This window comes from Siphateles boraxobius, unplaced genomic scaffold, assembly GCF_051911475.1.
Source record: "Siphateles boraxobius isolate OS27281-9 unplaced genomic scaffold, OSU_SipBor_1 1, whole genome shotgun sequence".
In the NCBI taxonomy this organism is placed as follows: Eukaryota; Metazoa; Chordata; class Actinopteri; order Cypriniformes; family Leuciscidae; genus Siphateles; species Siphateles boraxobius.
The window spans coordinates 31,418,207-31,540,102 of NW_027508699.1; the positions used below are offsets into that span (position 1 = coordinate 31,418,207).

General features: G+C 38.9%; 3 protein-coding genes and 7 long non-coding RNA genes across 13 annotated transcripts; 6 read left to right on the forward strand and 4 right to left on the reverse strand.

Moving 5' to 3' along the window:
- Nucleotides 1–6,023: 6,023 nt before the first annotated feature.
- Nucleotides 6,024–8,657, forward strand: LOC143741003 (C-C motif chemokine 20-like). The gene is made up of 4 exons (XM_077233243.1): nt 6,024–6,181; nt 6,366–6,483; nt 8,223–8,300; nt 8,485–8,657. The coding sequence occupies exons 1-4, from the start codon at nt 6,100–6,102 to the stop codon at nt 8,579–8,581; spliced, it is 375 nt and encodes a 124-aa protein (XP_077089358.1). The 5' UTR covers nt 6,024–6,099; the 3' UTR covers nt 8,582–8,657.
- Nucleotides 8,616–11,283, reverse strand: LOC143740990 (uncharacterized). Of its 2 annotated transcripts, none has more exons than XM_077233232.1 (5): nt 11,143–11,283; nt 9,903–10,016; nt 9,596–9,737; nt 9,229–9,343; nt 8,616–9,062 (listed from the first exon to the last, which is right to left on the reverse strand). In XM_077233232.1, exons 1-5 carry the CDS (start codon nt 11,201–11,203, stop codon nt 8,925–8,927), a joined length of 570 nt encoding a protein of 189 aa, XP_077089347.1. In that variant the 5' UTR covers nt 11,204–11,283; the 3' UTR covers nt 8,616–8,924. The 2 variants fall into 2 exon arrangements, with proteins under 2 accessions (XP_077089347.1, XP_077089339.1); XM_077233224.1 differs by lacking the exon at nt 11,143–11,283 and adding an exon at nt 10,531–10,916.
- Nucleotides 10,625–21,421, forward strand: LOC143741013 (uncharacterized). Its single transcript, XR_013204925.1, has 3 exons — nt 10,625–11,204; nt 20,153–20,251; nt 21,106–21,421. It is a non-coding gene; the product is annotated as an uncharacterized LOC143741013 (long non-coding RNA).
- An 863-nt stretch (nt 21,422–22,284) lies between these two features.
- Nucleotides 22,285–38,262, forward strand: LOC143741019 (uncharacterized). The gene is made up of 3 exons (XR_013204926.1): nt 22,285–22,406; nt 37,318–37,453; nt 38,078–38,262. It is a non-coding gene; the product is annotated as an uncharacterized LOC143741019 (long non-coding RNA).
- Nucleotides 38,263–52,046: 13,784 nt separating this feature from the next.
- LOC143741130 (uncharacterized) lies at nt 52,047–104,895 on the forward strand. Its single transcript, XR_013204949.1, has 3 exons — nt 52,047–52,153; nt 55,048–55,245; nt 104,787–104,895. It is a non-coding gene; the product is annotated as an uncharacterized LOC143741130 (long non-coding RNA).
- Nucleotides 81,438–85,931, reverse strand: LOC143741108 (uncharacterized). 3 transcript variants are annotated; one of them, XR_013204942.1, is made up of 5 exons: nt 85,909–85,931; nt 83,708–83,818; nt 82,633–82,840; nt 82,474–82,522; nt 81,438–82,284 (listed from the first exon to the last, which is right to left on the reverse strand). It is a non-coding gene; the product is annotated as an uncharacterized LOC143741108 (long non-coding RNA). The 3 variants fall into 3 exon arrangements; XR_013204941.1 differs by lacking the exon at nt 85,909–85,931 and adding an exon at nt 83,897–83,993; XR_013204943.1 differs by lacking the exons at nt 82,474–82,522; nt 85,909–85,931 and adding an exon at nt 83,897–83,993.
- LOC143741124 (uncharacterized) lies at nt 88,106–97,316 on the reverse strand. The gene is made up of 3 exons (XR_013204947.1): nt 97,206–97,316; nt 88,332–88,420; nt 88,106–88,216 (listed from the first exon to the last, which is right to left on the reverse strand). It is a non-coding gene; the product is annotated as an uncharacterized LOC143741124 (long non-coding RNA).
- On the reverse strand, nt 88,534–93,807 carry LOC143744406 (uncharacterized). The gene is made up of 13 exons (XM_077235920.1): nt 93,771–93,807; nt 93,475–93,579; nt 93,118–93,308; nt 92,873–93,014; nt 92,021–92,662; nt 91,527–91,807; nt 91,334–91,453; nt 91,200–91,247; nt 91,022–91,102; nt 90,868–90,945; nt 90,629–90,708; nt 89,192–89,363; nt 88,534–88,545 (listed from the first exon to the last, which is right to left on the reverse strand). Exons 1-13 carry the CDS (start codon nt 93,805–93,807, stop codon nt 88,534–88,536), a joined length of 1,989 nt encoding a protein of 662 aa, XP_077092035.1.
- A 1,986-nt stretch (nt 104,896–106,881) lies between the features above and the next one.
- On the forward strand, nt 106,882–108,819 carry LOC143741670 (uncharacterized). Its single transcript, XR_013205196.1, has 3 exons — nt 106,882–106,950; nt 108,306–108,387; nt 108,502–108,819. It is a non-coding gene; the product is annotated as an uncharacterized LOC143741670 (long non-coding RNA).
- A 2,422-nt stretch (nt 108,820–111,241) lies between these two features.
- On the forward strand, nt 111,242–112,110 carry LOC143741120 (uncharacterized). Its single transcript, XR_013204944.1, has 3 exons — nt 111,242–111,311; nt 111,595–111,817; nt 111,999–112,110. It is a non-coding gene; the product is annotated as an uncharacterized LOC143741120 (long non-coding RNA).
- The last annotated feature ends 9,786 nt before the right edge of the window (nt 112,111–121,896 follow it).

A 121,896-nucleotide genomic window follows, 5' to 3' on the forward strand; every position in this document is an offset into this window, starting at 1 on the left:
TTTCTTTGTCTAACCCGCCCCATATGGCTTAGAACCCTTTCTCTCTGGCGGTCTTCTCAGAAGCGTATGACTGCGATAAAGCTAAAGGTGACATGATAAGCTGTGCAATCATCTAGGTCTGAGGTGCCCTAATCCCTGCCTAAGCCCTGTCATAAATCCATCTGTTATCTGTGTAACTCCTCTGCTCCCGACACCGAAACACAAAGTACCCGCACTGAGAAGGCTCTTGTCAAGATGCATTCTGCCTACAGATCCTGCGTTAGTGTGTCAGAGCTGGCACTTTGATTTATTGTGGCGCACGGGCCCGTGCTCCTCTGGGCCAGCAGTGCGTGTTTGTTTTGTGTTGCACAGGAGGACAGTGTTGAGCAAATGTTAGCATGCTGCACAGAGCGCTAAAGTGTTTGCATAAGCAACTCTTCAGTAGCAGCAACACATAAAAGTGTGTGTGCATTGACGGGTGCATGTCCTTCGTTAAAATTCAAAGTGATTCATTATTGTCATGATGTATGGAGATATAACGCGATAGTTGCACACACCAAATGACAAATCTGTCATCATTTCCTGACCTGCATGTCGTTCCAAAACCTGTATTTTGAAAGAAAAAAAAATTCAATGAAAGTCAATGGGATCCAATGTTGTTTTGGACCCTTTTCACAGACTGTGATGGCACTTATTAGTTTCAGAGTATTAGTATAGAGTTTCAGAGTTAACATTGTAAACTAGCAACGGTTTTTACATTTTCAATATATATTTTTTAAAAACTTAATTTACATTTATAACACTATACGTATATTACCTTGAACTTAAATTACAATTATCAGCAGCTGGTTAATGTCATGCGCCAGTGTTAAGGCAGTGTTAACGGCTGAGGCAGATTTGAAATCTTCTGACCAATGGTATCAATACATCAGATTTTTTTTCCCTCTTTTGTAAAATTATATAAATTGGAGCAAATGAGAAAACAAACTGTAGTTTTCATTCACCTCTATAGAAGTTCACCCAACTATATGACAACTTCTGAGAAACCCGGAAAAAGGGAAAAGGGTCTATTGACTTTCATTTCCTAACCCTAAAAATTATTCTCAAACTCTAATAATAAAAGGAAATGAGGAAAGTTGGTTGAATATGACATTGTAACACATAAACTATCTGTCAACATCAGCAAAAGTGCACACTGAAGAAACACAGCAGCTGCTAAAGGTAGGCAGAAACTCATGAGCACCCTTAAGAAACCTAAAATGACAAATGGGACACCACATGTTCTCATAAACAAGAAGTTTGCCCTTTGGGGCAGGGCCTTCCAGTTCCGCTTTAGATACACAAACTCGCTCTGTGTTCAGTCTTGAACTCCTAATCATTGCAAATGCAGGACTGCAAAAGACTTTTACACTGACACTTTTATAGAGTTAGAACTGTGCTGTCTCTGGCATGGGGCCCTCCTTGCAGGAAGCGGGGCCTTAAATAATCATTCATTCTTTTCAATGTCCTTTACATCCTTCATAGCTGTCATCTCGCCGGTTTTATTGGACAGAATTTATCACAAACTACAAAAATCACCCCTAGAATGAGAAATATTTGATTACTTAAAAGTTGGAGCGTGGCCCAAATTTGAGAGCAGGGGGAGGTATATGTTGTGTCACTGACAACGTTATGCCAGCTGTGATATTTATTCTCATATTTATGGCTCTGTGTCCACTCTGTCTGTCCTCTGTGACAAATCTCCTACTTAAGCAGACAGTTTTTTGGCCAAAGTCTTTGAGGTGATTTTAATGTTAAAAGCATTTTCGTTTTTCATGAGATGACAAAACTGAACAAATGCCACCAGGAAATGACTAAAACAGTTTTATTCAGCCTGGTAAGTAACAAATGCTATCCAAGTAAGCAGAATGCATAAGTTTTTTCTGAAAACAACAGCAATCTTTTAGCGATATCCTCATTCTTAACTCAAAGCAAGACAAGGAAAAACAAATCCATCTCCATATCCTCTGGCGCCCCCTGAAGGGAAATATTGACATTTCAAATTACTTAACGAGGAAGTTTAAAATGATATTAAGAAAACGCCTTTCCTTAGACTGATTTATTTTTAAAATTGTAGATGGCTGGTTGGGACACTTTATGTCAATGTTAAACTTCTTTTTATAAACCCATGGGGTGGAAAAGGGCATCCATATACAGTGCTTTGGTAAAACATATTTAAGTAATAATTAAGAGATATCATCGAAATTATGATAAAAAAAGGTCAAAATTATGACAAAAAAGGTCTAAATTCTGACCATTTATGTCATATGATGGAATCTCATAATTTACATTTGAGCCATAATTTGAACTCACGAAAGCATGTTTTTTTTTTAATGTGGCAGAAATGGGCGTGCATACAAAGGTTATATATATATATATATATATATATATATATATATATATATATATATATATATATATATATATATATATATATATATATATATATATATATATATATATATAGTATTACTAGTTAATTTTTCTACTGGTCAAATGCATGGATTTTGTTACTTAGTTTCAGACCAAGACTTTTCAATATATATTTTTTAAACAATTTTTTTTATCGCAGTTCAATTAAGTGTTATTTTTCTAAAAAAGTATTATTTAAGTGGCTTATAATTGAAGAAACACCCACAATATTTGTCTCAGAGCTGAACAAAAACGAACATTTCAAGGTTCATTGCTAAAAAGAACAAATAAATGATAAGGACAAAGTTTTTTATGAGAAAAAAAAACTGAGCATACAGAATGTGCCTTTCTTTAATTGTCAGATATTTTGAATAAACAGCCAAGATAAATGTCTGTCTGTCTGTCTGTCTGTCTGTCTGTCTGTCTGTCTGTCTGTCTGTCTGTCTGTCTGTCTGTCTGTCTGTCTGTATGTCTGTCTGTCTGTCTGTCTGTCTATCTATCTATCTATCTATCTATCTATCTATCTATCTATCTATCTATCTATCTATCTATCTATCTATCTATCTATCTATCTATCTATCTATCTATCTATCTATATCAGGATGTGTATTTCTTAAATTGTCAGATATTCTGAATAAACAGCCAAGATAAATTGCTGTCTCACCTCTGACCTCAAGGTCAATCTATCTATCTATCTATCTATCTATCTATCTATCTATCTATCTATCTATCTATCTATCTATCTATCTATCTATCTATCCATCTATCCATCTATCCATCTATCTATCTATCTATCTATAAGGATGTGTATTTCTTAAATTGACAGATATTCTGAATAAACAGCCAAGATAAATTGCTGTCTCACCTCTGACCTCAAGGTCAATCTAGGTCAAATACGAGTTATTGTACCTCGTGATTTCACAGGCATTTCCAATCAACGTATGCGAGGCCTGGCCTGAGCCTACTCACTTTGACAGGTGATCTATCTGTCTTCAAGGCTTCAGAGGACCCAGGTGTAACATTTACCCCATGAATTTTAATCTCAGCATCAAATATTTATCACCGGAGAGCAATGAATGAGAGAGCTGGTGACCTGACATGTCTTTTGTCGGTTTCTCCTCTCTCCGTCTCTCCAGATTCATCAATTGAGGTATTAATTTGTTAACCTCCCACTGGGTCATTATGAAGGAATCAAAATGAGAGAAGCTTACATCCACCCACGTACGGTAATTATTCAGACTGAAAGCAAACATGTGAAAAGACTGAAGTGCACGAGCAGAAAGTCCCACTCGCTCTGCCACAGACGAGAGGAGGCGTACAATATGATTCACGTGTGCTGCAGAGCTGAGTGCGGGGGAGAGCGAGACAGAGACAGAAAGAAAGGTCTCAATAAAAAGAGAAAAGTGGAGATATTGAGAGGGAGAGTAAAGGTGTCGCAGCAATGATTAACTCAACTGTGCTGTATGTACAGATGGAGCTAGACTGCTGTTTACTCAGCGTCAGTATACATACTAATGCAGAACACCTCAATGTTCAGTGGAAATCAACATCATCTTCATTCACATTTATCCCTTCTATAAGTGAACAACTGTTAATGTTTTTATAGTCAAGTTAAATATGAATTATCTATTTACATATAAGCACACAATCTGTATGATGACATTATGTGTTATCCATATACATCTATCCATCAAATTATCTGTCCATCTGTATCTATCTATCTGCATGTGTGCTTCCATCCATCCATCCAATTACAGTATATGTATGTAGGCTTTGTATGTATCTATACATCCATCTGTCTGTATTTCCTTCCATCTTCCAATTTTTCCATCTGTATCCATCTATTTGCATGTGTGTTTCCATCCATCCATCCATCTATCCATCCATCCATCAAATCTAGTAATCTAGTCAAAGCAAAAAATATTCAGACACCAGATATCATATTTTTTTATTAGTGGGTGCAGGACACTAGTTAATTACTAGTTATGTAAGTGAGGAGAGCACAATAAAGTAAACTGTGACATATTATACCCAAAAATCCTTCACACAGTGGACTACTAGGTAAAATTTATAAAACTTTATTTCTGACTTAACTTAAACTTTAGTTTTGTTTAAATGTTTTTTTTTCTTCTTTAAATGCTAATGCAATCTTTATACACCACAGACTGAACAAAATTAAGCATTGCTTGGTAATTGGTTGACCTAAATTGGTTTTATCTAATTCTGTACTTAAATTAGACAGCTGATTCAACCTAATTCATGTGTGAGATTGTCTGAAGGATGGCCAAAACCACATTTGATAACTCTTGAGTTCTTGTCATATTTTATTACCATTTTCTAAACTATAGCGAATAAACTGTAATACTGTTAGAAATGTTTGCCGGTGTCTGAATAAATTTTTGTTTGACTGTATATGTATGCACCCATACCCCTCTATCTACTGTACTCAACCATCCATGTCTGTCTGACTGCTCATCTATCTACCCATGAAGACTTCTCAGTAAATAAAGAATACTAACAAAGAAAATCACTTTGTCATGGCATTGAGAGTGCAGTTAGGGAATGTATGATAAAATACAGCAAAAAAAAAAAAAAAAAAAAAAAAAAAACATCTTGAAAGCCACAGGGTTGCTTAGATATTAAGCCTGGTTGCAATTTCCTGGATATACAGAATAAATGATTTATCAGCTGACAGAAATAGAACTTGCTCACAACAGACAGCTTGCACCTTGCATGAGATGTTTTCTAAATTTATACATGTCTCACAATTGTATCAAAGATATGCAGCATTTAGACAAAAATGCAGATTTACATGACAAAACCTCAATATATTTCACAATGAATAGTGTGTTACACTCAAAGGCACACATACAAGCAAGATGAAGTTAATATATGATCTTTACATTAACTCTACCCCTTGATGTTTAGATTCCAGTATTGAGATGTTTTCTAGGTCACGGAAGCTGTGCATGTTAATTTGTTCTTTTGCTCATAGGGGAAAATTCTCACCACTAAATGGGTCATGGTAAAGAAGAGGTTTAGCTAATCCTCACATTGCATAATAAACAACTTCCCCTGTAAACACTTTTGGTAGCTCACGATAAGGCGCAAATTGATGTCTTCAATTTCAAATTGTCTAAATCATACATGTAATCATGTAATACCATCAGATAAAATAAATAATCTCAAAGAGCTAACAAAAGATTCAAAATAGATGACGAGATAACATGCATTTTCATTGTTAGCCATACAGGGGATGTAAAATGAACAAAATAGAATAGAATAGATTAGAATAGAATATAAACTATGTCTTTTTTCCTTAGACATTCTGTACAATATGTTAATTTGCATCATCAGTCACAACAAATTCAGTCATAAAAGGTATTACAAAAATTAGCATTTGCACAGGAGCTTCTCACATGGGACATGCGTAATTACTCAAAATACCAAGCGGAAACAGTCTTAGATCACTCTGCACATCTGTGGTTGGGACTTGCTTTGTAAGCGTTGTAATATCGCCATTATTGGATTTCCTGTCCTCGTTTTCCGTGGTTGCCGTCCCCATTTTTGAGCCTGTATCTGATTTGTGATTCTACGATACACGTACAGATCTTATCACTCACCAATATATAAGGCCCTGCACTGCCATAGCAAACATCTCTGTCCGAAATGCGCTTCATAATGTCTCTGGTCAGCATCACTCTCATCAGCAGCATTCTTCTGATCCTGTTTCCTCACACTTCAGCAGCATGTAAGTTTCTTATGGATACAAATGAGGTCTTACAGCTTTTTTTGCATTGTTTTATTGGATTGATGTGGATTCAGCTGATTTTTCGGATGCTTTTTAATGGGCACTATGTAGTAGATACAATAAACGGACCTACTTTATGTGGGTCTATGATTATGACTGTAAAAACTATGCTATGTCACGTCAGATGGGCCGCTGAACTATGCCTGCTGTGTGAAATACACTCGAAATCCTCTGCCCTTCGGTGTGATCAAGGGCTTCATCGAGCAGAGCTCCCGCGAGGTGTGTCGCATAGATGCCATCATGTGAGTCACTGTGATCTGACCTCAGAGATGAGTCAGGGTTCACCCACTTACCCACACAATGTGGTTACACCAAAATAGGTGTTTATTTAACCATACATTTAAATATGAAGGCACACAGCCGATACAAAAAAAACACACACACAAAAAAAAAAACCCACATAGCATAAACACATGACATACAGTGAAAAATCTGTGACTTTATTTAATAATAATAAAATTATTATTTATTAAATAATCATAATTTTAAATATGTTAAAAGTGGGTGTTATTATAAGGTATTATATTATAAATTATAACGTAAAATGAGAAACATATACACTACCGTAAAAGTTTGGGGTCTGTAAGATGTTTCTTGCTCACCAAGGCTGCCATTATTTGATTAAAAATCAGTTACAAAATAGCAATATTTTGAAATATTATTACAATTTAAAGTAAATAAGTTTCTATAATGGCAAATCGGATTTTACAGCATCATTACTCCAGTCTTCAGTGTCACATGATCCTTCAGAAATCATTCTAATATGCTGATTTGCTGCTCAAGAAACAATTCTTATAATTGTCAATGTTGATGACTGCTTAATATTTTTGGAAAAACGTTTTTCAAGATTCTTTGATAAATATTAAGTTCAAGAGAACAGCATTTATTTGAAATACATACCTTTTTAGTACATAAATGTCTTACTATCACTTTTGATCAATGTAATGCGGTATATGAGTAAGATTCAGCATTATTTCTAGGTCACTAATTTTATACAAAATAATTTGTAAAAAAGGTATGACGTTCTTGCTTTCGTTGCAAGATGTTCTTTGAGTCTTTCTCAAATCATGCTGAAGATCAAGTTTTCAAACTTGTTGCGGAGTAAATGCGGCTCAGGTGCTGCTGCCATTAACGCAATGGCAGTTAAAAAGGATAATTATTATTATTATTATTATTTTTTTTTCATTTTTGGTTGTTGTTGAGGAGTAAAGCTTCCATGTAATGCGCATTGAGTCTCAATAAAAGTGCTATATAAATCTAACAAATTATTATTATTTTAATTTTTGAAATCAACTTTTCACTTAATTTACAGTATGTTGATGATGTTTGAAAAATAATTATAATTAAAATCTATGAAAGAACATTAAATGAACTATTCAATACACCATTGTTCAAAGTTTGAGATACATTTAGACTGTATTGTTTTTGAAAGTCTCTTAATCACACCAAATCTGCATTTATGTTATAAAAAAAATCAGCAATAATGAGAAAAATTATTCATATAAAATTAAGCCAATACTACAGTGCCATACTTCACACATCATTATAATATGAAAATTTAGTGCTCAAGAATTTTTCTTATTATTGTGAATGTTGAAAACAGTTGTGCTGCTTATACATTTTTGTGGAAATCATGATACATTCAGTATATTTTGATAGTGACAAATTATTTGAATTGAAATATTTTGCAACATAGTAAAATGTCTTTACTATCAAGTTTTAATCAATTTAATGAATTCTTGCTGAATAAAATGTATTTCTTTAAAAAAATACTATCCATAGTTTTGAAAAGTAGTGTACAATATATAAATTGAGTTGAAGGCACCTTATAAAAAAGCTGAAACTGCATAAATTATTTAGATGAGTTAAAGTAATGTAAAAATATGTTGCCACAACTTGCAGCACCTTCAGAAGAAAATAAAACAGTTTTGCTATCATTGGTTTGTCTCCAAAATCAAATTTCTTAATCTTTCTCTTCAAGTTTCTTCACCAAGAACAACAAGAAGGTGTGCGCGAGCGTTGAGGATCAGTGGGTGAAAGCAGCGCTGGCACGTCTGAGGTAAGGAGGACAGTGTGTGTGACATTTAATACAAGTCATCTTATATTTGTGGCAACTGTATTATTGCAACATTGAAGCTAACATTTGCGATCACTGAGCAGTACATAGTGTCACAGACTCTTATTGATTTGTTATTTTATGATGGCCAAAATAACACTGACTTGAATTTATATTTTCTTTATAGGTCCAAAATAGCTAAATTGACAGACACGAGATCTCAGCGCCTCACCACTGTTGGACTGAAAAATACAAATCCTAGAACCACCACCCGCAGCCCATAAAGCGTTTGCAGATAAATAAGCATTAAAACAAGAATACGACGGCAGATTCTTTTAATTACAGATTATTATCCTCATACATCATACTTTGACTTCTTTTCTGACTAGTCATCCTTAACAATGAAACTCTTGTTTTCTACAAAACTATATTTTTGTACTCACTTTTGTATCACACAAAATGTATAATTCAGTCTGAGGTGCTGAACAGATGTGTCTTAAACAGCAATATTGAAAAAGCATTAAAAACTGTAAAAAAAACATTTCTGTGTACAACACTTAAAAAACAAAACCCAGTTGAGAGTTAACAGAACACAGATGCCAGCCATTATAAAACAATCACTGTAGTTTAGAATAAACCATAACACATCTGTTTAAAGGGGTGAGCATCTGATACATCAGAGCACAATGTCAAAATCTCATCTCTGTCCTCGTCAATCCCAGCAAGCATTGGTACAGGTGACCCAATTTTCATATTGTTCATCAGCTAAAAGAGAGAGACAACTAGTGAAAATTAGGCTATATGAAACAAACATCTGCTAAATACTTCTTATCTGCACTTAGTAGGTTAAGACAAACGGTATACTGTATATGTTAAAGAATTCTGCAAAAATCTTAATCTAAAATCTGTCGTTTAAAGTATTATTTATAACCTGAAGATACTCCTCAAAGTTGATAGCATCATAATGATGAGTGTCTACAGAGTCAAACATCGCTCGGCGCTGCTCAGGAGAAGAGTCATCCTGAAAAAAGTCAAGCAGCTCATTGCTGTCCCAGAGTTCATGATGGGACAGTAAATGTGGGAAAAACAAGAGGGAATAAGAGAGTATGTGAGATTATTAATACTTATTTTATTCAAATAATCTGATCTATTAGTGACCACTTGTGTGGAATGGAATCTAGTGATGTTAGAGAGTGCTGCCACCTAGAGCTGAAATAGTCTTTGTTACAATTAAAAAGATATCTGTCTGGTTTTAGCTTTGGAAAATGCATGGGTACTAAAAGTAAGTGTTCACTTACAGGATACAGTAGTGGAGAAGATACTTATAATTATCGACAAAAAACTCAAAATGAAATCTAAGGTTCAAGATGTCTTTAGAAGTCCACTGGGGGTATTTCTCCTTCAACTTCTCAACCACTTCACTCCAGTTGCGTCTATACACTGAAAAACAAGTGCAACATCGACATTATGCCTGTACCTACTATGAACACTGACAGGGGATTCTAGAAATACTTCTGCTCTTTCAGCATTGGTTGCAAAACAGAAAGTGTTAGGCACATTTCTAACTGTCTCATGTTTCAGAAATTGTGATAGACCAACTTATACCATTAAACATGTCCTCTTCCATTTTGGAGCGAGCATTCTGCCGATACATGTTTTCACAAATTTCCAAATTATCTGCATGGAATTCTGCAAAAACATTGTCATCTTCTTCTTCAACTGCAATACACAGATCGAAAACATCAAGTCATCATATGCCATTCCTCCGGGCTGCAGTAAGCTACCCTGTCCAAAAGCTAAACGACACAAATTACCCAGCTTAAATAAAGGGATAGTTCACCAAAAAATGAACATTATCTCACAATTTACTCACTTGAGGGTAAGTAAATCATGGGATAATTTTTATTTTTGGGTGAACTATCCATTTAAATAACATGTCATCCTACCTAGCTTGATTTAGCCAGTCAGTTTAAATCAAATAAACAAAATAAATACCTGCTACTCATTTTCTAAACAGTTCTGGTATGGCAGTTTGCTCTATCTTTACACTAAACTGGTGTAGGCTACTATTGTCTGAGATTAGCTATGATCAATTTCATGTAATTTACAAATGAGAAGAATAACACATTGGGAAAACCTGCCAGCTTAAAATAATTAATAAACAAACGAAATATTTACATCAGTTTGGAAAAAAAAGTGACAACCAGCCCTGGTCTCTAATTCAGTCACTGACCTTCTGTAACTTTAGACTCGGGAAGATCAAATATGAAAGGCGGTTGCGCCAAAGGAATAGAAATAAATGAGCCCATTTCTAACTGTTTGTGGACAGTCTGTTGTTTGTTTGATAAGACAAAATCACAGCGAAAGAAGACGAAGCAACGTGCCTGGAGTCGAATAACTGTTTGCGCACTTCAAATACGTGTCCACGTGACGAGAAGGACGTTACGTACGTAGATCGTATAAAACAGAGGCCGTTACCTGGCTTCAGAAAACATCCTTAATAATTAAACCAGATATAATAAAATAATGTTCCTTTGATCCCACATAACCATAACAACCACATAAAACACATTTAGAGAAGGACGCATCTCAAATATGTCAGACCTCAGCGGCAAACACAGAATACATTTCCAAAAATGAAAACAAACACTGACGTCATATGGTCACCTGGATCCTAATTACCGTAACCCGCAGAATAATTGCACCTACGTGGTTAGTTCAGTTAACAAGCAGCAAGGACTAGAGAGCAGAAGCAAAGTTGCAAAGTGTAAGCAACACGCATTTAAGCATAGGTTCCAGAAGAATGTAATCAGTCATGATGAATTACATGAAACCGATCACTTACTTAACTCCTCCAGACAGGGCGTATTCTGGAGTCGCTGAACTAATGACTTCATGGCAGACATGGTGAGTAGGCCTACTGAAATGAAAATGTATATTAATGTAGTACAAATAATAGCGGGAATCAATTATTATGTAAATAGCAGACTTGAGATTGTTAAAGCAGAATCTATATTTAGTCTGGTTATGCCAACAATCAGCTGATTGCTAGGCTTGATTCACGTGATCTGCCCGAGCCGTTTTATTTCAGGCATAGGCTAGGCCTACTAAAGATTACTGTCAAATTAGTGTTAAAGAACACTCTGAATGTCAATTTTTTGAAAGTCTTACAGATATCAATCAATCTATCTATCTATCTATCTAGCTATCTATCTATCTATCTATCTATCTATCTATCTATCTATCTATCTATCTATCTATCTATCTATCTATTATTATTATTATTATTATTATTATTATTATTATTATTATATATTAAAATGCTGTGCTGCAATAACCCTATATAAATGCATTTTACAGTGATCCCAAAAGCTGAATTTTCAGCATCATAGCCGGTTTTCAGTGTCACATGATCCTTCAGAAATCATTTTAATATGCTGATTTGATCAAGAAATATATTTTTATGATTATTTGTGTTGAATACAGTTATGCTGCTGCTTAATAATTTTGTGGTAGTCATAATACATTATTTGTTCAGGATTGTTTGATGAATGGAAAGGTGGAAGGGACATCTATTTTAAATGTAATCTTTACTTGTACTTTTGATCAATAGAGTGCCCTTTTTCAGTGGTGCTGGTTCTGGAATTTTTTTTCCCATAGGGATTTTGAAAACGTCTTTGTTAAAGAATTATAAGCCATGAACCAAGCCAATTAGCTATGAGGGGAAGATAGAAGACTGTTATCTTTAGTGATGGAAATAATTACAATCACATGAAACTTTGCAGAAGCATATATATATATATATATATATATATATATATATATATATATATATATAGTGTCCGCGGGTCCTTAAAAAGTCTTAAAAAGTCTTAAATTAGATTTTAAAAATGTAAGGCCATCAAAAGTCTTAAAAAGTCTTATTTTTACTTATGAAAGGTATTACATTTTCGATGGCAATTTGACTTAGACATATCTAAATGTTTTCCAAATTAAAACTATCTAATTAGCGTACTTTTTTATTTATTATTCGTTCTTTGTGGATTTGCTTGTTCACGTGACATTTCGCGTCACATTCGCGCCAGCATTAACGTTACGTCTGTCTCCTGCACGCGAAACAGCTCGAGAGAAGGAGAAGAAAGCTGGTTAATTTCAGTTCAATTGTAAGTTCATTCTTTATGTGTGTAGTGGTGTGCGATGTGTATTGTCTATTATGATATTGTAATCATTGTTTTATTGTAACGTTAACTATGTACGAGCGCGCACTGCGAGCTGACATAGCATTGTCTCTCATGCTTGCTTTGACTGGTATTTTCCCTAATAGACGTATAACGTTTTTGTATTTTATCATATGTTGTTATCATACACTATTACAATATTACATCAGCAAGAGGGCTGTTTTCCCGTGGACAATATAGCAAATATGATATTTATTTTATATAACAGTTAACTTAAATTAACATTGTGAGTTACATTGACAATATTGTCAATATTGTTTGTTTTCCCTTTATTTCGCTGACGAGAATTTCAGATTGAAACCGTAGCAGAGTCTTAATGCAAAAGACAGCGATGATTTCTTGACTGAAATCCGCGTTTTGAATGAATCATTTTAACGATTCAATGAACATTCACTTGCACTTCCTGAATGAATCAGCTGTTTGAACAATACGGTTGAATGAATGACTCCCTGAGACAGTGACTTGCTGCCGCCTACTGGCGGGTTTAGTTTCACATTTAAAGTACCCTGTAATTAAAATGTTACAATTAGAAATCAGTTCATATTTAAATATTGAATTAAGAATTGAAAAATTGAAAGAATTGAATATCTCATAGCTTTATTTATGCAATTGTAAATGGAGTGTAAATATATTAATGCCAGTTCTGATGCTGCTTCTGTGTCTCCTCTGCACTGCAAAGATGGATTTTGATTTAATGATTTAATTTAACTGGTAACAGTGGTATTGTGTTATTATTCTAATATAATTTAATTTGAATGTTAGAATTTGACCTAAAAGGTGATGCATACCTCTAAGTAAAAAAAAAAGTCCATATATGGGTTAAAATGCCCCTGGAACTCAATTTAAGGTTGCAAATATTGTCCTTTAATAAAAAATGTTAATTTATTTCACTGCTGTGAACTGACCACTGCATAGAATATGAAATATATATATATGTTCGTGAGTCAGCTGTCAACAACAGGCCTAAACCAGCCATGGCACCAGTACACAAACACAATATAAATATCATCTAATTATCAACAAAACTTTGAAAATGTTGAGACATATTGTTGTCAATATTGCGCACCCCTAATGTAAGGTATTAATTTTGATTTCTTCAGGTCTTAAAAAGGTCTTAAAAAGCCTTACATTTGACTTTAAAAAGTGTGTATATAAGACTAAATTTAATCTGTTCATCATATAAAGTGATCGTGTCTCTTCAGATAATTTAGATTTAACTACTCAATTTGTATGGATTAGTTTACGATCTCTTTATGAACTTTTTGAAACGGCAAAGTGTCGGAGGGACAGAAAGCTCACAGATTTCATCAAAACTACCTTAATTTGTATTTCAAAGATTTAAAAAAAAAGTCATATGGGTTTGGAATGACATGAGGGCGAGTAATTAAAGGTATTGTAGGTAGAAATCCACAAAAATACTTTTTGTCAAAATTTGTTTAAACTGTCTTTATATATCAATGCATAATTAAAATGTAAGTACTCTGGAAAAGAAATTATAAAAAACGAGTGTCTGTAGTCCTCTTAGGACTACAATAAACACAGCTCATTATTCCATTAACTCCCACTCCCTCCCTACTCGGCTCCTTCCAAAGCCACGCCCCCAAAACAAATGAAGGCGCGATCCCGGCCATTCGCTCAGCTGGAAGAGTCGGACGTGTTTACCAGCTTTACCAGATGTAGTGACATCATGTCAGAATCACAAGTAATAAAATAACTAACTTTATCAGTATGAATATAAACAATTAACATGGCTGTTAGTACTCACTATCCAGCTCGCATAACGATACTTGTAAAGTTTAAAATATTTTACTAGCTCGTAACGGAATCAAACTCAATATAAGGCAAAGCTATAAATAGCTTCATTGATACACGTTTGCCGTTACTATCAGTTACACTGTGATGAAGTTGAATTTGTAAGATTCATAACATAAGATTGTTTACAGATAAACTGAATTACATACACTCAAACACCTTCTCACAACTGCATTGCAGACCCAAGATAATATAACACACACACACACAACATATATTGTATAGCACATACAGATACAACATAAAGACATATGTAAACATATGTAGAGCATATAACAACAAACCAAACGTGAAAAAACGGAGTAGGTAGAGTTCACGGTGAAAATAGGAACACAGTTTAGGCAGAGGGTAAAGCTAGGTATAAAAATAGATCCCCTAAACTTTTTAACCTAAAGTTAGATTCGGCGAAATTAAATAAAACAGCTTTCGACTGCAGATAGGCCTATTGCTTATTTATCGTCTCAACCCTGGCTCACTAACAGTAACGTTATACTAGTCGACACCAAAGTTACACTGTCATAGCTAAGCCAGTACCGTTAGTTATGCTACGTAACGCTAGGTAGCTTTATATTAGGTAGTTAGGTGTGCTAGTGATACATGCTTCATGAAAAAATAAATGCCATCAAAATGAAAACAGCAACATTACCTGTCCAGCAGAAATAAAGCCATCATGGAGTCACTTTTCAGCCCCTTGAGATCACTCAGTAGTAGCCGACGCTGGAAAGCCACGCCGACTCTCTTATGATTTCTTTATTTATCCAAAGACTTTTTGTTCATAGCCTTTTCAAATACTGTCTTCCTTTTTTTAACTCGTTTGACTTCGCTGCCTCTATATGCAGGTAACGTTACTGAGAATTGTGACTGTTCTTTCTCTGCCATAATTGTTTGTTATTACTAGCTTCCGTTCCTTTTCAAACGGGTGCGCGCATTTGGGCTCCTCCTGTATCAGCAGAGGTGGTATCCATGATAGCGAGGGAGAGTGACAGTCGCCCCAGCCAATCATTTCTTTCGTCCCGAATGGAATAAAGAGCTGTGTTTATTACAGTCCTGAGAGAACTACAGACACTCGATTTTTATAATTTATTTTCCAGAGTACTTACATTTTAATTATGCATTGATATATAAAGACAGTTTGAAAAAAATTGGAAAAAAGTATTTTTGGGGATTTCTACCTACAATACCTTTAACCCTTGTGCATTGTTCAAATTCACTAACCTTTCGTTATGTTAGTGGCTGAAAAAAGCCACTACTTTAAACTGCTGTAAAAATGTATCAGATAAATATTTTTTTCAAATTTTTTTGCATACATCTATTAATCCACCTCAGTCCTGATCAAAACTACTAATTTTTAAAAAAAAAATCTGGATTTTAACTCTTTAATTGCCAAATTCATAAATGATGTCACTGATTTGGGGGTGAAAAAACACAAAACGATTGATTTTCAATATAAAATATGATTGTGGACTGGATTTTTTTTTACTTTTTATCACAGTCTTGGACATGTCAAAGATTAGAAACAACATTGGTTTTGAGGCATTGTTAGTTTTTGTGCAGCAACAGATTTTAACTTTTTCTCCCTCATTTACTGTTCGTGGCTGTTTTTGCCCCATTGACTTCCATTATAACCACATTTTTTGATTGCAAAGCCATGACAACATATAATCATGCATTTTTGATTGTTGGTGGTTTTCCCTGTTGGGAAGAGGTCAAATTTGTAATTTTTACTGTTAATAACCAGGTGGCACCATTAACCCTTTATAGGCCTGTGCAAAAATAAAGCTTAGTTTCTGGCTTTTACATGGAGTGTAAAGCATGGCTTTTGCATGATTATGAAGTATAATAGCATATTAAAGTGTGCGTGTGTGTGTGAGTGTCAGTGAGTGTCAGTGTGAGAGAGAGTGTGAGAACTCACCTTGATGCGTCTGAGAAAATCAAAACATGCACCTCAACTCTCAGAACTACATAGAGTAAACAAAAACAAAGTAAGTCTAAGTGGCATTTGCTGCCTTTTGATGGTGAGAAATGCAGACTAAACAAAAACAAAGCAAGTGGATTTAAACACTTGCATTCAAGCCTGCTGGTCATTTGTCAGTTGATGGTGAGAGGAGCAGCATCATGAGTAAGCGCTTGACTTGTAGTGAAGTTTTAGACATAATTATGCAGCCTGACCCCTCCAGCGAGCTGCAGGATGAGATATTGTCTTCTGCCTCTGACACCACAGACTCAGGAGAGTCAGATCCTGATTTGGATGTGGCGCCCTCATCATCCTCTCTAGATTCCACTGAAGGTGAGGAGGATTCTGTGGATCCTGGATCTGGGTGGATTGGGAAAAACGGCGAGGTGTGGTATTCCACCAACATGGAGACAACACCCTTTCTACAGCCTGCCAGAGGCGTGACTCCAGGGCCGACGCGCTATGCCATCGCAAGGGTCCAGAGTGTGGATTCTGTGTTCAATCTGTTTTTTACGGAGGAAATGATTGACCTCATTGTCAGCATGACCAACCTCCATGGACGCCGCACTATGAGAAACTGGACCGTTGTGGACTCCACAGATCTCCATGCCTATATGGGGCTACTGATTTTGGCCGGCGTGTACAAGTCCAGAGGGGAGTCCACACGTTGCCTGTGGGATGATCGCAGTGGTCGTGCGATTTTTAGAGCCACCATGTCCCTCTCAAGATTCCATGAAATAAGCAGAGCTCCCCGTTTTGACGACAAGCTGCAGAGACCAGCTCGCCGTAGAGACGACAAGCTTGCCCCGATCAGATCCCTGTGGGAAATGTGGACGCATCGCCTTCCCCTCCTATTCAACCCTGGCAAAGATGTCACAGTGGATGAGCAGCTTGTGCCATTCAAAGGGAGATGCAGCTTTCGGCAGTACATGCCAAAAAAACCAGCCAAATATGGACTCAAAATTTGGGTGACTGCTGATGTTGCCACATCCTATGCCTGGAGGTGTGACATTTACCTGGGTAAGATAGGTAATGCTGCAGAGGTGGGTCAGGGAAAGCGTGTTGCCATGGAGATGACAGAGGGACTCCAGGGCGTCACTGTCACTTGTGACAACTTTTTTACCACCTACTCACTTGCTCAGGAGCTTCTGCGGAAAAAAATAGCCTTGGTCGCGACGATCAGGAAGAATAAACCTGAGCTGCCACCCAACCTGGTGCAGGCTAAAGGACGGCCTGCCCTCTCCAGCGTTTTCGCCTTCACAAAGAACACCACGGCTGTGAGCTATGTTCCGAAACCGGGGAGGAATGTGCTCCTCATCAGCACAAGGCACCGCGAAGCAGTGGTGATGGAGGGACCAAAGAAAAAACCTGAGATTATTGCAGATTACAACCGCTGCAAGGGAGGTGTCGACAATCTAGACAAGGTATGTGCCATTACACATTTGTTACTACATGCATCCTATTCCTATTAACTTTTACTTGAATACATTTGCTTGTTAGAGATAATTTTAGGAGATACTGTTTGTGTTTTGACAATGTCTGCATGATTATTCTCATTGTCATGTGCAGCTTCAAAAATACTTATTATGAAATCTGTACTTATTATTTTCTTGTTTTATATTTTTTATTTTTGTAGGTTGTCGGCACCTACAGCTGCAGAAGGAGGACCAATCGGTGGCCACAGGCGTTATTTTTCAATATGGTGGACGTCTCGGCATATAATGCTTTTGTCATCTTCACTGCTGTGGATCACACCTGGAACCAGGCAAAGCTCTTTCGGAGGAGGCTTTTCCTTGAAGAGCTGGGAAATTCTCTGGTCTCTGCCGCCATATTGAGGAGAGAGCGCCTCCCTCGCGCACCAGTTGCTGCTGCACTGGTGAGAGAAATTCAGTCTCCTGCAGCTGTCCCGCAAGACGTAAATCCACAGACCCCAGCAGACACCAGCAGCTCAGAAGTGAAGAGGGGGACATGCAAGTGCTGCACAGTACAAAAAAAAAGAACATTCAGCACTTGCATCCGTTGTGGTGGACACATATGCAAAGAGCACCAAGTGGTATGCTGCAAGTCCTGTTGGAATGACTGAAAATACACACACACAGAGTTTGTGGTTTGTTCAATTGTTTATTTCTTCATCCATCCTCAACTGTTGAACCATTGTTAAGTTTATTTGAAGTTGTTATTGCATTTTGGTTCATAATAAAGTGTTCATAAATTTGATCAGATGCTGAGTGTTTTTTGGGTTTTTTTGCACAGGCCTATAAAGGGTTAATGGTGCCACCTGGTTATCAACAGTAAAAATTACAAATTTGACCTCTTCCCAACAGGGAAAACCACCAACAATCAAAAATGCATGATCATATGTTGTCATGGCTTTGCAATCAAAAAATGTGGTTATAATGGTAGTCAATGGGGCAAAAACAGCCACGAACAGTAAATGAGGGAGAAAAAGTTAAAATCTGTTGCTGCACAAAAACTAACAATGCCTCAAAACCAATGTTGTTTCTAATCTTTGACATGTCCAAGACTGTGATAAAAGGAAAAAAAAAAATCCAGTCTACAATTACATTTTATATTGAAAATAAGTCATTTTGTGTTGTTTTTTTCCCAAATCAGTGACATCATTTCTGAATTTGGCTATTAAAGAGTTAAAATCCTGTTTTTTTTTTAAAAAAATAGTAGTTTTGAAAAGGACTGAGGTTGATTAATAGATTTATGCAAAAAAATGAAAAAGAAAAATGATCTGATACATTTTTACAGCAGTTTAAATTAGTGGCTTTTTTCAGCCACTAACATAACGAAAGGGTAGTGAATTTGCCCACAGTGTACTGTTGAGTTTTTGAAAAATTTCAAAGCATTTTCCCACAATATGTGTTAAAATAAGATTTGTCACCAAAAATCATTCCGTTTGCTGAAACACAGAAAAAGTTATGGACAAATTAAGACTCAAAAATACCCCATAGTGGCTGAAAAAAGCCACAACAGCACATAAGGGTTAATGACAGAATTTTCATTTTTGGGTGAATTATCCCTTTAAAGGGATAGTTCACCCAAAAATTTAAATTCTGTCAGTAATAATTGCATCAGACAGTTCGTGAGACTCATTACACTATTAGCACCGCAGTTCACTCCAACTCACCCAGAAAAATCACACGAGTTGTGTGAGAAATCAAGATGAATAAAACGTATATTAATTTTCACATTGAAACTCTTATCTTTCCATAAAATATGAATTAAATGCAGTTGATTTAGTAAGTCGGTAAGAAAAATATATCTGTTTCTGTGTTGGCCTTCAAGGCTGTTATTCTTATATCCAGCGATATTAGTTGTTGATAGTGTTATCGGTGAGTGTCTAGGTTCAAACATCACTCTGCACTGCTCAGGAGAAGAGTCATAAAAGAGGTTTAGGGCCTCATTGCTGAAACTTAGTTTTATAGGAGAAGAATTAAAGAGAAAAAAAGAGAGACTATTTAACTTTAATATATTATGATGATTCTATGCACAAAACTGATTTATTAGTCACCTGATGAGAATGACGGCAATGTTAGAGAATGCTGCCACCTATAGGTGAAACAAAAACAAGGCTATTTCTCCTTTAACTTTACAACAGTGCCACTGCAGTTTTGTTTAAGATCTAAAAAGAGGTAATCAAACTATAAACTATGAATAATAACTATCAATGTAACATAATGATGTGACTAGATTTCTCAGTGGTTATTAAGGTACATATATTACCACCAAATGTGGCCTGTTCATTTGACCTCTGCTGGACTACGTTGTAACAAAACCTCTGGTTAACTTAATACGATTTCAAAGCTAATCCCAGATCTGAGTCTGTAATGTCTGTATTGCAGAAATCAACAACATCAGACTCAACATGGCAAAACCACAAGCAGGACGACATTCCCCTGGTTTCACAGAAAGCCTACAGTCCCAGACTGTTTTAACTGAAAGTAACTTGCACTGACATATCTTAAAATATTACTCTGCAATTGTTTTGTTTTAAGATGCACACCAGTAAAGGTTTTTGTTTTCTAAGGCACGTTTTTAAAAGCCACTTAAATATCCTAATTGAACTAAGGCCTAATCCTGGCTCAATCTAAGCCTTGTCTGTCATTATGACGAGAATGATGTGGCGTTGAAGATTTTTCTGACATTACGCTTTGTTTCATGATTAACTAACTGCGCATAAACTATTGGGATCTATATAAAAAACTTGTTAAAATGTCAATGTGATGACAAGCACAGCTTCAGATTTATTTAGCACTTTATTTGAGCACAATTCGTCCTCGTACAGGTGCAATAAAGATTGTTTCAGATATAGGAACATAGATTGTAAGCAGTACATATAATAAATGTCTTTCTTTAGTCAAATTCCTGAAACGCCAATTTAATATTGATGAATAAATACATCAATTCACTGATAAGTCACATCACAATAAAAAACATGAAGCATACACAGCATTTTCAACAAGTTAACTGTTTCAGCAGAACTTTTAATCCGTCTAAGCATCTTTCGAGTATTTAAGGGGAGGAGGTTGAGAGAGGTGTAGAGACTGTGCTGTTCATCTTCTGCAGTCTGAGAAAAACACTAGACAAATAAGCATTATTATATTGAAAATATCTGTTCTTTCTGATAGATTTCTATAGTCAAGTCAAGTCACATTTATTTATAAAGCGCTTTTTACAATGCAGATTGTTTCAAAGCAGCTTTACAGAGACAACAGGAAAAGAATGCAAACAAAAAATTTAATCAGTCTAAATGTTGTCATTCTTAATACTACTGTTGCATCTTACTATTTTTCAGTCTTACCCTTGAAGTTTCCTGAGATCCTGGAGCTTTTTCCTCTCCCAGGTCTCTCTCCAATGACTGCATCTCGGGCCCTCACTTGTGTAGAAACTGTGCCAAGACAGGTAGACAGATTTAGAAACAGCATTTTTTTTTAAAGATAATTGAATATAAGACTAAATAGATATTCTTTATCTAACATTACATGACTGCTTTGACACAAGGAGGTTTACTCTTCTGAAGTTTGAATCCTGTTATAGGTAACATGATTTTATTGGTGGAGACGGATGTGCAGCATTCGACAGGATTGTTTTTCAATCTAATGAATTGAGGAGTTTGACACGACACAGATGCATTTAAAAGTATAGCATCTCAAATACTCACTCGTCCCCATGATCATAACTGACATAATGACGGCGATGGCAGCGAGTCTCATCATCAACTTCTGCTTGAGCTGCATGTTGTGTTCACTGGATCTTCTGTCAATAAAAAGTCAGAGATGCTCACTGACTCGTCACATTTACACCAGCTCCTTTTGTATCATCAAAAAGAGGAACTCATTGTCTGATTCATCGCAGGAATTGCACACATCTTCATGTTGCCTTCTGGAGAACTACTGCTTATGCTTTCTCTGTGATTTTATTACGGATATTTGATGGTGCAAATAAGACCCTCAGTAAGTGGTGCAGTTATTTTTCACAGAAAAGAAAGTTTGATGATGTATTTCGGACATGTGAAATGCCTAACTTCATGGAGGGCAATGAATCATGGAAATTGCAAGTTGTTTAGTCATCAAATGCAACAAGGATCAAGGAAAGAATGTGAGCAGCACTGGCATATTTTGGATCTTCTATCAATGTAAAGTTAGAGATGCTCACTGAGATCTCACTTATACTAACCCTTTTTATATCATCAAAAAGAGGAACTGTCTGTCAGATTTGCGGTAGTTCATGATTTTATTTTCTGTAGAAACATCCTCCTGCATTTATGCTCACTCTGTGGTTTTGGTCCAGATATTTCATGATGCAATCCTGTGCCTGTGGAATAGATGAAAAATCCCCCAGTCAGAGACAACTTTTTATATTATTTTTATTGCAGCTTTTGCTGAATTCTCTGCTGTTTACTGTTTGGCAAAAATATATTTGTTGTTCTCCCCCCACATGTACTACTATGTTGATTTTATTTGAACAAATAAACAAACACAAATAAGCAGTTTGAACATGTCGTAGGCACATGATAAGGACATGGTATGGACAAGTGGCCGGAGGGGAGCATCAGAGCAGAAAAGAGGAAGGATGTGAAGGCTCCTGGAGAACTCGGTGAGTAAGAGAATCACTCAAATCATGACTGTAGGGTGGGATGTTCACCCTTGCACTTTCCATTCTGACCTCCATAAACTAAATCAAGACTCGAGAGTCACCAAAGACGGTGACTTTCCACTCTCTTGCACATTTTGAAACTCTCTAATACCCTACTCGAAAACTGTCATCTAATACACTGTGCATAGCTCTATGAAATAATCACAGTATTCAGTAAAAGATAAAATGGTGTCTCAAAAATACAGTTTGCCTTAAATTTTGAATCGTAAACATACCGTTCAAATATTTAGGGTCACAGGTTTTTTTTTTTAAAATTCAGCAAGGATGCATTAAATTAATCAAAAGTGACTGTAAAGACATTTATAATGTTACAAAAAAAATCATATTTCAAATTGATGAGGTTCTTTCTGTTAACTTTTTATTCATCAAAGTATTCTGAAATGTTTATATAAAGTATTAACAAAGACTTTATATAGCTACAGAAAGACGGTCCACTCATATTACTATGAATGGGAGAACGTGCAATGCGCAATATGGCGGAATAAGACCCACGTTCTAAAGAAAAGAGCGTCACTAAACCCAAAGTGCAGCTGCCGTTAGAAGCTATGGTTGCTATAGAAACAAACAGTGTTCTCAGACAAGCACTTAGGACTGCGCATGTGCATTACCTTGTTCCAGCCTGAAAAAATAATTTTTAGAAACAAGATTTAATAAACAGTTGTTGTCAGGTTTCATTGGTGATTTCAAATATGATATTTAATCGTAAGCTTTGCGAACAGTTTTGGAGAATTTTGTGTTTCACCATTCAAAGAGGAACTCATCTTGCATGCGTTTCAAAGATGGCCACCGAGTGAAATTACTTGTCTTAAAGGGACTTTGGTATTAAAGGGTTAGTTCACCCAAAAATGAAAATTCTGTCAGTAATTACTCACCCTCATGTTGTTCCAACCCGTTAGACTTTCAAGGAAATTTCTGTAAAAGTTTTATTTTTCTTTTATCAAGTTTCAAAGGTTGTAGTTCCTATTAACCAGACTGACTTACAACAGATTAAATTGTGCCAATAGCTCCCTGTGTATGCACTGTACTCAATTAGTTTTTTTTATAAAAACATTAGGCCTACTGTAATTCACCTTAAGAATTTTTTTTTTTTCATGTTCCAAAGCTTGTGGTAGGTTCCTAGTGACCAGACTGACTTATTAGAGGTGAAATTGTGCCAACACCTTCCTGTAATTCTGTAATTCACCAAATGGTTTTTATTTTTATTTATCAAATTATATTGTAATAAATTATATGTTTTAACCACTTGGTGGATTTGCCAGACGTTTCCTTGTGGATTATGCGCTGTGGTAGCGTGTAAAGCATTCTCGATTATAAATACGCAGCTATAATTCATGAAGGTGATTTTGAAGTTATATTTTATGTCGATATACAATGGTTACATACTGTTAAAACTAATTGTGGCATTGATATCTCAAGACTGCCGACTCAGAACTTTTTTTATTTTTCTTAATTTATTGAATTTTATTGAATTTTCAAAATTACAGAATTCAATATCAATGGCATGGAAAATGTCTCAGGTTACGTATGTAACCCTGGTTCCCTGAGAGGGAACGAGACGCTGCGTTGAGACGCGGTGGGAACGCTCTGCGTGATTGCGTCGTGAAGCACGAGTATAATCAGTCCAATGGAAGAGCGAGACGTCATAGGCGGTGACGTCATAGACCAGGAAGCTATAAAGCACACCAGAAAACAGACCGCGACAGCTTCTGAAAAAGCCTGAAGCAAATCGATCAGGGCATGCAGGAAGTATGGCGGGAGAACGCAGCGTCTCGTTCCCTCTCAGGGAACCAGGGTTACATACGTAACCTGAGACGTTCCCTTTCAAGGGAACTCGAGCTGCGTTGAGACGCGGTGGTGTGAAGTCCTTGCGCACACTAGAAGCAAGCAACCTAGCCCCGGGAGTGGAGAGGTGTAGGTCATAAAATCTGACAAATGTATGAGGTGAGGACCAGCCTGCCGCATTACAAATATCCTGAAGGGAAACACCCGAAATTAAAGCCTAGAGGCAGCCATACTCCTAGTAGAATGGGCCTGAACAGCCACAGGTGAACGCTGTCCGGCCGCTTCATAAGCAAGTGAGATAGCCTCAACTACCCACTTGCTCATTATCTGTTTAGATGCAGGGCAACCTATCTTAGGTTACCCGAAGTAGACAAATAATTGTTCTGATAAACGCCACTGAGCAGCTCTGTGGACCTAAGCATCCAAAGCCCGGACAGGGCATAACAGATTTAAGATTTTCCTGATCTGGGGTATTAAAGGTGGAGGACAGAAGGCCTGGAGCACAAATGACCGCAAATTTAGTAGGGACCTAGAAATACAACCCGATCTGGGGTGAAGAAATACTACCACCAACCAGGTGCAAATCCAAGTGCGTGCAGGCCTCAGCCTCATGTACCACGGAGAAGACGAAATTAGGGATCTCTCCTCAGAGATAGCCCAGCAAAGAAATATTCATTACAGAAATCAAGTACTGTACCAAAAAGGGCAGAAACGAGATTCAGAAGGCGTTCTCTGCACCAGGCAGAGAACAGCATATTAGTCTTCTCGTGGAGGGAGCTCTAGACTGGAGTATGGTCTCCACGACCTCGGTCGAGAAACCTGAATCTATGAGCTGGGCCCCCTCAGAGGCCGAGCCCGCAGTATCCACAACTCCAGAGCTCCCAGGAGCAAAGATATCGGGAAAAGCGTATAGGTGTAGTGGCAACCACACCTATTACATTACATCCAGTCCAAGCGGAGCTGGATGCGTGAGGGAGAAACACAAGGGCAATGCATTGTACAAGCGATGCGAAAGGTCGACTTGTAGTTTGACCGAAGTTCTCCCTAAGAAGCTCCACCACCTCGGGGTGAAGTCTCCATTCCCCGGGCCACAGCCCCTGCCTCAACAGGATATCTGCTCTGATATACGAGACCATCAGTGTGTTGTCCGGACCCTTCGCCGACCAACCACTCATGATTGCCCCCGACTTGTGAGGGAAACATCCGTCGATAGCATTATGCGTCGACAAGAAGCCCCCAACACTGGGCCTGGGCGAGGAACCAAGGTTCTTCCACATGACCGAGGCACGAAGGCATAGCCGCGTGACCTTGATCATGCGAAAACGGATTTCCCCTCGGAGAAAACCCCTTGGTCCCGAGCCACCACTGCAGGGGTCTCATGTACAGAAGGCCAAAAGTAACTACGTTGGACGCAACTGCCATGAGCCCCAGCCAAAGACCGTTCACCGACCGGCCACTCATGACCGCCCCCCCATCCTGTGAGGGAAGCATCCGTCGATAGCGTGACGCGTCGACAAGAAGCACCCAGCACTGGGCCCTGGGCGAGGAACCAAGGTTTCTTCCACATGACCGAGGCACGAAGGCATAGCCGCGTGTAAGGTCCACCCATTGGCCCAACACCGGAATCCAATGGTATGGTCGAAGGAATAATGCGTGTATGTCTTTTCAGCGCTCCAGTGAAGTTCACTTAATTTATTGGAATTTAGTTTAAATAATACTTTAGCTCTACGCTTAATCTGACTCCAATTTCAAATGTTAATCAAATTTAGATTGTGTTTCTTATTAGAAAACAGTCATAAATACTGATTATGAGTTAATTTAGATCTTTGATTATTCTGGCCATTTCATAATTTCAAATATTCGTTCATTAAGGACCTGGTGTCGCTTTGAGACGTCACGTCGCGAGTGTGCGCTCACGATCACAAACTAGCCAGTCCTAAAATAGTCAGAGGGTGCAGTGCAAACTATCTTACCCTACGCGGCCGCTCACTGCTGACTCATAGGTGTAATTTTCTCAATAGTTGCAGCGTACAACATGCTAAGTTAGGAGATAGTCAGGAATCAGAAGGTCTAATGATGTGCCCCATGCTCCATTCATTAGTGCCTTAGGTGTGATCTATCCTGGACAGAGATTTGCGGGAACAACAGACTACACATAATCTACTAGAAATAATGATTCCAGAAAACTTCAGAATAATCAAGGTTAACATTTATTTTTTTCAGGAAAAATGTACCGTGCCAATTTCACAAGTAAATGATTAAAAGCCAATTCAGAAATAATAAATGCATGACATCAATTACTCAAAGATGATTCTAAAAGTAAGCAATGCATTCCTGACAGAGACACACAGTAGTGTGTGAGAGCTTTCCAAGGGGATAACACTGACACATTACTGCATGGGGGTTTTCCTGGTTACAGGTCCCCCAGATTGCTCTGTTACCTAGCCTTAAATACCCAGACCAGAAAAAGGGTTGTACCAATATTTTCCCAGTGTGTTTTGGGTCAGTTCCTGTACCCCAGGGGGTAGCACCTGGTCTCGGGGGAGAGGGGAGATGTCTTGAAGAAACATCACCCAAAGAGGAACACAGGATTCTCCTAAGTCCTCAATCCTTCTCATATTATCAATGACTGCAATGAAATTAAGACCATTTTACCAATCGCACCGAGACACTTAAAATGATACCAAACACGAAAAGGAAAAACAATAGATTCCCAAGATACATCATATATGATATATAAGCATTCTTAGTGAACTTTTGGTGACTTGACTCAGGGGGAGAGGGGGATGCAGAGATAAGATAGGAGAAACGTTTGGACAACACAATGTCCTGTGCTCTGTCTTTGCGATCTTCTGTCCAGGGTGCATTTTATTGCTTTATGGTGAGTTTTATCTCAGCTTTTGTCTTAGCAGGAAAATCGGTTCTTACAGACGACCCCTGGCCCCTTGGGACAGATTCAAATCAGACCTAAGGGGACATTTTTGGACATTTTCCTGTTTCCACATTCTCAGTGAAGTCGATGGGTGCAGGAATCAAGTAGTCACCTGAAATAACAGCATTAAGACAGGTTGAACATTAAAAGGAAAACACTGCAGAATACACCTCTGTGACACAGTCCCTTTAGGTGTAGGCGTACTGTGCTGAGTGGATGCTGCAGCAGCTGGACGGGGTGTCCCATGATCCTCTTGGCCGGGTTTGCTTTCACCTGCACTTGGTTGCGGTGGTATCCAGTCTGTGGAATGACTCGTTGTATCAAGTCTGTTTGCGTTGGTCAGCATGATCAGAAAGTGTCAGTGGAAAGTGTCATTTTAACGCTCTGAGGAAACATCCGTGTCCTCCCTAGGATGTTTTAACTGACCCTTTGAGGTCCTCGTTCACCTTCAAGCAGAAGGTTTTGTTTGCCGGGCAGGGCAGAACTCCATCGTTGAAGGAATCTTTTCACTGATGACACTCCATTGCGTGTAAGACACCTGAACAACTTCTGAATGACCATGCAATGATTGAATACTGATGTATGTGTGGTCATGAGAAAAAGTTATTGGATAAACACAAGAACACAATATAACAAGACATGATGTACTCAAAAGTGCGAAAGACAAAAGTCAGAAGTGCGAGTGGTAAATGAGGTCTCTTTTTCAAAATCATATATTTATTGACCAGGTCTCATTTGATCACCAAATTCTTCACTACCACAGTGTTCTGGCAGTGGAATTTAGACTTGGTCTGGATAAATTAAGAAAGGGCAGCAGAAAGTCCGTATAACTATATTTACCAGCAGTATGCATAATTGAAGTATATCACATAATTAAACATGGAAATACACAATTGCATAATGATAAAATTGTCTATATTAGCTGTTTTAAGTGCAAATCATTAATGAAACCTAAGGTTTTAATATGTTCCATTTAGAGAATAAAATGTACAGAAACATAGATTTAAACTTTGTAGCTTAACTTTTGCAATCATCCTCTGTGCATTTGATGTACAGGCTATGTCACACTCAATAATGCAGATCTGACTGGGAATTGTATTTGACCATTAGAAATGGCTGCATTTTAGATCTGTTTAGATCATTTTTTATTGTCATTTGTCATTTGTAGAAAACCAGGGGGCCCTCCTGGTTTGCAACAACGCTAATGACTGGACATAATAAACATTTTGTCCAAAGACCAGTTGTATTGATACTTAGGTCTCAATTAGATTTTATCTGTGGAATTTTAACTTATTGATGTGTGACCATAGCCATGCCCATTATGCACATCAGTGTTTACATTCAGGAAGATTCTTGAAAGGAAATTATTAAAATAATTTCCCTGGTCCTATATGTATGAAGGTGAATTTTGTATTATAGATTTGCATGATGTGAATAATTTTGGCCTGGATAGTCTTATGATCTATGCCAGGAAGAGATGTTCTAAAGGGTTGTGGTACTGATACTGTTTATTGTGTATGTTTGTATATAGGAGATGGGTGGTGTCTATCCTACCATAATCTGTGTTGCATAATTTAGTTCCGGTGCTAATCCGGGAGGCCACATACAGTAGCTACTTCTGTAGTGTTATGAGGTGTGAGCGGCCCCTTGAAGTTTCTCCACCCCCATCTCCTACATGTAAAGTTGTGTGTCCTGCTTGATGCAGGCTTGACCAGACCCTTGCAGAATCTGGTTCTGAAGAACGGCAGTTGTCACCCTGTAAAGGAGATAGACCTAGAGAGGAAAACACAGTTAATCTTAAGCCTTTAAACAAATTGCATTGAGATAGATGGTCTATCACAATATTTGTTTGATGGCCTTAACCAGAAAGTTGTTACTGGTGGCTTTGATCTGTTAAGATTTTATGCCATTTGGAGAAAATTTGTTTTAGTTTACAAAGACATGTGTCATTATCATGATCCTGTTTTTGCAAAGAAAAGGTCAATTAAACTGTGTGATAATGGTCAGATCTGACTACCATTGCAGTTAAACTCATACAGTCTGCTGTGTTGTGTTTATTTACACTAGCCAGATCTGTGTTCAGAGCAATTAGATCACCAGTGGTGCTCTGTTTGTTTGTTTGTTTGTTTAGCCTTTGGAATTTATGGTGCCATTCAAACTCTTGACCATGTGGATCTCTGTGGTCCATACTGTAGATTCTCTGCCTGATGTTTACATTTCACACAACTTTCCTTACATGTCCAGTAAAATACCTTATTTGATCAGATCCCATGTGAGCTGACACTCCTAGAGAGGAGTTAAACACTTGCACCACTTTGTTTGTGGTTTTTGTTGCAAGAGAAAATTAAAACTTGTACCTCCTCTTGTTGTTGGGTGAAGATATATTCGATCAAATTTAAATCCTCCTGTGAATTTGGACGCATTCAAGACATGGCAATCGGGTTGATAATTTTAGTTGGTATATACTGGGCATTGTAATTTTTCTCATTAAAGATTCTTGCACAAATAGAAGGTAAATAAGTTCTTTCTCATTCATTCTTCTCTTCAGTTTCCTTCCTTACCAATACTTTCTCTAACCATCTATTATCTCCTTCCTCCCAACACTAGAAGTGTTCCTGACTTCTTGCTCCCTACATGCACATACCATCTCTCTACATTCTGATTCTTTTCATTCTCCGTCAACATCTTCTCCTCTTCTAAACCAATGCTGAATCATCAAGAGACTAAAGCCATTCCTGGCCATTATAATATAATATATATCACAATCTGGTCATAATATAAATTATATTATATAAAATTGTATAAATCAAACAAATTTCATTTACTGGTCTCTGGGGTCTCTACTGAGTAGATGTCCAGGCTGACTTGTTATTATCTCCCTGATCTTTTAGAAGCCATTTGGCCCTGCAGCTCCAGCTGTGTTGGCATGAGCATTATGTGGACAGCAACAAACTAAACTGGAAACCAGTTATAGCTGCTTTGATGCTGTGAACATTAAATGTACTGCAAGCACTGAGAAACATGGGTCAAATAATTGCTCACTTCAAAGATTTCTGTGTCTACAATATAGAATTGGACACAGTTAACTTGTTTTAGGCTGAGATGTTATCAATTGCATTCTTTTAAGAATCTATTTGAATATGAAAAAAGGGTTGGACAAACAGGTCTGATGGAGGGTGCCAAGATTGTTTTTTGGTTTGTTAGTTTTGTCTGTCTCTTTTGAGACATCGAAAACATACAAGAGTGCAGTGATTGCAAAGTCTGATATAAGACCAAATTAAAAGCTATGTTTTATAAGACTGGGTCTTAAATGGTGTTGTTTAAACCATATTCTGGGACATCAGTCATGAACTTTTTAGCACTATTGAAAGATTTTCGAAGAACAGCAATTAATTTGAGGTACTTCATATTGTGCTTTGTCTCAATTCTCTTATGAGACAACGACAAGCTGCACATGTGCTCTTAAACTATCAGGCCTGGCTACAAGCCTCTTAGTGACACAATAATTGTCATTATATGCATCAGTTTTAAACGACAAATATCTCAGAATTTAAGTTTTTAGTTTAAACTTTACAGCCCTTTGTTGAGTACCAGAATACAATTTGAATGAAGTTATTCCAATTTAGGTTACATCACTTGTTGCGTGGGCAAACAAGGAGGTATTTAAAGTTAAAGCAAGGGAATATAATTTCTCATCTACACTGCCGCTATCATGTCCCTGGCATGTGGTTTTATCTAATTCTCAAGCCCCACCGGATTTTGCGCTCTCCGGTCTAACTGGGTATGCCGACCCATTCTATAAATGTGTCTATATGAGGTGTGTCTGAATTTTCCCTCAACACTTTTAAAAAGGCAAAAATAATTGACTTACCACAATGGCTGAAGAAAGAGAAGGAGATCCCAATATTTCGCTGAAAAGACACTCACAATCTGGAGAATCACGTCGGGGTCACCAATTTGTAAGGTCCACCCATTGGCCCAACACCGGAATCCAATGGTATGGTCGAAGGAATAATGCGTGTATGTCTTTTCAGCGCTCCAGTGAAGTTCACTTAATTTATTGGAATTTAGTTTAAATAATACTTTAGCTCTACGCTTAATCTGACTCCAATTTCAAATGTTAATCAAATTTAGATTGTGTTTCTTATTAGAAAACAGTCATAAATACTGATTATGAGTTAATTTAGATCTTTGATTATTCTGGCCATTTCATAATTTCAAATATTCGTTCATTAAGGGCCTGGTGTCGCTTTGAGACGTCACGTCGCGAGTGTGCGCTCACGATCACAAACTAGCCAGTCCTAAAATAGTCAGAGGGTGCAGTGCAAACTATCTTACCCTACGCGGCCGCTCACTGCTGACTCATAGGTGTAATTTTCTCAATAGTTGCAGCGTACAACATGCTAAGTTAGGAGATAGTCAGGAATCAGAAGGTCTAATGATGTGCTCCATGCTCCATTCATTGTGCTCCATCCCCAGATTGCTCTGTTACCTAGCCTTAAATACCCAGACCAGAAAAAGGGTTGTACCAATATTTTCCCAGTGTGTTTTGGGTCAGTTCCTGTACCCCAGGGGGTAGCACCTGGTCTCGGGGGAGAGGGGAGATGTCTTGAAGAAACATCACCCAAAGAGGAACACAGGATTCTCCTAAGTCCTCAATCCTTCTCATATTACCAATGACTGCAATGAAATTAAGACCATTTTACCAATCGCACCGAGACACTTAAAATGATACCAAACACGAAAAGGAAAAACAATAGATTCCCAAGATACATCATATATGATATATAAGCATTCTTAGTGAACTTTTGGTGACTTGACTCAGGGGGAGAGGGGGATGCAGAGATAAGATAGGAGAAACGTTTGGACAACACAATGTCCTGTGCTCTGTCTTTGCGATCTTCTGTCCAGGGTGCATTTTATTGCTTTATGGTGAGTTTTATCTCAGCTTTTGTCTTAGCAGGAAAATCGGTTCTTACACGCGTGACCTTGATCATGCGAAAAACGGATTTCCCCTCGGAGAAAACCCCTTGGTCCCGAGCCACCACTGCAGGGGTCTCATGTACAGAAGGCCAAAAGTAACTACGTTAGACGCAACTACCATGAGCCCCAACAGTCTCAGAGACTGTTTGCAGTGAGCCGAAACCCCAACCTCCTTATGTGGGACAGAACGACATCTCGATGTTGAACTGCCAAAAGCTCGGACTGAGCTAAAAATCAACCAATCGTCGATATAATTTAATACGCGAATGCCCTGGAATCTCAGAGGAGCCAGAGCTGCATCCACGCATATTGTAAAAGGTGTGGGGTGATAACCAAGGCCGAATGGAAGAACCCGATACTGGTATGCTTCGCCCCTGAAAGCAAACCTCAGGAACCTCCTGTGATGAGGATGGATAGATAAGTAAGCGTCCTTTAAGTCTATTGTGACAAACCAGTCCTCGGACTGAATCTGTGACACAATCATATTTAGCGTAAGCATAATATGCTGTTTAATTGACGCAGGTCTAGAGTAGGACGCAACCCCTCATCCTCTTTCGGAACAATGAAGTAATGGCAGTAAAACCCTGACTGTCTGCCGGGAGGAGGAACCCCTTCTACAGCTCCTTTTGCAGAAGTGTCAGTACTTCCTGCTCCATAATCAAAGCCTGCTCGGGGTCCACCACAGTGGGGAGGACCCCTAGAAATCTGGGCGGACAAGAACCGAATTCTGAACCCTTTTCTATAGTGTGCAGGACCCACCGAGAAATATGTGGCAGTAGTTTCCACGCTGCCAGAAATTCTACTAGGGGAACCAGTCTCTCAAGACTGGCCTCTGGATTTGGTTGAACAGTCAGTACGGTGCCCTGAAGCGGCGAACCGGCAGGGAACAACCGAACTGACCGTTCTACGACCCTCCTCGGAGGATCGTATGGGGACGCTGACACCTCGGTGCCCTGAACGGCGAACCGGCAGGGAACAACTGAACTGGCAGCGCTGCGACCCTCCTCAGAGAGTCGCACCCCAGAGGGCGCCGAGGAGAAACGATTTCTCAAAACCGTCCCTGCCCCGGAGGAGCCCTCAGAAGCTTTATTAGAGATGACAGTCCTCAGATCTTGCCTCCCTTTAAATAACTTAGTTCCAATGACCCTCCTCGGAGGATCATTGGAAAAAGGTGGCACCTCGGCACCCTGAAACGGCGAACCGGCAGGGAAACCGAACTGACTGCTCTACGACCCCCCTCAGAGGATCGTTTGGGGACACTGACACCTTGGTGTCCTGAACGGCGAACCGGCAGGAAAACCGAACTGGCAGCGCTGCGACCCTCCTCAGAGAGTCGCACCCCAGAGGGCGCCGAGGAGAAACGATTTTCTCAAAAACCATCCCTACCCCGGAGTGGACCACCCTTTAGAAGCCTGATAGCCTCGGCATCAGGGCTTCCTATTGTCCAAGCTTTTTTAGAGATAAAATAGTCCTCAGATCTTGCATATCTCTAACTGGCTAGACTGCTACCGCCACCCAAGTCCCCTTTGATTGTGGAGGAGCCCAAATAGCGATGCTCGCTGCTGCGAGGAGCTTAGTAGACTGAGACTGCTCCGCCCAGCAGTCTCAGGAACATAGATTGGTGAGGAAGAAACCTCTGGAACGCCGCTGAACGGTTTATTCTTAGTTTCTTGAAAGCGGAGCATCCAGAAGAACAGACATAATTTTATCTTATTTTTCTTTACTTTTAAATCAGAAAAACGTGTATATATATATATATATATATATATATATATATATATATATATATATATATATATCAGTCCGTGGCCACCAGCAGGAAAACAACCGAACTGGCCGTGTGCGACCCTCCTCAGAGAGTCGCCACCCAGAGGACGCAGAGGAGAAACGATTTCTCGAAACTGTCCCTCCCCAGTATAGTTTATCTGTTTTTGCACGACGCAATTCTCGAATAGCGTCAGTGCTGACAACCTCACATTCATCCATGTCTTTATAATTTACCCACCAGCGTTGCCTAAAAATTGTTTTTTTTTTTTTTGCATTTTTTTTTTTGATGGCTGGTGGGTAACGTCGGGGTTAAAAAATTATGACGCCGACTCGGGAGAGAGAAAGCTAGCAAGCGTCTCTTTAACCCGAGGCACTGTCATACCATGATACTTAATACCCATAGCATTACTATAGTTAGACGTAGGGCATTAAACACATAAAATAGAAACCGACTTATTCCACGATCTTGACACCTCAGTGTGGTGTGGAGATAGGGAAAAACGGCAGTCCCCGACGAGGAGGCTGAGATACAGAGTTTTTCTGTTTTTAGATTTATTTCATCTAATAAACTCCTTATTTTCACTCTCATAAAGTTCAGCTGGCCAGAAAATATTTAACTAGCAACAACACTAGATAAACCTCCTTTTAAAGCTCCTCTTTATTCAACAGAGTTATGAGCTGACTTATTTATTCATTTATTGAAAACTCAAACATCTGCCTTTTCTTAATATCTTTATTTGTTTTGTTCTCTTTTTCTAAACAAAACACTAACGATACCAATTCCTCGGAACTGGAAATCGCCAGCACTGGATCTGGCAGGTGAAAGCTGAGATAGGGCAGAGCCCGTCCCAACCCCCGCTGTCAGATCCGTTTGCGAACCCCAAAATGCGAGTCGCCGCCATGCATCGGCAACAGCGGGACCCGCGCGGGGAGCACGAACCGAACCGCCCTCCTCGAAGAACGCCCGGCGGGAGCGGAGCGTCCTCACGGACAGTTTCTCGCAATGCTCACAGTCAGCCCCCTCGAGAACTGACTGTGGCATGCTCCACTCCCAAATAGTAACAAAAAGCTGATGTGTGTGTCCCCACCCGTGATATAACGTGGGCAGGGAACAACACAAAAGCTGCTTGCTCTCTTTTGCCATAATATATATATATTGCAACTTGACAGACAACAATAAATATGACAAGGACAGAATACACAGATCGCTTGCTGAAGGCAACAGAAGCTGTCGCGGTCTGTTTTCTGGTTTGCTTTATAGCTTCCTGGTCTATGACGTCACCGCCTATGACGTCTCGCTCTTCCATTGGACTGATTATACACGTGCTTCACGACGCAATCACGCAGAGCGTTCCCACCGCGTCTCAACGCAGCTCGAGTTCCCTTGGAAGGGAACTAACTTTACTGCGCTCCGAAAGCCCTCTAGTGGTCGGGAGCATTTCCGTTGTGTTGAGGCTTTATTTTGTTGTGTTGTGCATTTTCCGTGGTGTTGTGGCTCATTTCCGTTGTGTTGTGGCTTAATTTCATTGTGTTGTGAACTTATGTTTGCTTTTTAAATTTCTTTGCGTTGATATAGATAAATAAATTATATATAATTGATACAATATAAATGATATAATTTCCTTTTTTTTCCTCAAAATGAAATGAAATTAAGTATACAGTATTGTCCCTAGTAGGGAAATATGGTGTGGTTACAAATACAAAATCCTATCCAATACAACACAATAAAATACAAACATATCTATAATTTATCCTTGTTTAATAATTTAATTGACTTACAACAGGTGGAATTGTGCCAATAGCTCCCTGTATGCACTGTACACAATTTGTTTTTGTTTTAAAAAACATTAGGGCCTACTGTAATTCACCTTAAGGTTGTTTTTTTTTTCATGTCCCAAAGCTTGTAGTAGGTTCCTAGTGACCAGACTGACTTGCAAAAAACAAGTTTTTAACCCATTTAATTTACACCGTGAGATTCTATAACGTCTACTGGAAGGAAACAGAGCAAGTATGAAGTACATGTGACGGGTCACACAAAATCCTTCTAGCTTCTATTAAAGGTGCTCTAAGCGATGTCACACGCTTTTTAGGCCAAAACATTTTTTGTCACATACAGCAAACCTCTCCTCACTATCCGCTAGCTGCCTGTCCCCTGAACACACTGTAGAAAAGCGCAGTCTCTGCAGACACCCCAGGCTCCACAAACGGCAACAAGAAACAAACTGGGCTAACCAGCACCACAAAACAGAACAAACTGTTCCAGCCAATAACCGACAAGAAGGATTTGGGGGTGGGATTTGGGGGGGTTAGTGCGCGGATGAGGAGGAGGGAGGGTCTAGCTAGCCTCCGTTTTGTTTGACAATACTTTAAATGTCAACAAGAAGTGATGTCACTCGACATTGCTTAGAGCACCTTTAATGTCTAACAAATGTATGTTCTGAAACTGAAATGTCATGTCGATATCTATTCACTAACTGGATGTTACCATTATACCAATATCTTATAATAGTAGCTCTAAAATTTTATTTAGCACATGAAGGAAGTCTGATTTCATCCTTTTTGAAGACCATGTTCCTCACATGCCTTCAGAGTCTCACATGAATTGATGCAACACTCAGCAGCACACGATGTTTCCGGCACACCAAATCAGGCCACTAGACTCTTGCGACCTAGAAAAAAACCCACAAATGATTTATCTTTCTAAGTTCACTTGCTAGGGGTCGCCATTGTGTTTCTACCTGAAAACTGAAATATCTAGAGGATATTGGAGGCTTCTTCTCACAGTAAAAACAACTTATGGGGTGGCTTATCAAGATTGATGCTTGAAATTTGCTTGAAATTTTGGTTCACAATGACATTTTGACCTCAAAGAAGTGTTAAAAGATGGGAAATGTGGTTTTAAAAAAAAACCTTCCACTTTCACTCCCACATCAACCCACATTTCTCGTGTCTCTGAATGCTGTCACGATTCGAGGGTTAAAAAAAAAAAAAAAACTTTGTGTGCAAAAAGATGCTGCATGAAGTCCCTATTTTCAATATTAACTGATTAGCTTTTATTTTCATATTCCTTTTTTGTTTCCCCTTTTCTCACAGATTCTGTTTGGAAAACCCATTACATAATATTCATGAAAATTATTATTAATACATTTTTATTATTTCATCAGTCTTTGTGTGTATGATTGCTTTTGATTGCTTCTTACTCGAGGAACAATGCTTGGTATTTGGTATTTGTTTTGTATTACTTCAAACGTTTTAATCATAATGTAAAGGCTGATTAAATGTTTGCATGTTTGTTCAAATATGAAAAGTCAAATAAAATAATGTACCACATTCAAAAGCGAAACAGTTCGAGATAAACTCTGTGACACTTTATTGTGAACCTTTCAGCCACAAAGATCTTATATACTGTACTATATGTTGCCACTGTGAGAACTGCAACATGATAACCTCAGATTGTGGACTGAGAAAAAGAGAAGGCCGTCATGACCTAGAAAATCAGGAAATGCAGCAAACAGACTCAAAAGTAAAGATGCTATTAACATATTTAAAGTGTTGATTGTGTTTGATGTCCTCCTTTCCAACTCTGATTGCTAATTAAATACCTAAATATTTGTCTCACATATACAGTACCGGTCAAAAGTTTGAAAACTTTAGTTTTTTTTTTTTGTTATGTGTTTGAAAGTAGTCTCTTAATATGCTTATTAAAATGATAAAAATGATTTCTGAAAGACCATGTGGCACTGAAGACTGAAATAATGACTTCTGAAAATGCTTTACTAACACAGGAATAAATTACATTGTAATATATATAACAACAGAAACCAGTTAATTTAAATTGTAATAATATTTCACAGTATTACTGTTTTTACTGTATATTTATCAAATATATGCAGCCAGGTGAGATTAAGAGACTACTTTCAAAACATTAAACAACTTAATGTTTACAAACTGTTGACCAGTAGTGTACATTATCAGTTTGTTTGCCTTTTTTGCTTTACATCCACTAATAAGTATCTTGTCTAGTCATTTTTTAATTACATCCTCTGTGACGATTGAATGTGTTGGTTAGCCTTTACTCTAGCAAGCATACTGGTTAGTAGTTTTGTTAGGTGTATACTTCATTATTATTCAACAACCTATGACATAGAGTGGAGCCTGTCAGTGGTTGGAAACGCCTTCAATGGGTCCTAGTAGAATACAAGCTTAAAAACACTGTGTCTTTTATGGATAACCATCTGACTGAAAGTAAAATGTTGCGTGTTTCTTCAGTACTGCTACTGTGGCCCCAGATCTTCTCAACCACATGGCAAGGTGTGTTTCACACTTTTCTTACCAGGGGTTTGTCAGAATATGTTTTTGTGTCATTACTAGATTCATTGCTAGGAATAAGTAATACATTAATTTCAAAATACTGGAAAATGAATGTCCTTTTATCTCCTAGATGGATTCATCCAAAGCAAAGTTCCTATGAAGAATCTGCGTAGCTACATCATCCAGAGCAAACCCTTGTTCCCTGTGAATGCTGTGAGGTGAGAATCCATTCAGATTTTGGCAGGGTGACGAATATTACAAACAAGTGACCCGTCAATTATTACAACATTCTAACACTGTGACACAATGGGCCACTCGTGTCCAGAGTAGACACACTGTAATATGGTAAAGATGAGGACATTAAAGTTAAATTATTGCCACATACTGTATCTCTGTCTCTAGATAGATGGACATCTATTTCTGCTTCTCTTATAACTGAAAACATTCTCATTTCATTCTCGTCAATCTCGACAGTGATTCTTAAAGGGACATTGTGTAGGAATTTATCCCATCTAGCGGTGAAATTGTATTTTGCATTCAAACGAATTGCGTGTTGCATCTACAGTAGCTGTTATGTACCAAAAAGCCATTTCTGCTGCTTTCAGTTACGTGATGCTGGCTCTGAACGAAAGCGCGTTGTGGAAACGTGTTGGCCTAGTACTTTTTGACCCTCCCTGCTATTATAGTTTTTCAAGATTGCGGAACTACATGGAAGCCTCCGTGGACCTACCCGTCACATGTATATAAAGATAATAATTTCTTCGTTTATGAGGATAAGTCAGATAATTGGCAGAGGTATTTGTACACCATTGAGGACATATTTATGAATAAAAATATTGATTTTAGATAATAAAATACCTGAAAAACTACACATGGTCCCTTTAAGAACATGCCAACCAAAAATACAAAATCAGCTCAGAGGTAAAATAATACAGAAAATTATGTGAAATAAAATAATTTACTAATAAATTACCTTGTCTGTAATAGAAGAAATGAGTCCAAAAATTTCAAGAAAACATTATGCACAATTGTGAATAAATACCATTCACATTTTTTGATTGATCACTATATTCTAAAGATATTTAAAAACTTTTTATTCTAAAGAATAATGTATAAATTTGCGTATTTACAGCTCTACAACTCGAGTATGCTATCCTCCAGGGAAGAAGCAGGTTTAAAATTACACACAGAACTTAACAGACATAGGGGAAACAACACCCACCAAAACAGGAAACGAGACAGATTTTCGTATCCCAGTAACCAAACTGGAGCAGGATTGGAGAGGATCTACTGAAACAAGAGAGACATTTCAGCTGGATGGGCTGGCACGGGAGGAAGAGGAATCCACCATTATGAATGAGCCATGTATTTACAATTACTCTTGTTTGGAAAAAGAAGCAGGTTAAATACTCAAGCTCTTAGTGTTATCTCTATATTCTTTTGTGTGTGCAGTGCCTTTTTAACCTCATGACTTGTAATAAAAAACTGTTGAGAATTTTTTTTTTTTTTTTGCATGAAAAAAGGATATATATATATATATATATATATATATATATTAGTGGTGGGCCGTTATCGGCGTTAACGTGCTGCGTTAAGGTGAGACTCTTATAGGACGATAAAAAAAATCGCCGTTAATCTATTCTCAAAGTTGGGTTGGGAGTTGAGCTGGGTCTGTACTACGCAAGCTATGATGACTTTCACCTTGTTATTTTAGCGCGGATGTATACCTAGCCGAATTGCACTGTATGGAGGTAGGGATGGGAATTGAAAACCGGTTCCACTCGAGAACCGGTTCTAAGTTTTACGAACCATCGATATTGTATGCCCTCGACGTTAACGATTCCTCTTATCGATGCTCCTGCTCCGAGTCCCAGCCTTAATATACTGACCGCAAACTCAACTTTCCCTTTTGTCCTTTATCGGGCACCATATGCTGATTTCACGCAGCCGTTATTTTGAAATCGAAAGCGAGGCTCCGGTGGGAAGACAACCGGAAGTGTCGCCTTTAATCATAGGAGAGTCGCGAATGCGATGGCGTATTGTTGTGTTTAATGTAGAAATGAGTTATTCTAAAAATGTACATACATTTCTTTCATACTTTAGACTATATACAGTGAAATTCATTTATAAACATTTTTTTTTCAGAAAGTAAAAAAAGAAGCAGGAACGAACTATATACTTATCCTATATTGGATATTAACATCCAATAGTGTAAATTGCGGCAGCAGCTTCAGGTTGGTAGTCCAAGGCATTGTTGTTTATCTTTACTTCCGGGATTTTTCCCACCGGAGCCTCGCTTTCGATTTCAAAATGGCGGCTGTGTGAAATCAGTGTATAGCGCGACGTCCGCATCTGTGTGTCATTCATGATGTCAACGCGATTTGAGCAGAGGAGGTAAACATGAAGTGGAAAAGACGATCTATTGACGGCTTTATTTTACTAAACGAGACAAATTATGCTGTTTCCTGTTTGCATAAACAGGGTTTTTCCTGCATTAAATTCGGTGAGTAATGTAGATGAACTGCTGCGCTTGTGACAGGACACGTTTAACTGAAATAACGAGCAGAGAGAGAGAGAGAGAGAGACCCGGTCGCGCGCGCGCACTCTCTCACTTCGGAGCCAGGCGAATGTGTAAACAAGACTTCACCATCTCCACACTAAGCGCTTTCCTGCTCTCTCTCCCTCACACATATTAACCAAAATAAATCGACACGATGCTAAAAAGGTTGGAAGACCAAAGTTTCATGTGGAGCATTCTGAGATGTTGTTTTCCTGAATTACCGCTGGGTGTGAATTGTGCTAAAATAAGTTACCTTATCTTCTCTGAAAAGCGTTCCACGCATTCAGCTGACAGTCTGAAGTACTTCTCTGTAGCCTAGGTCAGGCGCTTCTGCCGCTGTTTCTGGTTCAAAAGTGGCTTGACCTGGGGAATGCGGCACCTGTAGCCAATTTCCTGCACACGCCTGTGCAGGGTGGCTCTGGATGTTTCTACTCCAGACTCAGTCCACTGCTTCCGCAGGTCCCCGAAAGGTCTGGAATCGGTCCTTCTCCACAATCTTCCTCAGGGTCCGGTCACCTCTTCTCGTTGTGCAGCGTTTTTTGCCACACTTTTTCCTTCCCACAGACTTCCCACTGAGGTGCCTTGATACAGCACTCTGGGAACAGCCTATTTGTTCAGAAATTTCTTTCTGTGTCTTACCCTCTTGCTTGAGGGTGTCAATGATGGCCTTCTGGACAGCAGTCAGGTCGGCAGTCTTACCCATGATTGCGGTTTTGAGTAATGAAACAGGCTGGGAGTTTTTAAAAGCCTCAGGAATCTTTTGCATGTGTTTAGAGTTAATTAGTTGATTCAGATGATTAGGTTAATAGCTCGTTTAGAGACCCTTTTCATGATATGCTATTTTTTTGAGATAGGAATTTTGGGTTTTCATGAGCTGTTTGCCAAAATCATCAGTATTAAAATAATAAAAGACCTGAAATATTTCAGTTGGTGTGCAATAAATCTAAAATATATGAAAGTTTAATTTTTATCATTACATTATGGAAAGTAATGAACTTTATCACAATATGCTAATTTTTTGAGAAGGACCTGTATATATATATTGTTCAGAAATCAAGACTAGTTCAGGACATCTAACACAATATGTATTTCAAATAGACATTTGTTACATGTCTGTTTGTTTTCGGACTTCTTTTTGTGTTCCTTGTGTTCAGTCACTGTCTCCATCATCACCATCCTCATTAGTTAATATAGTTCAGCTGTATTTTGTTAATCAGTCCAATCAGTTCCTCCCTGCACCTGTGTATATACCCTGTGTTCTCCCTTAGTGTCTGTCGGTTCTCATTGATGTCTGTTTGCATTTATCTCCCGCGTTCTTTCTCGTTTCTTGTTCTTTCGTTCAATAAAGTCTTCCTTCCAAAGTTCTTCATCGTCGTGAGCATTTCTGAGCACCACCACACCTAACAACATTGTCAAGTAAAGTCATCTTTATTTATGTAGCACTTTATACAATACAGATTGTTTCGAAGCAGCTTCACAGTAATAAAAAATGTTGAGAATGAATTAATAGGATCATGTGTTTTTGACAAATGTTCGTAAAAAAGAGCAGAGGAGCTCTAAAAAACTATTTTACTGCTGTACAATCAGTTGTGAGACATTCCCACCTGCAGAGCCAGAGAATTATATGGGACTGTAGTCTCAAAACAGAAGTAAGGGCACAGTTGAAAAAAGTCCCCAAAAAGTAGAGAGACACAATAGCATCCAATTTTAGGGCTGCAAACCACAGCACCAGGCCAGCAGTGTCAGACCAGAAGTTAAGGCTGTGCTAGAGTCTCATGAAAGTTTGGGCATTTGTCAACTGTGCCCTTTGGTTTGAGACTACAGTCCCGTATAGTATTATACGGGATTATATAAATGTGACCCTGGATCACAAAACCAGTCTTAAGTAGCACGGGTATATTTGTGGGAATAGCCAACAATACATTGTATGGGTCAAAATTATCAAATTTTCTTTAATGCCAAAAATCATTAGGATATTAAGTAAAGATCATGTTCCATGAATATATTTTGTAAATTTCCTACCGTAAATGTATAAAACATTTATTTTTGTGAGTGAATGCAGCACAATCGCAAACATAAATGGACAACTTTAAAGGCGATTTTCTCAATGTTTCGATTTTTTGCACCCTCTAATTCCAGTTTTTCAAATAGTTGTATCTCGGCCAAATATTGTCCTATCCTAACAAACCATACATCAATGGAAAGGTTATTTATTCAGATTCCATGTGATGTATAAATCTCAATTTCAAAAAAATGACCCATATGACTGGTTTTGTCATCCAGGGTCACATATATATAAATTCGGAATAGCATACTACCAAAATTACTTTTTTCTGCTATGTCTTTATATTACTGAAATAATTTAAATTGTACTCTGTGCTAATGTGGTATTTTAGATCTTGTGGTGTGTAGCTATACTACAATCGATTAACTGGAACACATTTTGGAAGTGAGAAATTTCAATTTGGATATTCCCACCTTCATCTGGGTCAGGTCAATTTTAATGCTCATCCATGTTGGTTTAATTCTATTGCTGTAAGCTCTATTGTAGCTGGTGAACCAGTACAGTCATGGTATTCATCGGTAACACTAAGGCCGTATTTACATTATATGGTTCAAGTGACCCAATTCTGATTTTCTTTTTCCCATGTGGCACAGATCAGATATTACCCACGAACATGTAAGCAGGAAAAAGCACATGGATACCGATATTCTCAGATCGGATTCAGGCCTCATTCATATGCGAAAATAAATCTGAAATGATTCAGATAAGTGCATTTGCATCTGCCATGTAAGCAGACAGATCTGATATTCCCTTAAATGCGAGTAATACTTAATTGAAAAGGTTACTATTGAGAATGACGTGGCGAACCAATCGCGATCACATGGTTCTTTTTCGTCGTGTAGGACGAAGTCTCAACCCTGTAAAGGTGACCTGTAAAGATGGTGCAGAAAGCAAAAGCTTGTATTATAATTTTGTCTGCATCCATTGCAAATCGCAATGTTTTTACTTCCTTTTTGGCCTAAGCTTTTCCGGGCCTGTACTTCTACCTAAGGTTGTTTCGCCAAGTTTATAGTGTAAATAATGTAAATATCTTATAAAAAGATATCACTTTTAAAAGATGTAAGCTGGTCGTCAGAAAAAAAATTGGATATAGTCAACACATTGGAATTGGAATTAGTGTAAATGAGGCCAAAGATGGTCAAACTAGTTGCCCAGTATGGTCTTTCTGGTAAATCTGGTTGACCAAAATGGTCTTGCTTAGTAATTAGATGAACACATATGTGCTTCATTAATGCACATAGACAAACACTTGCATTAACCTAGGTGTAATGACCTTGTGCACCTTGTGTTGTGGACTTAGTTTTTAGTTTTGTTTAGTTCCTATTTCCCCCTTAATTGTTTCAGGATTCTTGATAGTCCCATTACCCCTATCTACTGTATATAAGCCCTATTCTGCATCCAAAACCACATACTGTATAGTAGGTCCTACATTAAGTTTGAAACTTACTGTAAGACTAAGACTCTTAAAAAAGTATGCTATGTTCTATATAGTATGAATGTGTGTAGTATGAATGAAATTCAGACATACCATGTTCACAATGTTAGCACTGACATGTGATCTATGGTGTCAGTTGTCAGCCATTCACAAATCCTCTCCTGTGGTCTCATAGTAAAGTGTCCATCGAATGCACATTTCAAAATCTCACCAGAAGTAGTAGGTCATCCGGGGGCTTTTTGCCTACTGTTTTTCCAGTACTATTTATTCAGACACTATTCTGTTGGCATAATGTTTTTTGCATAGCCTATAGTAGGGAAGTATTCGATTTCGGATGCAGAGCTAGTGTTTCCTCTCCTCAATGTTGGGTCTTGTCTTCACATCACTGGATGTTCATGCTCAGTTTTGCACTGGGTACTTTCTCATTGCTCAAAAAAACATTCAACCACAAGGATATGATGTGCACTCTGATAATACTACTTAGTAAAGTCCCCCAATTTGTGGTTTGAGAAAAGCAGACCACCATGACCTATAAAAATAAAAATCAAGAGATGCACCAACCAGAGTTAAAAGTAAAGCAAACTTGCAATTTGTCAAAGATAAATTATGCTATTTACATATTCAAAACACCTGTTTCAAATACACATGGTGTCAGATGTCCTCTAATCCAACTCTGATAGCTTATCATAATGAATACTTAAACATTGTGGTAACGTTTTACAATAAGGTTAACATTAGTTAATGCATTAACTAACATGAACTAACAATGAGCAATACATTTGTTATAGTATTTATTAACCTATGTTAATGTTAGTTGTTAAAAATACAGTGGTCATTTGTTTGTTCATGTTAGCTTACAGTGCATTAATGTTAACAAATGCAACCTTTGATTTTATTAACATATTAGTAAATTATGAAATTAACATTAACTAAGATTAATAAATGCTAAAGAAGTATTGTTCATTCTTAGTTCATGTTTACTAAGGTTGTTAACTAATGAACCTTATTGTAAAGTGTTACCAATATTGTTTTCATATTGTATCTGAATCGTATACATTTACAGCATCAGTTTACCTGACATTTTGTAATACCTTCAAGCAGTTAAACATAAATTAGTCCTGACTAATAAAAACCTTAACCAGTAGTCTGGGTAGTGGTTTGTTTAGTATTACCCTTCGTTTTCTGCCTGTGGTGGCGTAAGAGTGGAGCAGTGTTAGTGGGTGGTTGTTCCATGTGCCCTAGTTCAGGTCTGAGCTTAAATAGACACTGCCTTTCTTGAGGGTCACATCACAGGTGACGGCCAAGCTAGAAAATGAAGTCGCATATGTTGGGTTTCCATGCAGTTCTGCTGCTGTGGCTTCTGGTCTCGTCCTCAGTGCAAGGTGGGTTTCACACATTCTTACCAATATTCAGAAAGTATTTTGTGTTGCTAGTAAATTCATTACTGCTAATGAATATGGTGATGATTGTATTTTGCAAAGTCTTTCGTTTAGTGGTAGTTTACATTTAAAATGAATGCCCTGCTTTTATCTCCAATAGATCATGGTATTGCTTCAAGCTGTCTAACTACTACAAATACTAGAGTTCCTATGAAGAATCTGCGTTGCTACATCATCCAGAATACATCATCCTTGTCCCCTGTGAATGCTGTGAGGTGAGAATTAATTTAGATTTCTTCAGAATTATCTTGTATTATTAAGACACAAAATAAAGGGATAATGAAAGCTTTATTTTACCTGATATGTGACTGGAAATATTGTCATAATAGCCTGTTCTGTTTCATTCTGTAGATTTCTTACAATCAAAGGGATCACAATCTGCTCAGATCCTTCCTCACAATGGGCCATAAAAGCAATGAAGTACCTGGACGCAAAGAAGAAACATCAGTAAGCATAAAGTACAGCTCATCAATCTGTGACTGCGGCTCCTGTGAAACATAAACCACAAATATGACTCGGTCATCGGCTCAGGTGGATACGCAGACCTTTGAATGAAAATTACTGCTAACTGGCCAGAATCATTTTGCAGTTTTTAAAGATTTTCTCTTTTGAGATAACATGCACTTTATTATACATCACTCACTTTAAGTTGTGATGTTTTTTTAATAATAAAAAAATCAATGTATGTTAATTTTTTCTTACAAAGAAGATTGTACTTTCATACTTTATACTATCTATTAATATCTATATTTTTTATTTCTCTAAAATGTTATTGATGTGATTATGTATTTTTATGTATAGAGGTGATGTTATCAATTAAATAAATTAAAAACCTTTGTGCCAGACCATTTTGAACTGCTTGTATTTAATTCCTGTAGGCTAAGCTGTAGCTTTAAATATAAATATGTGCGGTATCAAATGTAGACATGTTATTGTTTAGAAAATAGATGGACCCATGTCTGTTCATTTAAAGTAAACTCAAATGTTATTCATTAAAAATTGTATTTTCATTAAATCTTTTTCATTAAAAATGAAAAAAATCAAAACAATCAAGGCAAAAATCAAAACAAAAAATCAAAACCATTCCTATGGTACAGCAGTTTAACCACTAGTGAGCAATGAAATATACCAAGCGCAAATCCATGTTTCTGACTAAATTCTAACATGAACTGTAGGATGGACTGAATATGTGAAAACCCTCCCAGACATCCAGAACTAAACTGTACTTTTAGGGTAAACAATATGCCTTGAATAGACGTGCGATTAAAATACAGTGTCTATTTATATGTGTCATTTACCTTTAATCGTGTAATAAGTGTCTTTTTCAAGAGTGCAAATAGCCAACAAAGGCTATTTTGACTAATTCTATTCCTATTGTAAATATTTTAACTTTAGTACAAATAGCACATTACTTTTATTTATATGAATAGCATTTATCACTAATTGTTTTTAGAGTTGAAAAAAATGCAATTGTTTTTGATACCACTTTTTTTTAGCCCTAGAAACCACTATTTCCAATAGCATCTAGATTTTTACACTGTGATCGTAATTGGCTGCTGCCTTAATTCTTAGTTTCAAATTTATATACATGTATAAGTAAATATGATTTGTATTACTTTTAACATTTGAAAAAAGGGACAGAACTAATATCGAATATTCTCACTGCTCTTATAAGTAAATAATTATTAGGCACTTTAGTAGGTCATTGTTTTTTTATACACCACTTCCCCCATTTCTGAGGAATAGCAAATGTCCTAATTTCTCTCCTGTGGTTAATTTGGTAAGTCATCATCTTACACCTCCTTGCGGTTTTCCAGCTGTGCTAAATGGTAAGTAGGCTTAGACAACTTTCTATCAATTGTCGGTTAACACCCTTAAAAGGCACTGAATCAAGTGAATGATGAGCATTATGTGGGATGTATAGTAATTTGAGTTATTCAAGTTGAGCAACAGAAAAAACACAACCAGAATAAGGCTAAAGACATTCCATTCTACTAAAAATCCAACACGACTATTTTACATTTTGGCAAATTGGTCTCATTGGGATATCTCATTGGCATATTTCCGTAGGATCTGCTTACGGGCCAGTGGTGGTTAGGTTTAGGGGAAGGGTTGGGGAGGAACTTCATGGTTACCTTTTTCTAAAAATTATACATTTTTATATATCATCACATGGTATGAATTCATATGAAGTCGCCACCTTGTAAAATAGTTACATTTTCCCGTGAGGTGAAGATATCTTGGATAACTGATAACCTTGTCAGCAATAACATCTGCATTTATTCATTTAGATGAAGCCTCTATACCAAACGACTTACAAAGGATAAACATTATAAGCAATTTGTCATAGACCACCTTATTAATGAACAATCAAAGATAGGTACAAACTAAATGATATGATGGAAAAGTGCTGTATGTGTAGCCCACTATGATGCTCCAAAATGGCTGAAATCAAAGGTACAATGCTTTCCGTATTTGTCGTGTAGAGTGTAAGAAAGCTAAGCCTCACTGTGAGAGCTCAGTTTGTGGGTTAATGTTGGGGAAGTTGAGCATCTGCCACTGCATGTTTGTTGTAGATCAAACTGTAGGAGGATGGACCTAATAATTCACAGAGCTAGCATTGGTTTAGGGGGGTTTCCCCTCTTGTTTAGGCTCCATGCATGTTATTTCCAAGACATGTGCTTTAGCATTCTCTTTTAGCTAAGCAAATGATAATCATAATTATGTGACACCAAATATGTTTGATTTATTGACTTTGTTTTCATCATAGGGTTTTTATCTGAAGGCAACAGACATGAATAGATTGTCGACGGATACTGTGTGTGCGATGACACTGTACTTCCTGTGATGTGTAGATAAGCCCAAGAGCAGTTTCATATGCAGTTGTAGTTGGTTTAAAGTGACGGTGAAAATGTACCTGCTTATTCATAGATGAGCTGTTTTAGATATTTGCATGTTTGGCTTTCACACCTCTCATTTTCCTTTCTTATTGACGGTCAACTCTTTAGTCATATTTTATTGACCCTAATGGAACATATTATTATTTGACTTTTAAGATATCCAGAACCCATACTGATTATTCTAAGAGTATACTTAGTACCAAAAAGTCAACATAAATAAATGTTTTACTTCTGTAATTTGAACTTAGAACTTGCATTAAAATTCTAATTTATTCTACCGCTCAAAAGTTTGTCATTAAGATTTTAAAATTTTTAAAAAAGAAATGTATACGTTTATTCAGCATGGATGCATTACATCCATCAGGTTTTTTTCCGATTAAAACTTACTCTGGTGCGATTGCTCTGTTAGTATGGTTCACTTGAATAAGTATGAAGGCTGAAAAGGTCTTGGTCCGCTTCCAGGTGAACTTTGGTGCTGTTTGACTAAAATATGAATGCAACATAGACCAAAGACATCAAAACGATCCAAAAACAGGACATAATATCCCAAGACGCATCCCTAAAAAGTACAAAATGCTGAGGCATACCTGTTTTTTCTCATCATAGGAGCTACATTGCCAATTACATTTCGGTACATGCATGGGAAACGCTTGTGAGTACGAGTATTGAGCAAGTTAGCTTACGCTATGGGAACCACTTTCAAAACACCGTGCATGCTTAAAAACTTCACCCCATACTATAGCCTAGGGCCAAGCGCCCGAGGCTCATAGAAGAGTAAAGTTATGAGTCCTAATAGAGGCCAGATCAGTAATTAACCTCATATTGGGAAATATAGGAATGGGCCTTATAAAGGGCCAAGCTCCTTCTTTATATGGTGTATAGAGCTGTAGTTCAGGTTCACCCAGGACCAGACAGATGCCGGGCCTTATAGTTTAGGAAAATGTGCTTAGACACTTTATTTATACGGAAAAAACCCTTGCTTGTCTAGCGGGAACTTCTAGGTAATAAAATCTCATAAATGTGGACGGTAAGGCCCAGCTGGCCGCCGCACAAATATTTTCAATTGGTATTCCACTCGACCATGCCCATGACGAGGCCATGCCTCTCCTGGAATGAGCTCTGATGCCTATGGGACAACGGAGGCCCTAAGACTCATAAGCCAGCGAGATAGCATCAACTATCCTGAACATTGTCAGTGGGCAGAACGCTCTAAATCAGTGGTTCTCATCCTCTCCTGCAGGGATCCCCTGACAGGACATGTTTTTGTTTTCACCCTGAAATGGCACACCTGACCAGCATCCAAAAGCTCTTGTAGAAAGGAAAGAACCTTTGTCACTCAGCATAAGAAGGGATCCAGGCTCCGTGCTGTGCACCAGCCAGAGAACACTGACCATTTTAGAAGACAAAGGCGCTCTTGCTTCAGTAATGGTATTTAGCACCCTTTTCGGAAGGTTCGGATACTCGTTGAGGGGCCATACATGGTGGGCCCACAAGTCGGCACGGGGATGCCAGATCATCCCGTTCGCCTGCGTGAAGAGGTCTGGAACTCCTAAACAGGACCGGCGAGGGGGTTTCTCTAGGTGAGAGCAAGGCTCACGGGGACTGGGCCGGCGTGTGCTCGCTCGCATCTTTCCGCTCTGGCATTCTTTGTCCGCGCCGCTTCTTCTTGCGTGGCCCGAGCAAAGGAAAAGCGGAAGGCACGGGGTCGTCGTCAGCGAAGCTGGGCAGTCGAGTCCGCAGGGTGACAAGCACCTTTAGTTATCTTTATTTTTAAGAGTATATAGAGATTAGTCCATAGGTGCGGTAACTAGTGAAATTTTGCAGAAAAAGTTCCATTGTCTATTGTCAATGATGTAGCAATATGAAGCACAGCACTCATGCAGAAGTCACAGAAGCAGATTTCTGTTGGTCAACGCAGCATTTGTGTGACCAATTTGAACATGAGCGAAATCTGTGTGTGGGACATTTTCGCCTTCATGCAAAACTCCCCGATACTGAAATACCTGGATTTCACTGAGCAAATGTGACTGCATATTAAAGGTGCTAAACCTTTGGGTGCTAAACCCAAAGACAATTGTCTATTAATGGACTGACAGAGAAAAAAACATTAAACACCAATGAAATGGGGATGAAGCATCAACAAATAAATTCATGTATATATTAATATTTCAAGAATTTCAGGTCCCAGATGGGATTTCTTTTGATCACTCTGACCACTGGAAATATTATCATTAGCTTTTATTTCAGTCCATGGGAAAATTAATTAACAGCTAAGTCATGTATTTCCAATGGGCACCCATGTTACCAGTATGTCTAGCAGGTAGGCGGTTTCCTCCTCTTTTATTAATACTATCAATACTATCGCCAAAGTTGGTGAGATCAGTCCGACCAGTCGACATGAACAAGGTGATGCTGATTTTCACAGTTTGTGTTTTCGGGGTGATTTTAGGGTCCTTCAGTGTGTTTGCCGGAAAGTTTTTTTTTCTCTCTCTCTGTAAACAGTTTTATGGCTTGTGCAAGGGTGTGAAGTAAAGTTAAAGCTAGTGCAAATGTGGTTTCAGAGCTTTACCTCTTTAGCTCTGCCAAAAATAACCGAGTGGTTTTGTGTACAAGTTGCCCTGTGTGAGAATGAAAAAAGATAACTTTGTACTGAAATATTCAATCAACGTGAAGTATGAAATATGGATTAACCGTAAAAATGTATTTCTGTTTATATACAGATGGACATCCACCGAGTTGTTGCCTCAACGATGAGAGTGCATTTGGAGAAAGTATTGAACTACATAATACAAACTGAAGGACCCATTAAAGCAGTTGTCCCATTAAAGCAGTTGTGTAAGTAAATTTCAGATGCAAGTCCCTAATAGGAACTAGACTTGCCTACAGACGCAGGTTACACTTCAGTTACTATTTTGACTATTTGACTGTACTCCACTTTAGACATTCAAGGAACTATACAGTAAGGAACTTTATAACTACATGTGAACTAGTCATTCGAGTATTAGTAGACTGTCTGCTTAATATCTGCTAACACTTTATTTTGATGCTCTGCCAGGAGACATTCTACTGACTATAAGTAACTTTGCAAGTACAGGTCAACTTATTCTATTACCCTAACTCTATGACATAAAGTTGAAATGTAGTTGCAAATTAATGAGAGTTAGTTAATTGACACATAGTTGCTAAGTTACTTAGAATGTCCAAAATGAACGATCAAAATAAAGTGTAACCCGAATAAATAAATCGCAGTGGTAAAGCCCCTTGAAAATTGTTTAATATGAAGTTATCTATACTAGAAGTCCATAAAAAGATAATGAAAAAAGATAAATCAGCAAATAATGAGCACATACAAAACATCCTTCTTTTTCCAGGATCCAGACTGTATCTGGGAAAAGACTCTGTTCTGATCTAATAGTAACTGGACAAAGAGGGCCATGCTGAATGTGGATGAAGCAAAGAAGAAGCCCAGCGAGCAGGAATCTGTACCTGCAGAAGGAGCATCAGCGGATGAAAGTAAGAAGGGCAGATCCTGTGACACAAATATAGTTGCCATTGAATAGCAGGCGGTATAGAGTAAAACAAGACAAAAGAGTTAGAAATAAAAGTCAAAGACAAGCACAAAAGCCCATTAAGGTCTAGATTAGAAAAAGGTGGGATAAAGGCCAATTAACACTGTGAGTCCTGTCAATTGATTAAAAAAAAATAATAATAATCACATTTTTCTGTAGTTAATCGCAATTAACTGCACATTAAAGTTTTAATTATTTTTTTATATTGTAATAATTTCACATTGAATCTCCAAATTAATGTAGAAACAACATAAATTTGCTGATTTGTACTTGCTCTGCCAAAATATATAGATTAATCATTATCGAAGCTACAGAAGTGATTTAGTCAAGAACAGTGACTGATTTTGTCTCTTATGAATCTCTGATTAGGCTCCTGTTACTTTAAGACCTGACATCTGTTTTTTTCCCAACTCAAGTTCATTAAAGACTTTTTAACTCATTTATGTAACATCTGCTCCCTCCAACCAACAGAGGGGGCCCGCACCTGAATACTGACATCACTCGATTTCTTCTACAGTCACTTCCTGTTTGGTATATATAAAGAGCCATGCTCTCCACCATAGATATCATATAGAGACTAGATGCCCTATTGGTCGCTGTGGCGCAAGAAATGCGGCCGCCATCTTAAACCGGTCATACTCCTATTTGCGTTGCATATCAGCAGTAGATGCCAGCGCACAGTGCAGCATATTCCTGCTCAAATCGGCGGACCATCACTCTGGGATTACTTTCCACAAGTAAGATTTAACATTTAACATTACTGTACTATTGGTTGTATTTTGTGAACAAAATATTCAATGTGTCCTGTATCGTAGCTACGTGTATGACCTTTGCAGCAAAAAAAACCCGCGTAAAAATCAGTTCGGTATTCAGTGAGATTAATTAAATGCGCTGGCAGCTCATTGCACCTGCCAAACAGATTACACTGAGCGGAGCGGGTGACTGGTTTAAGATGGCGGCCCCACGGCTCGTCCGCGCCAATAGGCAATAGCGGTCGATAGGGCGTCTATCTATATGATGTCTATGCTCTCCACTAACACTTTGCGAAGTATTGCCAGTTTTTCCTGCCTTACTGAGCGTTCTGTCATTGCTATTGTTTTTGCCTCTTGTTATGACCTTTTGCTTGCCTTTTGGATATCATGTTTTTGGATAACTGTTTTTGCCTTGGTTGCTTACTTGGACTGCCTATTTTTTGTTCACTGGACCCAGCCTGTATCTTTGACCATTGCTTTGCCTGTCGATTTGGATTTTCTGCTTCAATAAAACTTCTGCATATGGATTCTCAACAAACGCCCATCCTGAGTTCATTACAATTTAAGACGGTGCTTATAAGGATACTCGGCCTGATGTTTAATAGCTGTGTTGTGATTTAAATACTCACATGACTTTGAAAGTGAAATTAGGCTGTATCAGTAGGTCTATAAGGTATGCCCAAATTCCAGTGTCATTGCATTATTCAACACATTCTTCTTTTATTTTTATTTTTTATTAAATGCTTGAGAAAAAAATAAAATAAATTATCATCATTGTGATAACATAATACAACAATACTCCAGTCACATTCTTCATTGAAATGTGTATGTAATCCCCTGCGCATGTAATAGAGCCATCCTGAAAGCCTACCTGTCCAGCTGTCTAAAATAATTAAGGAGCTATAGACTAATAGTATTATATACTACGTATTAACACTTATGAACATGTGTGAATCACACTTACTAAAGCAATAACTAAGTAAAATATGAGGTAATTCCAGAAATGTTGACACACACCGAGACTGAACTTTTGCTGAGCGGTTTTATACAGTAGTAGCTACATACGCCCCCATGGAGGCATCTCAGTAGACAGGATGACATGTTCACTAGATTTGTTGCTTTTCTCCTTATCCTTCTGCCTGCGGACGCAGCCATTATTATTGTGGTGTACAGTATATAATTGATGGAGTTCAAATCCCGATCTTTTATGTTCATTTAGTGAAGTCGAATTCTGCCTTTACAGGTAATCAGATAACTATTTTTTTTACCTTTAAATTGATACCAACAACATCATGATGTAGGGTAGTTGGAATGTTTACATGTGAATATCGAATTAGCCTATCAGACTTCATTTGTAAACAGACCTATCAGACTTATTCACGACTCTAAACGTATTTAGTAAGAGAACTAGTGGAGGTATGCTATGTTATCAACTGTTGTTGAAATGACAAAAATAAAATTCTATTTAATGAGTCACATTCTCTCTCTCTCTCTCTCTCTCTCTCTCTCTCTCTCTCTCTCTCTCTACTTTAGGCTTTTGTTTTCATTTAGGCCTATTAAATACTGTAATGAATGGCTGGAAGCAACCTGGTAAGGACAAACAGGGGATCACGTGACCGACAGGAACAAGACACAAAACCCACACCGTGACAAATACGCTGCTCTCGAAAGATGCTGATTTATAAGACGAAGATTATTTAGGTCTGCAGTTTTGAAAACTCATATCCAATAACACTGCTTTTACATGCGCCCTTAAGTGATTATAATGCATTCAAGGCAATATGCGATTAAACTACGAGGCTCATGCATGGCTACTGCGATTATGCACATTTGCAGGCAATAATCAGAGTAAAATGGAGTGCTGAGATTTTCAAAGTATGCTGAGCATATTACTTTCACTACCTGTACCTTTTTTTTCTCAGAGAACAAGCCAACAATTGCAGACAACACAGCTTACAATAACGTTCATATGAATAGAAAATTGCATGTACATGGGAGTGAAGATGTTTGATTATCATGTAAACATTTTAATTAGAATGGATTATTGTCAATATCCTCCACTCATCTTTTCCTGTCCCCGACTGAGGTGTCTGTGGGCCTAGGTGACGAAGAAAAGTGATCGCAGAGGGTGGTGAGCTTTGTGGGCTAAAAGACCTCCCTCAACATAGACCCTTCAGCCCAGCAGAAAGTTTCAGAATTAGAAGTGAGCAACAGAACAAGATGAAGTTCTCTCTGTTTTTTGCCGTTCTTTTCTCTATAGGATGGATGAGTGTTGTAGGAAAAGGTGAGATTCGATTATTTTAATTGCTGAGCTCTTTGTTTAAATACTGTGGTTTGACCTCAGTAACTTTCACTTGACCGAAATGTAGAGAAGTTGAGCTGACATTGTATCTTTATGAGAGAGAGTATGTGTCTGTGAAAGTAATGATTATTTAACTGAATACATTGATGTGCTTCTCCAAAAGTTGATGGTCATCTACCAAACTGCTGTCTTAAAGTGAGCCACACCAAAACACCAGTTGAAAATATTAAGGATTATACAAAACAAGAGTCATCAGGAGTATGTGCCATCGAAGCTGTAAGGCAAGTTCAAAAGTTATTATAATATATCAAAATTAGATTTTTTTGGAGGGTGGTTAATTAAATGATGAAAGCTAAAGCATCAAGTATTCTTTTTTTTTCGATGTCCAGATTCCGCACCAGAAAAGGTGCATATATCTGTTCAGATCCAAATAACAGTTGGGCTATCAAAGCGATAAATCACGTGAATGAGAGAAACACGATCAAGGGACCTTCTAAAGAACCTAGTATGTGCTATACAAGAACAACAAACATGATCCCAACTGTAACTACAACAAGCAAACCACCGGAAACAGAGACTGAGACCAGCACGAGTACAGCAGCATCACGAATAATTATGATAATCAAAACATCTAGACCAGAGACTGAGACCAGCACGAGTACAACTGCATCACAAATAGTTACGACAATCGAAACATCTAGACCAGAGACTGAGACCAGCACGAGTATGTATGTTTTAAAATACACTATTAAAACGATTTATGTATACATTTGCATATTTACAGATTCATAACTGTGGATAACAACATAATATGCTCTTCTCTAGTTGAAGACTGGATCCAGGACAAAATAAAAACAACTGAAACAACAGACCAGAGAGATTTTGCCAAGAATTACTTTTGTTTAAATAAGGAACAAGCTAAATACTTCTGTATCAAACAGCCGTAAAACATATTCTGTTTGAAAAGTTTGTACAACGTTTTATGCTTGTATACTGATACTACCAGGATGACTGAATGACTTCTAAGTGTAATAAATTAATAAGGTAATGGTAGTGAAAAATCAGCACTTTGATTTCACTCACTAAGTCAATTTCTCTTTTGTCATGATTTGTATTCATGTTTTGTGTGGTGACTTCTATTTTGTGTATTGTGTTTTCTTAATTTACTTAAAATATATACAAGTAGTAATTTAACTAAAACATAACCATATTTATTTATTATATATTATATTATATGGCTAATTCATATGATGTTGTGTCTCTAATAGCATCTTTTTTTTTGTCAATTAAACTTTCTATCTCAGGCCTCTATAGTTTTCCCCATAGTTGACGTACTTGAGTGCTGTCAATTGATAAAAAAAAAAAACTGAATTAATCACACATTTTTTTGTAATTAATCACAATTAACTGTACATAACATCACAGCATTTTTATACTGTAATAAGTTCACATCGAATCTCCTAATTAATGCAGAAACAAAGATAGTAGGCTATATTTCTAATATTTGTTTATTTCCAAAGTACTGTGAATGAAGGCCAGTATCACCGATACCAATACTGATTTCTTAAAAAAGAAATGTATACGTTTATTCAGCACGGATGCATTACATCCATCAGGTTTGGTTCGATTAAAACTTACTCTGGTGCGATTGTTCTGTTAGGATGGTTCACTTGAATAAGTATGAACGCTGTAAAGGGTTGGTCCGCTTCCAGGTGAACTTTGGTGCTGTTTGACTAAAATATGTATGCAACATAGACCAAAGACATCAAAACGATCCAAAAACAGGACATGATATCCCAAGATGCGTCCCTAAAGTACAGAATGCTGAGGCATACCTGTTTTTTCTCATCATAGGAGCTAAGTTGCCCATTACAGTTCGGTACATGCGTGGTAAACGTCTCGGTTACTAACGTAACCTCGGTTCCCTGAGAGTAGGGAACAAGTATTGCGTAGGTTAGCTTACGCTATGGGCACCCCTTTCAAAATGCTGTGGGTGCTTAAAAACTTCGCCCCATACTATAGCCTTGGGCCAAGTGTCCGAGGCTCATAGAAGAGTAAAGATATGAGTCCTAATAGAGGCCAGATCAGTAATGAGCCTCATATAGGGAAATATAGGAATGGGCCTTATAAAGGGCCAAGCTCCTTTATATGGTATATAGAACTGTAGTTCAGGTTCACCCAGGACCAGACAGATGTGTGCCTTATAGTTGTGGAAAAGTTGTGGAAAATGTATTTATACGGAAAGAACTCTTGCTTGTAAAGCGGGAACTTCTAGGTTACAACTTCTCATAAATGTGGACGGTGAGGCCCAGCCGGCCGCCGCACAAATATCTTCAATTGGTATTCCACTCAACCATGCCCATGACGAGGCTATACCTCTCATGGAATGAGCTCTGATGCCTATGGGACAACGGAGGCCCTTAGACTCATAAGCAAGCGAGATAGCATCAACTATCCAACGTGACACTCTTTGTTGACACGCTTTGTGACCGCGAAACCTCTGGTGCGGCTGCCGAAGCATACGAAGAGCTGTTCTGACTGCCTGAAGTGGGCAGAAGGCTATATATTGACTCTGAGAGCCCTCACAGGGCAGAGTAGAATCGCGTTTCTTTCGTCTTCTGACGAGGTAAGAGCTGACAGCGAAATGACCTGCGCTCTGAACGGAGTAGAGAGCACTTTAGAAACATACCCATACCCGTGGTTTAAGGATGACTCTGGAGTCATTGGGCCCGAATTCAAGGCAGGAAGCGCTCACTAAGAGTGTTTGTAAATCACCCACTCGCTTGACTGATGCCAGTGCTAGCAAGAGAGCAGTTTTGAGCGAAAGAGGCTTCACTGAAGCTGCTCGAAAGGGGCCCCTTTTATGGCCTCCAGGATCATGGAGAGGTCCCAGATAGGTATAGAGGGGGGTCGAGGCGAGATTAGCCTTCTGGCCCCCTTGCGGAAGCGCATGATTAGGTCGTTTCTTTCCCAGTGATTGCCCGGCCACATGAGCGTGAAGTGCTGCTATGGCCACCACATATACTTTGATCGTGGAGGGGGTGCGACCAGCATCCAAAAGCTCTAGTAGAAAGAAAATAACCTTTGTCACTCCGCATAAGTAGGGTTCCAGGCTCCGTGCTGTGCACCAGCCAGAGAACACTGACCATTTTAGAGCATAAAGGCACCTGGTTAAAGGCGCTCTTGCTTCAGTAATGGTATTAAGCACCCTTTTCGGAAGGTTCGGATACACGTTGAGGGGCCATACATGGTGGGCCCACAAGTCGGGACGGGGATGCCAGATCATGCCGTTCGCCTGCGTGAGGAGGTCTGGAACTCCTAAACAGGACCGGCGAGGGGGTTTCTCTAGTTGAGAGCGAGGTTCGCGGGGACTGGGCCGGCGTGTGCTCGCTCGCATCTTTCCGCTCTGGCATTCTTTGTCCTTGGCGCTTCTTCTTGTGCGGCCCGAGCAAAGGAAAAGCGGAAGGCACGGGGTCGTCATCTGCGAAGCTGGCCAGTCGAGTCAGCACTGTGGCGAGCGCCATCTCATCGCACTCCGGGCAGCCACCCCTTAGAGAGTGCAGCTTCAGCGTGGTCACGGCCCAGACAGGAAGCGCACAAGATGTGATGATCCACGCCGAAGAGAGGGCCTCGAGGCATTTGAAACAACGCCTAGAAAATTGCCCTTTTAGATAGTACTTTGCAGCGGCGAACACATTAAGTTTAGCTTAAGGTGAGACACGGCAGGCAAAAACATCGTTTTTTTTTCACTGGTCAATTTTGAGATTTTGTCTTCAATAACATGTCTTCTTTCAGACTTGTGCTGAAAAAAGGTCCAAAATTACACATTTAGGTCTTTATTTTACTACAACCAATCACATGGCAGTTGCTTCAATGCATTTAGGGGTGCGGTCCTGGTCAAGACAATCTCCTGAACTCCAAACTGAATGTCAGAATGGGAAAGAAAGGTGATTTAAGCAATTTTGAGCGTGGCATGGTTGTTGGTGCCAGACGGGCCGGTCTGAGTATTTCACAATCTTCTCAGTTACTGGGATTTTCACGCACAACCATTTCTAGGGTTTACAAAGAATAGTGTGAAAAGGAAAAAACATCCAGTATGCCTTGTTGATGCTAGCGGTCAGGGGAGAATGGGCAGACTGATTCAAGCTGATAGAAGAGCAACTTTGACTGAAATAACCACTCGTTACAACCGAGGTATGCAGCAAAGCATTTGTGAAGCCACAACACACACAACCTTGAGGCGGATGGGCTACAACAGAAGAAAACCCCACCGGGTACCACTCTTCTCCACTACAAATAGAAAAAGAGGCTACAATTTGCAAGAGCTCACCAAAATTGGACAGTTGAAGACAGGAATAATGTTGCCTGGTCTGATGAGTCTCGATTTCTGTTGAGACATTCAGATGGTAGAGTCAGAATTTGGCGTAAACAGAATGAGAACATGGATCCATGTGCAGGCTGGTGGTGGTGGTGTAATGGTGTGGGGGGTGTTTTCTTGGCACACTTTAGGCCCCTTAGTGCCAATTGGGCATCGTTTAAATGCCACGGCCTACCTGAGCATTGTTTCTGACCATGTCCATCCCTTTATGGCCACCATGTACCCATCCTCTGATGGCTACTTCCAGCAGGATAATGCATCATGTCACAAAGCTCGAATCATTTCAAATTGGTTTCTTGAACATGACAATGAGTTCACTGTACTAAAATGGCCCCCACAGTCACCAGATCTCAACCCAATAGAGCATCTTTGGGATGTGGTGGAACGGGAGCTTCGTGCCCTGGATGTGCATCCCATAAATCTCCAACTGCAAGATGCTATCCTATCAATATGGGCCAACATTTCTAAAGAATGTTTTCAGCACCTTGTTGAATCAATGCCTCGTAGAATTAAGGCAGTTCTGAAGGCGAAAGGGGGTCAAACACAATATTAGTATGGTGTTCCTAATAATCCTTCAGGTGAGTGTATACTATACTTTACACACTATATATACAAAACAATTACATTACACAACACATATAAGTTTTGTATAATATAATTACTATATAATACTAAACAAATCTGTAATTGTGGGATCCTAAAGTGGTTGTGAGTCCCTCAGGAAGAAACATATTCACCTGTGTAATGGACTGTTGATGTGTTGTTTTGGATGTTATGATCAGTGATGGATGAAGCAATGATGAGTTTTGGATGTTAAACAGTGTAATACATTTTACTTGGACCTAAAGCATATTTTTTTCTGTAATTCATGGCTTTCAATAGAAATTAGTGGAATTTTGCCATAAAAATCTTCAATGGCCATTTTCTCAAAATGAGATTTTTCTCACACTCCTAGTGACGATTTTCCACTTCTGTAGCACCTACATAGACCAAACATTATAGTCCTATTCCTAACTATATTGTGAAGGTTTGTCCTGAGGGATTTGTTGATATATCATTCTTGGCCTGATTTATGTGACATTTTAAACTTAAAATAGGGCGGAAATCAATTATTTAAGGCTATTGGCAGTATTTTCTGATTTACAGTGTAACAAAAGGAGATATTCATAATCCCCTCTGGTAATGTCTTTTCATTGAATATATCAAAAAAATGCAAAAATAATTTTGAACCTTGTTTTTTTCATCTTCAAAAAACTTCACTTCAAAATATATGCAAAGTAGCGCATATTTAGTTAGATATAGCCTGATTAGCATATTCAAGCATAACATTACATAAAACTTGCAATACATTTTTTCTCCTATTCATGCGAGTAATCAACTGGTAAAGTTTCATGGTGATATCTGTAAGTTAAATTTTTACCCTATTCACATGTAGTGTCTCGCCTTAAAAGGATATATGCGTGCCAGATGGCAGAGCAGAACAGCGGGCTGAAGGCGGTGTCCAGTGAAAACCAGGAAGCCAGCGTCCTAAGTACTGCTTAGTAGTTGGCTTGTTCCGCTGAAGGCTTTTCGGCGGTGGCGGACGGCGGTGAAGGCTTCTCATCCGGAAGTCAGCAAAGTGGAAACTTGCTGAAGGAGATTTAATCTGAATTCTATGGCGAAAATGGGGGCTTATATAAGCCACGCCCATACTGGCGGGCTCTGACTCTCAGCTATATGTCTGCTGTGCAGCTACACTGTGTTTTAAAAAATTGGCTTCAATATTCTCGAGAAAAGGAGTTTTCCCATAGTGTAAGCTAACTTACGCAATGCGAGAGACCTCTCAAAAGGGAACGCCGTCTCCTTGCAGCAGATCTTTGTTTCTGTGACGGTGTGATTCCTGCCACTATTTTGACTCATTTACACATTTTATAAACTTTTCTGGAGTTCATAGCTGGTCAAAATACCATCATATGTACGCACATACAACAAGCACATTTAGTTTAGCGCACAGCATAGTTTAAGATGTTAATAATATAAATATAATATAAGATGCAAAATAAAAATGACAGTGTGAACGCTAAGCGAACTAAATGTATTATTTTTTGGTCCCGACCAAGAGAACCGAACAACAAATGTGAACACAAGACAAAAATTGTCATTTTAATAATGTTCACTGAAAGGTTGTTTGGGAAACCCAAATGGATCTTCTATGGCATTGCTGCAAAAACACCTTTTTGTATCTTTATTCATTATTATTTAGTATAGAGAGATTAGTCAATAGGTGCGGTAACTAGAGAAATTTAGCAGAAAAAGTTCCATTGTCTATTGTCATGCAGAAGTCACAGAAGCAGCTTTCTGTTGGTCAGCGCAGCAAATTTGTGTGACCAATTTGAACATGAGCGAAATCTGTGTGTGCGACATTTTCGCCTTCATGCAAAACTCCCCGATATTGAAATAACTGGATTTCGCTGAGCAAATGTGACTGCATATTAAAGCCAAACCCAAAGAAAAGTGTCCATTAATTGACTGACAGAGAAAAAAAACATTAAACACCAATGAAATGAATGAAGCATCAACAAATAAATTCAAGTATATATGAATAATGATTTCAGGTCCAGATGGGATTTCTTTGATCACTCTGACCACTGGAAATATTATCATAGCTTTTACTGTGGGAAAATGAATTAACAGCTTAGTCATGTCTTCCAATGGGCACCCATGTTACCAGTATGTCTAGCAGGAAGGCGGTTTCCTCCTCTTTTATTAATGTTACCAGTAGATGGTCACCAAAGTTGGTCAGATCAGTCCGAACAGTTGACATGAACATGGCGATGCTGATTTTCACAGTTTGTGTTTTCGGGGTGATTTTATTGTCCAGTGTGTTTGCCGGTAAGTTTTTTTTTCTCTCTCTCTGTAAACAGTTTTCTGGCTTGTGCAAGGGTGTGAAGTAAAGTGAGAGTAAAGTTAAAGCTAGTCAAAATGTGGTTTCGGAGCTTTACCTCTTTAGCTCTGCCACATAGAACCGAGTGGTTTTGTGTACAAGTTGCCCTGCGTGAGAATGAAAAAAGATAACTTTGTACTGAAATATTCAATCCCCGTGAAGTATGAAATATGGATTAACCGTAAAAATGATTTTCTGTTTATATACAGATGGACCTCCACCGAGTTGTTGCCTCAAGTTAGGATGAGAGTACATTTGGAGAAAGCATTGAACTACAGAATACAAACTGAAGGACTGTGTCCCATTAAAGCATTTAAGTAAATTACAGATGCTAGTCCCTAATAGGAACTAGACTTGCACTACAGACACAGACGGTTACTATTTTGACTATTTGACTGTAGTCCACTTTAGACATTCAAGGAACTATACAGTAAGGAACTTTGTAACTAAATGTGAACTACTTATTTGAGTATTAGTGGACTCTCTGCTTAATATCTGCTAACACAGCAGACATTCTACTGACTATAAGTAACTTTGCAAGTACAGGTCAACTTATTCTATTAACTCTAACCCTAACTCTATGACATGTAGTTGACATGTAGTTGCAAATTAATGAGAGTTAGTTAATTGACACATATCTGCTAAGTTACTTAGAATGTCCAAAATGGACGATCGAAATATAATGTAACCCGAATAAATAAAGTGCAGTGGTAAAGCCCCTGGAAATATTTTTAATATGAAGTTATCTATACTAGAAGTCCATAAAAATATAATGAAAAGAGATAAATCAGCAAATAATGAGCACTAATTGCAAAAAAAAACGCACTCGGTTACTAACGTAACCTCGGTTCTCTCTAGAGAGGGAACGAGTTCTGCGTAATATCTTACATTATGGGGAAAACCTCTTTTCCACGAGATATTGAAGCCAAAAATTATCCTTAATTTTGAATCAATGTAAAACGCATTGCGACAGCATGCAGACATAGGCAAGGTCGGCTCGCGTGCCTATTGGCTGACCTGTGGCAACAGCAGCAGCCTATCGAGAGATGACATATCGAGAGATGACATACCCAGGTGACAGCTGTTCTTTCCTGGCATTGGACAGCGAGGAGTGGTCGAGTTCCCATCACTCCGGCTCCTCCTCGATCCAGGAATCCAGCAGGACTCTGGCTGGCGTGGACGCTGAGCTCATGCGCCTCCTTTCGAAGGCCATCGACCAACTTGGCCTGGATTGGTCACCGCCTAAGGAGCCCGCGCTCAATAGGCTCGACGGCTGTTTCCTTCACAGCCGCCCCCCGCCCGTTTCCAGATCTGCGCCATTTCTGCCAGAGCTTCATGCCGAGCTTTCTAAGTCGTGGAACGCACCATTCTCCGCGAGGCTCCACTCACATGTCTACTCGCCGCTCTCCCAAGTGGACAGCCCCGCTGAGAAGGGGTACAGAGCTATCCCCCCAGTGGAAGAGGCGCTCGCAGCGCACCTTTGCCCGCCCTCTGCGAGATGGCGCTCAAAGTCTGCCCTCCCGTCTAAAGCCTGCAGGACCACCTCAGCCCTTGTCGGCCGCACGTTCGCTGCCGTCGGACAAGCTGCTTCCGCCCTGCACTCGATGGCTGTGCTACAGATCCTCCAAGCTGATCTCCTCCGCAAATGGGATGAGAAAAGCAAGGACCCAGCCGCCATCACGGATTTGAGGAGCACGATGGATCTCTCCCTTCGTGCTATGAAATCCGCGGCTCAGGCAATGGGCAGATGCATGGCCTCGCTCACCGTCACAGAGAGGCACCTCTGGTTGACGCTTGCGGATATGAGGGAGTCAGAGCGCTCCGCGTTTCTCGACGCGCCGCTCTCCCCTACTGGTCTCTTCGGCCCAGCGGTGAACAGGATCGTCGACCGCTTCTCCGAAGTACAGAAGACCTCGCAGGCCATGAACCTTTTCCTGGCTCGACGCTCTAGCTCCTCTGCAAGGCGCCCACGTGAGCCGCCTGCATGACACGCTAGACAGCGCCCAGCTCAGCCCCAGCCTCCGCAGCGTCGACAGAGCGGCCGCCCTAGGACACGCTCGTCTGGACGCAGGCCGTTGTTTTTTGGATCGTTTTGATGTCTTTGGTCCATGTTGTATTCATATTTTGGTCAAAAAACACCAGAGTTCACCTGGAAGTGGACCAAGACCTTTTCAGCGTTACACTTATTCAAACCGTACTAACAGAGCAATTGCACCAGAATCGAACCAAACCAGTGTAAACAGACCCTTAGTTTGAAAAACATTTTTTTTTCAGGTGACACAATTTTACTATGTAACATAAGGTTTTTGTTGTGCATGCAGCAGTTATTGAATGAGATGTGCCAATGCGCTTCTGAAAGGCCTCCCTCAACACAGCCCCTTCAGCCCAGCAACGTTCCCTTATTAGAAGTGAGCAACAGAACGAAGATGAAATTTACTTTTCTTTTCTCTATACGGTGGATGAGATTCTGTAATAAATGGGTTGATAATTTAGCAATGAGCAATTTTATTCTGCCACTTTTTACAGATTCCGCACCAAAAAGAATAAAACAATTTGTTCAGATTGTAAGACTGGAAAAACTGTAAGAACTGTAAGAGAGGGCTACTCTCTGAGAAAACAAAGGAAATTACCATTTGAACTCACACTTGTGCACCATTCGAGACGCAAGTCTCTACTCAGAATCATTCTAATCTACATCTATTTCCCTCCACCCCCACTCTCTCTCCCTCGTGGTGAGATCACCCAAACTCACACAATAATCTATATGGTTTTAATGTGAACAATTATCATACAGTTTTATACATGTTTGGTATCATTTTAAATATCTCCGTGTGACTGGTACAAATGTCTCATTCCCAAAGAATTAAACCAAAAGGTAATAACGTTCTTAAGAGTTTAGAAATATCTTGCACACAGAAGGGGGTAACTTTCAAGCAAATGGTCCTCTGCACACAAAAGGTGTGACCTCTGAATGCATGAAAATGCTGAATAACCATTGTTAGCACATGTTACTATGTGAAAGAGATTCTGGTATATGATGGAATGCAGCAAAAGGATCAGGGCCTTCTGTATCTCAGATCAGCCCGTGAATGTTGAGAGCCACCGTTACTCTCAACTTCATGTATTTCTTAATGTTGGGTTTGCATCTTTTCTCTTTATTCCAGAGCATTTGATGTTATTGTATTATTATTGTATGCTATTATATTTGAACTGATTATGAAATTGGCATGATACATTTACCTGAACATGATCAATTGTTACATTTGATTATTCTAATTGACTTTGACATTATTTTCATTCAAGAGTTTAAAAAGAATAGTAAAACATTCACTCACACTTAATGATGCACAGATAGCATTAAAACCTTTTCATTTATGGAGTCAGATGAAATAACAAGTTAATACATAAGAAAATGTATTTCATTTAATAAAAAATACTTTGCCGTGAGAAAAGACAGTATCCTGCAGAAACCTTCCATGCTGGTCGGATGCCGGACTTTGGGCCGATCGAGCGCGAGTTTACAAGATCCATGTGACAGATGGACAAAACGTGTTATGAAGGCACGGACAAAGGAACCTTCCGTAGAACATTATATGTGCCATACAACAACAGCAAAGTTGATCTTGACTACAATTACAATATTCATTACAACATAAACTAAAACTGAGACTAGCAGAAGTAAAATAAAACCAATCGCAAGTACAGCTAAGGCTAATAAAGCAATAAGCGATGTGGGTGGAAGGAGTTCTTTTGATGTCATCATGTGAGTTTTAACAATTTAAATTGTTAATGAACACTTCAGAAATACTGACACTGTTGGAGTAACTTGTAATAGCTTAATTTTAGTGGAGATGATATTATAGCTTACAAAAGAGCAAACACGTTTTCAGACTATGAAATAATAATTTACTTGTGTAAGATTACTTATGTGCTTCAATAATAGAGGATGAAACTCTATGAAGGTGCTGTGATTTAGACAGACAACAACATACCAATTAATAATGTATTGCATTATGTTCAGGCTTATGTTCCATCAGATCTGTATATGTTCACAGTATCATAATTTCACAATATGACATTTTAAAAATTGCATAAATACTTAATTATATGGAGTTCTGGGTAAATCCTATATTGTTCCTCTTAGTTATTCTTGGTTATACAGACTTCTGGCTAACTGCTAATACATCTAGTAAAATACAAGGTGTATTGTAATTTTTCCACTTGCAGTATTCAAACCTCAAAAGATCCAGAGAACCGTTGGACTACCACTATACCAGAGGTGGTTATAAGAAAAATCACAACAGAGGCAAAAATAACAGAGAGCACAGCTGTCTTCTTTGACAACATTCAAATAATTGGGTGGTCTGTTGATACAAAATGTATATACAGTATTTTAATTTCATATGGGGTAGTTGGATATGATATGTTTTGGGGTTCTCTTACGAGAGGTTTTCTCGTATTGCGTAAGTTTAGCTTACGCTACGGGAAAGATTCATCTTCTCGAGATACTGAAGCCAAAAAATTATCCTTAATTTTGTATAACTTGTCAACGCAGTGCAGCAGCTAGCAGACCTAGAGCAGGCCATCTCGCGTGCTCATTGGCTGCCCTGCGGGCAACTGCTGCAGCCTACCAGTGCGCCCGGCGTGACGTCACGCCCAATGAAGGGCGCCCGCGCCTTTATAGCGTCACAGCCCACCAGATAGGCGTGGCTTAGCGTATAAAATAGGGTCTGTAGGCTGAATTCTCTGATTTTTCGACTCTTCAGCGAGCTCTTCGCATCGCTGGATTTGAGAGAAGCCACCGCCGCCGTCGAACAGCGAACAGCCAGCTTAGGACAGCGCTGAGGAAGCCGGCCGTCTTCGCCACCTTCAGCCATCCGTGCGAGCTACGCTATCCGGCGACGTATCCTTTTTGCAAATCATTCTAAAAGAGCAGCGAGCGTCTTTTTAAAGATGCCTCGCACTTCCTGCGGCTCGTGTAAAGCCCCGCTCAGCGCCGGAGACCGCCACCTGATCTGCGCTCTCTGCCTGGGCCTGGAACACGCAGAGCTCGCCCTCGCGTCCGGGGGCTGCGAGCTCTGTGAGGAGCTTCCGCTGTCGACCCTGCGGGCTCGACTCGAAGCGTTCAACACCACAGCAGTCACTCCGCCCCCTGTGGGACCGCGCAGAAAGAAGCGCCGTTCCCTGAGACAGCCGGAACCTGTGGCCACAGCAACGCGCTCGCCGGAGAACCTCCCTCGAGCCTCGCTCTCGCCTTCCCCACCTCTCCTCACTGACGCGCAGCTGCCGCTTGCGAGCCTCACTGCCGTCACTTCGGAGGATGAGTCCGTGGGACACGCCACAAAAGACTGCTGCTCTATCCTGGCATCAGACAGCGAGGAATGGTCGCTTCACTCCGCCTCCTCGTCAATCCAGGAATCCGCCCGTACCCGCGCTGGAGCTGACGCGGAACTTATGCGCCTGCTGACGCAAGCTGTCGACCGTCTCGGGCTCGAGTGGTCGCTGCCGAAGGAACCCGCGCCGAACAGGCTCGACGGCTGCTTCCTTCAAAGTCGCCGCCGCGCAGTTTCAGAAACCAGGCCCGCTCCATTCATGCCGGAACTTCATGCGGAGCTGACGAAGTCGTGGAATTCACCTTTTTCTGCTAGACTTCAGTCACAGGCCTCCGCGTTGCTCTCCCGAGCGGACGGCGCCGCCGAGAAAGGGTACACAGCGATTCCCCCTGTGGAAGAGGCGGTCGCAGCGCACCTTTGCCCGCCCTCCGCGAGATGGCGGTCACGGTCAGCCCTCCCGTCTAAAGCCTGCAGAGCCACTTCCGCCTTGGTCGGCCGCGCTTATGCCGCCTCCGGCCAGGCCGCGTCTGCTCTACACTCGATTGCTGTGCTTCAGATCCTGCAAGCCGACATCCTCCGTGAATGGGATGAGAAGGGCCGGGACCCAGCTGCGGTTACGGATTTGAGAAGCGCGACGGATCTTTCTCTCCGCGCCACCAAAGCTGCAGCCCAGGCCATCGGACGAGCCATGGCCGCGTTAACCGTGACGGAGAGGCACCTCTGGTTAACGCTCGCGGATATGAGGGAAACTGAGCGAGCCACCTTTCTGAATGCGCCGCTTTCCCCCACTGGTCTCTTCGGCCCAGCGGTGAACGGGATTGTTGACCGCTTCTCTATGGTGCAAAAGACCACGCAGGCCATGAAACTCTTCCTGCCGCGACGCTCGAGTTCCGCCACAGGCCGCTCTCGCGAGAGACAAAGCCAGCCTCCTGTGCGAACCAGCACCCAGCGTCCAGCACAGCCTCAGCATCAGCCTTCGCAGCGACGTCAGGGCGGCCGCCCTAGATCGCGCTCAGACAGCCGTCGCAGACCGCCGCCCCCCAGAGGGCCTCGGCAAAGGCTCACGCTGAAGTCTGAGCACGCGAAGCCCTCCTAACAGCGGGAGAGAAAAGACGCGCGTGTCCCGCTGCGGCCGGACCGCCGTCAAAGTTCATTTCCCTGTCAGTCCCCTTCGAACAGGCTACTGCAGTGGTTCAACTAGCAGCCAACGAGCCGGTTTATTCACCCTCTCGCCTGCACACAAACGCCGTTTTCACGGTGACCCAGAGAAATCTCAAAAAGAGTATAATGTCTGGTCCGGCTCACGCCGTCAGTGTTTTAAGTGTAGTGAATGTGCCCACGCCCCAGTGTTCACCCCTACACATAAGCACTCAAAATCCCGTGTCACTCACAGAGCACACTCTCATAAAGCGCAGTGTAAGGAACTCAGCTTTTTGGAAATATTAATAATCAATAATATCTTGTTATTATTAATTATAAATATTTGGGTCAGTTAATTGGATTAACTTGATGTGGCTGAATTAATATTACAATCAATTAATCAGTTCTTCCAACGAACTATTTTGATTATTAATTTATTCTAATAAAGGGTATCTTCCATGGCCACCGAAGAATAATTATTTCTTCGCCTGTACAGTACTTTTAGCCAGTAGCAAAAACCGTGATCGTAAAGTGACTTGTATTGCAAACAAAACAGAACCAAATACATATTATGTACAAGTTTTATTAACTAAATATAGATATTTATATGAATATAAATAAACTAAACAACATACACACATGAATACATAAATAGGTTAGTGATAGGATGAAATTGGAAACCGGAAGAGGGTCTATGAGAAGAACCATCAGAATTTCATTTTCACATTTCATTGAATTGAATACTTGCATTTGTAATGGGAACAATTCTTGAAGTTGTTGAAAATTGAAGTCGTTGATGGTTCCGGCAGCGTCAAGTGGAAGTTGGTTGAGCGTTCTCTTTCTCCAGGAACGCATGATTGGAAGTGAGGAAGTCAAAAGGATGGGTGATTGGAGTCGTTGTTGGTTGGAGTCTTTGTTCCCAAACTCCTGAGATTGTCCTTGGTTCTTTGTGAGAGAGTCTTCTCTCTCCTGCCTGAGTCCACCTCTGGTTGGAATCGAGGCCTGCTGGGCCCTTGGGGCCCCCGTGGAGGGGGAGGGGGCTCCCCAGTCTCACCAGAACAGTGTTGCGGCTGGATGAAAAAACTAAGAGAGGGCTGTCACTGTTGCCTGCCTCTGATATACCCTGGAGAAAGAACCAACCCCTAAGGTTTGAATGGACCTACGAGTAAGGTGACATGTCCGAGAGGGGAAGCGGCTCTTAGATGATTTATGGTCTTTGTCCCCAGCATGCTTAGACTGTTCATTCAAGCTCAAATAGACATAACAAATTCACATTGCATTCTAAGAGAAGGTGATGTACATCAAAGTGTGTGTCATTAAATGAGGATTAATTTGCTAGGAAGCATGATACAGGTGAGGTTATATTGACCGTTGGGTGGTCATTCAACCACATACACCCCAATCAAACATACCATGTTGTTATACCTAATAGTACACAAGACAGTAAATCATCACAGTTTCTGTGAGGCATGTTCCTTCATAGATCAGAGTAACACCGCAAAGTTTATTTAATTAAAGATGGTCTCTCTCTCTTAAGCATGTGGCGCATGTGGCCACATTCCTTTGAGGTCGTAAAGTCTGTTATCAGTCTTAAAGTGTTCTGTAACCGGACACCCGGCTGACAAAGTAACTTCATTTGTGAGGTTAGTTTTGGGGGAGAGTTTCATAGACCTTTATATTCATTAAATATAGTGAATATGAATAATTAGTGTGTGTCTGATTGGTCCAGACCCTACAGCAGAAAAGCCGCTCGAGTGTTGAATGTAAGAAATGTGTCCACAGGTCTGTGCCCACTATCTGCCCGCTCTGTTACACGATCAAAGAAGCTTATGAACGTAAGTCTCGTGCCCACCAGAGAGCGCTCACGCTTGCTAACACAAACCTTCCCCCGGGTCCCGCCTGTGCGTTTAAGTGTTATCACGAAACACAGGGCGTTAATAAAACGCTCCCCATCTACTATGATCGGGGCGTCAGATACAGTTTTAAGTCTCGTGCCCGCGTGCGCGCGCTCACGCTTACAGAGAGCTCTCCCGCCCAGAGCGCTGCTCGCGCGTCAAAGTGTGGCAAAAGTATGTTCCCCATCCCTTATGATCGGGACATCTCACATAAGTCAGCCGGTCTCGGCTGTCAGCGAGCGGCCATTGCCCAGAACCGAGAGCGCGCGCGCCGCACTCTCGGCTCCGGTTCAGTTTCACAAGCCCGCAAATGGCGGCGGTCTGAACCCGGAGGCCATTCGCCCCCTGGCGGCTCACATAGCTGCGTGGGAAACTATCCCAGGGATTTCAGAATGGGTGTTGAGCACAATAAAGCAGGGCTATGCACTTCAATTCGTTCGCCGTCCTCCGCGCTTTCAAGCCCGGACCGCGGCGATAGTGAATGCGGAAGTAGCACACCTACTTCACGCAGAAATAGCAAAGCTGCTGTGCAAGGGGGCTATAGAAAAGGTGCCGCCTTCTCTGAGCGAGTCAGGCTTTTACAGCCGATATTTTCTCGTACCCAAGAAGGACGGAGCCTTCAGACCTATCCTAGATCTGAGATATTTGAACAAAGTGCTTGTAAAAAGACCGTTCAAAATGCTTACGACCAGAAAAATCCTCGCGCACGTTCGCCCGAGGGACTGGTTTATTTCTCTAGATCTGAAGGATGCCTATTTTCAGATTCAGATAGTACCCCGTCACAGGCAATTTTTGAGATTCGCCTTCGACGGTCAGGCATATCAATACACCGTCCTGCCGTTCGGCCTGTCCCTAGCACCCCGTACATTTACAAAGTGCATGGACGCGGCGCTCGCCCCCCTGAGAAGTCAGGGGCTGCGCATAATGAACTATCTGGACGATTGGCTGATATTGGCACAGTCAGAGACAGAACTACTATCTCACAGAACAGTGCTTCTCAGTCATCTGGAAAGCTTGGGTCTCACGGTCAACTGGACCAAGAGCTCATTACTGCCCAGCCAGTCAATTTCCTTTTTAGGAATAGAACTGGACTCGGTGACCATGACGGCTCGTTTATCGACACAGCGTGCGCGCCGTGTTCGCCACCTAGCCGCATCTTTCCAGAAGGGCAGCTTTCTCCCTTTGAAAACATTTCAAAGGATGTTGGGCTGTATGGCATCAGCTGCAGCGGTGCTCCAGCTGGGCCTACTGCGCATGCGCCCGCTCCAACGCTGGTTGAACGCTCGCGCGCCTCGCCGAGCCTGGGTGTCTGGCGGCCAGAAAATCAGAGTGACTCAGACCTGCATAACAGCTCTGCAGCCCTGGTTAGTGGCCGATTGGTACCAGCATGGAGTAATGATGGGAACCATCTCTTATCGGAAGGTCATCTCGACAGACGCGTCCAACTCGGGTTGGGGCACGCTGTTCGAGGGCAGACCGGCCTTTGGCCAGTGGTCAGACCAGGAGAAGGGTTTTCACATAAACTGTCTGGAAATGATAGCGGTCGAGAACGCGCTGAAGTGCTTCCTCCCGTTTATACAGGACCAGCATGTTCTTGTCCGCTCGGACAACACATCTGTGGTATCCTATGTAAACCGTCAGGGCGGTGTCAGATCCAGAAATCTCTGCAATCTGACGGAACGCCTCCTTATTTGGTCACAGACGAACCTGCGCTCGCTGAGGGCGGCGCATGTGCCTGGCCATTTGAACGACGGCCCAGACAGACTGTCCGGGGACAATGTTCCCCCAGGGGAATGGTCCCTGCACCCCCAAACGGTCCAGAAACTGTGGCGCCTATTCGGCAGAGCGGAAGTCGACCTGTTTGCGTCAAAAGACAGCGCTCAATGCCCGATGTTCTTCTCGAAGGACGAGGACGCGCTGGCCCAGGTTTGGCCCAGCCTCCCGCTATATGCTTTCCCTCCGGTCTCTCTGTTGCCACAGGTGATCAAGAGGATCAGGGAAACGCGCCACTCGGTGCTCCTCATAGCCCCGCGTTGGGAGAATCAGACTTGGTTCCCGGAACTGGCACGGCTGTCACTTACAGCTCCGTGGCCGATTCCGGTGAGGGCAGATCTCCTCTCTCAAGCTCGCGGCACGATCTGGCATCCCCATCCAGAGCGCTGGTCTCTGCATGCATGGTTGATCAACGGGTACTCGTTGCCCTGCCAGAAGGAGTGATGAACACGATCACGCAGTCTAGAGCCCCTTCCACGAGAAGGCTCTACGCGTCTAAATGGTCGGTGTTCTCTGGATGGTGCACCGACAGAGGTCTGGACCCGCGGACATGCGGGGTGGCGCATCTGCTCACTTTCTTACAAGAGCTGTTGGATAAGGGAAGATCCCCATCCACGCTCAAAGTTTACGTGGCGGCCGTAGCAGCATTCGCGGTATCGACGCACGGCCAGTCACTGGGAAGACATGAGTTGGTCATCCGCTTCCTTAGAGGAGCTAGAAGGATGAATCCGCCGCGCCCCCCGTCGGTTCCCATGTGGGATCTTTCACTGGTCCTCGAGGCCCTGAAAGCTTTTCCATTTGAACCACTAGACTCCGTGGAGTTGAAATATCTATCACTAAAAGCCGTTTTTCTGACTGCACTGTCGTCAGTAAAACGTGTAGGGGATCTGCACGCGCTGTCTGTCAGCGCGTCGTGTCTTGAGTTCGGACCAAATGACTCTAAAGTCATCCTCAGACCTAGACATGGTTATGTCCCTAAAGTGATGGGCACTCCATTCAGAGCGCAAGTTATTTCGCTGTCAGCTCTCCCAGCATCTGACAGCGAAAGTGATGTGAATCTCCTCTGCCCTGTCAGAGCGCTGAGGTTTTACATTACGCGCTCCGCCTCCTTCAGGCGTTCGGAACAGCTTTTCGCTTCGTTTGGTGGGCGCGCCAAGGGGCTTGCCTCCTCGAAACAGAGCCTGTCCAGATGGATAGTGGACGCTATAGCGGCAGCTTACGCGTCAAAAGGCCTGCAATGCCCTCTGGGCATCAGGGCTCATTCCACGAGAGGCATGGCCTCGTCGTGGGCATGGTCCAGTGGAATTTCTATCCATGACATATGTGTAGCGGCGGGCTGGAGCTCCCCGTCTACCTTTGTCAGGATTTATAACCTAGAAGTTCCTGCCTTGCAGGCTAAACTGTTGTCAGTCTGAAAAGAGGTGTATTCTGCCCAGATCTCCTGCTCAGATCACGTTCATGACTCAGCTCTCCTGGTTGAGCTGCACTAAGTAGGGTATGTGCCATATGACTATACAGACCGGCGTGCTGCTCTGTATTCCCTATGTGTGCTTATGTACAAGTGATGGCCCGCGTGGCTGGCCACCTTATTTTTTCCACTTATGGGGTTCCCCTTAAGCTCGGGGTCTCATGTGGATGCTTGGCGCGCACGCCGTTGACAAAGTGTTCCCGTAGCGTAAGCTAAACTTACGCAATACGAGAGAACCTCTCGTAAGAGAACGATACTCGGTTACTAACGTAACCTCGGTTCTCTCTAGAGAGGGAACGAGTATTGCGTAACCGGCCGTGCTCACGCCACGAGCGACTTCGCTTCAGTCGTCAAAAAACCAGAGAATTCAGCCTACAGCCCCTTTTTTATACGCTAAGCCACGCCTATCTGGTGGGCTGTGACGCTATAAAGGCGCGGGCGCCCTTCATTGGGCGTGACGTCACGCCGGGCGCACTGGTAAGCTGCAGCAGTTGCCCGCAGGGCAGCCAATGAGCACGCGAGGTGGCCTGCTCTAGGTCTGCTAGCTGCTGCACTGCGTTGACAAGTTATACAAAATTAAGGATAATTTTTTGGCTTCAGTATCTCGAGAAGATGAATCTTTCCCGTAGCGTAAGCTAAACTTACGCAATACTCGTTCCCTCTCTAGAGAGAACCGAGGTTACGTTAGTAACCGAGTATCGTTTTTATTGACATCCAAAATAATGTTGTTGTTTTTTATTTTTTTTGTGAAATATTGCTTTCTAACTAATAAGTCTTGAGTTGGATTTTTCATATATTTACAGCCAAAAGCTGATCCTTAACAGTAATGAAAAACAAACCAGCGCTTCATAAAATTGTGGACTACAGCGTTCAAGAAACCCTGCTTTGCCCTGCCAGTACTGTAAGTTCAGGACTAAAATCAATAATCCTATTTACATGGCTACCATACTTTTTTTTTTTTTTTTGCTATTCTTTTTTTTTCTTGTTTTAATATTTCAACTATAATCTGATAACATTATCTATTCAACTTCTATTGAAATTCATGTTTTAAAATACAATATTAAAACAATTCATGTACATATTTGCATATTTACAGATAGATAACTTTGGAGAACCACACAATATGCTCTTCTCCAGTAGAAGACTGGGTCCAGGTCAGGATTAGGCTACATACAGAGCTTAAACAAAAGAAAAACAACTGAAAAAAATAGACCAGAGAGATTTTGCCAATAATTACTTTTGTTTAAAGAAAGAACAAGTTAAATACTTTTGTATCAAACAGCCGTAAAACATATTGTATACTGATAATCCCAGGATGACTTCTAAGTGTAATAAATGAATAAGGTGATGGTAGTGAAAAATCAGCACTTTTGTTTCACTCACAAAGTTCATTGCTGTTTTGTCATTATTTTTGTTCATATTTTGTGTGGTGACCTTTATTTTGTGTATTGTGTTTTTCTTCATTTACTTAAAATAAATGCAAGTATCTAAAAGTATTTTAACTAGTAACACATAATTGTATTAGTTCATTATGTATGGCTAATTCATATTCACATGTTGTGTCTCTAATAGCATCTTTCTTTTTAGTCAATTCATCTCTCTATAATAAACAGGTCTAGTTTTTCCCATGTAGTTGATGTACTTGGGTGCTGTCAATTGATTAAAAATAAATAATAATAATTAATCACACATTTTTCTGTAATTAATTGCAATTAACTGCACATTACAGTTTACATTATTTTTTATATTGTAATAATTTCACATGAATCTTCCAAATTAATAAACAACATAAAGATGCTGATTTTTACTTGCTCTGCCAAAATATATAGATTAATCATTATTGAAGCTACAAAAGTGATTTCGTCAAGAAAAGCGACTGATTTTGTCTCTGATAATGAATCTCTGATTATGAATCTCTTAGGCTCCTGTTACTTTAAGACCTGACAGTTGATGTTTTCCTAACTAAAGTTCATTAAAGACTTTTTAACTCATTTAAGACGGTGCTTATAAGGATACTCGGCCTGCTGTAGCTGTGTTGCGAAATTTAAATATTCACATGACTTTGATGTATCACATAGACAGTAAAAGAATCAGTAGGTCTAGGTATGCCCAAATTCTGGTCACATTCTTCATTGAAATGTGTGTAATCCTCTGCAGGGGCGTCATGCAAGCCAAAATTCTGGGGGGGGGGGCACAATCTGAGACGTTGCAGTTGTTTTCTGACGGGTGATATGGATCATGTTAGGATGGGTCAGCGGGTTTCTTTTATTATAAAATAATTATTATTATTCTTTTAATAAAAAATTATCAGGGAGGAAAAATATGAGGGGGTACGTGCTTTGCATGAGCATGACGCCACTGATCTTCTGCGCTCGTAAATACATCCGTCCTGAAAGCCTCCAGCTCTCTAAAATAATTAAGGAGCTATCTATTAGTATTATACTACGCATTTTTATGAACATGTGTGAATGAACATTTGTTGCTTAAAGCTCCAGTAGGTAGCTTTTGTAAACAAATATTTGTTAAAACTGTCATTATGTCCTGAAAGTAGAATATGAGACAGATAATCTGTGAAAAAAATCAAGCTCCTCTGGCTCCTCCCTGTGGTCCTATTGCCATTTGCAGAAATACACCGCTCCCGGTCAGAAACAACCAATCAGAGCCAGGAGGAATGTCTTAGCAGTGTCAATCACGCTCGTGTACGCGCTGATCACCCCTCTCTTGCACAGCGCGAGCGCGTACCGTCGTTCGTGACTCTGCTGTTCGAACTCGTTCATCCAAATGAACAAATCTTTTTTCGAGTCATTTCGTTCATTCAACGAACGAAATGACTCGAAAAAAGATTTGTTCATTTTGAACGAGTCTTTTTCGGAGTCATTTCGTTCATTCAACGAACGAAATGACTCGAAATAAGATTCGTTAATTTGGATGAACGAGTTCGAACAGGATAACGAACGTGGATCACAGAACAGAGCAAGGGGAGCATTTGTGCTTATAAAACTTAAAGTTTTTTATTTTTTTTTTAAATGACCGATCTTTTCGCTAGATAAGACCCTTATTCATCGTCTGGTATCGTTTAAAGCCCTTTGAAGCTGCACTGAAACTGTTATTTGGTCCTTGAAACGCTTGTGTCCTATTGAAGTCCATTATATGGAGAAAAAGCCTGGAATGTTTTCATCAAAAAACTTAATTTCTTATTACACGGGGGTGAGTAAATTATCAGCAAAAGTTTTTTTTTTAAAGTGAACAAATCCTTTAACGTTATCTTAGTAGCTATTCATAACTTATAGAAAGAGTGCAACCTTATAAAGTTACATGTATTGCAAAATACATAATGATTTGAGGACCAAGTTTGTAGTCAAAGTATGGGCAGGCCATAGTCAATGTAAAGCATATTGTTGATGTTTCGTCCCTATTATTGAATGTTCCATAACTGTTTATAATCCGCCGTCATCGGTGGTCCTGCTTAGTAGCCTGCGCGTTCACGGCAGGCTCCGCTGTGGGGGAGGAGCTGTGGAGGGAGGAGCTGTGGAGGGAGGAGCTGTGGAGGGAGGGCTGTAGTGCAGCATAGAGCAAGGGGGTTGGACCTGTAAGTTGTGCTTCTTCAAATTTTCAGGCTAAAGCCCAATTTATACTTCTGCGTCGAACTTACGCCGTAGCTATGCCGTAGGCTGTGCGTAGCGCGCGTACCCTTCGGCGTACCCTGACGTGCACCTCTCCAAAAATGTAACAACGCGTCAATTCTACGCGGACGCAAGCGCTGTGATTGGTCTGCTCAAACCGCTCCCTCGGGTTTCACATGCTCCCTCTGCGTGCGTCAACGTGGACAACGACGCAGAAGTATAAATTAAAACCAATGTGTAGTCTACGGCGTAGAGGCTCCGGCGTATGTCCGACGCAGAAGTATAAATCAGCCTTTAGTCAACATTTTCTCAAAACTCCCTACTGCAGCTTTAACTGCAGAACCGCAGAACCATACGTCATAGCAGTGTGAGGACGACAGCGCGAGCCTAACAGTCTGATGCCGGAAGTGGGCGCGGCAAGGCATTGCGCAACTTTCGTGTTTTGGAACGCTTAAAACAACGTTAATATAAAGACTTTTTTTTAAACGATTTAATAAAAAAAAAGATATATATATATAAATATATATATATATTTTTTTATTAAATAATAATAATTATTTTATAATAAAAGAAACCCGCTGACCCCTCCTAACATGATCCATATCACCCGTCAGAAAACAACTGCAACGTCTCAGATTGTGCCCCCCCCCAGAATTTTGGCTTGCATGACGCCCCTGCAGAGGATTACACACATTTCAATGAAGAATGTGACCGGAGTAGCCGATTGTTGTAGCCTATTATGTTATGACAATGAGGATAATTGTTGTTAATGGTTTTTTTTTCTCAAGCATTTAATAAAAAATAAAAATTAAGAAGAATGTGTTGAATAATGCGATGACACTATCAAATAGTATCCTCAAGTTTCCTACGTCCCATGAGGCCTTGCGTCAAAAGTGGTCGCGTCTTCCGGTTCGAAGTAAACAAGCGAGACGTGACACTCGTTCATTCATTCAACAGTTGATAGTCATTCAAGATGTAACGTTAGCGATCCAAACTTGCTAACGATGTGGGAACATAACCTCAACGAAATTAAAAAAGAGTGAAATAGCAGTAACTTAGGCTACTAGGGATGGGCATTCGATTACATTTTCTTGGTCGATCGTCGGGAGAATTAACGATCGACTAACGTTATAGGCTAAACTAATATTTATATTAAAATGTATTATTATTTAACTTTTTATAAATTAAAAATGCAATAAAAATACAGCGTGTTTTTCCACGATGAATTCTTTATTACTAGAAGATCAACTTCTAGTGGCAGTTAAACTGGACGTTCGGTTAGGCTAAAAGATGCGCTGCGGTGCTCTGGAACCTGCCGCTGCGAGCCGGCGTTTCTTAAACAGAGACCTTTGTTTGTTCCTAAATAATAATAATAAAAAAGAATCATGTTAAATATGCTGTAACATACGCGATATAAAGCCGAAATCGATCCACGAACCTGTGTCGCAGTGTGGGAAGGCAGAATTTCAACTCCCAGAGTTATCCTTCCCGTCCAGATCCAATAGGCTATAGCATATCTTTAAATTACTATTAGTAGCCTATTATTTGAAGTTAACATTATACAATACAATACCACAAAAAATGCATTTAATATATTAAAACTTCTGTTTATATATCATACTCCATTAATAAAGGAGTCCAGACATTAGAAAAATATAACACATGCATTTTATATTTAATATGAGGGAAATACACATGCGTTACGGACGTGACACAAACAAATCTTAAATTTTAAGGTGGCAATTTTTTTTTTTTTTGTAATTCTGTGAAATGTGTGGATTAAGTTACACTGCGCAAACCTACTACCCACTGGATGAAGAAGGGTTGGCTCTCCACAGAAAATAAAATATTCATTTTATTTTATTTTTCGTGTTCGCATTTATGAGGAAAAAACAATGCTACGGACGTGACAGTTCCCTGAAAGCGTTAGCCTACTAAAAGACTGCTGTAAAACTTTTACAGACCTCAAACAGAAAGCACCAAGCCTTTCTTTAAAGTTAATTTTGTTTTGTATTATTTGTATCTTCATTTTAATCAATGTTTCATCAACAAATTACCTGGATTTAATAAATAATAAGTAAATATAGCAGACAATAATATCACCACACGGGGCGCCGGCGCCTGAACTGCAGCTCGTCTCATAAATGAACCGAAACTCACTGTGAACCGAACTGTGAAGATCGCGAGTCAGCATCGACACAGAAAACACTTGTTTATTAATAAGTAGCCTAATTAAAATATATCATTGCTATATTTTAAATATTCATAATCATTACTTTTGCCGGTTCTTTGTGACAGCTATTAGATGTTTTACTGGCAGCGCCACCCTTAACGTTACATGTTACATGAACACGTCTGCGAGAAAATGGAGATGTTTATATAATGGGATCATTGTAGGCTACAATAAAATTGGCCACTGAATTAGCACATGTTGTCCATGAGCTCCGTAACGACATCTCTCATAAAGGTTTGCGACTTAGTTTAAATAGTAAAAAAATTATCCGAAAAAAAAAGAAAACACCTAGCCTCTTCGCTAAATAGCACACAAAATACCATTGGTGTGCTACTTCCGCCGCCTGACCGGAAGTTGCACCCACTTTATTTTTTACAGTAGCGCCCCCCGGAAACAGGTGGATAAAAGATAAGAATTATGGGTGACACTTTAGAATAATGGTCCGTAGTTAACTAGTAGCTATGCAGGAAGTAATAGGTAGTACTGCATTAACACCGAACTTAATACTATTAACTAATATGGAAGCAATATTAACTAAGCAGTAAGTAATAGGTAATTTAGTACAAAGGTAGTTCCTTGGTAGGTATTTGATTATTACTAAAGAATTATATCCTCATTGAGAACTGCTTGTGAACTAAGAAATAATAACCAATGAATTACTTATCACAAAAGTAACATGTCTAACATGGTCATAACATTTCAGAGGCGTGTGCCTCAAATGGGTTCTTTGTGGAAACCAGTTTATGAATATTACATCCCCCCAAATACATTAGCTACAGGTTGAGATTGTGACTACTACTCTTGCCAAAGGATGGACGTATGTTCTCTGTTTATTTCAAACTTAAACATAGAATAATACTAATAATGATGTTTTTTTTAAAATCTTAAATAATTAGGAAGTGATGCTGACACTCTCATGATTGGATTAGTTCACTATTATGAGCTCTATTGAGTGTCAGTTCAATATATCTCAGACTCCAAAGACCTACCTTTATGTTACAGTAGCTGCCTGAGGAGGACTTCTCTTTAGGATATGAATATAAACATTTATGTTCTCTTGTCAAAAACAATTTGCATCTTTAATGAAGAAATTGTCTGCATTTATGTTGAAATAAGCGCAAAACCACATCTTCCAGATTACAGTGTTTGTTAGAATATTAGTGCCTCACAGAACCTGTACAGTATGTGTCAAATATAAAATTAAATAACTTGTATTATTTGTGAAAAACATGTTAACTCCTCACTAACTACTCAAGCGTTACCTTGTCATCCCGCAGGAACTACTAGTGATGTGGTCCATTATTCTAAAGTGAAAAACATGTTAACTCCTCACTAACTACTCAAGCGTTACCTTGTCATCCCGCAGATGTGGTCTCTTATTCTAAAGTGAAAAACATGTTAACTCCTCACTAACTACTCAAGCGTTCCCTTGTCATCCCGCAGGAACTACTAGTGATGTGGCCCATTATTCTAAAGTGAAAAACATGTTAACTCCTCACTAACTACTCAAGAGTTTTTTTTTATTATAAGCACTGAAACATTTCCACAAAATCATAAATAAAAATCCTACATAATGCAAAAATGCACAACTGGGCATGCAAGAATAAAGTACTGTGTAAAATATGATATCTGAATTAAACCTAAAATTTGGCACAGTTATGAAACAGTTGAGAGAACTGAGCCACAGTAATTTCACCTACAAAGACATGCACATACACACCAACCACACATATGCTCACCCACACACAGGTACAAGCAATTTATTTTTTAGTACTGTATACTCCAAAATATTAAACTCTGTATTGTCTTCTAATATCGTTTAGCAAACATCCTAGAGGACCATCCCTGTGGTTGTGTCCAAGCCAGTATGTCCACTCAATGCAGGTCAAGTGTTCCTTTAACAGCTTTTCTGTCCTATTGGCTCTCAACCTTCAAATCTGGCTTTTATATGTTGACCATGCTCTTTCTATATTCTGGGTGTGGCCTCCATGAATTGGGTCTATAAACCACCTGCTATGATTCACAGTGTAGTGAGTGTAGCCAAGTGTGGTCAAAGCTCTCCTGTAGGGTCTCCATTCGTCACTCAAAATGGTTGATCCCTGGCGAACATGTCTTGTTATAACTGGAATCAGGTGATCTCTTGAGCGCCGTTCAATTAGCCTCAAAATTGGTCGTCTTCTAACACCCTTAATGGCCAAGATACCAAAGACCCACTTTTTTCTTCTCCATGTTCCACCAGCTCTTCCTCGTCCATACTAAAAAATAAAATAAAATAAAAACATTCAATAAGTTTCTTGCTTTCTCTTACACTTTTGTCTTTGTGTTATCTTGCATATTTAGTTTGTCATCAGTGTCCATACTTTTTACAACTTTGTTTTGTCTTTAAATCATTCTATTCAAACAATTTTTCTAACTAATATAACTTTTGCTCAAGCAAAACTCACTGATCAAGGGCATGTTGCTCCAATCATGATGCTCCTTGCTTTGTTTTACCTTTTCAAAAGGCAATTTATTTTTGTGATTTGATTAGATTTGATTTGAAAGTTAAGTTGCACAAGATCCATTATATATTATAGCCTTAGAAATACATGTAGATATTCTACCTTTCTTTTGTGACGGAAATTGCTTTCATCTATGACGACAAACTCTGTCCTTCCCCCCACAACCTGTCCTTTCTTTCTTTTGTACTTTCTCAAGGCTTTTCTACAGACCATTCTTAGCTTCTTTGTCATTTTGCTCAGTGTTGCTGAGCTTCCAGCTATCCCGTCCTGGATCATATCCACTTGTCGTAATCTCAGTCCTTGACTATATCTGTTAACCAGAGAGAAAATGTGTAAAAAGATTCACATTGGTCATTACAGTATCACAATGATGTTTGCTTTATCTTTGCAAAAACATATTCGCCCAAAGTTAAATTATTCAGTCTGCCAATATGACAAGGTCTTTTAGTATTTGATTATGAGAATAAAGTTGTAGCAATATGATGACTTTTATTTTGAGGATAATGTCAATATTATGTGAATAAGGTCATATTACAACAATAATGTTGTAACAATACATGAATTATCATTCATGAATAATCATAATATTTTGATAAATAGGTAATATTGTGTGAATATTTAATCCTTTAACTGTCACCCCCTTTTTTTTTAGAATAGATGTGAAAATGCACAATCCAAACTTAAATGGTTGTAATGAGAATGCAAAAATGCTTTAGAGACCTATAGACGTATGTTTGGTCTTGTTTTAAAGAAGATACCCAGCAGATTATTGATTTTTTTTTATTAAAGTATGACAAAAGATATGCAAGTTTTAATGTACAGTTAATCAAATATACTGTAGACATTTTTATTTTATATAGAATACATATTTTACTATAAAGTATGCATTGTTTTACTATAAAATTACTATAAAATCAAAGCCATACATCTAAATAAGTAACAAATTAATAAATTATGTTCTAAATATCACTTCTATCACAATATAGTTGCCAAATATGGAACCTCGAGACTTTTGTGTTTTGTTAAGATTAGAAAAGTTTTTGATTAAAAAACCCTAAATTTTAGAATTTAAAGTACCATTTCCATGGTAACACAACGTCAAATTTCAAATTTCAAACAGATTACTAAAATATGTGATACGAAAAAAGGGAGAGAGGTGCTATACTGTAATACATACCGGTAAACAAAAGTCATCCAACTTTGTAAGCTGGTCCTGCTGTTTTCGAATATCGATCCAGCTCTGCAGCTCTTTGTTAATTTTCTAGTATGTGATCTTATGCGACATACCCTAAAATCACAAACATTCAACATTAGTGTAGGAATTTTTAAAATTATTTTAAATAATTTCCATTCCTTTTTTTTTTACCATTGATATCCATCGCGTGTATGTGTCTTTTGTAGTTTCATCGATTTCTTACAGATGTTACACTTCATTCTTGACTTCATTAGATTATGTTTTTGTAAAAAATCGATTATTTTTTTAGTCCCTTTTCTGCGATTACAAAGAGAGAGGATTTTCTTCGAAAGTCCCATAACTACAGGCAATAGTTGCCATCTACTAACAACTCTAAACCAAAGAGTGTGATGATGGCGTTAGTGATAGCGCATTTGACTTGACCCCTGAACTTCGGAAGTAACGTACTGCCTGAATGCGCTCTATGCACGAACGCTGCTGACGTATTTCCGGTAGGATCTCAGCCAGCGTCTTTACTTCCGCATAGCGCGAAGTGTATAGCGGCACAACTTTAATAAAATTCATTTTCTCAGAAACGGAGACAACGATTTTAGAAACTGATTCGCTAGTCGGATTTCGCACGATATGAGAGAATACTCACCCTCAAAGTTGTCGATGTAGGTCGAAATATATAATTTAAAGCCCTTCTCTTTCTTACTCTTATGTGTGACAGCTAACTGCCTCACAGTGTTGTTAACATCATTCACGTCAACCGCAGGAAGTTTTTGTAAACAGCGAGTGTAATTTGCCATTATCTCCACCTAAGGCAAACCCGGCTTCTGACGCAGCACCGGATGTAACTGGGCGGGCTGAGACAAAACGCGGAAGCGATCGTGCATAGAGCCTATTATTTTCTACATCTATTCCACCCACAGTTTTCAGGAAATATTAAAAAAAGATAAAAAGAAAAAAGAAACTAATAGCCTAAACGCAAATTCAATGTTAATGTTTATGTCCTTTTTATTTATTTTTATTTATAAAATAGAAAAAAATCTGTTTTACTGAGTTATAAAATTGCACCAAAACACCTAAAAAGTAAATATAGCATAATTAGGTAATAATTTGTAAAAATGTACATTCTTGTAACTATTTTAATCAAGTAGTTTTACTATTGTCCTGGTTCAATTTGGATGGATCAACTGACAGGATGACACTGATTCAATTTAAAGGAGAAAATGTTAAAACAAAAAACATAATTAAAGTTTTGGAAGGCTTAAAATTGAGTGGATTGATGCCTACGGTCAACTACATTTCGTATTGGGACAATACACTCAAAGAATCGTGTCCATCAGTAGAGTTCACGTGCAGAGACGGAAGTTTATGCAATATTGCATTGACGCGTCGCCATATTAGAGTTAGTGAATCCGATAGTTCACAATCAGAAGACAGCAGCATGGCGACGGAGCGAGAGCGCAAAACTGTGCGCAAGAGAACTGCACCTCAGCGACTAATTGAGGATGACAAGGAAGAAACCGGTAATGTATTGTGTCATTTATGTTTCTTTGATGTTGGTAGTGTAATCCATGGGTTCTCGACTGTGGCCCTTGATATCCACTTTCCTGCAGTTTAGCTCAAACTCTGGTCAGTCTCACCTTCCTGTATCTTTCTAGTATTCCGGAGGATCTTGATTAGCGTGTTCAGGTGTGTTTGATTAAGGTTGAACGTGGATCTCGAGGGCAAGAGTAGAGAACCCTGCTGTAATCAAATCTTAAACTAACCTTAACATTCTTGGTTACAACATACAACATTCTTGGCAGCCTGTTGACAATTTGCTAGCAAGCTAGCTAGGTATATGGGTTTGGTATATGGGTAATGTAATTTCAAACCAACAATTATTATCAATATTAAAAGCAAAATTGCATATTCAGTTCCCTCAAAAGAAATTTGTCAGAAATGTTTATTACAAAAACATGTGTTATGATGTTGGTAGGGTGATGAAGGGAATGAACCCAATCACAGCCAGTAGTCACAGCACACGGTTTATTATATACAAATAAGAGGTAAAACAAAGCCCACGAGGGGGCAAAACAAGACAGGACAATGGTGACTAACTAGACTATGACTTAGACAAATAACTAGAAGAAAACACACAACTGATACAAGAAATAGCTCAACAAGACACCAACTCTTGACAGGATATTCACAAATGCACTTGACAAAGTTTGACAATGGACCGACACAGGACAGCAAACACGAGGGGATTAAATAGAGAGAAACTAATGAAGGAAACAGGTGATAATGGGGAAGCAATAATGCCTAAACAAGGATAACAAGGAGGGCGGGGCTAGATGACGAGACAACACAAGCACATGGCCCAACAAAAGGCCATGTGTTTGCACATAAAACATGGGTCTGTCGTAATCCTGCCTCAAGACTAATAAAAACACAAGGACTATATGGCACGATCATGACAACATGATTTTACTTTCTCACCTGGTGTCCTAACTGAATATCGGTGGGACAAAAAAAAAAAAAAAAAACTTTTAAATCCATAGCTAATGTTTATGACTAATTGTGTTTTTTCCCTTTACATAAAAAAATCTAAATGTAGCGGGTTGATTGACTGCAGCAGGTGTGGGTCATACTCTCTGGACCAATCAGGACTGAACTGCATGCTATATGGGCAGAGGGTGGCTCGTGTGATACTTTATGGTTTTGCCATCAGAGGCACATTTTTGTGGTGGGTCCTCGTGTTCGTGGTGCAGTTACGGTCATCAAACAGGTAGTAGAGCGTGGCTAACTTTCTCATTTCCTAGAGGCCTCGTTAGTGTTGCAATGGGAATTACAGTGTGCAATGTCTTTTGCAGTGTTTCTCCTGTCACAAACCGATCTTTCCTGTAACGGAACCGGGTTGCGTGGTGCTGTTGGTAGGTTGAATCTGTTTTTCTTTTTAAAACATCTGCGTGATTGAGTATAAAGTAATGGGCCGTTTGATTGTAGGTTTCGTGTAGCTGTTCCAAACGACACTATTAGTATATATGCGCCGCTCCCTGACGGGTATGTACGTAAGCCAGTCGGCATTGTGTGTATATTTAATCATGTACCGTTACTAAATGTGATTTGTTTATGTACATCAGGACTGTGAAGCGCTTGCTGGCGCCGGTTCCTGCACGAGTCTCTCATTTCCCGCTATGCTGCTGTTCTGTCTCTACGGATTGCTCCGTTTCAACTGATTCCGGTTTACTGACCGACTGTTCATGAGGAAGAGCTAGAGGAGTTCATCCCGGCCTCGGGACTCCTTGATGCACTTTATAGCGCAGGATTCATCCAATATTATCTGTCTGCAGTCCCGGAGGCTGCATTTTCAGGACCCCACTTCTAGGACCGCATTTCTAGGACCCTAGTTTTTTGTGACAACGCCACCTACCGAGTCGGAGAACCGCAGTCCCAGGAACGCATTTCCAGGACCCTAGTTTTGGAGGACCGAAAAAAGTGCAGTATTTCGACCCAGTTTTAACTACATTAGTTTTTTTTTTTCAAGTTTTATTACACCCAAATACTACTTTATTTATTGCAATTAAACCAGGTTCCTAGAAATGTTGAGAAATTATTGGGTCTAAGTAGCATATAATAACTCAAGTAAAATAAAAAAGGAATCATGTTATAGTCTTTTCAGTCACTATGGACCACATTTCCAAGTCTAAGTAGCATATAATAACTCAAGTAAAATAAAAAAGGAATCATGTTATAGTCTTTTCAGTCACTATGGACCACATTTTCAAGTACAGAGGGAAGACAAGGATGACTCTGGGGGTAGATTTAAGATTGTGTATTTTACAAAATAATACATAACACCTGAACTTGAACACAAAATATTTTACAAAATAAAATATAACAACTGAAATTAAACACAAAATATTTTACAAAATAATATATAACAACTGAACTTGAACACACACAAAAACAAATTAGACCATGACGTGAACCACATAGACAGAACTTCAATGGATGGACAACATCATCACTGACTCCTAAGAGAGAGAAAGAGAAGTGAATTAAATAAGGAAGATTTAGTTGAACAAGTTCTACTCTCTAATTTTAAATTTCATATTTAAAAGATCTTAGTTACCACAGAGTAATGATAAAAATAATGATATCAATCTGCATACCAATTAATGTTCATAATACAATTATTGCATACTGTTCAAAGATTTGGAAAAAAATATTTTGATGTTGTGGGAACAAAGGTTCTAGAAACACTCATGTCAATAAAGCCCATCTGAACTGAGAAAAAAAAATAATAGAGAGAGATGCAAGAAATCTGAATAGAAATAACATTATTGACGACTTTTCCTGACCATATATATATATATATATATATATATATATATATATATATATAAGATTTAAAGCACACATTGTGATGTATGCAGCAGCACTACCTACCACCTGGATGCTCGGCCCTCTTTTCGCAATTGTTTTTCTATCAGCCTATTAAATTCTTCCACTTCACTGAAGGTAGTAAATGGAGAACATAATCACTGCTAGGTTAACAGAAATACTGTTAACGCTTAAAAAAGGATACATTAAACATTGTATAAAAAACAATTCCATTTTCTACTCTTACCTGTGATGATAATCAGGACCAGAGAGGAAGGCCTGCTCAGCATCCTGCACAGACACATTCTGAAGCCCAGCCAGGCCATATATGATGGCCTATCAAAACAAAATTGTTAATTGAAATATACACAGGTCTGTACATAAGTAGCATAAGGTTTTATACACAGTAGGGTATGAAAAGGCAGAAACATGCAGAATATATTATATTATTATGCATACCTCTGGAAAAATAACACCACAGATTAACTGCACTTCATCCGTTAAGCTCAGTTGCGTTGGTGTTTTATATAGTACTGACTTTAGAAAAGCAAAAAGGTTGTCCTGTTGCTCTTCACTCTCAAGGTAGACAGGCACCTGGCGAAAGGACTTCGGAGGGTACCACTTTGAAGTCTTCCCGTTGAGTACGTCCTACAGGACAATTATTTTGTGGTAATAGGATTTTTAAGTGTATTGTGTGATAGTGAACAACTGACTTTAAAGCTAGAATAAAAAGAATTGGATAAACGAACAAGACAAAGGTAGATTTTTAAAACAACCGAAAATATTCCAACCCCTACATTTAGGGCTTGTTTTAAAGCCAAACTTCCAAAACAAATGGACATGCACTGCCTAATTACTGCTGGAGTACTCCACTTAAGATCAGTGAGTGCATGGGCAGATTGTGTGCAGGTTGACAGGTATGTATTTAGAGAGGCAGGTAGGCGACCAGTCACAGACAGGATTTTTATTGGCCTGTGACTGCCAATAAATGGGGGGCATAGTTGACAATATTTTTAACAAAGCCCTGGTTGATTTATTTAATGCGAGTCTGTAATGATGAATATGTCTAAGTACCACCAAATGCTGTTCTGCTCCCGATGACTGTACGATGAAGTCCACCAGTCTCTTTTCCTCTGCAGTGCGGTCAAAGACAGCCTGCATGTGGGCTGGAATTTCCTCAGTGATGGCACGCTTCCTTGGCACTCTGAATACTGGTTGAAGGGTTCCCTGTAACAAGCTTCTGGCCTCATCAGTCCAGAAGGCAAACCTCTGGCCATACCTTTCAAACATTAACAACAAGATTAATCTAAAGTATTGCATACAAATTATTTGAGTCTACTTTTAACATTAAGTTAATGTAGTCAACAGGTGAATATACACATATTGTTTAGGGCTGTCATACCCATCAATTTTAAAACGCTCCATTAGAAGAAGACACCACCACTTCCGAATCAAAGGCATGTCCATCTGAAAGAAATGTGACAATGATAAGGAGAGTCTTTCGTTTTTAATGTGTCTCTTTACTTCAAGATAAACAAGTAAGTAAATAAAAACATTTAAAGCATCAATTTCATCCTTATAATCATTTTTTGAATCAACTCACCTCTTGGAATTGAAACTCTGTGCTTGTCACAATGGAAAGTGTATACTGAAACAGAGAAGGAGGAAAACATTTTATTTACTATGTTGACAGAAACATGCAAATGGTTTCTAAAAAAAAAACACACAAAAAGTACACTTTACCATAAGAATAAAAATCCCACAGTCATTTCCACAGATCTGGCGTGGTAAGCCCTATAATCAATAAAAAAAATGAGGCATAGTGATATATGAAACATGACTGATAAATCAAAGCTGCTATCTTCTCTGTCACATGTCTGGCAATCATATTTCATTGGAATATCTAATTATGCAATATATTATTCACCACAATATCATGCCCAGTCTTCTCGGTCCAGCCCCCATGATCAATTTTCTGAGCCATATCTCTATACAATAAAAAAATACAAATAATTTGAAACATAGATGTGACAACCACTGAGACATTAGGCTATAGGAACATAGCCGAAACATATCAGTACAGGCTATAGGAACATAGCCGAAACATATCAGTTCAGGCTAAAGGAACGTAGCCGAAACATATCAGTTCAGGCTAAAGGAACGTAGCCGAAACATATCAGTACAGGCTATAGGAACGTAGCCGAAACATATCAGTACAGGCTATAGGAATATAGCCGAAACATATCAGTACAGGCTAAAGGAACGTAGCTGAAACATATCAGTACAGGCTAAAGGAACGTAGCCGAAACATATCAGTACAGGCTATAGGAACATAGCCGAAACATATCAGTACAGGCTATAGGAATATAGCCGAAACATATCAGTACAGGCTATAGGAACATAGCCGAAACATATCAGTACAGGCTATAGGAATATAGCCGAAACATATCAGTACAGGCTAAAGGAACGTAGCCGAAATGTAAATTGCTATATGAACATGGCAAAGAGTATGCCTCAAATGTGGACCTAAAAATGGCTCTGTACTCAGCATCACCAAACCCAGACTCATGCAGTGTGTACTGCGAGTCTAAAAAGAGGATCTCTCTCAGGAGTGGCTTCATGATCTATAATGTGATAATGGTTAAAGACATGCACATATGTTTAAAAGTCATTAGGACAAAGAGTACAGCTGCAGTTCACTTTGTTGGAATACATATGAACAAACCAAATTAATTACCACTTCATGTACTATTTAGTATCTAGTAACAGTAACATTCCCTTACACAGAGAACGAAGTGTTCTGGCCCATTTGCATCAGTCCAACCTGGAAAGACTAAGAAGTCTTTCATGTCGACATCCTCCTAAAATTAATGAAAAATGTTGTCATTATGCAGTACTACATTTTTGTGACACCATACATATTTTATATTCTCTCACTGGAAAGTTGGCAGTGATGTTGCTTTGTGTATCCTTCCATGTTGCAACAACAAACAGGTCCTCTATATAAATGTCTTTGCCCTATGAGGAAAAAAACAGCAACTTTGAAAGTAGACAATATAACAGAATAAATTTACAGCACAGATTTAAGCTTTAATCTCAAATAAAAGTTACATACATGTTGCTGAGCTGCTTCATGAATTAATTTAAAGCAGGCATTCCCAATCTGCAAGAAACAATCAAAAATCATCAGTGAACAAGCGAATAAAAATGCTGTTCCTTCCTTGTGTTTATTAACTTCCCGGTACTCACATGAGAATCCATGTCTCTTAGCAACCCCAGGCTCCAGAATTCTTCACGTGTAATACATAAGGGTCCTTCTTTCACAATAATTTCCGCTGCTGGCCGTCCTGTGTCCAGCACATAATTGAGCTGCAAATAACAGATATTATTATTATAAGTGTGTGACATGAAAAACAATAACTATTTTAACTAATTAACTTACCAGTTTCTCCTGTATAGGATTCCATTCTTTTACAAAGGGCATAAATGTCAAAGAGTAGTCAATAGCCGCTGCCGGGGTCGTGCCAAGGACCGTTGTCAGGGGCGCGCCGAGGGCCGCTGTTGGGGACGTGGCGAGGGGCGTGCCGAGGGCCACTGTCGGTGTCGTGCCGAGGGCCGCTGTCGGTGTCGTGCCGAGGGGCGTGCCGAGGGCCGTTATCGGGGGCGTGGCGAGGGCCGCTGTCGGTGTCGTGCCAAGGGCCCCTGTCGGGGGCACGGCTTCTGCTGAATCAAAAGTAGAAAATCACAATATATTAATTCATTAATAGTCAAATGTAATAGTGCAAGTCTAAGAATGTCCAATGTAAGCAGTTGAAGGAGTCTTAATAAATACTGTAATATCTAAAAATATAAATAAATATTTCAACTATACAAAACAGTGAATGGTCAGATATGCTGTATTTGTGATAGATTTGCATATAAAATTTGAAAAGTTACCCAACACTGCCTGGCTGTGGATATTCATAGCTATATTGGTATCAAAAGCCTTTTTTATGTCGCCCAATCGTTGTTTGTTTTTGTGACAATTGTAGTGGTGAATGATATTCCTCATGAGAAACAGATGAGTTGACGGTAAAGCCATGTTTAAGAAGTAATTGTTTTTTTTCATTTTTGCAAACAGCTGTTCTGCTACTTGGCTGTTGACTATTCCAGCAAGTTGCGGGACCAGGCCAAGCTTCCGCAAAGCATCACGGGCATCCTTTGTGTTATCTTCATGGAAACGATCATACAGAGCATAATGCTCTGCTGAACCAGTTATGGGATGGCCATCACAGTCTGGGACCACTTTCTTGCAATTCATCCAAGGAAGTGACACCTTTAGTTTCCCATCTTTGGCTAGTGCAATGTTTTCGGCAGTTGGGGCCTTTAACCGTCCTTCAAATGGTTTGAAGGGCAACCTTTGTGGTTCTCTCAGATTCATGTGTGTTGCTAGTCCACGTGCAAAGTCATATATTACAATATTTGGCATGTATTTCCAAGAAAGGAGCATGTCTGTGAAGTCACGTGGACTTTCAGCTCTAATGTTGCACTTTATACTGTACACAATGCCACACGGGCACATAATCACAGCCCAACCGCCTGAAATGAAAAGAGGCAGAAATGAACAGACTGTAAAAAGACAACCTTTGTTTATCCACCTAAAAAGTTTTTCTTCCTCACTGCTATGTGTATGTGAAATCACTTTTCAGATATTCAAAGAATAACCCAATTTGAAGTTATTCCACCCAGTGAAAAACCTTAACAATAATAGTATCTTACACATACAGTACACTGTGACATTTTGCTTACCTGATGCAGCCCAAATCTTTTGAAAGACCTTGTCATATGTGTGCCTTGACTTCAATTCATTAGACAGTCTGAGAAGGAGGTCATTTCGCGATCCAGAGGAATCCAACCCACACTCTCTGCATAATTTCCTAACCACATGAACCTGTCAAATAAAACAAAATATGTGAGGATCTGCATGTTTTCAGGTAAAATAATGGCCTGTAAATCGCTCCTAAAAGGACAAAAATAATTAACTGTATTTTTACCTTCTGCTTGTACAGCTCCTCTGTCAGGCGGTCTTCAGAAACTGTAATTTCACAGACCTCAGCTGGTTTTGCCGGACGGACTTTTTCAAATTCCGTATTGAGGACACTGTTTGACCGGCGTGTATTTCTGCCTATCCATGGCGCCCAAAAGTGGAAAGTTGGCGGAACTTTAAATGGATTGTGTTGATCACCTTTGGGAATATCAAAACACAAAAAATATATTTAAACATCTTGATCTTGACATCTTGATAAATATAAACAAGATGTTTTAGTTTGTTAATTAGTTTGTCACACAATTCTTCAGTCATTGAAAAAAAAGGTGTTACATGTTGACAAATTAATCTCGGCTTGCATTACTTGTGACAAATCCTCGACTGATCCTTTCCATTGAAAGTGCTTCCCAAAAATGCTCCATGTCAACCTCTCCATTAAAGTCCTCTGGAGGTTGTGCAAGGTCACTTACTAAAGAAATTATGTGAAAAAACATGAAACAAACAGTAAATTCATAAAGTAACCTGGTGTGCGTTTCCTGAAAGCATTGTTAGAGAACTATGGTCATAAGTCCCATTGAGCTCAATTGGTAATGACAGAACTTGCGACCGTAGGTCTGTAATTGACATCTAAATCAGTCCATTCCATGAAAAATTATTTACCTGACAAATGGAAGGCTCCCTTTTTATGGAGGTCCATGATGACCACTGGTGGATGATCACCACAATTTACACAAGAATACTGATAGTCATGATCAGTGAGTGCTTCAAAATGAAGATACCCATGTAGAACTGTATTAGCTGAGGGAAACTTTACCCCTGAAGTCAATTCTAAATATTCTACCACTCTGCTCACTGCAGTATGCACCTAAGGGAGAAGCATTATAGTGAAAATACAGAAAATGGTCTGTTTAACTTTCATATATTTACCCTTTAAAAAGATTAATTCACAGGTTATACTTAAATTAAATATAAATTAAAAATAAATACCTGTAGCATGTTCCTTATGGTTAAGCATAAAGAGAGATCAAGCACTATCCGGTCATTAAAATTGTGTAGGCCATCTTTCCACTCTTGGTAACGGTAGATGGTTCCGCATTGATGGCAAGATTTACAGTACGTAGAGATGTCTAGAAATCAGAAGTTTCAACAATATTTTCAGTACGATTTACAACACATTCAATGATAAATGAAAGCACAGCAAATCTACCACAATGGATTGTCATAAGATATAGTTTCATTGACCTACCTTCAACAATACGCGAGTTGGTGAGGATTTTGGCCTTATTTGTAATGAGGATTGGGTCACTCAGAGGTACATTGCCAGGGCACTGCTGGCACATCATCTCCAGTGGAATGAGGTGCCTTGGGTATTCTTTTTCCAATAATGGATGCCGTAAATGTTCTGGCAGAACAGCAGGTAATTTTTTGAACTTCAAAATATACTCAACCATGGCTTTGAACTTTTGTTCATCTTTTGGAGGATATGGAATGTCACCCAGCTCAACCTCATCATGACGGCCTCCATCCTCTGTTGGTGTTTGAAATTCCACCTCCTCAGTGCACCGGACTTTCCTGAACAGCTCACGGTGAGTCTGAAATAAGTGCCATTTTGCAATGTACTTGTGTTGGCATGATCTCTTCGTCCTTGCACAAGGACAGTGCCACAAATTCTTTTTTGTGTCAGATGACACCATGACTCTTCCTAAACGACTGTAATATGAAACAGTCGGCTCATAAACGGATATGTATTTTTTGGACTGAGGGATTCCAATTTGGGAGTATACAGACAGAGGTATATGGTTTGCATTTGCAAGGTTTTGCAGATCAAGGCATGCCTTCTTTTTATCCTCGCCAAACCACCGGCTGTTCACCATCTCATTAAGTGTTTCCTCACTAAGTACAGGAGAGGAGACATAGGATGTGCAGTAAGTTAATGATTTAAGGTGTACACATTGATGTGCTTTCAACCCACTTCTCCATGCCAACTCCATGTTCACCTGGCACTCAGCAGATTCACAGAAAACACGTTGATTTTCCCCCCAGACTTTATTTTGGACATGCAGTGGTGTAGTGGCCCCGTGAGAAGATTTGTGAACTGTATAAACTCCATTCTCTGGATCTATGCATTCACTTGGAAGGTGTGAACATGCTGTAATGTCCTTATGCTTTCCTGTGTGTTTCCTTTCTATGTGCCTTTTTAAATTGATTCTGTTCATGCTAAGCTGGCATATGGGACAATTTTTACGCAGTACTTGCTTCACACGGACCCTTTGTATTTGCGTACTCTGGGTGGCTGGCACAGTGAAGGTTGTTGGAGCTGGGATGGTGGAAGTACTTGGAGCTGGGACGGTGGAAGTACTTGGAGCTGGGACGGTGGAAGTACTTGGAGCTGGGACGGTGGAAGTACTTGGAGCTGTGACGGTGGAAGTACTTGGAGCTGTGACGGTGGAAGTACTTGGAGCTGGGATGGTTGAAGTACTTGGAGCTGGGACGGTGGAAGTACTTGGAGCTGGGACGGTGGAAGTACTTGGAGCTGGGACGGTGGAAGTACTTGGAGCTGTGACGGTGGAAGTACTTGGAGCTGTGACGGTGGAAGTACTTGGAGCTGGGATGGTTGAAGTACTTGGAGCTGGGACGGTGGAAGTACTTGGAGCTGGGACGGTGGAAGTACTTGGAGCTGGGACGGTGGAAGTACTTGGAGCTGGGACGGTGAAAGTACTTGGAGCTGGGACGGTGGAAGTACTTGGAGCTGGGACGGTGGAAGTACTTGGAGCTGTGACGGTGGAAGTACTTGGAGCTGTGACGGTGGAAGTACTTGGAGCTGGGATGGTGGAAGTACTTGGAGCTGGGATGGTAGAAGTACTTGGAGCTGGGACGGTGGAAGTACTTGGAGCTGTGACGGTGGAAGTACTTGGAGCTGGGACGGTGGAAGTGCTTGTAGCTGGGATGGTGGTGGTTGTGGTAGGTTCCTTACCCTTGCAAAAAGACAGATGCTTAATGAAGTCCGGTTTACGTAGCAGCATGGAATTACAGTGGATGCAGTGGTAATGCCACTTTGGGCGGCAATCTAATCCACATCTGTGAATGGTATACCCTAAAATATAAGAACATTAAACTGTAGTATTATTACGATGGTCATCAGATGTAAATTATGAATACCAAAAATCTGAATCAGGTTAACAAAAACAAAACATAAATGCAGTTGTTTGGATTCATTGCTCAAATTAAATTAATCTTAATATTGCATTTCCCAAAAGAATGTTTGCAAATGTTACCTTCATGGAGAACTGCACGTTTAAAATGGCTTTCCAAATGGTATTTCACTTTGCTCAACTTTGTTGGTTGAAACAAAGCAGAACTGCAGAACGGGCAGTGAAACTCCTTGCAGCATGTAGTGCATCTCTTTAGTTCAGGAAAGGATCTCCCTTCTTGGATTGTTATGTGTTTCTTGAAAAACATTTTTGAGTTAATTTCATATAAATAAATAGACATAAATTAGGCCTAAGCCTAGTACTTAACCAATTTATTTATTTATCTTTTGTCATACTATTGTCTACCCTGAGCTGTGTCCTTGATAGCACTTCATATAGAGTACAGTATACAGTAAATGACACAATCTAACACGTGGGATTTTAACAGTCAATTATTATAATGGCCTCTCTGATATGTCTGACTATCAAAATGTCATATGTCTCAACCAACTTTACAAAACCATGTCAAAATGAAGAGACGTACACATAACATTGTGGGTAACGTTAAATAGGCTGAGTTTGAGCATGTGAAAGTGAAAACATTAAGATTATTTTAACTGAATTAAAATGGAAAAACAATGAGTAATTAACAAGCTTTAAGAACGAACATGCTACAGTTTATTGTGCTGTAAATAAGTCAACACAGGCTTATCATGCAACAGTTCCGTTAAATGAACGTGCTAACAATTAATTTTGCAGCATTACAGGCTAATATATGATGGCTATGCATTCAAGACTTTTTAGCAAATCACCAGCACGTTGGCAACGTTAACTTTCCAATGAAATGCATCACAATAGTTTTTAAAGTTAAACAAATAAAAATTGATTCGCATTTGATACTCACACTCTGAATGTCATCCATCTTCGCTGGTCCTCTAATTCGGTAGGTGGCGTTGTCACTAAAAACCTAGGGTCCTAGAAATGCGGTCCTAGAAGTGGGGTCCTGAAAATGCAGCCTCCGGGACTGCAGGCAGATGCTACTCGATTCATCGCGCAATTGGGCGTTTGGTCATTCTGTATTTTAGTGACTGTGATACAGCCGACGGCTTGGCCTTTTCTGGCCTAGCGGCGTTATGAATGTATGTGTGTGAAAGGTGTTTGTTGCTTGATTATGATTAAGTGATTTTGATTAGTTTGTTTCTTTGGTTTAAGTGTTTATAGAGACGATTGTTTTTTTTGTTTTCGTTTGATTTATTTTGGTATATTGTGTGATTTCTGTCTTTATTAACTGAATGTGTTTTCTTTTAGTGCTGAGTGCCAGAAGTGGTGGCGTCGGTGTCCTTGGTGTTGGGGTCTCCTCCTGTGTGCTGTTTCCCTTTTGTTATTGTGTATTTGGAGTGTGGTTACTTTGGTGTGTACGTGTGATTAGGGAATCCTTAACCCCTGAGGTCCCACACATTCTGACCCAGCTTCCTCCAATGGTAAGGCCTCAGCACTCGTTTTCCCTTTTTCTTTTCTTTTTTTTGTGTTAGTGTGAAACCTACTTTATATTTGATGTCCATTTTAATGATCTGAATAAAATTATTGTTTTACTGGAACTGCGTCTCTGGCTTCATGCATGAACCGAACTTGTGTGCTTCCTGTAAATTTGGAGAGTTACTTATTGAGCTAGTTTAACTCTATTTCCCGGGGTGAAACTCCCTGGGTGGCGTAGTTGGCGTTTTCATTAAAATTTAAGACGCTGAACAGGTTAAAAAGGGGCTTCACTTCCCCAAGGGTGAGAAGAAGTTTCCCTTTTACCAACGAAAAGTTTCCACCTGCCACATAAACATTTTGCAATTTTCACACATGTCTAAGTATAGTCTATATATATATATATATATATATATATATAGGCTGTACACACACATATCCTAATGATAATAATAACAGGCTGTCAGATTAAAAATAAATCATCCTTATCTCTTGAAGACATGAAAGTGAGTTGCTGTTAACTTGGAGACAATTTATGTAAACTATAGTTTTTATACAATATGTGTTTCATGTGGAAGACATATTCTAAATAATTTTTTGACAGATTATTTGTTTGTTTTATATTCCAGCACAAGCACCAACCCAACAGGTGACCATCAATAAACTCAAAGAAGAAAACTCGTTTTTGAAATCTAAAGTTAATTTCCTTGAAGAAAAATGCAAAGATGTGGAAAATGAGAGGGATTTCTTCGGAGCAGTTTAACCAATGGTGAGAACTGTTTTGGAGTGTTAGCTATTTGTATTTGTCTACAATTAATATCATTATTATAATTTTTTGCCAAACATTTGCTTAAAAACACCATGTTAGTGTAAAAGAAAAAGAAAAAACATGTGTACTCTCTGTGTAAACTGTAATTTGGTTATCATTTCCGGTAACACTTTATATTACGACCCGCAAACAACTGCGTAAGCACACCGAAATTACGGTGTACGTTTCTGTAATTATAGTGTACTTCCGTGTAGGTATAAGGGAACAATATGTTAAGTTTTGGGTAATAAAGGGGTAACAAGCAGATATACAACCTGCAAAGAACTTCGTAAGTAAACCGAAATTACGGTGTACGTTTCTGTAATTATAGTGTACCTCCGTGTAGGTATAAGGGAACAATATGTTAAGTTTTGGGTAATAAAGGGGTACAACCAGATATACAAGCAAATTATTTATAATGTAATTATTTTAAAACTAACAGGTACCTATTCTGTTAATATATTCCAGGCGAACATTGTACATCTGTTGTACAATTTTTTATCACATTTCTGGCAAAATGTTCTTGTGCGATGTAGTTACAGGGTAATTTTGACATCTGTGGGTTGTAAATTAAACATATATATATATATATATATATATATATATATATATATATATATATATACATATATAAAAACTTTCACATTGTATTGCAATGACTCTTAAATGTCAGGGCAAATATACTGTGTAATTAAAACGTTTTTTTGTTTTGTTTTCTTAATAAGAGTACCTTTCTCTGTAATTACTGTGCAAATAGTGTTGTTTGTTACATAGTAAGTAGTGTTTGTTACCCGTTTCAACTGTGTATTTACAGGGTAAGTGTAACTCCTGCGGGCTGTAAATTAAAGTGGCACTTGTTACCCCCTTGTTCAGTGTAGTTACAGGGTAAATACTTTGAAATTTTTTTTTGAAATTTTTTTGTAAAATAAAAGTCAGAAATTAAATGGGATCCTTTATTGTATATTTACTGCACTTACCCTGTAACTTAAGTTAACATGTTTTTCACTTTAAAATAATGGACCACATCACTAGTTGTTCCTGCGGGATGACAAGGTAACGCTTGAGTAGTTAGTGAGGAGTTAACATGTTTTTCACTTTAAAATAATGGACCACATCACTAGTAGTTCCTGCGGGATGACAAGGTAACGCTTGAGTAGTTAGTGAGGAGTTAACATGTTTTTCACTTTAGAATAATGGACCACATCACTAGTAGTTCCTGCGGGATGACAAGGTAACGCTTGAGTAGTTAGTGAGGAGTTAACATGTTTTTCACTTTAAAATAATGGACCACATCACTAGTAGTTCCTGCGGGATGACAAGGTAACGCTTGAGTAGTTAGTGAGGAGTTAACATGTTTTTCACTTTAGAATAATGGACCACATCACTAGTAGTTCCTGCGGGATGACAAGGTAACGCTTGAGTAGTTAGTGAGGAGTTAACATGTTTTTCACAAATAATACAAGTTATTTAATTTTATATTTGCCACATACTGTACAGGTTCTGTGAGGCACTAATATTCTAACAAACACTGTAATCTGGAAGATGTGGTTTTGTGCTTATTTCAACATAAATGCAGCCAATTTCTTCATTAAAGATGCAAATTGTTTTTGACAAGAGAACATCAATGTTTATATTCATATCCTAAAGAGAAGTCCTCCTCAGGCAGCTACTGTAACATAAAGGTAGGTCTTTGGAGTCTGAGATATATTGAACTGACACTCAATAGAGCTCATAATAGTGAACTAATCCAATCATGAGAGTGTCAGCATCACTTCCTAATTATTTAAGATTTTAAAAAAACTATCATTATTAGTATTATTCTAAGTTTAAATTTGAAATACACAGAGAACACACGTCCATCCTTTGGCAAGAGTAGTAGTCACAATCTCAACCTGTAGCTAATGTATTTGGGGGGATATAATATTCATAAACTGGTTTCCACAAAGAACCCATTTGAGGCACACGCTTCTGAAATGTTATGACCATGTTAAGAGTAAAAAGTAAGAGTTCTAAGATTCACAGTAATCTCCCAAAATGGTCACATCACTGCAGTGCGCTCATACGCACAAATGCTTTGACTTATGAGAACTTTGTAAATAGCCATGCTCTTGCTTTTTATTTTCGTATTCAAAATAGCTCTTCACCTGCACTTATAGGTCTTCTCCCGACACAAACTTCGAGACCTCTACGCCTTACTAGGTCTGTCTCGCAGGCACTCATTCCAGTTCCACAGTACAAAAATAACTATGGTCAGAAATCGTTTTTCTATACTTACACTAAAATCTGGAATGACACTCCTTATTATATTCGAATATTATCGTCCTTCACTTATTTCAAAAAGTCATATAAACAGTTTCTTCTTAGTAGTCAAACTTGTACACACTGACTGCTCATGTACAGTTTTTTTGGCTTGTTTTTTGTTTTTTGTTTTTGTTTTTGTATTTAATGTCTTGTTTGTATCTACCTAATCAATTACAATGTCTTGTATACATGTACTGAATTTCTGTGTATTGTTTTTATGTTGCTGCAGAACAGGAACCTGCTGTAAACCAGTTTTTAAACTGAGCCAGGCCCGTTTTTACTGTAACTATACTGTTGCTGTTGAATTTTCCTGTATAATAAATTAAATGAAATGAAATGAAAACCCCCACAATTGTTCACTTTTTAGACATGCTACTTTTGTGATTAGTAATTAATTGGTTATTATTTCTTAGTTCACAAGTAGTTCTCAATGAAGATATATTTCTTAAGTAATAATCAAATACCTACCAAGGAACTACCTTTGTACTAAATTACCTATTACTTACTGCTTAGTTAATATTGCTTCCATATTAGTTAATAGTATTAAGTTCGGTGTTAATGCAGTACTACCTATTACTTCCTGCATAGCTACTTGTTAACTACGGACCATTATTCTAAAGTGATACCGAATTATGTTCTGTCCTATTGACAAAAGACAATATAGCTGTTATGAATTCTGTCCGTGTTTCCCCGTTCTTTGTGTTTTGGTTTAGTCCTGTTTTCTGTTTCCCACTTCTCGTTTCTTGTAGTTCCCCATTATCACTATTAGTCTTCCCAGGTGTCCCCGATTAACCACGCCCCCTTGTTATCTTGTTCAGCTCGTTTGCCCTTGTATTTAAGCCCTGTGTTTCAGTCCAGTCTTTGTGAGTTCTTGAATGTACGTGAATGTGTGATGTTGTAGCATTGATGTTGGTCCTCGTCAAGTTTAGAGTTTGTTTAATAAAGTGTTTGTTGCAAGTGGATCCTGCTTCTTCCTTGTTTCAACCACCATCATTACAATAGCCTACTAGTACTATTAACAAATGTTAATCGTTTTTTAAAAGTTAAAATTATACTTTATCCATTTGTTTTGTTGAGTCAAATGTCTAACAATGTAAATTGAACAAAGCTTAAAACATAACAAAATAATACAATGAAAACAAAGCTTGAGCGTCTGAACATTTGATGTAATTGAAAATATTTTTTAATACTCAATCAACAATTTTTTTCATAGACCATACACAACAATTATATGATGAAATGTGAAATATGACGGGGAAAAGGAAACACTCAGTTCCTGTGCTTCAGAGTATAACTCCAACCCTACCCAAACGTATCCCTGTTGTGTTGGTTTAAATGTTTAATTGGATGCCTTCATAGCTATGAAATATTATTATAACAAAATACAAATATATTTAATTGTTTGTGTTTTGTGAGCTTAAGTTTCAGTGTGCATTGTTTGTGTAACCTTTAGACATTAATGAAAGTACATTAATTTTTTATGGCTAAATCATGCAGAAAACCATCTAATTCCAAAGGGACTATAGGCCTACCTTGAAATGCAATGTAAGTGCATTGTGCATTGCTCCAAAGTTGGTAGTGCTGAACCTCTCTGAATCGTTATTTGCTTCTATAGGTGAAATAAAATACAATTAATGCAATTCTCATGGTCAGAAAATTTAACAAATGCTGTAAAATACAAAATACACAAATCATGAATATGTAACCTAACAAAGTGATACAATCCAACTGTAAAATAACAATACATGATCAAGTGCCTCCGTCACAATTCTCACTTAGTCACATTTATTATAGCACTTTTTACAATACAGATTGTTTCAAAGCAGCTTTACAGGGATAATAGGAAAATAGTGCAACAAAGTTTGTCTCTGCAGATCTAGAACAAAATAGTGTCACAATACACCTTAAGTAAGTTCAGTGTTGATTCATTTATGTCGTAAAAAAGTTATTAATTCAGTTAATTAATCTATATAGCCATTCTGGAGAAGACAGTGATGGCATCGTCCAGCTCAATTCAGTTCTCATATAATGGTGTCAATGACAGATTTAAGTTAGTTAGTTAAATTTTATTTGGGTCAACTTCAAAAGAAAAGGGAAAAAAGAAAAACAATTTACAAAAAACATGTAAAAAAGAAAAGATCAATAGCATTGTTAAATATTAACTTACAAAATACTTAGAGCTGTTTTGTATAAGCGTATAACGTTAAGTATGTTGCATCCATCAAAGATAGAACAACTTTTTGCTTCTCCATAGTTATGAACTCCGCCCACTTCCTGCATCAGACTGTTAGGCTGGAGCTGTCGTCCCTATATGATATTTGAACCCGTTCTCATCCTTTGGCGGCATATGTGACGGCATATGACAAAACGGCGAAATACTACGCACATGGCACCCTTTAGCGTGAATATAACAAGGCGTCATAAAGTTGACTGGCATCCTTTAGCGTGAATATGAGACGCAGACCCTACCCCACACCTAAACCTACCCATCACAGTACGTGTTATATTGACGATAAAGGGTGCCATGTGCGTAGTATTTCGCCGTTTTGTCATATGGCGTCACATATGACGCCAAAGGATGAGAATGCGTTAGATATTTATGTGTCGTCCTACCACTGCTATGACATATGCTTCTGCGGTTCTGCAGTTGGTTATTATTGGAGAATACTTCTGCCTGCGGACGCAGCCATTATTATTGTGGTGTACAGTATATTATTGATGGAGTTAAATCCCGATCTTTTTTGTTCATTTAGTAAAGGCTACTTCTGCCTTTACAGGTAATCAGATAAAAAAAAAATGTTTTTACCTTTAACGTTACATTGAACATCATGATGTAAGGTAGTGGGAAAGTTTACTTGGGAATGGCGAATTATAGCCTATACCAGACTTCATTTGTATCAGACTTATTCACGACAAACGTAAGTTATTCAGTAAGAGAACAAGTGGAGGTAGACTATTTTATCAACTGTTGTTGAAACAACAAAAAATAAAAAATAAAATGTATATAATGAGTCACATATGTCTCTCTCTCTCTCTTGACTTTAGGCTTTCGTTTTCATTTAGGCCTATTAAATGCGCTGCTCTCGAAAGACACTGACGAAGATTATTTAGGTCTGCAGCTTTTGAAAACTCATATCCAATAACACTGCTAAACATGCGCCCTTAAGTGATTATGTTCAAGGCAATACTCCGATTAAACTACGAGGCTCATGCATGCCTAACGTTAATGCGATTATGCACATTAGCAGTAAACAATGACAGTAAAATGGAGTGCTGAGATTTTTAATGTATGCTAAGCATATTACTTTCACTAACGTTACCTGTTTCCCTACCTGTACCTTAAATATTTCATTCTCGGAGAACAAGTGAACAATTGCAGACAACACAGCTTACAATAACATTCACTGAAAATTGCATGTAAATGGGAGTGAAGATGTTTGCTTATATTGTAAACATTTTAATTAGAACGGATTATTGTCAATATCTTCCACTCATCAGTCATCTTTTTATTTCCCCGACTGAGATGTCTGTGGGCCTAGGTGACGAAGAAAAGTGATCGCAGAGGGTGGTGAGCTTTGTGGGCTAAAAGACCTCCCTCAACATAGACCATTCAGCCCAGCATAAATTTTCAGAATTAGAAGTGAGCAACAGAACAAGATGAAGTTCTCTCTGTTTTCTGCTGTTCTTTTCACTATAGGATGGATGAGTGTTGTAAGAAAAGGTGAGATTCGATTATTTTAATTGCTGAGCTCTTTCTTTAAATACTGTGGTTTTGACCTCAGTAACTTTCACTTGACTGAAATGTACAGAAGTTGAGCTGACATTGTATCTTCATGAGAGAGATTATGTGTCTGTGAAAGGAATGATTATTTAACTGAATACAATGATGTGCTTCTCCAATAGGTGTTGATGGTCCAATAAACTGCTGTCTTACTGTGAAAGACACCAAAATACCAGTTGAAAACATTGTGAAATATGAGATGCAGGATCCACCATTGTGTCATATCAGAGCTGTAAGGCATGTACAAGGTTGTTATATTATAGGCCTTTTACAATTTGAAAGTTTCATTTATTTGTAATTATTTTTGGTTGGATTATTAAACAACAAGTATTTTATTTCCATATTCAGATTCTACACCAAGAGAGGCACAGTTATTTGTTCAGATCCAGATAGCAAATATGCTAAGAGAGTAATGGATATAGTGGATGGAAGAACAACAACAAAACCTACTATGTGCTATACCAGTACAACAAACACGATCCCAGCTGTAACTACAACAAACAAAACACCGGGAACAAAGACTGAGATCAGCACGAGTATGTATGTTTTAAAATACAATATTAAAACGATGTATGTATACATTTGCATATTTACAGATTCATAACTGTGGAGAACAACATAATATGCTCTTCTCCAGACCCGTTCTTAGTCTCGGCTTGCAACGCCACTCCCGCCCCCATGGGCCGGATACATGCATCTATTTGCTCCAGTAGTTTTCCCCAGAAATGGCTAACCCTGTGAGTTCCTCCGTCACCCCTGCGGCAGTCAGACGTTTCGAAGCGTCTGACGCCAGGCCTGAACTCGTATGCATTGTGGAACCTGTGTTACGCTGGGTGTCCATATGTAGCGCTTCCTGCGGCGACCCCATATGTGTATTCCTCCACGATCAGCTCCCCTGCGGACGATCTGGTGTCTTTCCCTTGACAGAGTCTCTGCTGGTGTTCTTTCCCCCTATAACTAGGCTGGAACCACTCCAGAGACTGCCATATGTTGTACTACCCTGATTGGTTAGTCCATATGTGTATCCGTCACAGTGCCTCCCTCCAGGGTAGGATGTGGCTTCCGCAGCGTTCCCTTCCCCAAGGGCACGCTTTCCCAGCGTTATCCAATAAGTCACACTGAGTGGGTCTTGCGGAACAGCAGTGACTGACCTTTTCAGCTTAGAGCTCCTACTTCTGCTCAACACTGCGGTCAGGCCAGGAGGCTCAATCTGAGTGCTGGAAGGGCCAGCAGCCGTGGCGTTTTGGTAGATATTCCCATTAGTCAGAATCACTTCTAACTCACTTCATAGTGATCTGGCGAAGGGGAACGTTTCGGTAACGTATGGTAACCCTCGTTCCCCGAGGAGGGAACGGAGACGTGAGTCCCTTCGCCAAAGTTGCTGAGCTTCCGCTGTACGGTAGAGTCACAGGTCCGGCTCCTCAAGGATGCGAGGCACCTTCTGCTCATTATATGCTTGCGCCGCGATGCACAGCAGCTGGTGCAATTATCGCATGCCAATGTGCATTGGCTCTTTTAGTTACACGCAAAGTAGATAGGCTCTTGCAAGCGATCCTCATTCGTCAGAATCATTTCTGACTCACGTCTCTGTTCCCTCCTCGGGGAACGAGGGTTGCCATACGTAACTGAGACGTTTTCTGCCATTCTTTTCTCTATAGGATGGATGGGTGTTGTAGTAACAGGTGAGATTTGATTATTTTAATTGCTGAGCTCTTTGTTTAAATACTGTGGTTTTGACCTCAGTAACTTTCACTTGACTGAAATGTAGAGAAGTTGAGCTGACATTGTATCTTTATGAGGAGTTGTGTCTGTGAAAGGAATGATTATTTAACTGAATACAATGATGTGCTTCTCCAATAGGTGATGATGGTCGTCCAATAAACTGCTGTCTTACTGTGACAAACACCAGAATACCAGTTGAAAACATTGTGAAATATGGAATGCAGGATCCACCATTGTGTCATATCAGAGCTGTAAGGCATGTACAAAGTTGTTATATTATATTACAATTTGAAGGTTTCATTTATTTGTAATTATTTTTGGTTGAATAATTAAACAACGAAAACTAAAACATAAAGTATTTTCTTTCCATATTCAGATTCTACACCAAGAGAAGCATAGTTATTTGTTCAGATCCAGATAGCAAATATGCTAAGAGAGCAATGGCTATAGTGGATGGAAGAACGGCAATAAAACCTACTATGCACTATACAAGTACAACAAACACAATCCCAGATGTAACTACAACAAACAAAACACCGGAAACAAAGACTGAGACCAGCACAAGTATGTATATTTTAAAATACAATATTAAAATGATTTAAGTAGACATTTGCATATTTACAAATTCATAACTGTGGAGAACAAAATAATATGCTCTTCTCCAGATCCGTTCTTAGTCTCGGCTTGCAACGCCACTCCCGCCCCCATGGGCCGGATACGTGCATCTATTTGCTCCAGTAGTTTTCCCCAGAAATGGCTAACCCTGTGAGTTCCTCCGTCACCCCTGCGGCAGTCAGACGTTGCGAAGCGTCTGACGCCAGGCCTGAACTCGTATGCATTGTGGAACCTGTGTTACGCTGGGTGTCCATATGTAGCGCTTCCTGCGGCGACCCCATATGTGTACTCTTCCATGATCAGCTCCTCTGTGGACGATCCCGTGTCTTTCCCTCCTATAACTAGGCTGCAACCACAGAGACTGCCAAACGTTGTACTACCCTGCTTGGTTAGCAGGGTATCCATGACAGTGCCTCCCTCTGGGGTAGGATGTGGCTTCCTGGGTAGGAAAGGGTCAGCAGCCGTGGCGTTTTGGTAGATATCTCCATTCGTCAGTCTGACGAAGGGGAACGTCTCGGTTACGCATGGTAACCCTCGTTCCCCGAGGAGGGAACAGAGACTTGAGTCCCCTCGTCACAGTTGCTGAGTTACACTCGAAGTAGATAGGCTCTCGCAAGCGATGCCCATTTGTCAGAATCACTTCTGACTCAAGTCTCCATTCCCTCCTCGGGGAACGAGGGTTACCATACTTAACCGAGATGTTTTCTTTGTCCCCTCAGAGCTGTGAGGCATGTCCAAAGTTAATATAATATAATCATAATATAACATTTTGTCCAGATTCAGTAATAAATGGGTAGATAACTGAACGATGAGAGCTAAAAAGTCAAGCATTTTTCTCATGTACAGGTTCCGCACCACAAAAAATATAATCATTGTTCAGATCCATAATACATTTGGGCTAAGAAAGCAATAAATGACGTGAATGGAAGAAGGACACCGACAAAGGAACGTTCCAAAGAACCTTTTATGTATGAGACAAGTACAGCAAACCCAACCCAACCCAACCACAACTACAATACAAAGGACCACCACTGAGAGTAACATAACAGGAGCAAACTCTTCTGGGATAACATTCAAACCTAGGCTGGATGGTTTGTTTTATTTTATTTTATTTTTTTATGTGGATTTTTTTTTTTTTTTGATAACAGGTCTTTGACATAGACGATGTTTAGACCTATTTTAACATGTAAAACAATGTTTTTGTGAAATGTTGCTTTGCCTCTACAACCAAAGACTACTGCTTAACAGCAACAACAACTAAACTTAAACATTTTTAAATCTACAACTTTTTTTCTCTCTAACAGGAAATGGGGGTCCAGAAAGCTGCTGTAATATTGTGACAACCACCACAATGCCAGTTAAATCCCTTTTGAAAATTCACATCAAGTAAGTTCAAACTTATTCACACAATATGAAGTTGTGATACCCAGATGCAGTAATAATTATTTAATTAAACCATGACAGCGTAAAAGTCAAATTTTTTCCCTCTTCAATTTACAGGTCTCGCGGCAAGAAAGGGCTACGCAGATTCCAAACAGGGGTTTGGCAATAAAGCAGCACGGCTTTTGTATAAAGAATGAGCAAGCTGAAAACTCAAGTTTTTACTTTTCTATCCAACAGCCTATACAACTTATCTTTGAAAACTTTTTTATGGCTTTTTATGCCAGTATACTGATATTAACAGGATGACTGAATAACTTTTAAATCTAACTCCAATTATTTTGCCTGTTTTGCCTTCATCTTTATATTCACGTTTTGTGTGATGCCTTGTATTTTGTATATTGTTTTCTTAATTTACTTAATCAAAAATATATTAATTAGCAACATATTGTTCCTATTATGTTTCGCATGTATTATGTATGCATGGTGCTATTGGCTACATAATAAATGGTCAAATATAGAGTGCCTGATGCCTGAGTTAGATGTGTATGTAACATCCAGTGCCTGTAAACTTTATATTGATGCAGCTTAAAGCTTTGAGTGAACTATTATTTAATGCAGCAGTCGGATTACATCAAACTTCCCTTTTTAAATAAGACAAGTCCCATTCATAAACTTACTGTGTGTGAAAAATATTAAGTAACATTATGTAGACAGCATGTATGTTAAATGAAATAATAGCTTTTACTTCTTATTGAACTAAAATTAGTTGTTAAAATGTTGTCTGTATACAATATTTAATTGTTATTTATGCTGTGTATTAATTTTGACCCAATAGTAAAATTTTGTCGAAATACTTTAATAAAAATAAAATAGTGCCATACTGCCAGTGAGCGAGCTAATGGTGGCATTGAGAAATTGAGAAACACATACAAATTATTATTATAAATAGAAAATTATGTAAAATACTATGTAGTATTTAAGCATTTAACTTTTTTTAAAAGGTATTTTACTTAAAACTTATAAGCATATAAGATGACTTATAAGCATATATGTATATATATATATATATATATATATATATATATATATATATATATAACTACATTGGATCCCATTGATCTTTTGTTTTCCACAGAAAAAAAAAACACCAGGGCGAGTAATCGATGACAGGATTTGTATTACTGGGGTGAACAATTCATTTAATACATTAGTGCGGTATCAGTTCATTTACTTGAGTATGGAACTTCAAAACTTTTTCCACAACTGCTGAAAACCTGCTTCTCAGTTCCAGAACATGAAGTATTAAAAAGCATTCTGACCATAACTATAATTATAATACAACTCTAATATTTTCCAGTGACTCAGGTCAAGATGATGTATTCTGGTCAGTGAATACTGAAACTTTAGACATGGCACTCTGGCTGCTCTTTGGTTTACTAGAACTTAGTATGTACTGCATAATAATGTGCATCATTGCTGTCACTACTTCCTCTAGCCGAACAGAGTGTGATCCTGTGGTCTGCCATCTCTCATCTACACCAGAACTCTCTACAAATAGCTCAGAGGACATCGTACACCCTGTTTCTTTAATGTGATTTTGAAACAGGAAATGCGCATGTGGTTATTCATTTAGGGTTACATATTTACTTTCATATAAGACCAGAAAGGACCACTGTAGTTATAGGGCAGTAGTAAACAAACTCATAAATGTTAACCTTATAAAATGCCAAACATTTGTATAATAGCATTAGCTTTATACATTTGATCATTCTAAATGCCGTAAAGAGAAAAATTACGTCTCAAAACCGCTTCACGTGTCTCCGTTTATGTGTAGGTGAGTACTGGGTGGGAGCTGGTTTTGTTTTAAGGTCTCATTGAGACGTGGAAGATCCCATAAAGGCTGAATAAAACGTTTGTGGTTTCATGATCACAGCCCCTTTAAGCCCTCTGTAATTTCCACACACGTTAACAGACACACATTTTATATCTATTGCTCACAAAGTGCACAAAGCCTCAATTTTTAGATGCATGCAAACTCATTTTTGGCTTTTTATTTTATTTGCCATTCAATTAACTTCAAAGCTTTTTCTATCTATAGTTTTCTTGTTGCTTGTGACATTGCTGTAAACATTGCGTAACATGAGTCAAGCAAATTCTATTTAGAAACAGAAGTTTGTGAATGTAGTCAGGACTAGCTCTACATACAGTGCATTTACAATGAAGTTCCATTGCATTACCACATTTTTGACATGGTAGCATGGAAATACCATGTTTCTTGGACACTATGACTCTTTGAAGTACTATGTAAATGGAAAACAAATACTTTCTATGGACCCCAGATACAAATTAGCACTTGCTATAATCTTTTTAAACAATTATTCTTTCAACTTAAATGGTCTTTTACCACATTTTTTAACATGAAGTTTAACTTGCCGATACTTGAAATTCACTAGCATTTTCTGAGGGAAAATTATTTCTAAAAATTATTTTCTAAACTTTTTCAGTGTAGATTAATATTGTTATCATTTAGAATCAGTACCTATATATAATTACTAAGATATCATCATTGTGTCAAGAGTGGTTGCTGGAAGAAGAGGATGAAGATTCAGATTCCAACACAAAGTTTAATGATGCCGACCCAACGAAGAACACACACAATAAAGCAACATAGACTGAACAGAGAATGAATGTGATGGGATCGACTTATATAGCAAACACAAACGAGGATGAATAATAAAACACAGCTGACACAGTTGAACTAATAATGAGAAGCGGGAAGACTGAACAATGGATCACATGATGAGAATGAAAACAAACTAAAAGTCCATCATAATGACACTAAACTGGACATAATTGTGACACATTGTACCATGCTACCACACTTTTTAAGAGTCAATGTATTTATTTAAATACCTAATAATGATTAAGTAAGACAAACCCTCAAAATTAAATAACAATAATTATTGTTATTATTAATGTTACATTTTAAAACCTAACCAGGGACAGAGGCTGCAAATGAGCTATTACTTATCTAAATCTATGTAAATAGAACATGATTTCAACTGAATTGTCACTTGGACCAAAACTGTAGGCCACGATGAACTGAATTTAGTCATGTTGAATGCTCATTGTGAATTCTGTAACCCCTTATTTTCCTCTATGTGGTTGAGTGCATCTCTTTCTCTCTCACTTTTGGCTTCCACTCATCAGTCATCTTTTCCTGTCCCCGACTGAGGTGTCTGTGGGCCTAGGTGACGAAGAAAAGTGATCGCAGAGGGTGGTGAGCTTTGTGGGCTAAAAGACCTCCCTCAACATAGACCCTTCAGCCCAGCAGAAAGTTTAAGAATTAGAAGTGAGCAAAAGAACAAGATGAAGTTCTCTCTGTTTTCTGCCGTTCTTTTCTCTATAGGGTGGATGAGTGTTGTAGTAACAGGTGAGATTTGATTATTTTAATTCCTGAGCTCTTTGTTTAAATACTGTGGTTTGACCTCAGTAACTTTCACTTGACTGAAATGTAAAGAAGTTGAGCTGACATTGTATCTTTATGAGAGAGAGTATGTGTCTGTGAAAGTTATGTTTATTTAACTGAATACAATGATGTGCTTCTCCAATAGGTGATGATCGTCCAGTAAACTGCTGTCTTACTGTGAAAGACACCAAAATACCAGTTGAAAACATTGTGAAATATGAGATGCAGGATCCACCATTGTGTATCAGAGCTGTAAGGCATGTACAAAGTTGTTATATTATATTACAATTAGAGAGTTTAATTTATTTGTAACTATTTTTGGTTGGATAATTAAACAACAAAAGCTAAAACATCAAGTTTTTTCTTTCCATATTCAGATTCCACACCAAGAGAGGCACAGTTATTTGTTCAGATCCAGATAGCAAATATGCTAAGAAAATGATGGCTATAGTGGATAGAAGAACGACAGCAAAACCTACTATGTGCTATACCAGTACAACAAACACGATCCCAGCTGTAACTACAACAAACAAAACACCGGGAACAAAGACTGAGATCAGCACGAGTACAACAGCATTACGAATAGTGACGACAATCGAAACATCTGGACCAGAGACTGAGACCAGCACGAGTACAACTGCATCACAAACAGTTCCGACAATTGAAACATCTAGACCAGAGACTGTGATCACCAAAACAACCAACCAACCAACTCCAATGTCCAAAGAAAATTCAGAATCATCTTTCAGTACTGCAAAAACATGTGGGACAGGCGGACCAACTTCGCCATCAACAGAAACAAAACGCCAAACACCTGGACCAGGCACAGTTACACATCTGAACACATCTAAAACAACGGACATTACAGAAACAACTTCAGTCATGAGGACAAAACCATCAAAGTTAAAGAGAAAAATGCTTAGCAAAAGAAAGACAAAACTTAAAAAATTTCAGATGAATTCACACCCCAAGGACAAATCGGGATAAAAATGTATATTTATATATTTATATTTATATATATTCTACTGAGTGTGTAATTTAAAAATAATTTCCTCTTTATTGTTTGTTAATAAATATTTGTAAATATAAATGAAATGTAGACCCATTACTTTATTACAATAACCAATGAATATAATGAGTATATTTCTTTCTAATGTGTTTTTGTCATGCATATGTTCTTTGAAAAAAACAAAATGTCCAAAGTATTCTTTACAGAAAATAATGTTATAGACAAGTCTTAAGTGATGGTCACAGTTGGATGATCTGAAACTGATGTGATGGAAAACAGGCCTTCATCATATCAATGTCTTCCTACATCGAGGAGTGCAGTGTCACATTATCCCCACATGGTGACAGACTAACCTAGAGAACCGTTTCGAACTAACTCCAGCATTTAGCAAACCATGAGAATGCTCAATCAGTCAGTTAACTGTTTTACACCAGTAGAGTTAAACTCATTGTTCATGTACTACAGGATAAAGCTGAATTGGAAATCCTGAATTGTCTCAGGATAAAAAACAACCACACACATTTTTCTGTGTGAGTTTCTCTGTTAGGCCTACTGGTACTGCAGCAGTTCCACAAAGAAGGCAGTGCATTTCAAACTTAAACTTCAAGCTATAATAGTCTAAAGGGAGAACGTCTCATTGTCAGTCTCAGTAGGGTGATAATAATACAGTTTTACCGCTAGCAGTCTGGAAGTTTGGAAGACTCTTTTTTCCCCCTGTATAGGCTATAGGCCTACTTCATCCCACTTGCTCCAGACAGACACAAACTGATCAAGGTAAATTAAGGTAAAATAATGTAATTAGATCAGCACAATAATGTTGATTTCAGACACAGGACGCTGGGGCATCTTATTTTGTTTCTTGATTTTCTCTCTGTTTGTACGGGCACGCTTGTTGGATCACCAATCTTACGGCAGATAGAAATGAGATTCTTAATAAAACTTGCGATTGGAATGAACGTTGCAGGAAATTACAATCAATACTTGGCTTCTGATACTCATCCGATATTAACCCTTTTATAAGATGAAAAAAATGCATTGCAAAATGTAGGAAACACAGTTAAACTGAAAAACAGAGGAGAAGCCTGCTGTTATCAAAGATTTAGATCTTGAAACAAGAGTTAAACAAAACAATTGAACTGATTGAGATCAAATCTCGCAGGTGGGGAGATTCACACACACACCTGGATTGAGATCAGATCTCATTGAGCTTCTCTTTTTTTCCCCCTGTATATCTGTGGACGTTATGACTGGAGGCCCAGCTGCATTTTGTACATAAAAATAAGTTGTTTTTCTCCAATAACAACAACGCTGAAATGAACGATCGATATTGTTTATATCACGGCTGTGAAAAATCTCACATTAATGTGTGAACATTTACAGCATTCTCCTTCACATTCATGTGGGCAGACACACATTGACACATAGAGCGGTTTTTCTCCTCAGATTTTTTTATGCCCCGCCTGAGCCGAGATCCTCGTAAATCTACAGACAGGAAATAAATGCCAACAGCCCTTTGCCTGAGTTGGTCAGGCGAAAATGAATGGAATAAAACAGGGTTTAATAGCACAGAGCAGGTAATTACCTTCTCTGGCCTGCTCGTCCGTGAAATATGATAATATTGCACACTAATAAGACAGACCCAAACTCCCAGTGCCCATCCACAGGCGTAGGGAAGGGTCACTATGTTTTGCAAGTCATAAGGGGGTATTCTTTTTGTGGGGTTTTTTTGTTAAGTATTTTGACGTCTGTCAACATTTATAAGAAATGATGAGGCCCAACTCAGGCAGTTAAAACTGATTACATTAAATATGTATTAAGACAGATCACATCCAAGTCAGCTCTGATTATTACTGACTTTATGGTAGGCTATAAATAAATACAAATAAAAAAAACAGCACACAGCACAAATATTTTCTGTTTTTAACAGGATTACCAAATGAGACTTTTTTGGGGGTAAAATAATAATAATAATAATAATAATAATAATAATAATAATAATAATAATTATTATTATTATTATTATTATTATATTTTAATTGGACTTCATATCAGATAATGTGGGTTAGTGTTACGGAGGTAAAGTGTGTAGTACTTGGTTGGTCATGTGATCTTAAAATGGTGGCGTCTATGAGGTGGGACCACTCGTATGCAGAATAAAACAGCTTTTTTTATGCCTCTGCACACTTAAGTCAATTGACATATTGTTTAAAGTCACCATAAAATCAAGATTGACAATTCTTTTTATTTTATTTGTTGTTTGTTTGTTTTAATAGAATATTGCAGCATTTATTATAAATGATTTATCTGTCTCATTATAATTTTTTAAATCATGTACCCTCGTACTTGAGAGATCTTTAATTAAAATAACGTACCCATAACTTCCCCTCCCCCATGCAACAATCATCTTCTCTGATGATGTGTTTTCTGTCTCGAGGGCGGGACAACCCGTCACTCACATGAGATCACAGCAATAGCAAACCACAATGACCCAATCAATTCAACATGGACAAAATCAAGTCCCCCCCTACATCCTTCTTGTTGGAGAAGCTGTTTCACTCGGATATGTCACAATAAGGTTAGGTAAGAAAAGTGTATCACAAATTCTATTTCTATTACTAGCCTACTTGTTTCTTTAGGTGTTGAACTGGGTTTTTTTATTATTTTTTTTACATGTGCACCCAAAGTATATCAGTACATTATCATTTTGTACTGAAGAAAACATACTACAAAGAACATGAAAGATAACATGTAAGGAGTAACGTGTGTGCGTGTGTGTGTGTTATACGGAAAGACAGCACAACTTGTGCTGAGCACATGGTTTTAAGGCCTGAAGGAGATGCACTCATGGGACAGAGCTTAACCTGAGAGACAGCGACAAGATTGATTTGTCTGACACAGGGAGATTACATTCAGTGACTCACCTGTGTTAGGCAAGGGCACAGGCAATCGAATAGCAAATACACAACAGCCTGACCAGCCACAGAACCTCAGAATCAGTATAATTATATTAAAAATGTTTTATTAATGACCCTGTAGGTCCCACTTTATATTTAGTGGCTTTAAGTACTACGTACGGTACTTACATTGAAATTAATAATTTGATACAATTGACTTATTGTGTACATACATGTTTTTACATTCTACTTATATTTTGAAAAAAACTGTGTGTAATTACAGCTGTAATTAATTTATGTAATTACATTTATAATTACACAGCTGACCCTTCCCTTACACCTTAACCTACCCTTAAACCGACCCATACCACCACACCAGCCCCTGAACACAAGAAGTACATTGTAATTATTTTTCGACGTAAGTACATAGGACTTAAAGCCACTTAATATAAAGTGGGACCAAACTGTATTATTTACTTAAATTTTCTTATATATTTTATATTGTTTTTATTTACTTTTATTTTGCATTTTAGAATTGTAGTTGATGTGTATTAAACTATACACTGTCACTGTGAATAGTTTATTATTATGTGTTATATTATAAAATTGTCTTGTTTAATCATATTGTAATTTTGTTTCTGTTTAGACCTATGCATATTTTGGGATTATTCTGCGTAGGCCTAGGCTAGGCTATGCCTTGCATTTATAGGCCTACTACATATTTTGATAAATGTTGACGATGGTTATTACATGCATTCAGAAAATTATTACACTGTACCAGGTCTGCAGCCTACCCATATAGGACGTCATGGACGCAAAGGCGTTTTTTTTTTCCATGGCAAAAAAATAATCAAACGTACCATTAAAGCAGCAGACACGGCAGAATCCTTTAATTAGTTCCGCGTGCGCAAGAGTCGAATGCCGCACAGATATAAAAAAAAAAAGTTCGAAGACGTAACGTCAGGGAAAAATTGGTTGTTTGGTCGCATTGGAGAAAGCGAATTAAGATTTCTGACTTTTCACTGGAACTGACGCAACTGTCCCAAAGCAACACACATCAATCATGACAACATTGACAGTTACAAGGACGAATATTAAAAATGTAAAACAGTAAATGACTTGTATAAGAAGTTGTAGCCTATACAAGTCTTCACTGAATAATTATTGTAGATTTTATTGTACATTATTGCTTATTGCTTATTTGATGCTGTCAGAGCTGCAATTTAAACATTTCCAGGGCCTAATTTTGTGATATGACTGACTGTAATCTTTCAGATGGCTTATATGTTATTTTATTCATTTTGGATTTGATTTAACATCACCTCAAATGAGCAGAATTTAACACACACACACACACACACACACACACACACACACACACACACACACACACACACACACACACACACACACACACACACACACACACACACACACACACACACACACACACACACACACACACACACACACACATCTTTCGTGTTTCAGAAATCCCTGAGATTCAAAGAGAGACACAAAAAACATACTATGGCTGAAAACAAACAATTAAAAAGGAAAAAGTACTAAGCAGTGACACAGGGAGCTTGTATAATAGCATATGTTGTCTGCTATTAGGAGATAGAATACGTATTGAAAAGATTCCTCTTTGAACTTGAAGCTTTATTTCTTTCCTTCGTATCTCCCTCTCCTCTGGCCTGTTTTCGATCATGTTTGATTGGCCTTTATATTAACCTCTGGGAAGAGTTGCTTGTGTGTGAGCCTGTGTGCTGCATATCTTCACTTCCTCTGTTTAATTTGCCATCCTATAGTCAATAAGAGTGGCATCTGTGTTAGGCAGGATTAAGAATGACCCCTAGTAATGGATTCTACCCCCTCCTAATCAATACTCTGTCCCTCTTGTTTTGTAAAAGTGTGGTTTTGCAGTGACACTTTATTCAGAATCTGTATATACTGCAGTCATATTGTTATTGTCATTTTGAGATAGATAGATGGATAGATGGATAGATAGATAGATAGATAGATAGATAGATAGATAGATAGATAGATAGATAGATAGATAGATAGATAGATAGATAGATAGATAGATAGATAGATAGATAGATAGATAGATAGATAGATAATTTGTTACATTTATATAGCGCTTTTTCTGGGACCTCAAAGCGGGGAATCTCCTCAACCACCACCAATGTGCAGCATCCACCTGGTACTATTTTGGATGGATGGATGGATGGATAAGGTAGGATTGATTGGACAGGTATGTAGATAGATAGATAGATAGATAGATAGATAGATAGATAGATAGATAGATAGATAGATAGATAGATAGATAGATAGATAGATAGATAGATAGATAGATAGATAGATAGATAGATAGATAGATAGATAGATAGATAGATAGATAGATAGATTACAATTACAGCTAAAGGTCACATTTGCTTTGTATAATGGAATTCAATACTTTAAATATTCTTGGTATTGGCTGATTGAAGAAACTATTTAAATGTTAAGAATCCCCTGATTGCTGAGCACTTCTTCATCATTAAATGGTCTGCAGCAGCTTTCAGTTTATGATCATTGTAGTTTCAGTCTGTAGAAGTACTTCTCGTGTGTATGTGTGTGAGTGTGTGCGTGTGTGTATGGTTTAGATATTCTCTGTAAGTTATGGCGACAAAATGTCCCCACAAGGATGGCAATGCCAGAAATCTCTGAACTTGTGGGGACATATTTCGGTCCCCATGAGGTAGCTTATAAATCATATGATGTTTTTTGAAAATCTAAAAATGCTGAAAGTTTTCTGTGATGGGTAGGGCTAGGAGATAGAATATACTGTTTGTTTGTACAGTATAAAAATCAATATGTCTACGGATACTCCCCATTAAACAGTGATGCTCAATGTGGTCGCGCATGTGTGCGCACACATGTTCCTATGAGCAGAACATTAGCGAGTACTTTTTTCACCCCAGAAGATGAGGAGAGGGATATTTATTGCCAAAGTGAGCAAAAAACTCTCCACAAATGAGGCTTTCTTGGACTAAGGGCTGTCAATCACATACGAGCTGACAGGATCATGTCGGTAGACTGTGAGACAATTATAGTTCACAACCAAGATCAGAATGGACAGGGCTTGAGGCTTTTTTTTTCTTTTTTAAATAAGGTTCGGTCAGGTTACAGGATCTCACCTCTGATTTTGATGGGAACGGACACAAGCCCGAGATATGAAAGGTGTGTAGCTGGTGTGCTTGCCTCTGAGGATCTGAAGAAGGTCATCTAAGCCATCAGCAGACAGAAAATCCACCTCTGTGTTTTCATACGCCACAAGTACCTTTCTCAAATCGATACTCAGACCTTTTCTTGGCCATTGATCTGAAAGCTGTTTTTTCTAATCCTGAGATTGCATTTTCTCTGCCTCTTTATATTTAATGTTTTTTTTGCTTCGTTTTTTTCTGAGGTCTTCCACCACACAGACCTTCAAATCACCTGTTGGTGTGAGATTCACTAGATCTTTTTTTTTTTTTTTCTGTCCTTAAGAGTAATTCCCATATAGTTTTCAAAAGTTTAAGATCGGTTAATAGCCTATATTTTAAAATGCAATTTATTCTGGAGATATTAGGAATAAATTACAGCATCACATGTCATTCGAAAAACAATACAAAATGCCGATGTGGTGCTCAAGAAACATTTGTAATTAATGTTGATAAAAAAAGTTGTGCTGCTTAATATTTTTGTTGAAACTGTGATTTTTTCCCCAGGATTCTATGATGAATAGAAAGTTCAAAAGAATAGAGTATTTGAAACAGAATTGTTGTTATTGTCTCTTCTGATCAATTTAACGCATCCTTGCTGAAAAAACAAAAATCTTGGTGACCCTAAACTTTTTAACAATAGTGTATGTTGTGTATTTTTCTTTGAGTGATTGAAAACATTTGATGGTATTATTGGTGGTATTCAAAAAACATCTGATTTCCTTAGCTTTAATGTGTATTGTTGAAAATGTAACAATGAATTGTAAAATTAACTTGATTTTAACCTGGTAATTTAGTCTGTATTAAAGAAAGCCTGGTAATTTTGTCTGTATTTAAATAAAAAAAAAGATTTGATGAAATTCTTAAATTGTGTATTTCCACTGTCTCAGTGGTAGTCTGGACTTTTCACAGGGAGCAGAAACATACAATCAATAAGTAGTTAAATTGTTGCGCGCCTGCCCCAGATTTCATGGTTCACAGCCACTGAAAGCCACAGCTGATCCAGAAATGATTACTTTAGATACCAACTTCACTCGCTCCACTTGTTCATCACTGGTAACTATTCATGCTATTCTTATAATGGTATTCTCCGTCTTCACCCATGGGGATGTGGGTGCCTAAATAACAGGCTTTAGAGAGAATAAAGAATAAGAGAGAATTAAGAGACTTTAATTTTATCTTTGTAACAACCCCAAAACCCCCCAAAAACAGACAATTCTAGTTTATTTGTCCATCTAACCTTTGAAAGTTGTATGAAAATAACCAGATAAACGTTCTATCTGTCAAGAGGAGGCTCAATCATGGCATTGAAGTAATATAGAAGAGACTAAAATGAAAGTGGGCCGGTGGTGGGACCACGGGAAGCAGCCGCTTTGGTCCTTGTGATTGTCAATCTACAGTAGATGAACAAGCTCCTTCTGAACTTCCTTTATCTATATGATGTACTATATTCAAGATAAAAATGTCTTTGCTTCCATCCCCCAGCTAACTCACTCGACTTTTCGGGGTTAAATGAGGTCAGAATCAAAGCCCTGCATGCTGAAAAAGGGGCCCCTCTGTTGGGGCAGATTATGCTGTGAACCTCACTCACTCATGACGGACCGTGCGCTGTGTTTGGAAACACTGGCCGTAATTGTGCCCCAAAGTCACAGCATGAGCATAGGGGGGGTCTTCGGATGGTTTTCAGCAGATCTCTCTGTCAACGTCTGAGGCCAGGTCAGAGCTTAGAGATGGCTGGTTAACCTACTGACCATGACAGGTTCCAAGAGGAATTGAAGAATGTGCTGGAACATTCTGGAATTTTCAACGGACGTCAAGACGATCGTGTTTCCAACCGCATGTCAAAGTGATGTTGTGCAGTGAGCCAGTGCGTTGAACTGCATGTAATGTTTGTTTACATGACAGCGTTTCCCAAAAAAAACACATTGCATTTCTCCGGTTTCCTCTTCTTCAATTCTAACTCTGCTGTGTCTGTTTCCTTTTGGCAGATATGCCAAAGGATCACAGGATCGGCCCCTCAACGGCTTCAGTTACTTGGGTAACGCATGCGGCGTACAGAACAAGTGATGTGTGCATTTATCAGTACAAAAATAGGAGAGATTTGAAGGTTGGAATGATGGAGTGACAGTCAGAGTGGTAGCGGGAGAGAGAAAGATGAAAGGTGCAGATGAGTCCCTGTGCTGGCTCCAGATCTGATTAAGGTCCACTGATGTGTGGGAGATTCACTCTACCGCTCACCAAGGAAGTGTGTCCTAATGGGCTTCCACCCGTCTTCTTCCTTACCACTGCCAACACCATCGCTACAGTTACCGACCGTTATCTGACTAACACAATTATGTTACGGTCCTCATGGTGTCATCAGTGGGAGTCTTGTAGGTTTTTGTATAATACGGAAAATGCATGAGATGGTGAGTATATGCAAAGCCATTGAAATATGATACGTAAATAATCATTAAATAAAGTAGAATATTTTATCATTATAATATAATATATGACACATATATGTAGTGACACAGAGCCAAAAAACAAGTAGTAATTAAATTATCACTTAGTGCATATTTACGCCACTACTAATCTAAGTTTTAACTTACAGACAGAATCGTGGGATCAAGTCATACAAATTGTATGGGATCAAGTCATACAAGACCTACTTCCATTTTGATTATTAAAATTGTATTAAACATTGAAAAATGAAATCCAGAAAAATAAAAACGTAAAAATAAAACTGAGTTCCCTACTAGTGCATTGGGTCCATGGTGTTTATTGACCTGGACACGTGACATTGACACTAATAAATGTATAACGCCAGTCGTTGCATATAGGCGTCTCTTCATCGTCCATAGGTGAAGCTGATAAGTTTGTTTTTGCCTAGTCTAGACTCTGTTAAGTGAAAGC

What these genes read in the sequence shown, in the direction of transcription:
- LOC143744406 (XM_077235920.1), bottom strand. Translation starts at nt 93,807, where the DNA reads ATGGACCTCCATAAAAAGGGAGCCTTCCATTTGTCAG. An exon ending in CAGTCGAGGATTTGTCACAA is followed by an intron (nt 93,309 to 93,474) that starts GTAATGCAAGCC and finishes ATATTCCCAAAG; the next exon opens with GTGATCAACACAATCCATTT. An exon ending in CCACAGCCAGGCAGTGTTGG is followed by an intron (nt 91,808 to 92,020) that starts GTAACTTTTCAA and finishes CTTTTGATTCAG; the next exon opens with CAGAAGCCGTGCCCCCGACA.
- LOC143740990 (XM_077233224.1), bottom strand. Translation starts at nt 10,606, where the DNA reads ATGGGCTCATTTATTTCTATTCCTTTGGCGCAACCGCCTTTCATATTT. An exon ending in CGAGTCTAAAGTTACAGAAG is followed by an intron (nt 10,017 to 10,530) that starts GTCAGTGACTGA and finishes TGTGTATTGCAG; the next exon opens with TTGAAGAAGAAGATGACAAT. An exon ending in GGAAGAGGACATGTTTAATG is followed by an intron (nt 9,738 to 9,902) that starts GTATAAGTTGGT and finishes CTTGTTTTTCAG; the next exon opens with TGTATAGACGCAACTGGAGT.
- LOC143741003 (XM_077233243.1), top strand. Translation starts at nt 6,100, where the DNA reads ATGCGCTTCATAATGTCTCTGGTCAGCATCACTCTCATCAGCAGCATT. An exon ending in TCCTCACACTTCAGCAGCAT is followed by an intron (nt 6,182 to 6,365) that starts GTAAGTTTCTTA and finishes ATGTCACGTCAG; the next exon opens with ATGGGCCGCTGAACTATGCC. An exon ending in GCAGCGCTGGCACGTCTGAG is followed by an intron (nt 8,301 to 8,484) that starts GTAAGGAGGACA and finishes TTTTCTTTATAG; the next exon opens with GTCCAAAATAGCTAAATTGA.